The sequence below is a fragment of the Haliotis asinina genome, chromosome 4 (assembly GCF_037392515.1).
Source record: "Haliotis asinina isolate JCU_RB_2024 chromosome 4, JCU_Hal_asi_v2, whole genome shotgun sequence".
NCBI classification, from domain to species: Eukaryota; Metazoa; Mollusca; class Gastropoda; order Lepetellida; family Haliotidae; genus Haliotis; species Haliotis asinina.
Genome location: NC_090283.1, coordinates 47,045,046 through 47,189,224, shown reverse-complemented (window position 1 = coordinate 47,189,224; position 144,179 = coordinate 47,045,046). Strand labels below are relative to the sequence as shown.

General features: G+C 40.7%; 3 protein-coding genes and 1 pseudogene across 3 annotated transcripts; all 4 read right to left on the bottom strand.

The window, feature by feature from the left end:
• Positions 1-1,278: 1,278 nt before the first annotated feature.
• LOC137282528 (tripartite motif-containing protein 66-like) lies at positions 1,279-4,965 on the bottom strand (annotated as a pseudogene).
• Positions 4,966-11,617: 6,652 nt separating this feature from the next.
• Positions 11,618-17,262, bottom strand: LOC137282526 (uncharacterized). Its single transcript, XM_067814284.1, has 6 exons — positions 16,198-17,262; positions 15,897-15,955; positions 15,669-15,717; positions 14,828-14,886; positions 14,600-14,648; positions 11,618-13,646 (listed from the first exon to the last, which is right to left on the bottom strand). The coding sequence occupies exons 1-6, from the start codon at positions 16,355-16,357 to the stop codon at positions 12,964-12,966; spliced, it is 1,059 nt and encodes a 352-aa protein (XP_067670385.1). The 5' UTR covers positions 16,358-17,262; the 3' UTR covers positions 11,618-12,963.
• LOC137282527 (E3 ubiquitin-protein ligase TRIM33-like) lies at positions 16,464-17,261 on the bottom strand. Its single transcript, XM_067814285.1, has one exon. It carries the CDS (start codon positions 17,259-17,261, stop codon positions 16,464-16,466), a length of 798 nt encoding a protein of 265 aa, XP_067670386.1.
• An 8,818-nt stretch (positions 17,263-26,080) lies between the features above and the next one.
• On the bottom strand, positions 26,081-119,625 carry LOC137281606 (uncharacterized). Its single transcript, XM_067812942.1, has 7 exons — positions 119,424-119,625; positions 80,860-80,938; positions 45,198-45,428; positions 40,640-40,667; positions 38,125-38,271; positions 27,623-27,865; positions 26,081-26,577 (listed from the first exon to the last, which is right to left on the bottom strand). Exons 3-7 carry the CDS (start codon positions 45,405-45,407, stop codon positions 26,552-26,554), a joined length of 654 nt encoding a protein of 217 aa, XP_067669043.1. The 5' UTR covers positions 45,408-45,428; positions 80,860-80,938; positions 119,424-119,625; the 3' UTR covers positions 26,081-26,551.
• Between the last annotated feature and the right edge of the window lie 24,554 nt (positions 119,626-144,179).

Below are 144,179 nucleotides of genomic sequence, written 5' to 3'. Positions count from 1 at the left end.
CGACTACTGCCGACCAAGGGGTCAATGACCCCGGACCCTGTGACATCATAGCATCATACCATAACATCACGCCATGAGTTTGGACCAATCAGCGTAGAACAATTATCGAACTCACTCCGGTCTCACTCAGTAGGACTGAGGTCAATGGCCGAATACCCTGGATATAACAGTTTGTATTTTCATCATTATTATTGGATTGCACGAGTGTTTGGATTAACACTTGTCTAATGAACATGAACATGAACTTACCTTATAATATCCCTTGGAATGTCCAGTGAATCAGCACAGAATAACATCTCCATTGGGAAAATACCAATCTACGATGTTTTGTTGGGTTTGACAAGACACTATTTCTTGGGAGAAAACAGATTGATTCACACTGTTCTCTAACTATGTATAAGACATTTGGCCAGTCTAGTCCAATGTAAACACAAAATAAGAGCAGTTCAAAACTACGTCTTGTTTACTATCCTATAAAGAGAATTCCCCTCCCACCCAAGCATGTGTGAAACAAGGTCATAGATGGCGTCCTCTGGCTGCTATTGTTACAAAAAAGACATTATTGATTTGGGCAAATAGTAGATTGAAAACCTGAATGTTTTTCTAGTTGAAACCATAGTTAATATCACTGTGTACACTTAGCACATAATACCAAAGTAGAATGCGCCCCATGTGTTATATAATCTATATCCCACACAATAAGCACAATCCAATCATTTACACGTTTCGTAGTTTATTTGGATTTCTAATCTAATTAGGAAAACAAATGATTCTGCGAACTTGATTGTATTTCTGAATGCATGTCACAAAATGTAAACGGGGACATTCTGTGTCCGCTTCAATCACTTTCATCATATTTCTTGACATCAAATTATATGGAATATGTGATTCACAACTACAATAATTTCATCACAGCTATGTGTCAATTTAAATATTTGTTTTACAGGAAAAAAACGAAGCAAGAAAACGATAAATAAATTCATGATTTGTTATTTGTTGTGATATTTCCCAGACATGTACGAAATGTATGATAAACTTGTCAACGACTGAAGAATAATAATCATAACAATAGTCATGTGTGGATGCAAAATGTTTGTAACATCCCACAGAATCCAGTCAAGTAGAAGAACAACAGATTTAGCTGACCTCGTTACATTCTTGTACACAGCAAACAACACATAGACAGACAACTTATACGTCCGCCTCATCCACTACAATTACATCCGACAGTTTAAATAAATAAGTCACACTTACATGTTTTCACAATGTCATGTTTATTTTATTGTCTAATTCAAGGCGTCGCAGATAAGCGACATCTTGGTGCCAGTCATGGTGATATCTGCCCCACTAATAACCTTCATGTTGACTGTGTAGCGGTGTGGCGGACCAACACCAAACACGGGAAGAAGAGACTCCCTCCACTCAACATCCATCTTGGCTGAAACAGCCTCTCTGTCCAGGTCGATGAAGGCGAGTCTCCCCCTCCCCACATCGAGTACAACACCATAGTGGAGGGTGGCATGTGTACCGGGTGTGTCAGACATTGTGTTACTGTAACACTTCCCCTCCTCCCTCTGCTGCCACACCCTGGTACAGAGACTACCCCGGTGAGTGCCACAACTCTGTACACTGGCACACCAGGAGCGACGCTGCAGACAAACACACCACGCACTATCCACCTGACTCTCCTCCCCCACACCCATCTCCAGGACGAGATACCTCCATAACCCTCCATCCACCACACCCACACTAGAGTGTGTCTCCCAGTAATGTGGGGTGTGTGGGGCAGGGGTCACAGTAGCGGGGGATGGAGGAAGTGGGATGGGAGTGGAGGCACATGTACCCAGGTATTTCCGTAACTTGCCGCTGTGTCTGTGTTGTGTGGTGGACGGCGAGTTGACCAGTTGACCGTCTGTAGTTACGTGGCATCTGTCTTTGTTGGCTCGAGCGGCGTCCAGCTGTTGTTTAGGAGCTGGAAATATACATTTTGTTTACACTTTAGCAAATTTACCGACTTCAGACAACAAACTAGACATCTTATTGTCAACCTCGTTTCAATGTTCACAAAATAGCGGACTGAATGATGGGGCGCCATTTTCAATGAATTCTATCAACACTGTCACTAAAATGCACATAATTATTCTGTGAAAATATTGTATGGGTATTCCAAATGTTTTTATAAAATTTTGTATTGTCTGACAAGGAAATAAACACTTCATGAAACATTTTGTCCGTTGAGCTGATTTACTGTCAGTAGTCAGAAATAGACATTTCCGAATAAAAACTGATATGTATAAACACCATTATCTAAACCGTTCTTATACAGTGTACTAAACCATAAGATATAAAAAGCAGTTGTTCGGTTATATTTTTACAATCACCCAAAGAAGCCACCATGTTTTCCCGCCAAATGGGCCACATGACTAACCATGCGTGTCACTCTCTCTGTAAATATGAGCCTGACTCGAGAATTATTGTGGATCTAAAGTGCCTGCATGGGGCAGTTAGGAGGGCTTGACGTCATGAGTCAGAAAATTACATATTTTTACTTATCCTAACTCATGCTCGCTATGCTTACAGAATCGGCGATCGGTCAGTGCATGATGGATTCTGTTGGCTGCCATATAACTATGTCTATTGCTTTTCCAATCTGGGAACTACGACGCCGGTAGATCAGTCCTGTTCTTCCAATATTTATCCGTGAAGTGGGGGGACCACACCCAGTCAGGCTTCACTGCTTGTAAAGTCCTGGTGATGACGATTTCTTCCCTCTTCAAATCGCCACTCCATAAGGTTCATTATGTGAGTGGTGAACTGTTGCAAAAGGCTACGGTGCATGAAGCGACCGTAGATTCACGGATGAAGCATCTGACGTGCTGAGTGATGATGAGAATATCTGTGTTGATTGAAGACTTTCTGGAGATTACAGGAACCCAATGTACCTCCCACTAGCCTCGTCGGGTGATGGAGGAGAGAGTGACAAGAATGGTTAGTCATGTGACCCAGTTGGCTGTTCAACTATTAGTAACTGGGTAATGATGCCCATTCAAAAACTGTTTCTGTTTGAATTACAAAGGAGTTAAAAAGCATGTGCTTCTGAAAATATTGAATGAAGAATAAAGGGACATGTAGTAACGTTATTTTCCATTATGTATTTTCCAAAATAACTGAAGTTACTCTCACCAAAATCTTGTGGTTGTGTTGTTGGAACGTTAGCTGTCTTCGGAAGCTTCAATTTGAAACAAAAGAATACATCTTAATGTCGCAGTCCAAGATTTCGTAAGCTTGTATCGCTTCTAATATAAGTTCAGTATGAACATAATCTGCACACAGGTGTTAATATCGAGTATTACCTCGGAGACTACGAGACTACGAGACACATATACCCATGCTTATTAAGAATTGCTTACATGCTTGAATGTATTCACTGGCTCCGTCCGAGGGATGTCATCTGTCTGTGTACCTGTGTCTTAAGTGGCTCCGTCCGAGGGATGTCATCTGTCTGTGTACCTCTGTCTTAAGTGGCTCCGTCCGAGGGATGTCATCTGTCTGTGTACCTCTGTCTTAAGTGGCTCCGTCCGAGGGATGTCATCTGTCTGTGTACCTCTGTCTTAACTGGCTCCGTCCGAGGGATGTCATCTGTCTGTGTACCTCTGTCTTAACTGGCTCCGTCCGAGGGATGTCATCTGTCTGTGTACCTCTGTCTGTAACACACACAAATCCATCCTCTTGCGTTTCACCCAGTTTTTTTAGCGAGAAAGAATAGAACAAACAGCAGCTCACAATCTTATAAATATCAATAAGCTAGCAATTTTTCTGACAAAGCCTTCTCGAAAACACTTGACAATATACTAGGAAATGAATAAATGAAATTTATAACATAAATAGCCAAAGCGAAAACTAATTACCTGTCAGCGTGTGTTCATCACGTGCTGTTCCTTCGTTAATGAGAGACCCAAACTCAGAGATGACCAATTTCAATTTCTCTAGTCCTCTTGTGTTAAAGGCGGTTGCTGGTGAACGGTGGAGCTCTGTTGGAGCTGATCTGAGGTGGTTCTTCGCTGTGTCTTGTATTGGACTCTCCAGTGTCAGGAAGTCCAAGTTTGAAGCATATTTGAACACGGTCTTGATGTAGTCTAAGGTCCACTTGCATTATTCACTCTCACCTTCAGAAGTGACTTGTTCAGTGCGTATATTTGACAGTTCCTCCTTCGTCTGATTGTCAAGATCGATGATCAGCTCCTTCTCTCCTTGATCGAGTTGTGTCCTCAGAGAATGGAAAGTGTGGTGGATGGTCTCCTTCAGAGCACTGCTTGCCTCCTGTGTGTCATTCACGGCTTTGTTGATGCTCTTCAGGTATGCTTGGTGAGAAGTATGATGTGCAGTCACAGTCTTCACATGTTGTTCTATCCGTCCTTTAGCAGCATCGGCAGCTACTACTACATCTCCAGCGTCGTGCTCAGCGTGGTCGCCAAGTCTGCATTTGGCACAGATTACAATGTTGCAGTTCTTGTCAAAGTATTCCAGAGGATAACGCTTATGAAGCTTACAAACTGGTTCAGCATGTATGTTTCCTGGTGCTGTTTCCACGATGGTTTCAACAACATGTGGTCTGGTAGGTTTAAAACTGCTGTGCATGTTCTGGCAGCATTCACAGAGGAACCCTTTACACTCCTGACACCAACACACAGCCTGGTTGCCGTCATCGTCATGTGTACAAAGAAGCTGTGTAGGGCGATATTTGGCTGTGAGGTGGAATATTTCCTTCTGTCTCAATGCATCCTTCTGGAGACTTGTGTCTGTTACGTTAACCTCCCTCTGACATGCGGAACATGATATCACACCACCAGCGGCAGATGTCACACATGTCTCACACACGGCATGGAGACAGGGCAGTAGGTAAGGGGTGGGGCCCTTCAGGGTAAACAGCTGCTGACAGACAGTACATTTGGGGAAGTCATCCATTCTGAAACAAAATTATCACATCACCCTAAATTCCGGGGTAAGAGCAGGCGGGTGAGGCGGATAGGAGGAGGAGAAGATGGATGGGGTGGTAGGGGCAAAGTGTGCGGGTGAGGCGGATAAAAAGAGGAGAAGATGGATGGGGTGGTAGGGGCAAAGTGTGCGGGTGAGGCGGATAAGAGCAAGAGGGACAGGCGGGTATGAGTAGGAGTGAAAGAGGGAGAGGTAGGGGACGATGGAGAGGCGTGAGGCGGTAAGAGGAAGTGGGTAGAGCGTTTGGAATGAGGGAGTAGAGTATGTCGTGGGACAGGGAGATTGGAGAGACTGTGGGAAGGGAGAGGCGGGTACCGGAAGGACAGAGAGAGTGGAGACACATGGCGGAGGGAGAGGTGTGTTGGAGCAAGAGGGAGATGCGGGTACTGGAAGGGGACGAACAGGTGAGGAGTGACATGCGGGTATGGGTAAGAGGGAACCCATAAGATGCGTGTGAGGTGGGTACGAAAAGGAGATATTAGGGGAGGAAGGAGAGACGGGTGGAGAGGAGAGAAAGGCACGGGTAGGAGAGATAACAGGGGATGAGGGAGAGGCAGGTACATGTATTGTGGACACTAGGGTAGGAGGGAGAGGCAGGTATATGTATTGTGGACAGTAGGGTAGGAGGGAGTGGCAGGTACATGTATTGTGGACAGTAGGGTAGGAGGGAGAGGCAGGCACATGTGCTGTGGACAGTAGGGTATGAGGGAGTGGCAGGTACATGTGTTGTGGACATTAGAGTAGGAGGGAGAGGCAGGTACATGTGTTGTGGACAGTAGGGTAGGAGGGAGCGGCAGGTGGGAGTAGGACCTGAGTGGGAAGGAGGGAGGACTGGTGGGTCAGGACTTTGAGACTTTTACTTGGGGGAGGGAGAGCAGGGAAATGAGTAGAGCCGGGTATTGATATTAGGCTTGATCATTGGAGGAGGGAGCACTGGTGGGAATCTGGAGGATGTAGTAGAGGCGTGTACGGGCGCACAACAAATAATGTACATCTATGCCATTTCCCCGGTTCCACCTTCAACAACACTACTCTGTTTCCCACATCGAGAGCCACCTAACACTAGTGACCATTTATCAGCATACATCATGCACAACACACAACGAGGAGTGGGGCCTGAAGTGACAATGAAGGGTTTACTTGTTTGCCCTGACGTCAGATCGGGAAAACTGAAATCAAGGTCCACATAGACATTACATACACTACAATAATGACGTGTGTATTTCGCTGATTTACTCTGCAAATATATCTGTATGAAGACACCTTAATCGGAACATGTGGCGACGGTGCAACACACACCTACCTGGAGGTTCATCTTCCTTGTTGTACAGGTGATATGCAGGTACCCCGTGATGGTGACGTAAAGACTGTCACACGACCTGTAAACGCAAAGTCCATGCACTGTAGGTAAATACAAAGCCGCCTGCACATCTGTACATCTGCAGGTGCAGTGGGGTACCCAAGTGTTTAAAGCGTGTGCTTGTCACGTCGAAGACCCATGTTCGGTTCCACACATGGTTCAAAGAGTGGGACCCGTGAAGGTCCCGGGGTAGAATAGGCCTTCAGCAACCCATTCTTGCCATAAAAGGCGACTATGCTTGTCGTAAGAGGCGACTAACGGGATCGGGTGGTCATGGCTCGCTGACTTGGTTGACACATGTCATCGGTTCCCAATTGCGCAGATCGATGCTCATGTTGTTGATCACTGGATTATCTGGTCCAGACTCGATTATTTACAGACCGCCGCCATATAGCTGGAATATTGGTGAGTGCGGCGTAAAACTAAACTCACTCACTCACTTCAAAGAGTGAGGTCCATTTGTGGTGATCCTCGCAGTGATATTGCTGAATGCAACATAAAGTCACATCCGTACTAGCCATCACCAAGTGGCGTAAAGACGACGTTGACATCTGACCTCACTCCTCCAAGTTGGTCCCCTACTAGCAAATAACGTTTGTCAAATATGTAGATACAGTCCACACAATTAGAATTCATATTCATTGCCCAATATTCATTCAGTATGCATGATTAAAATTCGTGTTTTTTTAGATTAAAACAAAAACAACTTCAAGACCACGTATTCCTTGACAAACATATAATGATGTCTTGTAATGAGACCCTTGAAGGTCCCTGGGTAGAATAGGCCTTCTGCAACCCATGCTTGCCATAAAAGGCGACTATGCTTGTCGTAAGAGGCGACTAACGGGATCGGGTGGTCAGGCTCCCTGACATGGTTGACACATGTCATCGGTTCCCAGTTGAGCAGATCGATGCTCATGTTGTTGATCACTGGATTGTCTGGTCCAGACTCGATTATTCGCCGCCATATAGTTGGAATATTGGTGAGTGTGGCGTAAAACTGAACTCCCTCCCTCCCTCAGTTGAAATGAACAAAGGTTAAGAAAATGATCTAAAGGAGGACCATAGTCCTTGACTTGGTACAAGTCTCAGTGACGGTTATCATTAACTGCAGACTGATACACATTATTTTGTGAGCTTGAAAACAGACTCGAACTGTGTAGAACCTTACACTGGCAATACATATCACTGCAATTTGTCAGTAAAACAACAATTCCTTTGTGGTCATTGTTATCTGTGCTGAATCGCCACTGATAACAACATGATAACAAGCAGAGTTTGTAAGTACTGAATGCCTCGAATGCTTGATTACATTGAGTTAGCTCTCTCTGACTAAAATATGGATGCTGACTGGTGTTGATTGCTGTTGAGCAAGTCTTTGTTCTAATTCAACTTAGTATGTAACACGACTACTGATTGGTCAATGCTATAAATTTCCTACCATATAATCAGCATATAGATCGGTGTCGGGTATTACCATACAGCTGACGCCACATCCCGCCCAGTTCCTACCGTGTTTCATCACACTTAGCAATAATTCATACACACAACGAACCTGTCAGTATGCATCATATTCACGTGTAAAGATTTGTAAACTTGTTTCATTCAAATATTTGAAACGATCTAATTGTCAGATTTTGCACTCTTGTCGACTCTGTCGAAAAATGACGTTGAGCTATTCCGAACACTCGTGAAGGGCTATCCCGGGCTATTCGTTGGGCTGACGACCTCTGTGATGAGTGAGTGAGTGAGTGAGTTAATATTTATCGTCTTAGCGTTACCCAGCACCCACCACTAGGAGGTGGCTCGCCACGGGTGCCCTGTGATGAGTGTTTATGATCAAGTGCGGTCATTATATGCTCTGGGCCCGTATTCTCGAATCGTTCGTAGCCCTAAGAATTCTTAACTGCATCCAATGTGTTAAGAACGGACTTAAAAACTTCCCAAGGCTACGAAGGTTTCGAGAATAGCTAGCAAGATCGAACTTTTCACTGAAATTGTATAATTTAGTCCGTTCCAATATATAGCTGGAATAATGTTGAGTGCGACGTTGAAGATCAAACCAACCAACCAACCAACCAACCAACCAACCAATAGAACTGTGTAGCTAGGTCCTTCGCACTTTTTTTCACTCGACGTTGTGGGTAAAATGAATTCATGAAGATCTGCTTGCAATTCCAGGAAATGTTTAGTTGTGTGGTCTTACCTTAACTGAAAAGTGTCACTAAATATACTGATATACCAGGTACAAGCCCTATAGTATAGTGTAGTAGTGTAAACATATGTCATATATTATGTATTAGAGCATACATATCGTTGATAACAAGGTCAGATATGTTATTGTTTGATGTGTTATCTCAACATCCAGTTAATGGTGATAACATCCTCCCGTAATCATGCAGGTGAAACAAGTCAAGTATGTATCATTCAAATACTGCCATAAGACATGATTAACCAGATAACGGTTCCGACAGGGTTGCTTGTGACGTGTTTTGTTCTTAGTGAATCTAAGAAGTCTTTTTAACATACGATTCATATATCAGACACGGTGTTTCCGGGTTTTGCATTTACAGCTGGCAGAAATAGTCATGACATCACCAGACAACTGAGTAAATAATGAATATTTGCATACAGTGAACTAGTTGTGCGTGCGTGTGGTAAATGAGTGAGTGTTGGGAAAAGTACAATGGACTACCGACTAAATGAAGTATCTAGTAGTGATGAGCGACCCATGCAGGACAAAGCCTGTCCATAGCTTCAATGAAATGGCATGCCAAGCGACACCAAGCTATGTTGAACGGACTGTGACTGTTTGTCATCACCGTGGTAGAAGAATCACATTGTACAGAAGGTGTGTGTCTAACTTGGTGCTGAGGTCTCATTGTCATACATAGTTGTATGTGAACTGAAACGTTTGTATTTCACGAGTGAACCCAGTTGACAGAAAATACTTCACTTCGAGGGTCCCAGATGAATACAGTATGGTGCCTTCGTTAGATTTTGAAATTTTGTCTTTCATGAAGTCATGTCAACACTATGCGAGATCCTTCATTCTGTATACATAAAAGTGGACAGTTTGGGGAAATGTTTTAATTTCTTTTCAGCCATGTTGAACTAGTGTGGAGTATTGGGGAGGACCTGTGTCCATTACTGGTATTGATGATAACGTGGAATATTCTTTCACCTCCTTGATAAGTGTCCCAAATATTACTGATGATTTGGTTGTCGTGGGCGTTTTCACTGGTGACAGAAACATTCAAGAATATTATTCGGGGATATTATTCGAGTTCATGACATTTGACTACAGATTGTTCTATCTTGGGCAGGTTTCTAATGTTCCTGAGTAGTGCCCGAGTTTGGTTTTTCAACGATGTCAGTATCAACGCTTCATCACTTGAGAGACTATTTTTGGGTCTTTGAGCTGGAGGTCCCCTTTGCCACTTTGGGTAGACTGAGTTGACTGGGCTGAAAACTGTTGGATTCATACTGTGGTCAAAGTCGATTTATTGTATTGTGTGAGAAATGTTGTTGCCGGTGGTGACTGGTAGATAATCGGAGACAGATTGTCAACAATCAGAGTCAGAGTTGATCACTAAATAAAAATAAAGCAACATTACTAGAAATGGGCTTAACCTATTGTACCCACGTGAGGAATGGAACCCGGGTCTTCAGGGTGACAAGCGGACACTTAATCGATTAGACCACCCCATAGGCCACCTCATAGACTGCCCTACATATAATAGAAACAGTTGATGTTGGACGAGTAGACTCATTGATGAGGAAACAAAGTTCTTCTAAAAGGCACTCACCCGTTGTCGTGGTGAAGACATTGTTTTGCCGTAGATTAAGAACGCCATATACCAAGTCTCTGTTTTATTCCCCTACCACGTGCATCATTTGTCATGTTTGACCTCCTATTGTCACAAATGTGTGGCCAAATCCATCCCTATTGCACATCATTAAAACACCACCACCACCACCAACAACAACAACAACTAAAAAAAAAAAAAAAAAAAAAAACCCAAAAAAAAACAAAAAAACAAACAAAAAAAAAGCAAAAAAAAACCCAGAAAAAACACAGGTGCATCTTTTGAATTGTACATCCATGGAATGAAACAGTCACACACCTGCACCTATCCTGATATACCCTCACCAAGTGACACTCATACTCATTCTGAATAGGCCAAACAGATTCATATGGCAGAGAACGTGAAATCTGTTATTTCCAAACCAAACTCTTCATACACGTGGCACTCATACTCTCCAAACCCTTCGTATCCATGTCACCGGTGACGACCCGGATTAGAATTGATCATGAGGAACTTTTACTTGTCCGAAGGGAATCGGGTCGACAGGCTCGCTGACCGTGTTGACACACGCCATCGTATCCCATACCATGCTGTTGATTCCTGGATTGTCTGGTCCAGATCCGATCTTTTACAGACCGCAGCCATATAGCTGGAATATTGATGAATGCGGCGTAAAACTAAACTCACTTAGTCACTCATATTCATAAGTAATGTGTCTGAAACTGCAACAGAATACAATTAAGCCAATCTGTTTCCCATAGCAATCTGTTATGGTCGCTGTCGCCCTTATGCATGAAAGAATGGGGATATCACACATTTAGAATACCAGGCTGTTGTAGAATGCGCAGACAGGCTTATCTGGAACTGGTTTGCTTTGTTTATAGGGTGACGGAAGGGAGTTATGTGTGTATCACTCTCAAACGTGTTCCCATACACACGTAGTGTCACAAAAAATGAAAATCATTAATTTTCGATGGGATTCAGATGTGGAAACCTCTATGACCATGACGATACTTCTATATTGTGGTTCCTCCAAAGGCCGTTGCTAATCTTGCCATGTGAGGTTGTGTTGATAAGTGACAGATGTTTGCATAAACGGAAGGACGAGTGGCAGACGAATTTCATCTGTGGAATGTTTTGCAGTTCAGTTGCCCTGGGCCATGTCTGTTTTGCGGCCCACATCATTGCACTCTCGTCATCAAACCTGTCCACTTCCTTTATACAATCTCGAGCATAACATTTTCACCAACTCTGCAAACACGACACGGGTAGGAAAACCGGAAACGTCTCCATCGTTGTTGTGACCATATGTGTTCTTGACACCCCTGACATCACAGCTGACTACGTTGATCAGTCAGAATGATGCCTTGAACTGGTTGTCTCTTGTGACTGCCGCACTACTACAGCTTGACCAGCGTCATGGCTGATAGCAACACAACATACGTGATCAAAATACTTACAAAACATTTATTAAAATGTTGAAAATGCAATTATGTGATTTCCCTCCGCAAACATTAGGGAAACTCTCATATTACCTATTATAATAAACATATTCAAACTCAGTTAAAATACACAATCCCAAACAAATACAAACAACATCTAACTTATAAATCAGAAAGCCTTGTAAAAGTACATCCATATATATACGAAATATGCAGCAAAACGTCAGCAAACATCAGATTTTGCCGACCTTGTGAATGGTATATTTGTTTCCTTTTAGAATGGGAAATTCACAAGATAAAGGTCAGGCGAAAGAACGAATTTATGTCACTTATACTTCATCATGTCCTGTTAGATGTCAAAAGTTGGACCACCAGAAATCCGCTCTCTGCTGGCTTTTCCACATGACTGTCACTGCTGGAGATCTGTCTTCGTACACTTAGATGAGCCAGCGCAGTAACACGAAGTAACACGGCACACAAAACAATGGGCTGGTTTTAAGTCGTGTAGAGTTGGAATTATACAAGTCAAGCTTTTGTATTGAATGAACGGAGGTTTTCACTGGACAGGATATTTTAACTGTCTCAATGCTGAAGAAAATACGAATGGCACGTACCACCGACGAGTTCAATTCGTCTCTCGTCCTATGTTGCACTCTCCTTGTCTTTCGCGCAGGGAAGGACTTCGATTTTAAATCGGTTATGGCTACGCGTTCGGTTCTAAAAGACATTTAATTTAGAGACTATCAATTCTGCATGATGTTATTCTAATTTCCCAACACAGTACGTTTATCAAAGTGTTTGACAACTGGGATGAAGCCAGTGCCCCTCCAAGTCAGACGTTTCCGTTTAGTTAATTCTATGTCCGCTTCAATCACTTTTATCATATTTCTTCACTCCATCAAATTTTGCGTATGTCGATTCACAACTACAATAATTTCATCGCAACAATATTCATCTGTGGATTTAAGACATTTGTATTTTTGAGATGAAACGAAATGAAAAACAATAAATTCATGATTTGAAACAGTTTTGGATGAATTTGTGACTTTGTTAATTGTAGTGATATTTCCCACATGTATGAAATGTATGATAGACTGGTCAACTACCGCAGAATAATAATCATAACATTAGTCATGTGTGGATGCAAAATGTTAAACTTTCATACACACAAAAGAATCCAATCAAGTAGAAAAACAACACAATCACTTCATTACATTCTTGTAAAAAAAACCAAACATAACCCAAAACAGACTGTAGACAGACAACTTATACGTCCGCCTCATTCACGACAATTACATTTGACAGTTTAAATAAGTAACACTTACATGTTTACACAATGTCATGTTTATTTTATTGTCTAATTCAAGGCGTCACAAATAAGTGACTTCTTGGTGTCAGTCATGTTGATATCTGCCCCACTTATCACCTTCATGTAGACTGTGCAGTCTTGTTGCAGCGCAACGCCAAACACAGGAAGAAGGGACTCCCTCCACTTAACGTTCACCTTGGCTAAAACAACCTGTCTGTCGAGGTCGATGAAGGCGAGTCTCCCCCTCCTCACATCCAGCACAACGCCATAGTGGAGGTCGCTCCATGTACCGGGTGCGTCAGACATTGTGTTCCTGTAACAGTTCCCCGTCCACCCCTGCTGCCACACCCTTGTACAGAGACTCCCCGGGTGTGTGATACATTTCCATACACTGACACACCAGGAGCGGTGCTGCTGACAAACACTCCAGTCACTGTCAACCTGACTCTCCTCCCCGACACCCACCTCAAGGACAAAATACTTCCAGTCTCGACCCACCACACCCACCCTAGAGTGTGTCTCCCAGTATCGTGGTGTGTGTGGAGCGTAGGTGACAGAAGGGGGCAATGGACGAAGGGAGATGGGGGTGGAGGCACATGTACCCTGATATTTCCGTAACCTGCCGCTGTGTGTGAGTTGTACGGCGGGCGGCACGTTGAGCAGCTGATCGACTGAAGTTACGTGGCACCTGTCTGTGTTGGCTCGAACAGCATCCAGTTGTAATTTAGGACCTGGAAATATACATTTTGTTTACGGTTTAACAAATTTCCGGACTTCAGACAACAAATTAGTGACGTTATTGTCAACCTCGTTTTTGTGTTTACAAAACAGCCCATAGAATGATCGGCCGCCATTTTCGTCTATTTATAAATTGTATCACTACTGTCACTAAATGCACATAATCATGCTGTGAAAATATGTGTATGTGTATTCTAAATGTCTGTCATACATTTCCGTACTGACGGACTCAGTTGAAACACAACACAAAATGACTGTATTAAACAAATTTACTAACGTTAGGAAACCTGTCGTTATGTTACGTTTCATCCGACGGCCGTATGAACAACGTTTGAAATCTACGCATCATCGGGCTGTCAGATTTACACACGTTTAAAAGGGTGTTAAAATAAACGAACATTGTTTTCATGAGTTTTCTAGCATGTGTAACATATGTAATTAACGTGACTGTAGCACATGCATTTCAACATATTTGAAATTTCGTATGACCAGGGTTAGGTTTCTTATATGTTAAAAACAATCGTACATAGTTGGTAATGGGTAAATATAGTGTTGCAAGATTGATACTACTTAAACATGCATTTTAATGGTTCTCTACATTCCGTGCTGTGGACAATATGACATGAAAAATAAAGGGACATGTACAGTGACGGCCACAAACATTGCAGGAAACGTCTGTGGCTGAGGGTCACACTGTCGCACATGACGATCCAGTTCGTCCCACAAATGTTCCTAATGGCTACACTTGTTGAGTAATGACCCAAGGCATATGTTCAGGGGCTTTTAAGGGAGTTTCTTCTCCCTCTATATATAGTTTACCTGGTGATATAGGACTGTACACTCCGTGCTCAATACAATATTATTACGGCATGAAAAATAAAGGGACATATACAGTGACATTATTTTCCATTCTTACGTTTTCCAAAATAATGAAATGTAAACTCACCAAACTGTTGGGGTGGTGCTGCATCCTTAGCGGCCTCAGGAAGCTTCAACTTGAAACAAAAGGAAATATTTCAATGTCGCAACCCAAGACTCATAAAACAGTAGGTTTGTTTCACGTCTAACATTTAAGCATAAGTTCAATATGAACACCACGTGCACACAGGTGTCAAAGTTTATTACGTAGGAGACTATGCAACTTAGATACACATGCTTATTAAGAAGTACTTACACGCTTGTCTGAGTTCTTCGGGTCGGGTAGATGGATGTCATCCGTCTGTGTACCTCTGTCTGTAAAATAACCCAAAACTGGTACAAATCTATCCGTTTATGTCTCAAAGTTTTTTGATAGGAAAAACAGAACGAGCATCAGCTCACCATCTTAAGTTACATTGCATAAAGGGTCAAGAGAAACATCTACAAGGTATTATTTTTTCTAACACAGCCAAACGAAAAAAGCTTGATAGTATAATAGGAAAAGCTTAACAAATATACAACTCCAAAAAAGAAACGCATAGCTGAAAATTGTTATCAATGTATAAACTTAAGGTTCAGTAATACAGGGCTGTCATGAAGAAAACCTAAGTGAACATTAACGGCCCAATGCTGCAAGAAACTGTACGTCACAAATGACGAGTGTTCCAAGGACAAGGTCACAGAGCAGTCAGTATCTTGTGTGACCACCATTAGCATCAATGGTAACTTGACATCGGCGTCCCACAGACTGGACTACATTCCGGATGAAGTGCTTGGTAATGAGTTGGTACTCTACCCTCAAGGCCACAAACATTGCAGGAAACGTCTGTGGCTGAGGGTCACACTGTCGCACATGACGATCCAGTTCGTCCCACAAATGTTCCTAATGGCTACACTTGTTGAGTAATGACCCAAGGCATATGTTCAGGGGCTTTTAAGGGAGTTTCTTCTCCCTCTATATATAGTTTACCTGGTGATATAGGACTGTACACTCCGTGCTCAATACAATATTATTACGGCATGAAAAATAAAGGGACATATACAGTGACGTTATTTTCCATTCTTACGTTTTCCAAAATAATGAAAAGTAACCTCACCAAACTGTTGGAGTGGTGCTGGATCCTTAGCGGCCTCAGGAAGCTTCAACTTGAAACAAAAGGAAATATTTCAATGTCGCAACCCAAGACTCATAAAACAGTAGGCTTGTTTCACGTCTAACATTCAAGCATAAGTTCAATATGAACACCACGTGCACACAGGTGTCAATGTTTATTACGTAGGAGACTATGCAACTTAGATACACATGCTTGTTAAAAAGTACTTACAGGCATGTGTGAGTTCTTCGGGTCGGGTAGATGGATGTCATCCGTCTGTGTACCTCTGTCTGTAAAATAACCCAAAACTGGTACAAATCCATCCGTTTATGTTTCACTGATTTTTGTGAGAAAATACAAAACGAGCATCAGCTCACCATCCTAAAGCTACATTGCATAAAGGGTCAAGAGAAACATCTATAAGGTTTTACTTTTTCTAACACAGCCAAATGACAAAAAGCTTGATAGTATAATAGAAAATGGTAAACAAATAAAATATGTATGATATATTTCTCGAGGAAGAAGACAATACCTGTCAGTGTGTCTTCATCAGATGCAGATTCTTCTTTAGCGAGAGACCTCAGAGAGAACTCAGAAATGTGGACTTTCAGTTTCTCCAGTCCTCTCGTATTGAAGGCTGTTGCTGGTGAACGGTGCAGTTTTGGTGGAACTGATCGGAGGTGGGTCTTCATTGTTTCTTGAATGGAACTCTCCAGTGTCAGAAAGTCCGAGTTTGAAGCATATCTGAGCACAGTTTTGATGTAATCTAAGGTCCACTTGCATCGTCCACTCTCGCCTTCAGACGTGACTTGTTTCAGTGCGTATATTTGACAGTTCCTCCTTCGTCTGATTGTCAAGATCGATGATCAGCTCCTTCTCTCTTTGATCGAGTTGTGTCCTCAGAGAATGGAAAGTGTGGTGGATGGTCTCCTTCAGAGCACTGCTTGCCTCCTGTGTGTCATTCATGGCTTTGCTGATGCTCTTCAGGTATGCTTGGTGAGAAGTATGATGTGCAGTCACGGTCTTCCCATGTTGTTCTATCCGTCCTTTAGCAGCATCGGCAGCTACTACTACATCCCCAACGTCGTGCTCAGCGTGGTCGCCAAGTCTGCATTTGGCACAGATTAAAATGTTGCAGTTCTTGTCAAAATATTCCAGAGGATAACGCTTATGAAGCTTACAAACTGGTTCAGCCTGTATGTTTCCTGGTGCTGTTTCCTCGATGGTTTCAACAACATGTGGTCTGGTAGGTTTAAAACTGCTGTGCATGTTCTGACAGTATTCACAGAGGAACTCTTCACACTCCTGACACCAACACACAGCCTGGTTGCCATCATCTTCGTTTGTACAGAGAAGCTCTGTAGGGCGATATTTGGCTGTGAGGTGGAATATTTCCTTCTGTCTCACTGCATCCTTCTGGAGACTTGTGTCTGTGACGTTAATCTCCTTCTGACATGCGGAACATGATATCACACCACCAGCGGCAGGTGTCACACATGTCTCACACACGGCATGAAGACAGGGCAGTAGGTAAGGGGTGGGGCCCTTCAGGGTAAACAGCTGCTGACAGACAGTACATTTGGGGAAGTCATCCATTCTGAAACAAAATGATCACATCACATTACATTCAAAAATACGAACGTATTATCTAGACAGGCATACTGATTCCAAGATATGTGTGGTGAAATTAAGTCCATTAATAGGATCAAGGATGAACTTCAGTCCCCAAGCGTATTACACCACATTGTCAAAGAGGAAAAAAGAAGCAATCTTAGACGCGGATTGGAGCAAGAGAAGAAGGATGGGGTGGTAGGGGCAATGTGTGTGGGTGAGGCGGATTGGAGCAAGAGAAGAAGGATGGGGTGGTAGGGGCAATGTGTGTGGGTGAGGCGGATTGGAGCAAGAGAAGAAGGATGGGGTGGTAGGGGCAATGTGTGTGGGTGAGGCGGATTGGAGCAAGAGAAGAGGGATGGGGTGGTAGGGGCAAAGTGTGCGGTTGAGGCGGATTGGAGCAAGAGAGGGAGAGACAGGTTCCTGTAGGACAGCGAGAATGAGAGATTGGAAGGAGGGGACGTAGGTACCTGTAGCACAGACAGTGGAAAGGCTGAGGGGAGGGAGAGACAGGTACGGGTAGGAGAGACAGCAGGGGGTGAAGGAGAGGCAGGTACATGTATTGTGGACAACAGGGTAGGAGCGAGAGTCAGGTACATGTATTGTGGACAGTAGGATAGGAGGGAGCGACAGGTACATGCATTGTGGACAACAGGGTAGGACGGAGCGGCAGGTACATGTGTTGTGGACAACAGAGTAGTAGGGAGTGGCAGGTACATGTATTGTGGACAACGGGGTAGGACAAAGCGGCAGGTACATGTATTGTGGAGAGTAGGGTAGGAGGGAGTGGCAGGTACATGTGCTGTGGAGAGTAGGGTAGGAGGGAGTGGCAGGTACATGTATTGTGGACAACAGGGTAGGAGTTGACCATTTATCAGCCCGCAACTTCCTGGATCTATAAACTCGACTACACACAGACGCTGAATGTAAAGATCTGTCTCACCGATCCCTTGCACAGTTACGTATTTAAGATAGCAAGTTCTGCATGTCACGTGACTTCCTGGATCTATAAACTCGACTACACACAGACGCTGAATGTACAGATCTGTCTTACCGATCCCTTGCACAGTTACATATTTAAGATAACAAGTTCTGCATGTCACGTGACGACGATAACGCCCACTTCATGCACTACAGTTGACGACAATGTACACCTGAATGTCGTTTGCTGTCATGTCTGGAACCTTCCAGTTTGATCCTTAGAAAGAGATGGAATCTGTCTAACCCAAATATTTGACACTAAACGCTCTGATTCACTGTCATAGCGTTAGGGGTTCCTGTCTGTAGGTACATTATAACATGCATCACTCAAAAGACACAACGAGGAGTGGGGTGTGATGTGTGAGTGACAATGAAGGGTTCACGTTTTTGCCCTGACGTCTGACTGGGAAATCTTAAATCAAGGTCAACATAGACGTTACATACACTACGATGTCTGGAACCCTCCAGCTTGATCCTTAGAAAGAGACCAATCCAAATATTTGGCACTAAATTCACTGATTCACTGTCACAGCGTCAGGTAGAGTAGTCCTCGTTTGTAAGTTCAAACTTACATGCATCATGCACAACACACAACGAGGAGTGGGGTCTGATGTGGGAGTGACAATGAAGGGTTTACTTGTTTGCCCTGACGTCTGATTGGCAAAACTTAAATCAAGGTCCACATAGACATTACATACACTATGATACTCTAGTGTGTATTTCGCTGATTTACACTGCAAATATATCTTTTTGCAGACACCTTAATCGGAACATGTGGCGACGGTGCAACACACACCTACCTGGAGGTTCGTCTTCCTTGTTGTACAGGTGATATGCAAGTGCCCCGTGATGGTGACGTAAAGACTGTCACACGACCTGTCAACACAAAGTCCATGCACTGTTGGGAGATAACTTGCCTGCACATCTGCACATCTGCAGGTGCAGTGGGGTACCCAAGTGTCTAAAGCGTTTGCTCGTCACGCCGAAGATCCTAATAGCTGGAATATTGCTGAGTGCGGGGTAAAACTAAACTCACTCACTCACCGAAGATCCGGGTTAGATGCTCCATATGACATCAGTGTGTGGGGCCCATTTCTGGGTTTATTATTGCTAAACTCACTCCCATCTGTACTTGCCACCAGGAAGTGGCGACATGATGACGTTGACCTCACTCCTCCAGCTCACTCCTGTAATCTGGATCTGAAGCTACTTAGAAGTAAGTAACGTTTGTCAGATATGTAGATACAGTCCTCACGAACAGGGCTGGTATTGATTACACAACAGAGCATGAGAATGAAATACAACAATAATTTACTTTAACAAATATTCATTCAAAGTCATGATTTTAGAGATACAAACAAAAACACTTGTCAGATTTACTGACATCAACTAAAATTTGACCTTCGCAGCAAACAACAGCTACATAACAAACACATGTTAGTCATCCCATTTTGAAATTATAGTTGTAAAACAGAAGTTCAAGATTTATGTCACACATTCCTCGAACGTTGTACTCGGGTGATGAATCATTATTACAGTCATTTCTGGGCTATAAAAACTTCCCGTTATTCCAGTTATAACAATAATGTGTGTTGAAAATATTTTTTAACCTGCTAACTTAGCATGTTCACGGATATACTGAATTGCAACCTATGAAGTATTTCCGTGGTACATATACTGTATTCACCTATATTGCCCAGATTGGCATATTCACAGGTTTCCACATCAGGATGTGCCATGACTGAATTACTCCGTCAAGCAACAGACCAGTCACACCACACACTAGTCGTCTCTATCTAGCAGGGCCAACAACGACGACGTACAGAGCTGCAAGTCGACGTACAGAGCTGTATATGGACGTACAGAGCTTCCTCCCCTCTCCATGCTGTTGTCTCTCCATTTACATTTTGAACGTTTCAACAGAGTAGGTATCTTGAATGACGTCTGCTTTCGCTCATTTTGCTGTAAGTGACTCCCGCCAAACCATGGTATATCTGTTGACCGCCCTGTCACTTGTGGGGCTGGTATTCATGATTTTCTTGTTTGTAAAAGTAATCATCCACGCATCAATAGACACATAACTACTTAACGAACACATCTGATCAGATTATTCAAGTAATTCATTCAGACAGACGAGTGTTATTCAATAGTTTCGCCCCAATGGCAACAACTGTAGTTGATTAATGACAACTATTGGTCACAGGACATGAGATAATGGTTTGTACGCGTGATTTAAGAATGGGCATAAAATGTTTGATGAAAATGACAAAAGAATTGATGATATCAGCATCATTAGAATTAAGTAGTCGTTTGTGGGCATCAATAGTACATTTCACATACTTATCTCGGCAGGCAGGAAAAACACTTCACAGACTAATCATGTATAAAATTCTTCAGTTTTACCAGCAGAACAATAAAACCGTGATGAATCTTCCAATGTATTATTATCTTTTCTAAAACGTTGTATTTTAACGCGGTTAAGAGATTCTTATTATAAAAAATAACTCAAAAACCTTCCTGACAAAGGACCTTTTCATATCGATGCAGTTTGTCAGCAAAATGACAACCTCTTTGAAACAAACTTACCAAACACCTCCTCGGTCTCGGGGCCATTCTGGAGACTGGGAATAAACGAAACCTTTTGAGGGCCACAACAAAAGAATAGCTTAGGACGAGTTATTTCCCCTATAGCATACACTGCAGCCTCAACAGATTTTGAACAAATACTGGTCGCCCAATTCTGTCAGGCAAAGCAAGGTCGACCCACTAAGAGCCGAGCTCTTTTTGAAATTATTGGTCAGTTTCAGTTTGCTAAACTCACTTTACCCCTTTCACTAATTCTAACGCAGAGATAGCTCCATGCATTTCACAACAGTTATCATTACAATAGAGATCAGATGGTGGTAATGGGATAATGCGCTTTCTAGAGAATAAAGAGTTCAGAGTTTGGTTGGGATAATCCCGGGAAGTAGAATTTTGTTGTTTCAGTATAGTCTCCTTGATGCTGTGCCGGTGGTGTTATAAGGGATGAAGTCACTGGGTGTGGTGAAATTCTGAACTGTGCTGCGGAATACAACTTCAGTTTGAGTTTAGCTCACTGAGAATGTAATACATTTTGCACAGTGTGTGTGTGGAAAAAATGTCGTTTTAAGTAATTAAGACACTGACAGTCTACAAAATGTTGAAACGAAATATGTCATTTGTACCAGACTGTGAGTGAATCTCATAATTCAGTTTGTTATATAAACGTACACGCTATAAGGATGTTGGAAATGACAGTTTTCGTCACCATGTTCCACAATGCCAGTGATGGCACACAATCAAACTACACGTGTCTTTCTACTTCTCATGGTTGAAGATACCTAGGTGCAAATATACAAGAGGAAAGGGGGAGACTGGATCTCATGGAGCATCCCAACCTGTTCGAGATGGCCAAGCTCTTGGTTGATGCACAAGGACTGAACCAAGCAAAGACAACCCCCAAAAGAAGTACAGAGAACTGGAGAGACGATTGGACACCTCGAAGTTCCCGGTGTCAAATAATGACCTGACATTGATGCAGAACCTTGGTAGTATTAATGTTCTGTTCTGTAAAGCTGCTATGCTCTTGTTTCCGTTGTATTTTAGTGCTATAAATTATGTGTGTAAAATGTATCATAATGTTAGATTATATATGGTATGTTATCTTATTTAAAGAGAGCAATCAACTTCACGTTAGCAATACGATTTATGTTCAAATTAAAAGTTTCGTATTTAGTGCTATAAAACATTCAGGTATGTATTATGCTTTATGTATGTGATTTGTCATGTACATAATATAAGTTTCTGTCCCAATGAATGCTCAAATAAAAATAACATTTACAGCGTGATCCTTGCTCGGTTAAGTAACGGTGAACATTTTAGCATTAACTGTGCTGTTGTAAAAGAAAGGACTGCCCATTGTCTAGAACAAGTCGACCTGAACGACATACCCCTCCAAACCGACCGCTTTGTTGTATACACCCATCCAAAGGTCGGACTTATGGGACCTAAGCATATTAACGCCTTGGTCGGCTGAGAGATGTTTATACTATCGACCACTGGATTGGATCGAATGTCACTATGAAATAACTAGAATAATGTTTAATATCAACATTTTAACGAAATGCAGTCGTTTAGAAACTGAGTTTGCAGAATGTGTTTTTTTTATAATTATTGCTCGAGGAATGAAGAATGCCATTACCAAATTTCATTTATTGAACAAAACTGACTTTAAATCCGACAATAGCTGTTCTTATTTTCTACTGTATCGTGTGTCAATGTCTAAATGTTGGATTACATAGCTCAATGTTATTGCGCCTACAACGGACAGTACTTGTGACGTCTTACTGTCGGTCTGCATTTCCTTGCTTATGATAAAATCCTCTTTCTTGTCAGTCGTTGGTCGAATGTCAGTAACAATCTGTGGGTGTTGTGAAATGTCAGGACATTACTTCTATTGATTACAGCTTGGAAATAATTTGTGCTGACATAATTCATGTCGAAAATAATCTTTTAAATACTTTGAAAAAAAAAGAAAAGGACAGCACTTCCTGGTTTTAATGCCAGCATGCTCAGGTCGGGGTTTATTTTTTTGTACGATTTTCATGACGACTGTGAAATTTTGTTGATAATTATAAATTTTCACAAAAAAGTCGGTTTTGATCAAAGGGAGTAAGTGAGTGATTTTAGCTTTCGCTGCGTTTAGCAATTCCACCAATATCGCCCGGGAACACCAGAAATGGGCCCCACACATTGTGCTCGTGTGGAGAATCGAACTCGGGTCTTAGGCATGACGAACGAACGCTTTAACCATTTGCCTACCTTATCGCTCCTTACTGTTGAGACTAAAACTGCAAAGTTTGCAAAATGGTAAACATAACTACTGAGTTTCGTTTTCATGTGGTTATCATCCAGATAAGTATAGTAATATCTTTTAGATTACCAGACAATAGTTCTATTTTTACAGCTGAAGCTAACGCCATATTAACAGCTCTTAAATATATTCAAAGTCACCCCAAACATAAACAGTATATATCTTGCCTTCAGGCTATTAAAAATATTTCTTGAGCACTTTTAACTGAAATTATTGAACTGTATAATGATCTTGCCACTGGCCAATACGACATTGTCTTCTGTTGGTTACCCAGCCATGTAGGAATCTCTGGTAACACATTGGCTGGCCTCTCAACAAATCTGTGACACCACTTCTTATTCTTTACAGTGATCATAAAGCCATCCTTAGATCTCATATCCGTGATCTGATGCAAAAGAAGTGGGACACCCAAGTGGGTATCAATAAATTACATTAGATAAAACCTTACATTGGTTATACCCACTTTGGTTGTCAGTCCAGATTTGAAGAGGTTATTTTACGACGATGTCGTATTGGCCACACTAGATATACTCATGCGTACCTGTTAAAAGGTGAGGATCCTCCATTTTCTATCAATCCCTTGTGATGAGAGAGTCACGGTCAAGCATATTCTGCTTGACTGTGTTGAATTCTCCATTACAAGGGATAAATATTTCAGTGTCAAAACTGTAAAGGATCTTTTTACAAACGTAAATTCTCATTTAATTATTGGGTTTTTTTCAAATAAATTGAATTTTTGGTTGAATTTTGAATAATATGTTCTGTAAATATATGTATTTTAATTATTGGTAGTTTACATTTGTAACTAGAATTGTTAGTGGTTGTACCCTCATAGGGGGTTGAAGCATTGTAAAATTGTTGTCCTCCTGAGAGGGTACGTAAGTCCCATAACATTTGATGTAAATGTAAGTCTACTAGGTTTTTAAGCGTAGTATTCTTGTTGTTTTAATTGTGGCTAACTGTTCCTACAGTCGCCAGCAGCTGAAGGGATGGTGTAAATCCAACTAGGGTCCATGCAGGTAGCAAAGGTACTGTAAGTCCCCATGGTCCCTAGTGTGGTGATCTACCTCCAGTTGTTGGCGATCTATAGCCTGTTTTCATAATGTATTGTCCATATAGTGATATCAGTTTGAACTTTCCATGCTAGTTTTAATGTTATTTGTGATATTCTAGTTGTTTTACTGTCCTTCGTTGACAGGTTTTATAATATAGATATAGTCCTTTTCATTGTTACATGTTCTCGTCACCATATGGCTGAAATATTGCCGATGTGACGTTAAATATTAACTCACTCACTCACTCAGGTAAGTATAGGAAGTCACGAGACGTATATTTAGCAGTGCCAAAGTTGGTCAGTAGTACCACGAGATTTTTTAATGTTTGCGTCGATGGTAAAACAGATAAAAGACAACATAAACAAAAACAAAAAAGAGACCAAAAGCCAAAAAATAATACAAATATGACCAAAACAAAAAAAAAACAAAATGGAAGAGAATCATGCCGGACATGTCACGTCATTGGTCTGCGCTCATCATATCCATGCGTGTGACCTACCAGTGAGTGAAACAAAATAATCCTCACAGAAAGGAATAAGTGAGTAGCACACGTAGACACGCCTCTATAACTCATCTGTAACACTGATGTTGGTAGGTGAGAAATCATCACGTACGGTGTTCGAACACATACACACACACACACACACACACACACACACACACACACACACACACACACACGCGCCTCCTCCACAGTTTAGTGCAGTAAGATGTAATGCGATGACGAACTGTAAAATCCTTCAACCATACTCTCCTGGTTCAACGAGAAACCTCCTAAAATACTTCCTAGAAGACAGACACAACTAGGACACAAATTAGTTCAGCCATGGACACAGGCTTTTCACGTTAGTGGTTGGGTGTCTGAATCATACCTGGTGCTGGTGTGTTTCAACACCCTTGGTTTGGCCTTTTTTTTCACAATGTTTCATTCTACTCAACGAATATTGAACCAGTGGCTTCACTGCATGTTCCAACATGTGCCCATTTTCACACACACATTGCATTTATTTATGACCTCACCACTTTTAAGTGTATATATGGCTATCAAAATGCAGGGTGTTTGCATCTTTTTATTTGTGTATGTATAATTTGACACGTCGAATGGACGCACGAGAGGAAGGAATGCTTTGCTATTTCAAGGCGTCAAACTGTCCACTTCACCAAAGACATTTTACATTATGGTGTGGAAGCACTGTTTGCTGTTTGAGATGGAGATCAATGCATTCACGACTTTTGCTCTTATCTTTTCAATTTCGTGGGGCAGCGGAGGTGCTAAACCATTAGCCCCGCGTGAGCAAATTCTGTGTTCGATTCCTCTCCAACAACTATCCTATCCTTCATGTTCGCTACCATGTGTGCATTTAATGCTTTTGTAGCAAGGCGTTTCGTCATCTCACAGATGACATCTTTACCTTGTCATATTGCTGCCCGGGTGAATCTCTTTGGTCATGTATACAAGTCATCCGACTTCAGTCCGTCGTTCGAATCCCATAACGGGACTCGGAAATTTTGTGGCTGCCACACTGCCACCCAACGTGGGCCTGAAAACGTTCATATCAAATTGGAACAAAATAAGCCTCAACACCCAACCATGCGACCCGCGACGTGCCTTCTGTTGACGGGGGTGGGGGTATGTAGCAGGGCGTGGAGTCATCCCCCAGATGACATCCTCACCTTGTCATCTTGCCAACTTGATCGGGTGGTCAGGCTCGCTGACTGGGTTGACACAGGTCATCGTATTCCAATAACGTAGATCGATACTCATGATGTCAATCAATAGATTGTTTGATCCACACTCGATTAAATACATACGACCGCCATATAGCTGGAATATTGCTGATGGAAGCGTTAAACACACAAACAAAGAAAACCCATCAAGTCTTCGGCTTTATTTGAAGTTTGCGTGCACATATCAAATATGACAAAACAACAAATGCTTACAAAGAGAATACAGGCGTTGTAAAGTTTTCATGAGGAAACAGACCGGAGGAACGCCGTTGAAAACAACTAAGATAAAACAAATTACGTGTATAATAATAATGCTGATAATATAATGAAAAGAATTATAAATCAGTCAACCATCACAACCAGAGCACTGTGCGATCAGAGGTAGAAGATAACAAAATGTCAAGGACCTAAGGGAGATAATTTGTCATTGGAATGTGCTTTGTCTTATTATTTGTTTCGGTTGAATCCAGTACAGTACTGGTAGGGCCACAGTCAGGAGACGGTTTCCATGACAACGGTTGACAAGTACACGGCACCACTACTGACGGCGTGGTTATATCGAGGTAGCGTTCCAACACCACACAGACATGTTGTGTGACGTCACTTCCTTTACGTCATCACTGTCCATAGATGACCTTGTACTCTGAAAAGGTGATGGAACATCACGTTAGAATTATACAAGTTATGTGAGTGAGTGAGTTGAGTTTTATGGCGCACTCAGCAATATTCGAGCAATATGGCGGCGGTCTGTAAATAATCGAGTCTGGACCAGACAATCCAGTGATCAACAACATGAGTATCGATCTGCGCAGTTGGGAACAATGTGTCAACCAAGTCAACGAGCCTGACCACTCGATCCCGTTAGTCGCCTCTTACGACAAGCATAGTCGCATTTCTGGTGTTCCCAGCCGTGATATTGCTGAAGTATGTCTAAAAGCGGCTTAAAGCCATACTCAGTCAGTCAGTCATGGCCTTTAAGACATTTTCTCAATAACAACTGACCATCCTTTTGTCTGTGTTTATCTAGACGTGTGCACTCGTCAGTGGAGGAGGTACCTCCACTGGTTCTCGTCCCTCATACCACAACGTGGCTTTAGCGCACGTGAATATCAGTAAATGTTCAGCAACGTTGTCATGGGTTACCGTGTTTGGCAGTTTGACTCCTGAGAGTTTCTGCGACTCCAGCCCTGCCCACTCGTGACACATGTGGTCTCACTCTATCCAAGTAAGTTTGTTCAAAATTGCCACTGTTCACCCAGCAGAAAATGGGTACCCGTTGGGAAAAGTCATGGGACTGATAACATGTGCGCGCCTGGCAGGCAGTTAGGATTTATCGGGGCAATAATGTGTTAGCGCCTTGAGCATGCACAAATGTGTGGATTAGGCGTATTATAAATGGCCATTATTGGTACTAGATTGTTTTTAAGTCCATGCCGAGATATTTTAACGACGCTGTAAATTAGCCGTTACGTTTAAATGAGTTGAGTTTTGTGCCATGCTACTTGTAAACAAACATTCACCATATAGCACGTCCACAACATGAGCTTTGAGCAAACGTAAACATTATTCTCCATGTTATCAAATCTGAGTTTTCGAAAATTTTCTTTTTCTTTTCAGTGCGGAGCGTTTCTCTGGGGGCTCCAGAATTAAGTTACAACATGTTTATGACAGTAATGACAGATTCTCACCGTCCCAGGATAGCTTGTCGTCTCCATTCTTGTCATTGCTGAGGTAGTACCCGGACACCTGGGCCTTGGCCTGTTCCTCGGGGGTGCCTATGTGACGGGCGATTGTCATGAGTTCATCACGAGTGACGAAGTCGTCCCCGTTTGTGTTGTCCAGGTTGAACCACTCTTTCGCGTTCTCCTCGGAGTAGTCCGGCGTGATAACGTTCCTCACGTACTCAGGCACAAAGTCGATGATGCCGTCACCTGAACAAAAAAAACTACAGTTATTGCAGTCATCACTAGCAGTTGTTACAGTCATCACTAGCAGTTGTTGCAGTCATCACTAGCAGTTGTCATCACTAGCAGTTGTTGCAGTCATCACTAGCAGTTGTTGCAGTCATCAGTAGCAATTGTTACAGACATCACTAGCAATTGTTACAGACATCACTAGCAGTTGTTACAGCCGTCACTAACAGTTCTTACAGTCATCACGAGCAACTGTTACAGTCATCACTAGTCAACAATTTTTTTCAGATGTTGGGATGTTATTGAGTTTTACAGTATCAGAAATTTTATTTTCAAACGACACTTCAATAAAGAAAGTTATTCATCCACCTGAAAAAACTAAGGGTTTCCGAGCTGCAATCCAATAAAACAAGATTTTGAAAAAACATAACACAATTCAGATTCTACTTCAACTTGTCAAAATGTCCAGTAACAGGAATTTAATTATCGATAAACCACTTGGTATTAACAGCACACCTGAGAATGCTTTGTTGCTTAAGTTTTTATCAAGAGTATACACTAGAATACTACGACACATTTAAGCAAGTAACAATTACTTATCATAAGCAATACAGACACCAGCCTGACACTGAGAAAAACATGCTTTCATCTAAGGGAGTACCACTCATCGTGTGTGACCCTGTCACTGTGTGGAAAACGAAAGCAACATTTTTTGTGGAGTAAGTCCGCAATGTTAATGTGATTTCGTTTTTTTTCTCTGTCACTCACTTTTCATCAACATCTTCTTAAACAATGACTTGAACTGAAGTGTTAACGCTGACAAAAAACTCAAAGATATGTACATGCTCATAAACTCACTCAAATGACTTTAGCCATTACGTTCAACGAAAGTTGTGAACAAGTTCACACTTTAACACGTGAAGCGTTTAGTGCATTTTGAGAAGGAAGATGTTTCGAACAGACACGGTGTCGTATGTGACAAACCTCTCATCCTTTGAAGTCTTAGCAAAGCTTATTTGAAGATATATCTACAATAACTTGACAGTAGAGTATTGAGAACATTACTTACTTTGGTTAATGTTACAAAGCTTGAAACCAAACACTCAGTAATCCGATTTACACCTTCACGTCATGTCATTTCACTGCATAAAAATGTCAGGCTCAAGGGCAGGCAACTCCCGCACAGGGATGTTGTTAGTGCGTGTACTTTAATCTAGTCTGTCTCACAGTCCCTGAACCACATTATCTTGCCTAATGCCAAGCCTTCTCCGCAGTGCTAAAGCCTTAAATGAAGCAAGTCTAGATTTCCATAGGTTCTGAATCTCTAGTCTCCGTGGAGCTCCTTTTCAATTAAAATGGGTTTGTTTGTTACTATCAAAATTATACATATTCAGAGACTAAGCCTTAGTATAACTTTAATCATTCACAGACAGGTCTTAGCTTATTTTCCGGTAGAACATTGATCATTATACGTAGAGCTTTGATCGTTCACAGAACAGTTATCACTTATAGACAAAACTTTGATTTTTAGCTTTAATTACTTAGAAACAGAACGTTGATCATTGACACGAACTCAATTTATGACAGATCTGTGACCTCTTACAGATTACATACAGACGGAACATATATGTGTATGACGTCATCTATTGATCAAAACAACAGTTGTCGTGACGTAATGAATGTGCCCGACGTCAGTCATTGTTGAAGACAACAGTTACCGTAACGTCATAATGGATATGGTGACAAGTGTCTCGATATCTTTTTGTCGCTGTTAAAACAATGCAATAACATAGCAATATCAACACGCTTGCATCAAATGATTTGTTGGTGACACTCAAACGCGGACTCGTCTACAGAGACCCATAACAAAACAGACAAGAGGAACTACTTCCAGCAATCTATTGAATGAAATCCTGGAGTTATCTAAGCGACCGATTCTGTCAGTTAAAACTCTTTATTGATGGACTGCTTGGCGTTGTCTGGCGAGTTGCACTTGAGAAGCACTTCAGTGAATATTGTTTCTATCGGTCTAGTCAACTCCTTGTCCTACTCAAGAGGAAAAGACTTTATTACGTTTATTGCTTCCGGGTAAAGTCGTGAATTGATATTATTCAAGTGCTGTAATATCATCAAGATTCTGATCACATCCTTTCATTCACACGCTTTACAATCTTCTGAAAATTTTCAAACAATGTTCAAGTAATAATTAATTTTATATCCGGGAAAAGTAATTGATTGTACTGAATGGAGACACGGGGTCGATATTTCACAAGAGATGCAACACGGTAATAGTGTAACTATTATAATCCGTTCTTAAGCACTATGAAAGGAGGGACTGCACTCCACATCACATGGATCAGCAAATATTATGCTCAGCCATTGAAACAGATATATTTGTCTGAAAGGGAGTCGCTGAAATGAAATAGCCTTTGTTCGACTTTCTTAATGTTCTTGCTCACAAAATATTGAATTGAATGGAAACTATTATGTCTATTTTGACGCCATTGAAGGTATGTGATATTTATTTACATAACTCTTAACATTATTTCAGTGGTGGGACTTCAGAAATACACACAAACACTTCATGTAATGACCATATGTTTGGGTTCCAACTATACCAGGCGTCATTGATAAAGGCTGAGAGGTTGTGTAGCACATGTGGAGAACGGTTTCTCAGAAAATAAAAAGAACTAAGAGTGTCATCATAATGTTTAAAGTGTTCAGAAACGTGACACATCGTGAAATACAGACATTAAGTTCAAACAGCACTAGCAAACATCATTTGTATAGACCAACCACCAAAATGAAAATGGCAGACATGAAGCACTCGGTCATTCAATTTTGAGTGCCCTTCTCGCGCGTTCAAGACACAGGTGCACTTTGTTCTCATGCCCTTTATCAAGTTCATAAAGAAAGCTTGAGGAATCGCATTCTACTCCTCTACTAGAGCTCTGCGGAGTTCTTAGAGATCCACTGATGCTGAGTGACACATGTACACAAGTTGATCACAGGCATTTGGCGAGCACCACTCCATTTGCTCTTCACCCTGCTGCCTAAGAATTTCCGTCACAATCCTGGCCCTGTCAGGCCTAGCGTTGTGTCGTCTTGCACTAAAGAGTGTTGACCATAAAAGTCTCCAAGAATGGTACTGCTACAGGAGTCAGAATCTTACCCCGATAATGCTATGCAGTAAGATTACCGTCGACCACGTGGAGTGGAGTACGTCCAGAGTTATCCCAGCCCAAACCATGACCGGCCCCCCACCTCATTTGGGACTGTTGTGACTCGGGCTGGTCGACCTGCATATTCCCACGGACCCACTGGCTAAAAATGTCTGCTACATTCCAGCAATAGCTGACTTGGACAGCAACTTGCCGCTGGGTTTCACCAGATTCCTTCCCGCGATCCCTTTCAGGTAATGTCAAAAACGTCCCATTTTAAGCTGCGATTTCAAAAAGGTACGTGAACACGAATGAAAAACAAAACATCAATGCATGTGCAGTGTCCTTCACTTTCCATGTATAGAGCGATTTACACAAGCAAATCAATGACATTAAGTGACAAGCGGCTTTCCATATTCACAATTTCAATAAAAGAGTGCCATTCGAAACAATATGTAGAGGACGTCAAAGAACGTAACAATGACATTTCAACGGCTTGATTTGTTTTTCCATGCTGTTAAAAAAGTTTGCTTCACATTCAGTTGTACATATTTCAAACATATACGAAAATATTACAGTTGTTTTAGAAATAGTGTTACCAATAGCTTGACCCTTCATTAATGACGCCGAGTATGGCTTGCACATATTTGAAGAGCAAATGAACCACTGGAAGTCTCGAAGTCTGTAGTGCCTGAAGTAACACTGCAGCCATGAAAAACGCCAAACATTACATATATATTTACCTCCTTCAAAACACAGCGTTATTATCCAGCATTGCTAACCAGCAGTATTAATTTAGAGTTAGAGGCAAGATCCTTCCCTCTTATAATGATACCATAGAAGAAAAGAAAAGAAAACAAACCTATGACCACTCAACATTGTTCCCAATATGTATACAACACCATAACTGCTTCTCACAATGTATTCACCAATAAAATTGCTCTCCAAATTTTGTTGAGTCCCATCCGGGATTCGAACCCGCATCCTCAGAGTCACCTAGTCCACCAGCACACAAAGTCAGCCGCATAGCCCGCTCAGCCACCGCGACCTCCACAAAAGTGTAAGTGGGGCAACTGGTAGCCTAGACTGCGTACTTTGTGTACCCTCTGATAAGTGTAAATTGGCAAGCCTCCCACGACCGAAAGCTATGATTACACGATGCCATTTAGAAAGTGGTCAAATGCAACATATGTCATATTTGGGATTTCACTTTCTTAGTAAACTACACATCCTAGTACTAGTATTTGCTTTGGTTGAGTCCCATCCGGGATTCGAACCCGAACTCTCAGAGTAACAGCTCAGCACATTGTACACCCCAATATTACTGCTCCCCAAATAGTATACAACAACATAACTCCACATGCCTCAACCAGAATACATGAATATAACCCAGTATTCCTATCTAAATACGCCCACACCAAGCTATCCACGCCGTTGGTAGTAGTGACGTCAGAGATACAAAGATACAATCAGTTGACACAAACACACCCGCAACATTACTTACATACATCATATTACGTATCTTCATACGTATTCAGTCACTTGACGGTCACGTAAGGCGTACCCAAATAAAGCTATGTTCCCTGAAATATACTCATAGACTCACTCACTCACTCGACTTACATCGAAGACTGATTTCTCGACTAACTGCAAACCAAGTGCAAACCACAAAGTTGCTGAAAAGCATGTGCAAATATCGTGAACAGCACCGTTTCGGTGTTAACTTTTGTAAAGAAATCGCGAATTTTCACTGATTTCATATACTGAACTCATGACAATAATCTTTTCAACCTAACGAATTTGTTTTACGAAACACTAGGTCATGTGTAAACAGTACCTTTCAAAAGTGTAGAATATTTTGCAAAATCTAATTTAGGACAGTTGACTGAAGTGGCTAAATTGACACTAGTGAGTCTAAACTTTCGATGGGAAGTGTACTATCACAAAAGAATACTTATTTTTTGATTACCCTAACATGTTCCACAAGGCGGCATAAAAATACTTACATGTTTCTCGGGCACATTGTTTTCAATAGTGACGTGGGCGGTACGACTTTGTTTGTTTGTTTGAATTTATGATAGGAAAAAAATGACAAGGGAGGAACACATTTTTTTCTCTCAGAAATACGGCTTGGGAAGTTTAGCATAAATTAATGAATTGTAGATTCAGTCACACTCGTTTTTACAGCAGTTGTTTCTATAGTGGCTTAATAGATGATATGGACGCGGCAAAGTCAATTTTTGTTAAATGGGAATAAAATATTGTTAGGCGCACTAATAAAAGTGACACGCCAGTGCCCGAGAAACATTTCACTTTTTTATTTAGCCTACCACATTTCATTTGATGTAGACAGTGAAGCTGCCGTTACACTTACATGACTAAACAAAGATAAATCAGCGATGACACCAACACCAGCACCCTATTTGGGCATAATTTGCATAATTTGCATATCATCTTTTGTGAAAATAGATGTACTTAGAAATATGTTATATTTACGGTTCGAGTCTTGAAAATCTCAAAAATAACAAGAAAATTGGCAGCGACGTCATGAAATATCAGCAAAAGCAGATAATGGTGGAATGATGGCAATACGGTAAAACCGTTCACTGACAACGACAAACATCGCGCCGGTGCTACTTTTACCGTTAATAAAACACGCAGTTAAAAACTTGCTAATGTTTCTCAAGTTTGAGGACGCCTCAACAGTAATGAGCCATTCACGATTCTAATCTCAGAACCATTAACAGACATTCGTGGCGTACACTGAACGGTTAGTTTTGCGCGTTTCATCATAAAAACAACCTCGGACCCATCAAGTCTTCCCAGCTGTTCCCCGCTCAACCATCAAACAGGATGAAATGTGTATGCACTTTGATGTGATGGTTTACCATTTCTCAACTGCCAATCACGAACACTCTAGGACTAAACAAATCGATAACATGATCTGAAATGGACTCCAATAGGCTAGGTGAATGAGTTCCCGTAAACGTATCGTTTCGTACTTTGTTTTTAAAAGTGTTGGAGTTTTAAAAAGCACTTCCCTTGCTTTTGTAACTCGACACTTATCCCTGTCGATGAGGATTTCCTTCTTTGACGATGGTAGCGAAAGCCTTGCTTCGGTTTGGAAGTAGCATAGACCCCAAGGCAAATGACTGGGAATAGGTGCAGATGAAGTGTCTATTTATAGCAGAGTATATCCCTTCTTTGTCTGTTCTTCACGGATGATGTCAAACAATCCTTTTGCACTACACCATCACAGTTTTCATGCTCTTAAACAGCTATGTCGATGGAAAAACTTCAATGGTTGGCCAGACGTTCTCAGCCCGTCCACTGGATTGCAATTCTCAGGCCATTCACAAAAGATAAACCCTTCATTCCAAACAGTTTATTCGAAATTTGAAAAGTTGAATGAACCCATGTTTTGGTAGTTCTGAGAGGTAATCCTGTGATTCAGGGGCGGCCGTAATTTGGGAAACAAACGGGTGTTTTCGTCATAAAGATGAAAGATACTAAGATAAGCAGGTAGCCGGAGGATTACTGCCATTCCCCCACCTCCCCAACCCCGAATGTTTTTACAGATTTGTACATGGAAGTATTAAAATAACACTCTTTTGAGTGTCATATACCTTCACTTCTAAATTCTGTGGTTAAGCTACGTTTTAGGTATGCATTTACGTACTATTAACAGTGTTCTCGTAAAGGCTCCTCCAACCAGCAAAAGTTGAAGGTACATCATCTTCACTGCTGTTGACAGCGTATCAGCTGAGTTTCTCTTTGTAGTAGCCATCACATGTTAACTTTCTTAAGTGCATCTGACGCGTAGTCGACTGTCACACAGAGACACAGAGACACGCACGGACGCGGACACAAACACACACAGATACAGAGAAACACATACGAGACACAGAGACATACACAAACACACACAGACACACGAGACAAACACACACACACAGAGTGAGTGAGAGACACACAGATAGAGAGAGGAGGGAGAGAGAGAGAGAGAGAGAGAGGAAGGACACAGAGAGACACGAACATTGTACACTCACAGACATACACGAGACACAAACACCAGCGTATAGACACATGCTCACACATTTATACTGACGAGATACACACACTGGCATACACAGAGACAAATCGACAAACAGTCGCCCACAGTGCATGTAACCTTGTGCATTCTTCTATTGGCAGCTGTAATTGCGTGCAAAGTCACATGGCTGGTATTGTTTAAAAACGTGTTTTGAGCTAGCGTGTCTACCATGCGTCCATTACATAATAAAGGTGGGGATAGCTGAACAGATTTTAATAACGAACGTTGATGGGCTATTGAACCATTAAATTAGCCAGCAATCACGTTCGAGCTCTTTACTTGAAACGCGGGTCCTGGCTTTAGACTAATGCACTGCCTGCACTATGCGTCAAAAATATTCATTTTTCACATGTGAAAATTGAAAATAACAATTAGGTGCGTTAGCAGAAAAAGGAACAAAACCCATTTCATTTTCTAACCAACACCTTCACATTGCACCCAACCAACACCCCACCTCGTATCTAACACCTTCACATTGTACCCAACCAACACTCCACCTCGTATCTAACACCTTCACATTGCACCCAGCCAACACCCCACCTCGTATCTAACACCTTCACATCGCACCCAACCAACACCCCACCTCGTATCTAACCAACACCTTCACATACTACCAAACCAACACCCCACCTCGTATCTAACCAACACCTTCACACTGTACCCAACCAACACCCCACATCATATCTAACCAACACCTTCAAATTGTATCCAACCAACACCCTACCTCGTATCGTACAAACACCTTCACATTGCACCCAACCAACACAACGCCTCGTATCTAACCAACATCTTCACATTGTACCCAAACAATATTCCACCTCGTATCGCACAAATACCTTCACATTGTACCCAACCAATATCCTACCTCGTATCTAACACCTTCACATTGTACCCAACCAACCCCCACACCTCGTATCTAACCAACAACTGCACATTCTAAAAAGACTGTACGAGTCCCTGTACGAGCATGTATTTCGGAATGCAATGAAATAGTGAGCGTATCCTGCACCATTGGATTCACTCGTTAAAATAAACGCAAAGCCAAGTTAATAAACTCATCTAAAATAACAACATTGCAGTCAAACTAGGGATTCGCATAGTCAAACTAGGGATTCGCATCATATGTCGTTTTGTTTTTGTTACCGATGCGTCATATTTGGAAATGTCCTCCAAAACGCTCTTTCAATTTTTCAAGTCCCCTAAATGATTGGACAGAGCAAACGTTTGTCAACAAACAAAATACTCTTTATGAGTAAGAGTGGGGAACAGAAGGCATTGGCTCTTGGGATATATTCGGGCTCAGTGGTTTGAGAAGCATCTAGCATTGATACATATTCACCCCAAGAACAATGTTTCGTTAAAGAAGGCATTCTTAAGATACTTTTACATGTTAGCCTTGAAGTAAACGTTGAAATGCCGCCAATATACATCATTCTTAGAAAACAAGATCCCCCGTCTAATGGTAATTGGAACAAATCCACACGGGGACTTAAACTGATATATCAATACAAAGACTGGCAATTCCATGACGTATTTGTCTGCAAGCCACGTAAAGAGCTGACAGAGGTACCAGAGTGTATACATCCATAAGTACGCGACAGACGTTACAGCGATACAAGAGGCATTAAACTTGGGTATCAACTAATGGCCCAGCCTCCGAACCTCTAGTGCGGGACATCGATAATGCCACATATACTCTTCAAAAATGTAGCGGAACTTCATTTTTTTAGAATTCACGATTACAACTATTTAGGAGATTTATCAGAGTCAATCAATGTTGATATGATATTATAGAATGTTTTGAGAGTGCCTTACCATTTGCACTTCCTTACAAGCATAGTTATTTGGAATGTAATCGCTTTTGAAAGATGTTTGGTGTAAGGCATGTCATTTGCATGTATACGATTTTCATTTTAAAACAAACGACTAAAAACAAACACTAACAAATGTGCGATGCAAAATGAGTGTCAAACTTAATGTTCTAAGTGATTTCTAGTCATTCTTGAAAAAAACCCGTCAAAATCAAGAATGCACGTGTATGGGGCTATTGCGTTGTGCACGTGCATGTTATGCGTTGTGTTAAGGGGTGGTAATAGAAGGAATCGAAATGGTGGTGCTCTCATAAGATGCCTGTCCTTGAAACATTTGTTAACGTTTACACTTTCTATGCAAATTGAAAGTTCATGTTCCCCTACTTTTTTAAAGAGTATATATAAAAAGTGTTGTATATGCATTTTCGTAAGTGGAGTTGCAATACTATTGCTTCTGTGTTACGTTATTTAACAAGGGAAACTTCCATTGTTGGTGATGTGGATATGTTTATGACTGAAATAGATTCAGCAGACTTCGTATTTTTATAAATTCACCATTTTGATATCTGAAAGTATATACGACGAATGCCGGGGATCGATTCCCCACATGGGTTCAATGTGTGGAGTCCATTTCTGATGTCCCCCGCCGTGATATTGCTGGAATATAGCTAAAAGTGACGTAAATCCACACTCACTCACTCACTCACTCACTCACTCTGAAAGAGTATCCGTGCCAAACTGTTTAAGGGACAGTAGGAGAGCTTAGATGTAAGTTAAAAGACCTTCGTCTTATCGGGAATCAATCGTTTTGAAAGGTTGGTAACTCGATTGGCTTCGGTTATAACGTCTTGTGTGTTGGGGTCATATCCGTCATTGCAGGTTTAATTAGTAGCATCCAACACTCCATGCTCGTCACCCCTTTCCCTTTTTGTGCAACCAATATTCCCCCCTCACATGCAACCATCGCCTTCACACTTTCTATTCAACCAACACCCCACCTCGTAACTAACCAATACCCTCACATTGTGCCCAACCAACACCCCACATCGTATGTAACAACACCTTCACACTCTAGATTTACCCAACCAATGTTCCACCTCGTATCTAACTAGCACTTTCACATTCTACCCAAACAACACCCAACCTCGTAATCAAAGCAACACCTTCACATTGTACCCAACCAACACCCCACTTTACTACAGTTCCACCTACCGTTATCGTCTCTTCTGGCAATAAAGTCTGCCACGGCTGCGTCCCTTACATTGGGGTTGTAGTCCTGAAGGTGACGTCGCATTTCTTCAAACGTTGCTCTGCCGTCGTTGTTTTTGTCAATCTGGGTTGCAAACCTATCCTTCAGTACTGAAACATCGAGAAAATTGGCATGTTTCAGGCGACGATGTTTCAGGCGACGAAGTTTCAGGCGGCGATGTTTCAGACGACAATATATGTTGCACCCCTGGCGTTCAGAACTTTCCTCTGTTCAATATTACTAAATTAACTGATACCCATCAAAACAAAGCTAATTTTGTGTCATTAACGTTTAGTCAAGATAACTGGAAACTGATAATATGATGATGTTATTACAAATGTTGAATCGAATTAGCTGCAGAAGAGTGATGAGATAATTATGATGATGATATATATTACTTCATTTTAGATTAATAACCTATCCATGAAAGCTTATGTTTTGTTTACACGGAGCTAATGATAACTTTACTGGGAACGAACTAAACAGATGCAGAAAGATGGTAAGGCACTATAGAATCCATGTTTTCAAAAATTCCTCTTCTGTTCAAAACCAAAGATGTTCTGAGGTGTACTATTTTTTTTAATAAAAAAAAGATCCATTTGCGTAAAAAAAACATAAACCCGAGGATGGCACAAAAGAGTCTTAAAATGAACTAGACGGATGAATTTCAACTAGGATTGGACAAAAGACAGCTGTAGAGATTCATTTTATCTGTCTCGGAGACACTGCAGAATAGACAGAAAAAGTTGTACAACTCAAGTCTAGGATGATTGGACTGGTCCTCCTTGCCCAAGCTCCTAAATTAGAAAATTGGTCTTTTACAATTTTATTGAATATAAATTTATCATCGTTGACAATTTTTTAAAACCTAAGTTTTTGTATTTCGGGTACTTAATGCCAGTCTTAGGTGTTCGCATCGCTCGGGTTTTTCCTACCATTGCAAACTTAAACAGAACGTTGCAATGCTGTTCACGTTGAGCGACCGACTGGGTTGTCAGGGAAAGTGTTAGAGGGCTCTGTTGAACACGCATTCATGTCGATAATGTCCGACTGATAATACTCATGAACCACGGTGAATATTCATTCCGGGAAAAGGTGCACAGAAGCTTTCTTATGTGGAGGAGGATTGTTTGCTTGGGTTAACGTGTGTATGTACTAGCTCTGTCTGAACATAGTGACTAGTCGCTTAACGATCTGAATTCCGTTACAAGCCGTTAGAAAAGTCTATTATCAGGCTTACATTGCTCCGGATGCTTTCAGTGTTTGACTTGCTGAAAGTGTAGTTTAGAATCGAAACCTGAAAGTCGAATTTTGCGTGTGTTGGAAACCTTGCGTAGCATACAGTTTCCATGTATAAGCAAGGTGCCCATTTGTAGACTATCTATTAGAGTAAAGAAATAAGCTAGGCCACCTGACTGGCGATCATGGGGACTTACAAGAGAGTATTGAAAAAACAGAGGTTTAGGTGAGTGAGTGAGTGAGTGAGTTTAGTTTTACGCCGCACTCAGCAATATTACAGCTATATGGCGGCGGTCTGTAAATAATCGAGTCTGGACCAGACAATCCAGTGATCAACAACATGAGCAGCGATCTGCGCAATTGGGAACCGATGACATGTGTCAACCAAGTCAGCGAGCCTGACCACCCGATCCCGTTAGTCGCCTCTTACGACAAGCTGAGTCGCCTTTTATGGCAAGCATGGGTTGCTGAAGGCCTATTCTACCCCGGGACCTTCACGGGTCCCAGAGGTTTAGGAGGTAGAGAACAGAATAAGTGAGTGTTGAAGGAAAGCCCAAAGATGTGTGCATGTGCGCGTGTGCGCGTGCGTGAATGTGCGGGTGTGCATGTGTGTTGTGTGCATGCGTGCCGGTGAGTAAATTTGTAGTTCCGGTAGCCGGTGAGTTTTAATGAACGTATTTATATGTGTATGTGTGTCCAGGCGTGCGCTTGAGTGTGCATGTGTGTCATGTGTCTGCGTGCTTACCTGTGAGTGAATGTGCTTGTTCCCGTGGACGTATGCATATGTGCATGTGTATGCAGACGTGCGCGCGTGCGTGTGCATGTGTGTGCATAAGTGTGAGTGCATTTTCTTGTCCTTGTCAACGTACATGTATTAATATGTAATTATGTGTGCGTGCGCTGGCGGTTTGTTGTTTCCGCATGCATGTGTGTGTGCGTGCGTGCGTGCCTGCCTGCCTGTGAGCGAATGTGCTTGTCCACGTATATGTACGTGTATGTGCATGTGTGTTCGAACGTGAGCACGTGTGTGAATGTGCTTGCCGACATATGTATGCGTATGTATTGTGTGCGGGTGTTCCTGTGTAAATGTGCTTGCCGAGCCGAGCCGTGTGCGTATGTATTTGCGTATGTGTGTGCCGAAATGCGGGTGTGCATATATACATGTGAGCAGGGAAGACTGCTAGATATGATGTATACCTCCTGTAGTGTAATCTTTAGAGAGAAACAGATCCAGCTTACCTGTTAGATATTCTACTGACACGCAGGGCTGCAACAGAGAAGACATGACATTAAAAACCCACAATTAAATGCAGTCTTACAACGTTAGATTTATTGCAACCACACGATCACAGTTAAACATAGCATGCACACTCCACATGTCACGTTCCATAGCAACCCCCCCCCCAAAAAAAAAAAAAAAAAAAAAAAAAGGAAGAAGAAGAAGAACAATCGAACAAACTACCCCCAACCCAGCCCCGAAAAACCAAGATGTAGTGAAGACCTAGTGAGTATGGTTTTGCGAAGCCTTTAGCATAGTTCCCGAAATATCTCGGCGGGGGACACCAGAAATGGCCTTCACACACTGTACTCATGTGGAGAATCGAACCAGGGTGTTCGGCGCGATGAGCGAACGCTTTAACTACTAGGCTACCACACCGTCCGTTTCGTAAAGACCCACAGTGACGTTTGTTTCTGGTACGACGCGGCGGAATGATTTGGTTAGCCTGGGTGACGCTGTTGATTGGGTGTAATAGCAGCATTACGGTACGGGACTCATAATATCGATCACTGGATTGTACAATCAGAATTACACATTCGCATGTACAGATTCTCACAGGTACAAATCAGTCTATGTAAACAATGAAAACAGTACATCAATAAATAAGTCAATGAGTAAGTTTAGTTGTACTCCCTAATAAGTAATATTTTAGCTATATGGCATTGGTCTGTAAATAATCAGTGATCAGTGTCATGAACATTGATCTGCGCATATGGGAATCGATAACATGTGTCAACCAAGTCGGCAAGCCTGACCACCCAATCCCCTCAGTCGCCTCATACGACAAGCATGGGTTACTGAAGATCTGTTCTAACCCGGATCTTCAAGGGACAGACATCAATAACATTAAACCGAAGCCCTAATGCCGCCCACAACTTACTGAATCCCACTATGACATTATAATACCATCGTACACGTTATGTTATTAATGCTTCGCCGACTTGTTCCCCTATCTACATCATCGCTTACCAATGACTCTTTACAGTGCAATTTCCGGATCATCACAGAGGTCAGCGTTATCCTGATGACGTCAATATATTGTCATTTAGCTATCTGAAGACCTCAACAGAAAGGACTCTAAGCAAAGTCCAACCTGTTCCTCGCTCTGTCGCCAATTGTAGCTAATGGGTATTTAGTAGCCCTGGTCGAAATCTTCAATTTATCTGGCTGTGAGCAAACGGTTTCCTTAATGCAGCCTGCCCTTGTTTTTAGCATTGCAGGAATCGAGTCTGATCGAAGCTTAATTCCTTTGACACTAACGGTATAGAAAGATTTGATTATTATGTAAATAGCTGTAAGTGACGTCACGAGTGATGGAGAGGTGACGCAAATAATGACAAAACCAATCTGGTTTGGAATAACTATTTGTCTCGAATTAAATGAAGCCTTTTAGAAGATAATATGTTCACACTCTTCCGAACAAGCATTCTGGAGACGGTGTAGAAATGCCCCTCGTGAAGGTCTCTAATCAGGTTTTTTTCCGTCACAGGAACACAGCCAGTGGTGTCGGTGGATACTAATGGTCATTTATATATAATGATAACGAAATCAGAACTATTTTGTGTGTTTATATGATAAAGAAGCCTTGGGCCTTGGTTGTAACGAAATATCGGGCTAAGTGAGTGGGGCGTTCCATTATATGGAAGGACTGCATTAGCAGGAAACAGGCCAGAGGAATTTAAATTACTTCACGAAGTTTGTGGTGACGATAATGTCCTCGCCACGTCACACAAACCTGTGACGTTAATGACGTTTCCCCTTCCACTAGACTTTGATTTCCAAACTCGCAACATAACAAAACTATTTCCAAACATGAATAATATATTGGATACAATGAGGGAGGTTAACCTCCGTACACATATTTGAATGTGAATGCGGGTGTTAACTGTATGGTCTGTCACTGAAATACGCTTAGCGGAAACATTGCGAGCTTTTAAACAAAACCATCGACTGCATACAACACCTTGGTGCTGAACAATCATGTATATCGGATGATGCTGCAGTGCATCAGCCCAAAAGGTCAGATGTCACAGAGGTGCGTAATGCTCAATTGGTGGATACCTGGGACAAGCTTGAAACACCTCGTGTGTATATTAACTGTGAATATTGAATATCTGTATCCATCACTGACTCTGAATATCTAAGGTGTCTGAATTAGTCTCGCCTTACTGAGTGTAATCCCAGCAAGTGTGCTTATTTTACGTCTTAGCTACACTATACAACAAAATTGGTTAGTGAGTGTTATTTTCGAGTATACTTCCATATTGTTAACCTCATATGCATATTTACGTTTTTCATATCATATGATATTTACTATATGGAGACATACGCAGGTAGTAGTCCTTTTATCGGAAGGTATTTTTAAACCGTTACTGAATTACGCTTTAAGGTATTAGCATTGGCTAGAGTAACTTTATAGTAACGTATCATCACAATGCTGACATCTAACCACTTTGAAAAGTCTCACAACAATATAATGAACCGTTCGTTCTAAAGAAATAAATTATTTTCTTAATCTATAACATGGATGTATTTAATATGTAATAGTAACTTTCAAAGAAATACGTCAACCGTTGATGCTTTTTCACAGGAAAGACTACAAAAACATCGCAGTTTGACCTTGATATTTACATTGCTTTATTCTGCGGACACTCAGAAATTATTTTTAGAACATGGCACAACACTTTAGTGCTTAAAGGGTACTTTAGTTCGGTGTATCAAGAGATAGTGGTAGGTATCTCTGAAATCTCCCTCTAATCTACGTGAGATCTGTTAGAAACATACTCAGTGAGGACATTTGAGCATCCACAAGGAAGCATGAGACTCCTTCCACGGACTCCCACAGGCTGAGAGTATCATTTCATGTGCGTGCTCCCTTGGCTACAAATGAACTGGTTTTAAAGATTTAATCACTCTTACTTTTTATTCATCCCGTGGGATGCGAAGAACAAATCATGTGTACTCGTTCATGAATTGAAGGCGCATAGGGAGCAATATTGTGTTCGTGGTAAACGTCTGGTACATAAAATATCTTTTTATCATAGCTCACGTTGGACCTCGTAGTCTACGTTATCATTAAAACTCTCCTATTCACCACCTGCAAGGCGACTGGTCTTCCTATGGGTCAATGTTGTGATTAGTGTTTTGCTTAAAGAATCCCTGTTTTATGTGTATACCTAGATATAGTCATAATGGTTTCATCATAGTAAAATATAGTGAGTGTATATGGCAAAAGTTTTATGTTCTGCAAGTATCCATTCAAATGCGGAGTATTGACTTCACTGGTTGCCAAAGACGGATCCAAGCTGACATAATGGCCACGGAAGAGGAACGAGTCGCCATTCGGCTCGCCCGGAACTGACACTACTGGGGAAGAATGCTTCGGTTTTCTTTGGTTGAATGAATACACACGCACGCACGCACGCACACACATGCGAGCAAGCGTGCGCACGCACACACGCATACACGCTACACACGCATACACGCTTCTATTCTATCTGAATGTGGTAAATTTATAGAAAGATTGTTACATAGATACACGCGAGCGTGTGTGTGATATGATCTGCCTCGCAATCCTTTAAGGATATCACCCTACTATGCAGCTCCCATATGACCTAACCTTTCCTATCACCATGAAACTGCTTTAAAGGTCAGCTAAATATTACCTCGCAGTAACAAGCTGTGATAATGTCTGGCAAATCAGCTATAAATTAAAATGCCACCTGTTCAGGTCTCCGAGGGTGGCTGTCAAAGTAAGACATCGACATGTTCCAGGTTTGTTTAACGTATTACACTTTCTATGACATTCATACTGACGTCATTGAAGTAGAACTACCCTAGCAAGATGAAATGGCTTCCAATGTTGTGTTCAAGATACCATATTCTAACGTCTTGTATGCGCATATGTGACGTTATTGATGTGCGCAGTATTGGAGGCGTTAGCAAAGTAGCGTTCCTTTCCTGGATTATAACCACGTTTGGCTGTTGTTGAACGCCATACTCAGCAATATCCCAGCTATATGGAGGCGGTCTGTAAGTAATCAAGTTTGGACCAGGACAATGTAAGCACTTAGTCAGCCGTAATGATGATAACTACAGTGGAAACTGGAAGCTGTATAATCCGGTACTCATTGGAGCTGAAGAATGAATCCGGTTTAGACAATGTGCTGGATTGTAGAGCTAATGAAAATTGTACAAGCGACGGATGGACAGATTTTATGCGAATGATGACAACTTGCCAAATTGGACAGATGTCGGTTTTGGCAGCTTCAACTGTATTTGTCAAATGGCTGTCCCATGCACAACTCAATTTGCTGACTGCTTTCATACGTAAACACACACATGCGCGATATTCCCTGATTCTAGTTCAAGTGGCGATAACTAATGCTATTTGTCGAAAACTGTCAATAGGTGGTGGGTAAACGAGAATATCTGTAGGAAAATGTGAAAATAATGTTTGGTGGTATTAGCATCAATCTGTTATTGACAATCTGCTCAACAATGTCTATTGCCACTGACCGGAAATGCGTCAGGTGTATATGGCTGAGGTTCCATTTCCTCAATCTGCTGGTCTACTTCTACCTCACTTCCTGTATTGCCTTCTGGGACGGCTGTGTCTTTGTTTCGTTTGCTTTGAAGGAGGTGCTTGAGAGATGTCCCTAACGTCATGTGATAACAACAGGATAACAGGACGATACCAGCCAATACGCAGGAGTCTAGTCGTGGCATGATGCTACCGTGGACGAATATCTGAAACACAAGGAAACAGTATTATTGAGCGAGTGAGTGAGGTTAGTTTTACGCCGCACTCAGCAATATTCCAGCTATATGGCAGCGGTCTGTAAAATAATCGAGTCTGGATCAGACAATCCAGTGATCAACAACATGAGCGTCGATCTGCGCAATTGGGAACCGATGACATGTGCCAACCAAGTTAGCGAGCCTGATCACTCGATCCCGTTAGTCGCCTCTTACAACCAGCAAAGTGGCCTTTTATGGCAAGTATGGGTTGCTGAAGGCCTATTCTACTCCGGACCTTCACGGGTCGGACAATCCCAAGAGCAGAGTCATAATATTAATCCTGTCATTGTGAGATCGAATATCAGTGTTTTACTGATTCAGTCACTGATCCATCAGCATCCGTTAGTCCCATCAAAAACGACGCCAAGAACTTACATCCTTTCATTGATTATCTACTAAGAGACAATATCATGTATTCATCAAGCGTCGTTGTATTTGCATTTACGTTGATGCAGCAAATATCGAAACCACACTGATTTGGTAACGTCACCATAAATAAGGCATGTTATATATACAGCTGGGTGTATCTGTAAACGTACTCTGCATCAATTAAAGTCTTTGGTTGTTTTGTGGGCAACAACAACAACAGTGGGCAAGTAACATGAAGTAAGAAACGGATTTGGGATTCGAGACTCCCGAACCTGAAAAAAAAGTTGGTTGTTTTGTGGGCCACAACAACAGTGGGTAAGTAACATGAAGTAAGAAATGGATTTGGGACTCGGGACTCCCGAACCTGAAAAAAAGTTTTCTGATTCAAATCCCCAATCCCCAATCCCCAATCCCCAATCCGTTTCCAACATCTTGTGGCTGGCTCCCGGTCTAAAGGGCCATCCTAGGATAACTGAGCGTCCCATGTCGTGGCATGATACTAATAATTATCACGCCCAAGTTTCGTATACGTCATGATGCAGTATGATCAGTCAAGGAAGGACACGAACAACCTATGTTGGTTGTACGATATCATGAGTTTATGTGAGTGAGTGAGTTTGGTTTTACGCCGCTTTTAGCAATATTCCAGCGATATCAAGGCGGGGGACACCAAAAAATGGGCCTCACACTTTGTACCCATGAGTTTATGTGTTGTCTACAGCAACACAAGGCAATACTTCAGCTATAATTTCAGCTGTATAATATTTCAGCTGTAAATAATGGAGTGTAAATGAGACAATCCAGTGATTACTATACACCGTACAAAGATCATCGATCTGCACAAATGGCATTCGATGGCACAAGTCAACCAATCAGCGAGCCTGACCTCCCAATCCCGTTAGTCGAAAATATGAATTGTTGAAAATTTAGGCATATCTTGTTGTCAAGCATGGTTACTTGAATGATCGTGTGTCATCGTAACCCAAGGGCGTGAAGACCTGCTCAGTATCAGTTTCAAGAATGTCTGAATATGGCTGAATGGAGTGTTGGTTTGTTTGGTGTTTAACGCTTCAGTTAGCAATATTCAAGCTTTTTGACGACGGACTGCAATTACTCGAGTCTGAACTAGACAATCCAGTGATTGTCACGATCAAGTCAGCAAACTTGATTGCCCGATTCCGTTAGCCGCCTCGTTGAACTGGCACTGGTTGCAAAAGACCAGTTCAACCTTTGATCTTCACTGCTTGAATGTTGCGTTAAACAAACAAACAAACAAACAAACAAAGGAACATTAACCACTGAGGCAATATTAACCCTTGAGAATCAATCACTTGACCCAAGTTCTTAATTTAGAATTCGACTTCTCTATTATTCCTGCCTTCTCTAGGACAAACGCGTCCATCATTTCAAACAGTACATTCAGCCAATTCTTCACAATTAGCTCAGTAAGGGCAACAGGGTCTTTGCATGAGTCGGGTCGACATGGCGCATTAAATAATAACCGAAGTCATGATCTTCACGTGCATTGCGTCAAACTCTACAGCAGTGTCATTCAATATGGAAATGGATTCTACTGTTAAGCCAGAAATACCCGGACTCGGTGCCCCCGTTTATTCGCGTCAATCTTTTCGGTATGTACAACTACGTCATCTGACGATATTTCGGAAGTGGTGGTGAGCTGTTTGTTCACTTTCAGATCACCTACGCGCGTTCTCGTTTCCTGTTTAATGTTTATATCAGCATTTCAAGAACCTTGTGACAGAAATATGCGCCCCAGGAGCTTCAATGATCTTGGAGAGCTTGCCACAGACGTTTCAGTCCCCGGATGGCGCTGAGCACGTGTTATATCATGTATTTCTGAACTTTCTTTCGCTTTGAAATTTTAGGTAACTGACTTTGTGCTGCTCTGGATCCAGATGTTTGTAAAATTGCAGCATGATGTTTTTTTGATACAACATTATAGGAAACGGTGTCTGAATCGCCAGTTCATTTATACATAAACACATTTTTTATAACAGTTTCTCATGAAAATACAAACGGCACATACTTTTTCAATTGTTAGCTTAATTTTACTTTAATTATCAGCTTTCTTGCTGATCTCTTTGACCGGCATGAATGAAGTACTAACAGCAACGGAACTTGATTCAAACTTACGGCTTGACAAGTATCGGATGAGCCAGCGCAGTGAATGCATTTGTGACAAGCAGGCGGGGCAAGTAATCTGGACAAATACACCTGGTTGCTACAGGTAGATTGGCGATTAAGCACGCGCAGTACATGCTGACAGTGACGTGAAATCAATACCGCTACTGTTTAACACATGTCTCGTAGAGCGATTTAATTCAGCAAAACAAAATCACGACACGATTCGCATGAGGAAATTGAACTTTTCAATATTTAGATGACAACCTGTGTTTCCCTCTTGTTTCAAATGGAATATTCTGGAGGGCGTTACCATATACACAGTTGGGGTCATTTGTCAGGTCGTGGCTCATCTAATACTTGTCAAGCAGTATTTGTTGTTATTAAGCACGTGCAATACATGCTGACCGTGACGTAAAATCAATACCGCCACTGTTTAACACGTGTTCAGCAGTTGTTATTGTTTTAACCCTGTTCATGTCTAGTGCTGTGTTGTAATGCTTCACTCATGTTTGACAAGATATAAGAATCCACACCCAAATGTCGAATCATATAATAATAAAGCAGTTGTTATCCAGAAAGAATTGTTATTTATCAGAGCTTCTCTACTGTTGGATAATACCTTCAGGAACTATATCCCAAAGGAGCCAATAGGTGAATGGGATGATCAGGCGATAATGTTAGTAACTTAGTGTGCTATTAATTTGAAACACAGATCAACGATTCGCTTACCTATATTGGTAAAACTGTGTTCACGTCAGTGAGTAAGTGAGTAAGATTGAAGTCGCTTTTAGCATAACCACGCCGGAGGAAACCAGACTACGCTACCGACATTTTACCTATAAAGGGAATCAAACTCATGTCTTCGATGAGACGAGCGACCGTGTTAACAACTCGGCCACCCTTCAGCGTTCTTCCAGCAATGAATAACCTGAAGCAATTACTTGCGTAAGTTTAGGTACATGCGTTACAATCCATACATACCCTTGAAACTCCGGATTTCACTAGCCCAAAGTTTGTCGTAAGAGGCGACAAAAGGGATCAGGTAGTGAGGCTCGCTGAGTTAGTTATCATGTGTCATCGTATCCCTTTTAAGCAGAACGATGCTCATGTTGTTGATCACTGGGTCGTCTGGTCCCGACTCGATTATTTACAGACCGCCGCCATACAGCTGGAATATTGCTGAGTGCGGCGTAAAACTAAACTCACTCACTCACCAATCAACAGTCCATACAATGTGAAGTAATTCAGGAGTTGAGCGATGACAGCAGCTCTGTGGCTTCTACCAGTAACAAACCAGTAGCGTTTACCAGTGCTTACACGAACACTCTTCTGTCACCACTAACTGGTGTAATCACTGATTCCAGTGATCTGGTCATATATATTTCATTGCTGCTTTGGCTTTATGCCAAGTGGAATCGGATTTGGTTGGTATCAGGAACTGAGATACAGTGGAAGTCTGGCATTCCCTTTGATTGGAACAAAATACTGGTATAGAGGGCGTGCCACTCTAGAAGACTTTTCAACCTTTTAAACCGGAATAATGTTCTAAATGATGAAAATACAAGTGCGCAACTTTATTTTGCTTCATAAACTTAACATTCAATGGTAATCCACTGTGTAGTTGATAAAAGTTACGCCAATCAGCCATTTAACGGGAAAGCCAAGATACCGGATGCAGGTTTAGACGGCGTAAATTACTGCACAAATAGACAGTTGGGTGGTCTTTGTTATGCCGAAATACGGAACAGAGAGATGATAGATTAGAGAATGTGTAAATGATCATAAGTTAACTAGATTCTGTTCTAGTGCCGTTATTCGAGGCATGCCGGATTGGTAGGTTGCCGGTTTGGACGGCTTCCACTGTACATAAAGCTTCTTAGTCGTGAAGTCCCGGGTTAGAAGCAACCATGCTTCTAAGAGACGACTAACGGGATCGGGTGGGAAGGACTCACTGACACGTGTCGTATTTAATTTGCGTTGAACGACGCTGATGATGTCAAACACTAGATTGTCTGGTCCAGGCTCGATTATGTACAGCAGTTTAAAACAACAAACAAAATACGAAGGTACTTTCCAGCTTTGTAAGCCCATGGTGAGAGTTACGCTCATCTCCACGCTAAGCTCACTTTACGAAACCCGGCTCCAGTACATGTGCCATTAACATGCTATCCGCTCCAAAGCAAGTGTGACAGATCAAGATTGCAATGTCTTCCTAATGATTGCCATAATCAATCTGGCCAACACCTTCAGTCGATACAGCCCCGAACCTGTATTTTGGCAGCCTGAAAATGTCAAGAGTCACAACTACATTAGGCCGCAAACATATCTGGTACTGCTTAAATACCAGGCCAGGACTCAATCACACAGCGCCACCGTGCACTCTGTTCGGGTCGGTAACTTTCTTTCGTACAATGTGAATAGATTCTCTCGCTTCAATAGCAAACAGAACTATTTTAGCAATCTAAAAGCTAATGATATTATTGGTTTCGTTATCGAACGACATTTCCTTGAAGATATTTGCTCCGTTGGCCATTGTTTAGATTGAGGTCTTGTTCAAGAAGGACATGTTTAATTCAAAATTGATGTCATACTTGGTGAACCAATAACTTATTCCGCTTCTTGAATGAAAAAAGGCCTTCTAAAATCTCTTGGATGAAGAACTTGCGATAACTCTGCTTTCATTCGGCCGGTAATCGTTACTATCAACATTGGACGCTGTATTTTGGGCAATGACGTCAGAATATTTTTGTTTTAGTTACGGGGTAAAAATAAATCTGAAACAAAAGAGCAAAGGCACGTTTGTAGTCGTTCTTTTCAGAATTGTGATTATGTATCATCAATATTTAATTCAGCGTCATTTTTACATTGACTTTCATAAAATTGAGTTCTTTGTGAAAACAGACAAGATTCCCATTTATTCCTGGAACTCCATGACGCCGTGTTAATTGAGTTTCTGCACTAGAGGCTGGGGCATACGTTTAACTTGGAATTCTCACAGTCTGTGATATATGTCAGTATATTTACATGGTGTCCACCCTGCTGACACCGTGACCTCGTTTGGTGGGATCACACCAGGATCACACCGGGATGACGAAGAAATGCAAATCTCCCGAGTTTCAATAGTTTACGTTACGATCTCTGCGACAATTCACAGCTGTGCCCTTACATAAATGTCGCTGGACATCAAATTGCGTACTTAAACCGTTCTTTTCCTCATCGGTCATGATGTTGTACAATCAATGAAGAGGGATCGATTGACTGGCGGTTTACATCAAATTAGTGCCATTGATTTCCTTTACGGCCTTTGGCGTTATGATCGTAACGGAATACACCGAGCAAATCCGAACGGACGAAACCTGCTGGAAGACACTCTGACAAGATAAGTACTGCGTAACACCCTTGAGATGTGCCCTCTTAGCCCCGAGATGATTATTCTCAATGAGACGAATCCACTACATGGATGGCTCGCGTACTTGGTTGGCAAATGTCATCGCAGTCCAATTGAGTAGATCGATGCTCATGCTGTTGAACACTTGGTTACATGGTCCTTATTTGATCATTTACAGATCGCCGCCACACATTGCTCATGTTGTTGATCGCTGGATTGGTTGGACTTGGTTAGATTACTTACAGACCACCGCTACATATTGCTGAGTGTGGTGATAAACACGCAAGCAAGCAAACAAACAAACAAATTCATTCCAGGTTGGATTATAAAATATCGATTCAGAATTTGAAAGATGCCGTTCAGAAAAAAATCTGGAATGTCAAATAGATACCACAGATTGTATAACAGTTCTTTTCACGAGGTATGGAAAGTCTCTTCTGTTCTTATACCCTCCATGTGAGGTAGAACACCGTGTTGTCATTGTCTCAACCGTAAAAGGACATTATACCATTAAATCTACGGATAACCATTCAGACAGAAGCTGTCATTCACAATGGACATTTTCCGACTGTAACTTTCCACATCTGGTAAGCAATGCTCTGATTGGTCGGTTGAAAGGTCTTTCTGACTTGACCCGTAATGCATGCCCTCAGATACTTATTAAGTCGTGGCGAGAACAAAGATCTGGATTTACAGGCCTAGGGCTCCATATATCCTTTGTTTTATCTAAAATCCTGGAATGTCACCTTTACTTGACCTATTATTAATTTCCTACCAAGGAAGAAGATGCAGATATCACAGAGAGAACGTTTATCGTAAAAGTTATGGAAAATTTGCGTATGTCTCTTTAACTCATTCCTGGTTGTAAAAGCGTGGCTTGGAAATTGTGTGTTATGGTGGCCTAATTCTTAGAAGATTAGGGTACGAAAGGGATTTGCAACCGCATGTATTAAATCGATACCGGGAGATGACAGTGTCCAGTACAGTGACACAGTGGCAATCAATACGTTAACGAACTCCGATGTTTTAAGTCACACAACAGCAGAAAAGGGCTATCAGTATTATAATCACAAATGTATGAGTGATTGTGTGAGCTGAGATTTACGCCGCACTCAACAATATTCCAGCTATATGGTGGTGGTCTGTAAATAATCGCGTCTGGACCAGACGATCCAGTGATCAACAACATGAGCATCGATCTGCGCAATTGGGAACCGATGACACGTGATAACCAAGTCAGCGAACCTGACTACCTGATCCCTTTAGTCTTACGACAATCTTATATAGTCGCCTTTTATGGCAAGCATGGGTTGCTGAAGGCCATTTCTACCTCGGACCTTCACGGGTCCACCAACGTATGACAGAATCAGACACCCAGAGACTATTTAACACAGGCCCAGTGTGTACCAGAGCGTATTAACGCGAGTGAATTAGAAATCCGGCGCCCGAAAGTCGGAATATGGTCATCTGAGGAAAGTCCGTATGATATATGTTCAGCACTTAGGGATTTGGGCTTCAAAAATACATACATTAATTCTTGGAACTGAAAACCTAAGCCTTTAAACACAAACTCCATAGAATACAGATTATATGCAGTGAACTACTTTTATCGATAACATTCGGGCAAAATTCTTCTTTTATTTCTTGGAACAAAATACACGCCAAACATGATTTCAGTTGTCTGTAATATTCGAAGCTCGACAGGTACGTAGACAGGTGTTTAAATGATAATTTAACGCGTTTGACGACATGGGAAATCAATACACTTTAGTAACAAACTTGTCGGCATTATTCACACAAGTTGCCAATAAAACAGTTTCACTTTATATCCAAGTCGCCAAACACCGGTATGTCCATTAGTTTCACAACATGTCATCTTCATCAACCGTCCATAAACAGACAAGCATCTCCATCAATATGTATAGGCGTAGCAGTAAATCAGAGCTAAGGTCTACTACGTCTCCACAACCTTTCATCACAACGGACAAACCTTTATTACAGCACGAACCTCTGATCACAATGATTATCTTACATCCTGGCCGCTTTTCACCTTACTTATAGCAGTGATAACATTGAACTGCAAAATAGTACACACCAACGACCCATTTCCGGGAAACATAAAAAGAAGTGTCTGGTGGTGAGATTTTCGATGTGGAACTCGGCGTGTATTGCGATTTTTACGACATACAGGAACATATCCATGTTAATATCATCCTCGTCATTAGATTTCATAAACTAACGTTTACTGGGAAAATACAGGAATTTGAAAAAAATATGTCATTTTAAAGGACGGCTTACCCTAAAACGACCATAGGCCCATTTTTGTATTTCAAAAATCAACTAGGGAATTGCAGTTGAATTGTATTTTGACTTCTGCATGATATCGATTCTTGAAATGATAGTCCCCACTCCATCCAAATGGTTTGGGGATGAGTAGGCATGATACACCGACGAGCAAAAGAAAGTAGACAGTTTGTCCTTTTTGGATAAAAATAACAAAACCTTTCGATGAAATGGAAAATGTATATCAAATCACACTGCAATACACGTGTTTTGTCAGCAAAATGACATTGTAACAGTAACCAGCGATGTGGTTATGATTACTGCAGAAGGTTCCCACCATGCTGGAAGGTCAAGGCATTCAACGTAGCGGCTTAATGCGATGACCCAATGAAGTGACTGGTGGTGGTGACGTCACCGTCGGCATCAATTGCGTAGGTGAAAAAACCCACTGATAGCGATCCCCTTGGGTGTTGTGACTCTGGGACGTCCAGTTCTGGGTCGACCACATGTCTGGCCTTTCATATTGAATCGGTTAAACAGCCGAATCGTGGTTTGTCTTGTGCAACCTAATGTCCTTGCCATATAGCTGTTGGAAGCACCGATTTGTGACAACGGGTGACATTGTGACCCGTTCACATTGTGCCGACGTCAATCTTGGCATTTTCTCGTGAGAGTTTTGCCAAGTGTTTGTTCAGTCTTCACAACAAACAGGTTTGACATCCAGTACGAAACTTGCTCGTACATGGGAAACTAATATCAAATTTGCCAAAATTTCGTGTAAAACACGAGCATATGTTGGGGTTGGGGGTGGGGGTTAAGGGGTGGGGGAGCAATCTTCACGGCAAGTTGTAGTCGATGGGTTTTTTTTACATGTAAAGTAAATTGCAAAGACAATACTATTACGTCATGTAATGTAGTGTGACGTCACATTGATATCAGCCTTATTTCGTCATGGAAATCACTATTATGTGACGTAGGATGCGTCACATCAGCAGTAAAAGGTCACGGTAACCCCCATCAAACGATGCAGGGGTGAGGTGCATTCAACATTATTACATCATGGTAATCCCCATCACGTGGTGTGAGAAGTGACGTCACACCAGTACGACAAAGTCAATAATCCCTTGCAAGAGATATAGGATGTGACGTCACAGTAATCCCTAACGACTGACGTAAGAAATGACGTAATATCAACGTCAGGTTTTCATGGGTTTTCACATGAGGGAGATAGGAAATAAAATACTTTATGTTCAGATTCACTAGTTATAGATATACGTGTGCATCTCCTGGGCCTACATTCACAAAGCTCTCGTAAGCCTCAGATCTCGTAACTATTCTCGTAGCATCCGTATCTCATGCTACAGTGTAGGAGGCATAATGGCTACGAGAAAACTTACGAGATCTTTGGCTTACGAGAGTTTTGTGAAACGGGCCCCTGGGCCTATATTTTCGAAGCTCCCTTAGCTCGTTGATAGTCGTTAGTTAATGTTAATGTATGGCACTTGCGAGAATTATAGCGCTAGTAGAGCTTCGAAAATCTAGGGCCTGGTTGTTTTCAGTATTACGTTAAAAAGATATAATGGACCAAACTGATATCAGTAATAAAAGGCCAAACTCTCAGGACCAACACGGTAATGAGGTTTCAGGTAGAAAAAGAAAAAGGATTTAAACATTTACAAACGCGGAACATTGAACTGTGCCTTCTAGCATCATAAAACGGTTGTAATCGATACGCGATGCTGTAATGTTTATAACTAAATTCACAGGAAAACTCAAGTGCTTCAATCTTAATGGGCAGCAAAACCCATCATGAATCTCTCTGACAAAATGTGTCGACCAGGTCATGCAATCAAGAACAAGAGAAACTCGAACAACTGATGTTTCGAAAATGTTAAAAGAAACGACGTAATGTGAACTACTGGGATGTAATTTATATGACTGCGCTCCAATCTTTAATATTTGATAACAGAGTATGGACCTCTTTGACTCACCTCCGTCGTAATCACTCGCGTAAACGTTAGCAATGTCAAGGACATGTCAGTATAGACAAGTTGTTATTGACGATACATAGTTACAGCCATGTGTGCGATTTGAAGCAATATTAGGTCAGGGAACACCAGAAATGGGCGTCACGCACGGTACACATGTGGAAAACAGAACCCTGGTCTTTTGCGTGACGAGCGAACGCTTTAAACACTATCCTACCCCTACCGCCACCTTAACATCGTCATCAAGAGCAGGGGCTGTGTGTGAGTGTTTATTGCAGCATCAACGACGTAGCTCGGCGGTCAAACTCACAGCTCGATGGTCAGTTTTGCACGCAAGTCCATAGTCAACTCACAAAAGTCCGGCGACTATGATTGTCGTAAGAGGCGACTAAGAAGATCGGGCTCGCTGACTTGGTTGACACGTCATCGGTTCCAAACTACACAGATCGATGCTCATGTTGTTGATCACTGGATTGTCTGGTCCAGACTCGATTATTTGCAGACCGCCGCTATATAGCTGGAATATTGCCGAGTCCTGCGTAAAACTAAACTCACTCACTCATTCACTCACAAAAGTCCGACGGTCAAGCTCACGCACATGTCCAACGATAAACTCACGCGTGTAGGATAAAATGAGATAGGATATTTATTTAGCGCACATATTCATGCAACTAGTGCTTGCTCACAATGCGCTGGTATTTATTTCCCTCGATCTCTGGATGTCAGCCTCAGCGTCACATCGTATCAGTCGCGGGGAGTATATACAAATCTTGCAGCCACAAGGCGCACCCAGTTTATCGTTGATCTCTCATGCTAACGAGGTACCCAGTTCACAGCTGGGTGGACTGGGACACACAGTACTTTGTCTGTTTAGTGCATGCTCGTAACCATGTGGCCACCATCTGGTCATATACCAACGGATTCGTGGGATCCTTTAAGTGCGCAGGGTTGTGTACTGTACACTAGGAGTTGTGACAACACGGAAAGGGTCTGCACTCAAAGTTAACGACCAAGGTTTTTACCCCAGTCACAGGCGGGCTCGATCCTGGCACCTCAACCTCGCTCGATCACTAACCTGGCGCTTTGGCTAGGCACGCCCACCGCGCAAACATAAGTCGAAGGACAAAATGAAACATATGTCGAATGACAAACACGCACATGGGTCTGTGGTTAAACTGAGTAGTATACTGATTTCCAATCTCTTCCATGATTCTTTAAAAAACGTGTTGTTTAAAACAAGTACAGCTCTGTAGTCGTTCCGCGACCTCCAGCCTTGGAGCTTGTGACTACTGGTCAGAAAGTATATATTGATAGTAAAAGTGAATTCACTGAGACAACTCGAATTCCACGTGACTGTGATTGTAGGTCCACCATGGAAACTAATATATGACGATGCTGAAAGTATTCTGACATGTCTTCATACCAGTTTACACCCACAGTAATCACAAAATACACACATAGTAGATGTGGGATATAGACACAGATGTGGGATACACACATAGTAGATGTGGGATACACATATAGTAAATGTGGGATACGCACATGGTAGATGTGGGATACACACATAGTAGATGTGGGATGCACACATAGTAGATGTGGGATGCACACATAGTAGATGTGGGATGCACACATAGTAGATGTGGGATGCACACATGGTGGGATATACACATAGTAGATGTTGGATACACACATAGTAAATGTGGGATACACACATAGTAGATGTAGGATACACACATAGTAGATGTAGGATATACACATAGTAGATGTAGGATACACACATAATAGATGTAGGATATACACATAGTAGATGTAGGATACACACATAGTAGATGAAGGATACACACATAGTAGATGAAGGATACACACATAGTAGATGTAGGATAGACACATAGTAGATGTAGGATACACACATAGTAGATGTAGGATACACACATAGTAGATGTGGGATGCACACATAGTAGATGTGGGATGCACACATAGTAGATGTGGGATGCACACATAGTAGATGTAGGATATACACATAGTAGATGTAGGATACACACATAGTAGATGTAGGATATACACATAGTAGATGTAGGATATACACATAGTAGATGTAGGATACACACATAGTAGATGTAGGATATACACATAGTAGATGTAGGATATACACATAGTAGATGTAGGATACACACATAGTAGATGTAGGATACACACATAGTAGATGTAGGATACACACATAGTAGATGTAGGATATACACATAGTAGATGTAGGATACACACATAGTAAATGTGGGATATACACAAAGTAGATGTGGGATGCACACATAGTAGATGTGGGATGCACACATAGGAGATGTGGGATGCACACATAGTAGATGTGGGATGCACACATAGTAGATGTGGGATGCACACATAGTAGATGTGGGATGCACACATAGGAGATGTGGGATGCACACATAGTAGATGTGGGATGCACACATAGTAGATGTGGGATGCACACATGGTGGGATACACACATAGTAGATGTAGGATACACACATAGTAGATGTAGGATACACACATAGTAGATGTAGGATACACACATAGTAGATGTAGGATATACACATAGTAGATGATATACACATAGTAGATGTAGGATACACACATAGTAGATGTAGGATATACACATAGTAGATGTAGGATATACACATGGTAGATGTAGGATACACACATAGTAGATGTAGGATACACACATGGTGGGATATACACATAGTAGATGTAGGATATACACATGGTAGATGTAGGATACACACATGGTGGGATATACACATAGTAGATGTGGGATGCACACAGTAGATGTGGGATATACACCTAGTAGATGTTGGATATACACATAACAGATGTGGGATGTACACATATTAAATGTGGAATATACACATAGTATATGTGGGATAGGATACACAGATAGTCGATGTGGGATACACACATGGTAGATGTAGAATATACTCATAGTAGATGTGGGATACACACATGGTAGATGTGGGATATACACATAGTAGAAGTGGGATATACACATGGTCGATGTGGGATATACACATAGTAGAAGTGGGATATACACATGGTAGATGTGGGATACACACAAAGCAGATGAAGGATACACACATAGTAGATGTGGGATACACACATGGTAGATGTGGGATACGCACATGGTAGATGTGGGATACACACATAGTAGATGTGGGATACACACATGGTAGATGTGGGATAAACACATAGTAGATGTGGGATACACACATGGTAGATGTGGGATACACACATGGTAGATGAAGGTTACACGCATAGTAGATGAATGATACAAGCAGTAGATGTGGGATGCACACATAGTAGATGTGGGATACACACATATTAAATGTGAGATATACACATAGTGGATGTGGGATACACACATGGTAGATGTAATTAGTACAGGACCGACATGTTATAACGGTAAGCTCTACACCCAGTCTATGAATAAACACATAGTGACAGTAAGATCTACACATAGTGACAGTAAGATCTACACATAGTGACAGTAAGATCTACACATAGTGACAGTAGGATCTACACATAGTGACAGTAAGATCTACACATAGTAACGACAGGGTCTACAAATAATAACGGCAGGATCTACACTTAATTACAGTAGGCTCTACAAATAGTGAAGAAAGAATCTGCAAATAATGACGACTGGAGCTACATATTGTGACCAATGAATCAACTCACAGTGACGAATGAAGCTACTCATAGTGACCTTTGAATGTGCACATAGTGACGAATGACTATTCACACAGTGACGAATGAATATTCACACAGTGACGAATGAATATTCACATAGTGACGAATGAATATTTACATAGTGACGAATGAATTTATACATAGTGACGAATGAATATTCACATAGTGACGAATGAATTTATACATAGTGACGAATGAATATTCACATAGTAATGTCAGGATCAGCACGTAGTAACCGAAGCATTCTCACATGGTAAAGGCAAGATTCACATAGTAACGGCAAGGTGTGCACGTCAATATATTGACGAACTAATCTAGTATACATGTATAGTAACGACAGGATCCTCACATAGTCACGTCAAGGTGTGTACATAGTCACGTCAAGGTGCGTTCATAGTCACGTCAAGGTGCGTACATAGTCACGTCAAGGTGTGTACATAGTCACGTCAAGGTGTGTACATAGTCACATCAGGATTCACACGAATGGACTAAGGAATGCACACATTGTAACGTCAGTATCTACATATCACCACGATATAATCTATTTCATCGTGACGACAGAATCCACACATATTGACTGCATAATTCATATATCTTCAAGAAAGAATCTACATATTGTAACGGTAGGGTGTAGTAACTCTAGGATCCACAGAGTGGGGCGAAGGAATCTACGCTCAGTGTCGACAATATCTGCAGAAAGCAAGGGAGGGAGCCGAACAATGTGAAGTCAGAATCTACACAGAATACTGGCAAGATGTACTGATAGTAACATCCGAATCTACTTGTAGTAACATCAGAATCTGTTCATAGTAAAGGAAGGATCTACTCACAGTGATGCTAAAGTTACCATAGTAACATCAGAATCTACCCATAGTAAAGGAAGGATCTACTCATAGTGATGTTACAATCCTACCATAGTAACATTCGACTGTACAACTTGTAACAGCATGATCCATATACTGAAGAAAGAATCTACACATAGTAACATCAGAATCTACTGAGAGTAACATCAGAATCTACTGGCATTAAAGGAATGGTCTAGTCACAGTGAGGGCCAAACATACACATAGTAACGTCAAAATGCACACACAATAACATCGGAATCTACTGACAGTAACAGGATGGTCTAGTCATAGTGACAGAAGCATCTACCTATGGTTACGATAGAAGTTACAAATATTAACGCCAAGATGTACACACAGTAACAGAAAGAGTAGTACCTACTTGCGTTTTGTGAGTAATCTCAAAGTACTATCAAGAAATAGTTACAAATCAGTGACATCAAGAAAAACACGCATACACACAGTAATCTTCAAATCGTCACATAGTGAACTCCTGACTCCCTCCCCGGCAACCCCCACCCTGAACTCCTGACTCCCTCCGGCAACCCCCACCCTGAACTCCTGACTCCCTCCGGCAACCCCCACTCCTTACCAATCCCGCCAGTAACTTACCTCCTAGGCTAGCAGAAACGTGTGGCGTCCAGCTGACTATCGCTTCCAAGGCTAGCACCGACACAGGACTGGGAAACCGTGTGGCAGAGAGGAAACTGCACGTGCTCCTTTACACCCCTGTATCACCTTCTCTCGAATCGTGCCAGCCATCTAATACTGTTGGGATGACTAATTCATGTCCGCACTCTATAGGCTGGTTCTGACCTTAAACCATACCTCCCTGCTTTGATATTCATAGACGTTGAGACACAACCCTTCGTTATGCCAACCGCCAATATCCGACAAATGTCATTCCTATTTCGGTTCATTAGTTTCCCAACCTCTTTTGTTCCAATCCTAATTTTGTATCAGCTTTGCTAGTGATATTGGACGACTAAACGCTGCCTTGTAAGCATTTCATTAGCAGGGAGGTGGTGACAATGTAATTGTGCACTGTATATCTCGCTCAGGTCCAGTTCCGGTCATTCGTCTGGACACTGCCAGTCCCTGGACAGACACGGGCGTCACTGGATCCGACCTCCGAATAACGGAGACAATACCGTCCTTCCGATGTATGTCTGGATCTCTGACGGGAGTGACATTGTTAAAGTAGAACCCGATACGGCACCACGACCAATATTGACGTGCCTGGACCTTCGCCCTATTGTGCTATAGGCCACCAGGTTGCGATGCTGGGTCTGCGTTCGAACTTTCTGACCGATTCCATCCTTGTAAGATTCCCTTGCACTAAGACAAGCGTATTCCTTTGCGAGAACCAGTTGAATCAAAATGATTACATATCAGTAATTCGTTTGTAAATGATCAGATATTTCAAATCACAGATTGTCTTTGATTGCGATCCCCGATTAGTAAATGACACACCGCAACTCATGGATTTCATCAAACCAAATCTGGGTTAAGTGGACCCTCTTTTCTTTTTCTCCTTCTTTCAACCCTTCCCTTTGAACCTGCGACCTCTTTTAGCGTCATGATACCACGCTGTGTCAATCAATCTTCATTCAGAACTAAAGGTCACATGCCCATGGTACGTACAATGTCCAACAGCAGGGATAACCTCTCTTCACAACAGTTTCAATTGATAAACGGCTAGCAGTTGACAATAGCTGGATAAATATACGTTTTTGACGGTTGTTTCGTAAAACAACTGGGAATATATATATTTGCTTCTAATGTTACTACGATGATCACAAATTAGTAGAGCATGGAATTCGTCTTCCGAGACAGTTAATTGTTTTTTACAGTACTTTCTCGCAGTAGATTTGTCATGAACTTTTCCCTTATATATCTCATTGATTGGTAGTGACCACAAAGCCGGTATTATCATCGGGTAGAATCTGGGATTCGAGCTGATGATCATTCTGAATGCTTAAAACAGGAGGATAGAGGATACATGTATCAAGGTGTAAATTTGTACGGACTGTGGAGTACTAAAGAGCCCCTCCTGGGCAAAAAAAAAGAATCTGAAAGAGATTACCCTTTGATTCCGGTCCAATGCGCCGATTCTAAGAGTCAGAATCTACCCGGGTTTTAGGTCACCGGAACCGGAAGTAGTATGGACTAAATTAAAAGCGTTGGACTGAGCAGATCGCCCAGTAAGGTCGCAACTGACACCCATACATGATTTTTCCATTACCCACTTGCCAAAAAAGCTGTAACTGGCGAGTGAGAGGCAGGTTGAACATATATCTTGACTTTAGAGCAGGTAATTCTGGAAAGATGCTATGTCTATCGTGGTTATGTTGACATCTGATGGGTGCTATTGTTTAGTGGGCTTAGAATTTGTTGTGAGGCAGTGACGTGGGGATTTGCACCAGATATATGACATTTAGGTGACACAATTAGATAGAAAAGACAGCGGACGTGTTCAGTTATGTGACGTTTAGGGCAATGTCTCAAATCTAGGGCACAGGAAAGACAGACACAAGAGATTAACCAGGACAGTGCGGCGGAAGAAGCTATGCTGGTGTATATAAGGAGTGCTATAAATACGTCACGTATTTGACCACAAATAATAGTTTGGAGTGTGGATACAACTCGCTTCTTGTATGTCATTATACGATGTACGTCATCGATTGTTTGTTTGCTTCATTGTTGGTTGTCTGCTGTTTAACGAGGCACTCAGCTAGTGTGCAGTTATATGGTGGCGTTCTGTAAATTATCTAGTCTGGACCAGACAATTCAGTGATCAACGTCCTTAGCATCTATCTACGCAATTAGGATAGATGACATGAGTGCCACAAGCATGGGTTGCCTGGTGCCATTGCTTACTGGGATCACCACGGTGTGTAGCAGCAATAGTGATAGTGGGATTAGTAGTAGTAGTTGTTGTAGTTGTAGTAGTTTTAGTAGTTTTAGTAGTCGCAGCAGCAGCAGCAATAGTGATAGTGGGAGCACTAGTAGTTGTAGTATTAGTAGAAGTTGTAGTAGTAGCAGCAACAGTGGGAGTAATAGTAGTAGTAGTAGTAGTAGTAGTAAAAGTAGCAGCAATAGTGATAGTGGGAGTAGTAGTAGTAGTAGTAAAGGTAGCAGCAATAGTGATAGTGGGAGTAGTAGTAGTAGTAAAGGTAGCAGCAATAGTGATAGTGGGAGTAGCAGCAGCAGCAGCAGCAGCAGCAGTAGTAGCAGTAGTAGTAGTAGTAGTAGTAGTAGTAGTAGTAGTAGTAGTAGTAGTAGCCGCAGCATAAATTGTCTGCATGCAGTCGTATAAATCAATACAAGCAGGACTACATCATGCTTTTCACAAACAAATTCACGTATTTCTCTTAGAAGTTTTATCTTCAGATAGCCATACCACAACGCCAAACTCCACATCAAAACTATTCTGTTTGTTGCCCATCGTAACAGTACATCTCAGCAGATGGAACCAAAACGCGTCGAGGCTTTGGCCAGATGGAATTAGTAAATACTGTTCTTAAATTGTCACAAATTGTACGAAATCATGAGAGAGTTTCCAACAATGCCACAATGAAGCGAGAACCATGGAGGGAAGTTAGACTAGAGAGGCGGGTCATTATAACGTACCATAACACAACCGCATCCATAAAAGACTTTCGGAACAGCCATTTTCATCACTCAACACTCTCGGATTCCTCAAACGCATCATAAACTGACGTCCAGTGTTAATAATGTCGTTATTAAACCTCAGGGCAGTGGTGATGTGTGTGTCTCCGGCTGGTTAATAACTGAACCTAATGTTGCCCCTTTGATCTGGTTAGCAGAACATTATCCAGCACAGACATGATTGTCCTCGCTCTAGGCAAGGCTCTCGTGCCGTGAACTTAATAGAATTATAACAGCCCCTTGGTACGGCGGACACATATACCTCATCGTGAAGAGATATGACCTCATTAATTGCCGCATTAACGGCACGTGATAATTCCACCTGGGCGGTTTTAATTGGGTTCTAATCAAGGTCAAGCATTTCTTGATTGCACAGCTTCTACCAAGTTTTAACGTCCCTCCAACACGACTTTGTGTCTGTCGTGACTCCCGAAGGGAGACACGTAGATCGAAACTTGATTACCCACGGTGCTAAACTACACACCTTAGCGTACTGCGACAATATTACATATATACCGGTGCCACGATCAAAAGCTTTTGTGAAATGGTCTAAAATGAGTTTCTATGATCTGATGAACTTTTATCAAATAGATATTTTCATCGTTTATAGATTAGGTTTTGAAACAGTATGTTTGCCCTTTTTCTTAACAAATGTCAATAATGTTTTAGTGGGCTTTTTGTTTTTACTTCCCACAGAGAAGGGGATAAAAATGAAAACGAAATATTATTACAGCTGATAAACTATTTTGATGTTCGCGTTACCATATGACGTCATTCAAATGAAGTATGAGAAAGGAAAAGCTTCTAATCCCTCTCAGGGAGTTAATTTGAGATCTGGTTGTTAGAGCAGAGGAATGAGTGTGGTGAGTGAGCGCGCAAGAGCGTGTGTGTGTGTGTGTGGGGGGGGAGTGCAGGGGGCGATCGAGGGGAGTGGGAAGAACGAGAAATAAAGAGACAGAGGGTCGGAGGGAGAGGAAACGAGTGAAAGAGAGCAGATGAAAGCAAAGAGAGTACGTAAGAGAGAGAGAGAGAGAAAGAGAGAGGAAGGAAGAGAAGGAGTGAGTGGGTGGGTTTAGTTTTACGCCGCACTCGGCAATATTCCAGCTATATGGCGGCGGTCTGTAAGTACTGTATCAGGTTGAGCACCCGATCACGTTAGTTGCCTCTTAAGACAAGCGTAGTCACCGTTTATGGCAACCTTTTTTGCTGAAGGCCTATTAGGAAGGGAGAGAGAGAGAGAGAGAGAGAGAGAGGGGGGGGGGATTCGACAGTATACGAGAGACGTCGTCTACAAGTGTCCGTATCATATGAGTTTATCAAACAATTCTTGGAGAACATTACTGTGAAGCAATTAGAATTACCGCTGTAATAACCACAGATGAATGTAAGCACGGAATGTTACAATCATTTGCCCTGACCCTGGGAGTATTCTCGCCCTTTATTACACCAATGATCAATGCTACACACTGACCTCTGTTCACTGGCTTCCATAGTGGGATTAACCACTGCAATCACGAACCTTGCGCCCCTTTGTACAACCATCTAATTATATTACATAAATATCCCTAAGGCATGCTCATTAATACAGAACACTTTCATTAACACATCAGTATTGCGTTGTCGGGCATTGAAGAAGAGACGAGTATTCCTTTGTGTATACGGTGATTTAAACATTTCATCATCGTTGCCGTTGACGCATAAATAACACTAAGGACCAATCGGATGTGTCAAACATGTCAATATTTCATTTTGTAAACAATTATCACTGCCACTGGCTGTGGCAAGGCTCGGGTTATTCATATTCTCATTTTCATCATCGTCGCCGTGGACGTGGTGAAGGTGGTGGTGGTGGAGGTGGTGGTCATCATCATCATCATCATCATCATCATCATCATCGTCGTCGTCGTCGTCGTCGTTGTCTTCGTCGTCGTTGTCTTCGTCATCATCATAATTAGCATAGTCGTCGTCATCATTTACAGACCGAAATCCATATGTACAGCAAAGATGGTAAATGGAAATTGTACAAATGAAATAGTCAATTTTCAAGGCACATCCACCTGCCACTTTCCTATCCAGAGTTCCCTATGGCCAACATAATCGAATCTTACACAGGCTACTCAGTGTTTTGGTTGTAATGCTCACTTGCTTCACGTCGACGTATTTAGAAAAGCATTGGTAATCAAATGTTTAGCTTTCATTGAGAAAATGTCTCCATGCGCGTATTCAGCCTTTATTTACAATATTTGGGCGGTTGCACGAGCTGTTGCAGGTGCCCAACAACTAGCGATGCACACTATTTGTATCCAATATTTGGGCGGTTCCACGAGCTGTCGGAGGTGCCCAACAACTAATGATTCGGAGAATTTGTTTAAAATACTTTGGCGGCTCCATGAGCTGTCACAGGTGCCCAACAATTAGCGATGCACACCATTTGTACACAATATTTGGGTGTCCCACAGGTGCCCAACATGGCAACAACCAGTGAAACACAACCTTAGCTCACATCTTCACGAGCTGTCACAGAAGCCAAGCAAGCAGTGATACATACCCTTTGTTTACAATACAATAGCTATACGGCTCCACGAACTGTCACCTGACATCAACAAAGGTATGCAGAACGTTGACGTAGAGAGCATCGAAAGTCTTGCATTATGCCGCCTGGTTATCGGGGGCGATGGGCTTACTTAGTGGTTAAAGCTCGTCAGCTCGAAGACCTGTGTCATATTCCACTCTGTGTGAAGCCGATTTCTGGTGTCGGCTTAAAACTAAACTCACTCACTCAGTCAATCTGATAACTGAATATGTGCGATGGTCACAAATGTGAAAAGCACCCCGACACGTGATATTCACATTAAAGTACTGTGGGACATTAAAAAACAGTTTTTTTCATGTTTATCTCTACAATTTCTGTAGTTGATACGCGAGTGTGTGAAATATTTGTTAAATTAAGTTACAGTTACAGTTACAGTGTTACTTTCCATACAACTACATAAATAGTTCATAGATAAATGTGAAAAGAAACATTCTTTTCTATTTCCGACAATACTACAGTCTAGGACCTCACGCAATAATAACTTGCCTCATACCATGCATAGTAAATAGCAGCTCGCGACTCAATATGCTGCACGTGCAACAGCGGCAGAGGGCGTATTTCACGATCACCACGTGCGACTCACACAGGGCACAAAGGTTAGAATTGGTCTTCAGTTACAATGATTTTCTTACGAGGTATCTTACAAGATCGGGTGGTCAGGCTCGAAGACTTGTTTGACACATGTCATCGTGCCAAAATTTCGTAGATCGATGATTATGATGTTGATCACTGGATTGTCTGGTCCAGAATCGATTATCCACAGACTACCGCCATTTAGCCGGACAAAGCAACAACCAAACAGAGCACCAAAAATCTGGTTTATTTTATCTTTCAAATATTTTCCGTAGAAGAATAAGCTGTCAATGTTTAAAAAATAGAGATAGCTGCATGTCAGGAAATATGTCCCTAAACCTTCATTATTTGCCCATTCCCGCCTTTGTTCTTAATTCCTATGGATGAGAGATTTACCAAGACAATTGCCCTTTCGTCACGAGGGAACGTTTACATTACTACGTTTCTCTGTCTCCCCTTTAGGACAAATTAAACAAAATGAAGAATATAAGATTCAGACAAGGAAAGTATCCAAAGATGTTAGCAGAAATTCTGCAATGTGTTTTAACAAGACCATAGAGGTCAATTTAACGCCGTTTGAAACTGCATTCCAGCAATATTATCCGTCAGTCTGAGTTCGGGACGAATGACCAAAGTGATTCAGATCTCAATTTTGAGGAACCCATGACCTTGGTTACAGTGATGGCAAACCTAGAAACATTATCGCAGTGACCGGGATTCGAACCCACAGTCATAGGTTTCGGGCCAGGAAGGGGAAAAACTTTGCTTCGGCCAAGACGCCTGGGCTTCCGGTGGCTCTCAAGCTTCAAGCCGATGAATGATATGGATTTGATAAGACTGATAAGGACATTTGAAGACCAATTGGGGTTTTAAAAAGTTCCCCAAAAGAACCCATTTCGGGTAAAAAGATATTTAAACAAAGTGTGGAAATTCAGAAAGAATAGAGAGCAAAATGTAGGCAGTTCTGTTTTGTTTCAGCGAGGACACTCAACAAATGCTGTTCAAATTGATTTCCAATTAGGGATTTTTCCGGTATGCAAATCACTGGTTAATAGAAACGTATATACACTGGCCAACGAAAGAAACGCTTAACCAAAATATCAGTGTATCTTGATGTGGTTTAGACCATCAGATTACACCATAAATAAAGAATGTACAACTACATACAGTCATTTACTGTCATTTACTGCTGGACATCTTTGTCTGTGACGGCATTGTGACAAAGTCAGTTCCTGGCCTGACCACCACGAGCATCGATCACTGCCTGGGCATGGATTGAATGAGTCTTGGTTTTGTGGAATCCTTCTCCACTCATCCTGCAATGCATGGTTCAGCTGTTGTAGCGTCTGTGGTTGAGGCTGTCGGCGTCGCACACGTCTAACAGATCCAACAATGTTCAATGGGGTGGAGATGGCCATGGCAGCACATTCAAATTGTTGTTGACAAAATAGTCCATGGTAACAACTGCAGTATGTGCTCTGGTGTTGTCTTGCTGGAAAAATCTCTCTTCTGAGGTCAATGGCGGGAATAATGTGAGGTTGGAGGATTTCATCACGGTAGCGTACAACAGGTAAATTGTCCTGTAAGTGCACCAGGTCTGTCCTACCATTGAATGATATGCCTTCCCACAACATGACGCTTTCATCGTCGTTCTATCAACTTCACGATTACAGTGTGTTTCATTTCTCCGTCTGTAGACACGCATCTTAACATCATGATGATACAGCTAGAAACGCGACTCATCACTAAGCCAGATCCTACTCCAGTGCACTAAGGTCCATGGTCGAACGTCTCTGCACCATTACAGACGTGTACGACGATGATGAGACCGCCGTCATATAGCTGGAATATTGCTGAGAGCGGCGTAAAACTAAACTCATATCATATCATATCATATCATATCATATCATATCATATATCTCATCATAATATTATATTTTAAAGTCCGCTTATATTAATGTCTGCAAATGGTATTTGCGAAGCTGACAGAATCATCGGAAGGGAAATTTAACTTGTACTCTTTAGGTCATATGCTTTTTGGTGTTCCAGACTGTATCGATCGATAGCTCCTTTTGCTCCTAGTGATCTTTATGTCAATTTGATTTCTATATTTGACATTACACTATGATTGGAAAAGATTCTTTATTCTCATCCTTTGTTTCTTTGCCATCCAGGATTGTTTCACATTAATTGGTAACTAATAGGTAAGTACATGCTCTTGAAATAGTCACTTCTAAACACAGCGCTTTTTTTTACCTCATCTTGTAACCTCGAATATAAATACATCGACGTCAGATCCTGCCCAGAGACCAACTAACAGACATATTTAGAATTCGCATTTCATCTGATAAACTTTGCTTGCTAGGTAAGGCAAGAAAGTAACAACCCCCATCGATCTGGATATTTTTGAACGTGCTAATCTTCAGAGTACAATAACCGGCGAAATAGGACTATGGGACAATACTTTCAGAGGTGTAATTACAGGTAGAATATGTCTTGATTACAACCTAGCTTGATCAATAGACTGGCTGGTGGTAGTGACATTTACGTGTGTTTGTGGGGCGACGTCACTGGGTGGCACAGACAGCGGAGACTTCCACAACGCTACAGAACAATACTGCTCGTATATGTGTGCTGGTCTGAGTACATGCATGCTGTATTTACTCTGTAAAGATATGATAGGCTACCCTTCATTAACGTCCAGCGACTGAGAGAGCTCCTCAGCTTGAGAGGGAGGTGTGTATGGTGTCCACATACCTAATGTCTGGGACTGAGAGAGCTCCTCAGCTTGAGAGGGAGGTGTGTATGGTGTCCACATACCTAATGTCTGGGACTGAGAGAGCTGCTCAGCTTGAGAGGGAGGTGTGTATGGTGTCCACATGCCTAATGTCTGGGACTGAGAGAGCTCCTCAGCTTGAGAGGGAGGTGTGTATGGTGTCCACATACCTAATGTCTGGGACTGAGAGAGCTCCCCAGCTTGAGAGGGAGGTGTGTATGGTGTCCACATACCTAATGTCTGTGACTGAGAGAGCTCCTCAGCTTGAGAGGGAGGTGTGTATGGTGTCCACATACCTAATGTCTGTGACTGAGAGAGCTCCTCAGCTTGAGAGGGAGGTGTGTATGGTGTCCACATACCTAATGTCTGTGACTGAGAGAGCTCCTCAGCTTGAGAGGGAGGTGTGTATGGTGTCCACATACCTAATGTCTGGGACGGTTTCAGATCATGGGCGGCGGGGAAGCCCAGTGGTCAAAGTGTCAGTTAGTCATGCTTTAGACTCGGGTTCGATTCCCCACATAGGTGCAATGTGTGGAGCCCATTTCTGGTGCCCCCTCCCCTCTCCCCGGGCTCCCCTCCCTCCTCCGATATTGCTGGAACAGTGCTAAAAGCGTAAAACAATATTCACCGGAATACAAAGAGTGGTAGAGAATATTTTGTAAAATATTATAACAGGTGTCTCAGCACCGAGCCCACACAGGTTGACTTAGTAATGTGTAATCGTGTAAATGTTTTGGTTGACATTACTTGAGGCCACAGTAACCAAAGTATTAGAGTAAACAGGGAGCTGTGCGTTTGAAAAATGTACAAACTTCCGGAACCTCCTATATCTCTGCAGAAGCTGATTTTCACATCAAAAGCCTTCTAGGAAATGATTAGTACTACAGAAGTGAAGAATACTCCTTCCTCTGCCACAGTGGAGCGGTGGAGTAGAATCTTACCGCGGTATTAATAGCCTTATGTGACTAGCTCGTCTTTTGAAGGACCAACAATACCAGCACTGCACCATGACGTGGTGATGGAAGCAGACCGACTAATGATGTTGTGACGTATAGGTAGGTTCTCTCTCGACAGAGTGCACTGTATTTACACAGACTCCTTAGGAATCAACAAGGAACAGGCAAATTAGGTTTCAAGACTATTGGTATATGCAAAAACAATTCAGACATGTGCAACATGCCACTTGGTAATCTTCGAAGGTGTTCTTGCTACGATATACGACTGGTGAAGTGAGTGAGTGAATATGGCTTCTACACCGCCTTTATTCCAATATCAAGCAATATTCCAGCAATATCACGCTTCACATATTGTACCCATGTGGGGAATCGAACCCGGGTTTTCGGCGTGACGAGCGAACGCTTTAACCATTAGGCTACCCTAAACCCACACCAGTAACGAAGGCGAAAGCCATCTCATCAACCAGAACGGGTAGGGTGTTTCTTGCCCTGAGACATCAAGAGTATCATCGTTGTAGGTCACCCCCAACCAGAAGCCTGCTCTGTAGACCAGGCAATCAAGGGACGAAATTAAGATTTCGATACTTCCCAAATACCACAGAAAGATGACATCACGAGATGACGTCATGGAAGCTGTGGAGACGTTTTGATGCAGCCAAGAGGAAAGCTTGGGCAAAGTTCTCATCGTCGTTGTCAAACGTGTATGTCTTTAAGTTAAACCTTTCTGTGTGAGACTCCAACCTATCAATTAGCCCTCTAATAATAGATGTGCTGTTTGTGGTAATGCCGAAAATGTAGGGCGCTGGAAAGATGGACACAGGAGATAATACCGGTTCAGCGCAACGGAAGAAACTTTGCTTGTGTAAATGGAGTCATGTCCGGTTGCCATAAATAAGTCACATATTTGACCAGAAACAATCTTCCTTGAAATGTCCTTACATTGTGTTGCCTTGGAATGTACTCACGATTGTAGATTACTGTAGGCTGCTATACAAGGGATGTAAGCCAATGTACTTCAGGCTCCCATTTGTTTCAATTATTTTTAAGATCCTCTACACTATGTATGAATGTGGCTGGATGCCGATCCGGGGCAGCTATAGCCGGTGTTTAGGTAGATACACTGTTTCTATAACAGCAGTGGGATGTTTACAGTGGGAGAACCGCCCGGAGCAGTCATTTTCCAGGTTTCAGATTAGACATGAACATCATGAAGATGGATGTGCAGTTACCGTAGCAACCAGGCCTATGATCAAACAGCTGGTCATCATCGCCAATGTCTACCACGGAGATCAACCATTTGGCTATGGTTTCAGATGACTTAGGCAATTTCACGTGACAGGTTTATGCATGTACCTACGACAACCCTGGTCGTAGAGTAGCCTTAACAGCGCTTAAACAGTCTGATCGGGGTTATACATCCATCTGGTATTAGCAGGGCAAGACAAATCCGTTCCAATTGAACCCACCTTTTCGTGGGGCGCTCAGCAGATGTTGTAGATATCTTTTACGTCATTTAATGGAATACCTATTACAGTCAGGCCTTAAGAATTCATTATACCGTAATTAGGTTTTATATTCGTTTCACATGTTGTGTGATTTTACCTCGAAATGCTATTTAATCATACAAAATGTTAGTCTCCAACCCAGTAGCATCGCGTATAAAATCAGTTTCGTACCCAATAGTATCATATATACTCTTCAAAAAAAAGGAGGGAAACTTTATTTTTTTATTTACTATTAAAAATATTTAGGCGTCAATCAATGTTGATATGGTAACATTGAATGTTTTGAGAGTGCATCACCATTTGCGCTTCCTTGCAACCATAGCTATTTTGAATGTAGTCGCTTTTGAAAGATGATTGGTGTATGACATGTAATTTGCTTGTATACAATTTTCATTTTAAAACAAACGACTAGAAACAAACAAAATAGGTGATGCAAGACTTTCAAATCAAGAATAGGACCCCATGCACGTGTATGGGGCTACTGCGTTGTGCACGTGCATATTGTGTGTAGTGTTTAGGAGGGATACCAGGGGAAATGGCGGTGCCTTCATACAAGATGTCTGTACTTGAAACATTTGTTATCGTTTACACTTCCTATCCAAACTGAATGTTCAGATTCCCCTACTTTTTTGAAGAGTATATAAAGACAACTCCGTATTTCATGATTTCATATGTGATGATAGCTTGATGACCCACTATCTCGTCATATATGATGATTGTTGCCTCTGTCATGGCATCAATATACCTTAGCGCGGTAGGGCAAAGTTTTATCACATATACTATCAAAAACGCATAGATGAGAAATCTGTTGCGAAAATGTTGTATTTTCAAACATTTATAACTCGTCCAAAAACAGATTTTAGTGCACTAAATGTTACACCAGTGTAGAAACAGGTGATGCCTGTTCACCCAATTAAATGCCATCTGATAACGGAGAAGTTGAGCGCGACCCCGACGTCAGGTTTCCTGGCTTCAATCTCTTTCAACCTGTTCCGTACAGACTGACTGGATATCCCGTGAAGTACAGGCAACCTGGCTCTTGTGCTCTCCCCCGTGACAGTACGATCACGCAACTGTATTGCCCGGATGTACCGATCTTGGGCTGCAGTGGTAACTCGAGGTCTGCCTGTACTTGGACGGTCATTTGCTATACCTGTTTGGTTGCAACGAGCTGCAAGCCATGATATCTTGCTCAGACTAACATTCAGACGCATGGCAACAGAAGATTGGTCATTTCCAGCATGAATTCTTTCAATGGCGATGTTCCTTGTCAAGACGTCAAGACATGGCGTAGTAAATTGACCTTGAAACTGAAAGTAATGTGGAATTTTACTGCCAGGTAGTGAATGCTCTTTGTTGCACAATTTCAACTGGAAGGTGTTGTGTTGTGGCGATGCCTTTCTAATCCCTGTGAACAATCTAATCAAGCTCAACTTTTTCCGGTAAAATCCAAGTTTTACTTATGCAATTGTGTAAAATCATGTTATGAACGCGTTTGTTACATATTTTGACGATTTTTTGAACACAATAGGTAATTAACAGATTTAAAAAAAATACAAATCCCCATGCCTTTGTTTTTTTGGTATAGTGTATAACGATAGCTCGATGTTATCATTATGTGTCATGATTATTCGGTAGCCCATAGTATCGACATGTATATTGATAGCTCTGTATCCCAGGTAACCATGAAAGTTAGCGATAGCTCGTTAGCTCCTTATATCCTCATGCATTATGACAGTTCCGTATCCCATGGTATCAGTATGCATGATGATAGGTATTAAGCCAATGGTATCAAGGTATGTGATAACAGGTCAGTAGCCCATAGTGTGATGATAGCTCTCTATAATGATAGCTCTGTACCGTACGGTTCTCTCAAAGATACTGATAGCTCGGTTGCCCGTGGCATTATGCCTTATGACATCTCCGTATTGTATGGTATCATATATCATGATAGCTCGGTAGCCCGTGGCATTATGCCTCATGACAACTCCGTATTGTATGGTATCATATATCATGATAGCTCGGTAGCCCGTGGCATTATGCCTTATGACATCTTCGTATTGTATAATATCATATATCATGATAGCTCGGTAGCCCGTGGCATTATGCCTCATGACAACTCCGTATTTTATGGTATCATATATCATGATAGCTCGGTAGCCCATGGCATTATGCCTTATGACATCTCCGTATTGTATGGTATCATATATCATGATAGCTCGGTAGCCCATGGTGTTATGCCTCATGACAACTCCGTATTGTATGGTATCATATATCATGATAGCTCGGTAGCCCGTGGCATTATGCCTCATGGCAACTCCGTATTGTATGGTATCATATATCATGATAGCTCGGTAGCCCATGGCATTATGCCTCATGACAACTCCGTATTGTATGGTATCATATATCATGATAGCTCGGCAGCCCATGGCATTATGCCTCATGACAACTCCGTATTGCATGGTATCATATATCATGATAGCTCGTTTGCCCGTGGCATTATGCCTTATGACATCTTCGTATTGTATGGTATCATATATCATGATAGCTCGGCAGCCCGTGGCATTATGCCTTATGACATCTCCGTATTGTATGGTATCATATATCATGATAGCTCGGCAGCCCGTGGCATTATGCCTCATGACAACTCCGTATTGTATGGTATCATATATCATGATAGCTCGGTAGCCCGTGGCATTATGCCTTATGACATCTTCGTATTGTATAATATCATACATCATGATAGCTCGGTAGCCCATGGCATTATGCCTCATGACAACTCCGTATTTTATGGTATCATATATCATGATAGCTCGGTAGCCCATGGCATTATGCCTTATGACATCTCCGTATTGTATGGTATCATATATCATGATAGCTCGGTAGCCCATGGTATTATGCCTCATGACAACTCCGTATTGTATGGTATCATATATCATGATAGCTCGGTAGCCCATGGCATTATGCCTCATGACAACTCCGTATTGTATGGTATCATATATCATGATAGCTCGGCAGCCCGTGGCATTATGCCTCATGACAACTCCGTATTGTATGGTATCATATATCATGATAGCTCGGCAGCCCATGGCATTATGCCTCATGACAACTCCGTATTGTATGGTATCATATATCATGATAGCTCGTTTGCCCGTGGCATTATGCCTTATGACATCTTCGTATTGTATGGTATCATATATCATGATAGCTCGGCAGCCCGTGGCATTATGCCTCATGACATCTCCGTTTTGTATGGTATCATATATCATGATAGCTCGGCAGCCCGTGGCATTATGCCTCATGACAACTCCGTATTGTATGGTATCATATATCATGATAGCTCGGCAGCCCGTGGCATTATGCCTCATGACAACTCCGTATTGTATGGTATCATATATCATGATAGCTCGGCAGCCCGTGGCATTATGCCTCATGACAACTCCGTATTGTATGGTATCATATATCATGATAGCTCGGTAGCCCATGGCATTATGCCTCATGACAACTCCGTATTGTATGGTATCATATATCATGATAGCTCGGCAGCCCGTGGCATTATGCCTCATGACATCTCCGTATTGTATGGTATCATATATCATGATAGCTCGGTAGCCCATGGCATTATGCCTTATGACAACTCCGTATTGTATGGTATCATATATCATGATAGCTCGGTAGCCCGTGGCATTATGCCTCATGACAACTCCGTATTTTATGGTAACATATATTATATACAGCTGGGGTATGCCATGTGTTCTACACAATGAAAGATCCACAGTCATTAGTAATATACACAAAGTTAACTTCCCATTTCTCGTATCCTTCGCCGTAATATTCATGGAATAATTCCAGACGTGGCATTTACGCATTTACTCCTCCACTCACTTCTTTTCGGAGATGTATGGTTCAAAGTCGATATGATTATGATCTTAAAAGATATAACATGATCACGTTCCGCAACTGTTACTTTGTTGTCGAATTCCTGAGAGTGGTCTTAATACAGCAAGTGACAAGAAAACAACCACAGTGAATCAGCCATAGGTGTTTATGCATTCGAAACACACCTGCAAAATAAACATGCCGAAGATTATTTTCTCAGATTTTAAAGCGTTACTTATTTCTTCTCGGATTATGTATCCACCGAGTCTTAAAAGTACAATATTAGAAGAAGAATTTTTAATACGCCGGGGGTGAAGATCGTAATGACAATGATAATACTTCGCGAGATTTATAAGTGCAATGCCATACCTTTTTCTGGCGCTGTATCCTCATTACAGTAAAATATACATGCTAAGCCCTTTTCTGCTGTCAACCAAATCATAAACGATATTTGTCAGACTTTACATTCATAACATTTTGTGCAGCTTGGAATTCAGGAAAGACGTTTTAGAATATTATCACCAATCGACCAAAATCAAAATTAAGTAATTAAAAATGCAATATGTTTTAATTGTCCTTCAAATGTCTCTCGAAATATCCCTAAAAGACTTGCATGCAAAAGAAGTATTTTAAGTCCCCACAGTCCCTAGTATGGTGACCTCTCCAGGCCACTTTCGTATTGACTGTCAATGACAACGGAAAGATTTTAATTTTCTCAAACTAGTTTAAATAATATGTGTGATATTGTAGTGGTGTACTGTCTTTCGATGATAGACTTTCATAAAGTATTTTGTGGTGCATATTCATTACAAATGGCTGTCTTCACGATATGGCCAAAATGTTGCCGATGTGACATAAACGTTTAATTTATTCTCTCAAAAATAAAAAAGTCGGAAATTAATACAGGAAACAATATAGGGAAGTTATAAAAGTTACATCAGCCTATGGTATCTTGGTGATGTTTGTGTCATTACACATTTCTGTGGCAAGCCAGATAAGCGTCATTTCCATTTTAGGATAGCGCCCATGAAAGAACATGTATTCAACCCATCAAAGGTTTAGACATACTGGTCTAAGTGTAGCCACTTATTCAAATGATGAAAATCAGTGAAAACTGGCCAATTCATAAAACAAAACTTTACACCAAAACGCAACTGTTCCCATGCACAGTATGTGCACATGTTTTCCTCTTGCAATTCATCTGTATAACGTTTGCAACTGGTTCCCCCAAGCTATCGGACGAATTCTTTTTCGATGTATTAAGTGAGACTGAGCTTTTGATACATACATTTTGCTAGTATACATTCGTTTAATGCCTTGTGCAACATACCTGACATTTTCGTCAGGGGTCACAGCATCGAACCACATAATCGACTTATCAGTGTCTATCTGTTTCGTGGAGTTTCTGATCCCCTGTCGTCCACGGACGCTTTGCTTATTTGAATCTGATTTGGAAGAAAGCGGCGATAAGGGCGTTTGTTTGTACAGAGGGTTGACGAACTGCGACTAGGGGTAGCGACGCTAACTAGTACTGCTAATTGGGGCGCTGTACTGACACTGAAGATGCTCTCAGACCAGGAGAAGAGGTGTGTATGGATCGTTGGATCTATAGCTGCTGGGACTGACGGGGCGGTAATGAGAAACGACAGCGTCGGCGGTGCACCAGACGGATTATACATCCGGGTATTGCTGTGTTCGCGACGGAAAGGTTATCTTTGCAAGGATGGGTGTCGTAGTTTTAAAAGGTTTCCAACATACGTAAACTGACGGCGGGAGCCATTTATTTCTCGATATTTTGTCTGTGGCGTTTCCTGTAGCTCTGTAACTGTACTCTCACTGTTTTCCTGCTGCGTATGTATTGATGCACTCGCAGTTAATATGTGGACAAGTAGGGTAAAGTATACATAAAGCAGCAGTAGCAGCAGTAGCAGCAGTAGTAGTAGTAGTAGTGGGAAAAGCTGAGATAGTGGTAGTAGCAGTAGTGGGAAAAGCAGAGATAGTAGTAGTAGTAGTAGTAGTAGTAGTAGTAGTAGTAGTGGGAAAAGCTGAGATAGTGGTAGTAGCAGTAGTGGGAAAAGCAGAGATAGTAGTAGTAGTAGTAGTAGTAGTAGTAGTAGTAGTAGTGGGAAAAGCTGAGATAGTGGTAGTAGCAGTAGTGGGAAAAGCAGAGGTAGTAGTAGTAGTAGTAGTAGTAGTAGTAGTGGGAAAAGCTGAGATAGTGGTAGTAGCAGTAGTGGGAAAAGCAGAGATAGTAGTAGTAGTAGTAGTAGTAGTAGTAGTAGTAGTAGTAGTAGTAGTAGTAGTAGTAGTAGTGGTAGTGGTAGTGGTAGTGGTAGTAGTAGTAGTAGTAGTAGTAGTAGTAGTAGTAGTAGTAGTAGTAGTAGTAGTAGTAGTAGTAGTAGTAGTAGTAGTAGTAGTAGTAGTGGCAAAAGCTGAGATAGTAGTAGTAGTAGCAGCAGCAGCATAGGGGGTAGCAGTAGTAGTTTGTGTTTGTTGTTAATAGATCACATATACTTTAGGGGGTATACATATGTGAATCAGTTATTGGCATTGTTTTAAATGAATCTTCATAGTTAAAACTTACCAATTCGACCTGTAATTAACTTAAATCGGCCTTTTTGACAACTGTGCACAATTCTCTCCCACGAACGAAATTTCAACCAATTTCCCTGCCGTAATGTGAGGTATACATATGTGGTTCTTTGAAGACTTTGTCTACATTTCCGGGGATAAATTATCTTGTTTACATGTTTGTCTAACCTGGAATCGTGACAACTGTGGTGAAAAACATAAGTTTTATGTTTTCACAATCTACAGTCATTTAATCATGTCACAGGCCTGGCTTACGAATTATGATTCTGACAAAATCGTTCGTTGTCATAACGGTTAGAAATCGTTATGTTTACAACCCATGTCACGCAAAATCCTTTTCGCCGTTGTTCAAATGCAAATTTAACCACGAGTAGCCAGTCTGAGAATAAATGCCATTTAGGTTTGTTTTCACCGAGTTACAAATTCAAAACTACTTTCTACTGGTAGTAAAATATGTATTTAACTGATGGACAATATGCCTTTGCATGACATAGCTTACAACAGCAATTTCACTCCTGGAAGGGTCATTACTTACAATAATATTGTCACTTTAACCATCATCAGGTTACAAGTATTGTCATGCAAAGTGATTTTGATGATCAATCAAATACACTAGTAAGTAGCCCGGTGGAAATCTGCATGGTGACACCATCCCCCGAGAGGGAAACATACGACATTTTGCTAACGTTTAATCGCTCAATATTAAATAACTGCAAGTTTTGTAAGAACGAATTTGGTGTTCCTCTTGGGACTGATCACAAATCTGTAATGGTCAAAAGAGGACAAAAACAAAAGTTTATTCCTTCCCTATAGCCACACTCGACATTTGTCCGCCTATATGATGGCGAAATGTATAATCATTATAATCGAATCGACAATCGAGTAATCGACAGCATGAGCGTCGACCAATGCAACTGTGATATGATAGAGTGTGAACTATGTCGGCAAGCCGAGCCACACGATCCAACAAGCATGGGTTGCTGAAGACCAATTCTAACCCGGATGCTCACTACTACTACTAGTAGTAGCAGCAGCAGCAGCAGCAGCAGCAGCAGTAGTAGTAGTAGTAGTTGCAATAGTAGTAACATGTGGTAGTTGTCGCAGTAACGGAAGTAATTACAACAACCCTCAGTATTAGGGGTGGAAAGTACTTGCTGAAGATTCAGAGCTCCAGATAAGATATGGCTCATGCGGGCACTGTTACTACTGTATTTTTTAAAGTGATTATTATTAATGTTGACCCGATATTTCAATTTCTGTTACTCACTGCTTTCAAACATGTGGGTATTTCAGTGATTTTATTCAGCTAAGTATATGCCACTGAGCACATTTACTATCAGGTATGTGCTGTCTATGTCACAACTAATCAAAACCAACTTAAATATAAACGGAAATGATTTAATAACAAATAACACATCCTGCACTGACAGTACAACTCTAATCCTGTGCTAGAAGTACAACTTGATAACACCTGGTGTCTTTTTCATTACGCAAGCCATTTTTATAAATTTAAACCGTGTGTATATCTTATTTTATTAGCGTATCTAACATTTTGAATGCGTAATAGGTACGTCACAATTTATTTATCAATGTGTAAAGTTCCTATGCGTATTTTTACCCGGATACACAGTTATTCTGGGCCTCTACGAAGACGCAATAATAGAAGCGTTTGCAACAGAATGTTATACAGTGGAAGCTGTCAAAACCGGCATTTGTCCATGCCGGTAAGCTGTCAACACCGGCGAAAAATCTCAGTCCCATGTGTGGCTTTTACACTTATCATCAGCTCTCCAATCCGGCACGTTGTCTAAAATGGACGATTTCTTCAGTCCCAATGAGTGCCGGTTTAGACAGCGTCCACTGTAGTGAAACAGTAGTGACGGAGGTGTTAGTAGTGTATTAGTAGCTCTGGGCCCGTATTCTCGAAACGTTCGTAGCCTTAAGAATTCTTCAGTGTGGTCGTAGCCAATGTCTTCAGAATGGGCTTAAAGAGTTCGTGGGACTACGATCGTTTCGAGAATAGCTAGCCTGATGCAATGAAGTTATAGTCCATGTTACGCGGTAAGACGATGTGGAGTTCCTACCTTAATGTGTAGTACTTTCTAATGAATTCCGCGACGTGGGGGGAAACGGCGTCTGTCCCTGTCTCTTGGATCTGTTACACTGCAAAGGAAAGCACACATATTACTGCAAGCAGGATAATCATTCCGATATAGTGAGTGAGTGAGTAGGTGAGTGAGTGAGTGAGTGAGTGAGTGAGTGAGTTGGGCTTAAGGCTTTTGCTTGTTGTATAACAAACACCATGACAACAGTTTAAACAAAGTCTCGACATGCTGACATTATGATTTACAGTGAATGTATACATGCCACTGACTGAATGTTTTGTGAATAAATTATGTATTAATGTACACATTTGGCTGATGGTTGTTTTAGGCCGCGATAATTCCTACCAAAGCATGAGTGTTCTGGTAGTTCCTTTATTGTTTAACGTCGCACTGAGCAACATGTCAGCTATATGGCGAAGGTCTGTAAATAATTATTAAAGCCTAGACAAGAGAATCCAGTGATCAACATCATGACCACCGATTTTTGCACTTGGGATATGATGACGTGCGAACCAAATCAGTAAGCCTGACCACCAAGTCTTAGTTGCCTCTTTCGGCGGGCATGGGTTATTAGTTCAGTTCGTCACCAGTCAGTTCTAACCCGGATCTTCAAGGCGAGAGATAACCATGGGTTACTAAAGACCAAATCTAATCCGGATCTTCATGGGTAGAGACAATCATGGGTTACTGAAGACCAGTATTAACCCGGATCTTCACGGTTTATCAATTTGGTGAAATCATCGAATCTGGTTATGGTGCTGCTGCACCCAAACTTTTAAGATGTAATCTTGCAGATTCGAACCCGTAGTGATATGATGCTGGGGATCACAAGGGACGCAACTCTTCATAACATATAGCGACGCCTTATAAGTTGAGGCACATGTACCCCTTTTTTCGAGTTAGACCAGATAATCCTGCGAAATTATGTTCCTTTTCATCAGGTGCCCCCTGAGTTAAATACATTTGATCTCACAAACTAGCGGCCAAAAGAAACGCCACCTAAATAAATAGTTGTCAGTCTGTTTGAAAATAGCGGAAAACTCTCGAACACATCATGTCTATTCCCAGAGAACGCGTGTATGTGCACGTTGTAGTTTATGAAAAAAAGCCCGAATTTACACGAATGAAAAGGAAACAATGCACAAAGTTACCGATATCAAATTAGGGTATAAAAGGTAACCAGATTTATTCTCTTACATCATTTTAATCGACTGACAACCAGGAACATGCCTCATTTAACAGCAGAGAAGAGCGAGAGAGCAATCGGTATGTTACAGATAGAACAGACACAAAAGCATGGTTAGGACCATGTGATGCTGCAAATCCACCGTCAGAAGACTTGTCACACGTCTACGACAGGCTGGCAGCACTGCAAACAAAAAGAGGACCGGTATTTACGGCCGTTTCACATGAGGAACCGATACGTCACTGTGACGTCATCAAAAGCGAACAGCACTGGACATCTAGTCAGCAGACACACTATGGTCAGACAACTCCGTATTCATGATCTCCGTGCCAACGACCTCTGCCAACACCTCCGTGCCTGTTTGAGATGAACCAGGACTGTGAGACACTGGCAGCAGTGAACCTGGCGAAGAGTGAACTTCATTGACGAACGCAAGTTCCAGTTCGCACAATATGTCCTACCCAGAAAGTTGTAAAAGCTCCCAAAATTTTTACATTGGTTATCGAATACTGGAATACCCATCCCCCCACCCCCACACCCCCTCCCTTCCCCAACATTCACGTGACATTAGATCTCAGTCACTAGTGAGTCTCGGAACAGTTGTCAGTGACTTGGGTTTTACGCCGCTTTTATCAATACTCCAACAATGTCATGGCTGGAGAACACAAAAATGGGCTTCACACATGTACCCATGTGGGTAATCGAACACGGGACTAGGGTGTGAGGAGTGACCGTTTTAAGCTCTGGGCCCCCCAGTCGGCTTCTGTCAATCACTAGTTTACCCATTTAAGACTCGCTCATTTACTGATCACCTTAATATTGCTGGAACAAATGCGGCGTCATTTATCAGACGCTATCCCTTTTTTGGCGTGAACGTGTGACAAAGACTCAAACCAGAACGTATACGTAATGAAATCAGAATTCTGTATTCAGGAGTAACTGGTATTGATTTCAATAGAATGAGACCCTCATCATGAATAGTTATGGTGCTTGATTAAACACGTATGATAAGATTGACGCATCTTGACACTTAGAAAGGGTAAGCACCCACCGAACGCGGCATTCCCTTTAGCGTCATTGCAAATGAAATAAAATACTGGAATTATTTCAGTAATGATATGAAGAGTTGCCCCTGCGTGTTATTTGCATGTGTGCAGTCTGGCGCCAAAGCCAAAACCATGCGCAAAATGCACGTGTAGCGAAACCGTTATGAATTAATGAAACCATTTGAGGCTCAAGACACGTACAACTGAAAAACGCCTAACCTGTAGTCTAAATTCTTAACAAATAATTATCTCACGACGAAGGGTAGCAAGTAATAGGCATGAATTATGCAGGAATGTTCTGCACAGCTGTTGGCCGTCAGCTAGCCTACCACTATTAGGTTCTAAGCAGCTTGACACAGAAGCACCGGGAAACTAATAAAGTTAAATGGCCAGGGTCTGCACTTTAACACAAGCACCTTTCTGAAGGAGAGCTGGATGTCCCACGAACACATGCCATCACATATATTGAGGAATCAAGTTTGGGGTTTTGGAGGATGGTCAGTTGTCCTGTTGTGTCCAATTGTTATGGCACACACCATTTGGCACTCGGGAGACCTAATGGTTACAGCGACCGCGCATGTGAAGCCCATTTGTGCGCCTTCTCCGTTGTCATGTTGCTTGAACATTGCTAAAAACGGAGTAAAACCATGTTCACCCGCTTACCCTTTGGTATGGCGTTTGAATAGAGCCTGGGGACTTGGAGGAGGACCGTGTGGTCTGACCTGACCAGAGTTCATTTGCGCAAAGCGATCTTAGCGCTGCAGTGATTGTAACTCACATTCTCAAACATAGGCTTAAAACAGTCGTAGCGCTAAGATAGGTTTGTGCAAGTGGGCCCAGGTTCTTGTTATGCGATAAGGATGGGAGTAGTAGCTTCTAGCAGCAAATAGTATCCCCCCCATTGTTCTCGGTGCCCTTGGTTTGGTACCTCCTGATCTCTTGGTGCAGATCAGGAGAGTGCCCGGGTTCTCCACAGGGAGCGCAGCTCTTCTGACAATCTGGGTAATGCAGAAGGCTGCAGTGTTGGGGAGCCTCCATATTCTCCGGAAAGTTTTAGGTGGGTTCGACTAGACAGTGTTTCCTGGGAGAAGTCCCATTCGCTGTCTGGGCTGCGTGTAGAGGGGGTGAGGACCCTGAGCTGATGATGAGCTTTACTAGGCTGACTGTGACTGTGGATCACCCAAACCCTCTCTGCTGCATTTCAATTCTAATCTGTAAAACATAATAATAATAATAATAGAATGAGTATGATTTAGCGTCGATGATTGCGCATGGCACCAAGGCAAAGGACCAAGGAATGACGTCATGGCGGAGAACTGCCTTGTAGAAGAGAAGTACTATTTCTGTATCCGGTTAGGTATATTATTTGGTTTTGCTATGGTATCACGCACAATGTTCAATGACCTTACACAAATTCGTCCTTACCATTATGGGTTCTAAATCCAAAATGGCCTTGTCAGCGGCGAGAAAAGCAAGGTAGATATATTGAGCGAAGGCGATCAGCGGGATGGAAACACAATGACTAGGGAACGTTATCCGGTGTTGAGTTCCATCCTGACATTTCCAAGTATAATGGATATTTGTATTATGAAAATAGTTTCGTGAGATAGCTACTCCTGTGTAAAAGTGTCATGTATATCTATGTTTACTATTGTCGTGTTCTGTATATACTTATGAGACCATGGGGGTGAACAGGGTGAAATAAGGAGCTGGCATTTAGCTTAATAGATGAACTATATACGACTGAAAACTATACGTCATTGCACGATGGTGTACAGGATATTACAGGAGGAAACGAATGAGGAATGACATGAAAACAGGTGTAAATTTTAACAACAAATGCATGGAATCAAAGCAGCAAAATTGTGTGTCATAGATTAATTATTCTAAAGTATATTAAATAATTGCTCTAATGTTCTAAGCAGCTATAGTCACTGTTACTGACTCTTACACTTCCAGATAGCTATTGTTTGTTTGTTAATAACATACTTTTCTATTCATGATTGTTATATTTATAATTTATTTGCATTCCGGAGCGGTATTCAGTAAACCAAGTACAAACAATGTGCACTCGTGTCTTACCTGAAACAACCTATCATGATAGATTAACTATGCTGAGGCTATGTGTGAAGTAATCAGTATAGTAATATAGATCTGGAGGTTGGATTCAGGGGTTAACTCCCCCAATCCCTCAATCCTCCTCACCCTTTGCCACCATTTCCAACAAGTAAAAACTACACCCTTCCCACTGATATTTTTGTTAAAAAAGTGTTGGTTCCGAGTCTGATTAACGTTTCACATTTAACTTGAAACTGTGCAAGAAACTACACCGAAACGTCGCCATATTCGATAAACAGGCACTTTCAGCCGGGAAACTGACTCGTGAACTTCAAAAATGGTGATGAAATAACTGTTATCAATAATGGACATACAATCATCGGAAAGATATATGCGTGTATACTGAACAAAATAAGTAAGGAATATTGGTATTTTATGGTTGATATTTCCTCAGTGTGTCAATGAATATCTACATCATTATTCATAATTTCAAAATTTACATATATCCCTAAACATATGTTTTCCAGCATATATGTTCATAACCATATATTTTCCAGCATATATGTTCATACCAACAGCGAACAGGTCTTAAAATGCAGCACTAGTACAATACGTTTTGGTGAAGAGTATACACCTGTTCATGTTTTTGTAAAATGCGAACTATATTATTGTTAGATTCTGCATAGATAGCAGATTCTCACCTTAAGGTGCCGTGTACCAAAGACGTCATTAAAATGTTGAAATGTTCACCCTGCAGGTTTTTGTGAATAATACAAGAGAAGCATTTCCTAAAGACTACAAACACCCGAAACCTTTCACTAGATAAATATATTTAATAATTTATACACACTGAAAACGAACACATTGAGTTTGTATGTAGTCTGATCAGTTACACGGTCTGTTGTATATGAATCAGTCACGGGTTATTATTTAAAAAAAATCATTCTCGTCTATCTAGCTATCCTTTACTGGTTTGTCAAATTCTCTCTCAAACACCAATGCTTCAAATTGCAAGGAACACCAAATGTCGTGAAGGTTCGTTTCCATATCGTCTTCGCAATAAGATCAAACTTTACTTTATAAAACTTTACCCAAATCTATACCTGTAGAGACCCGTGAAGGTTCGGGGTAGAACAGGTCTTCAGCAACCCATGCTTGGCGTAAAAGACGACTATGCTTGTCGTAAGAGGCGACTAACAGATTCGCTGACTTGTTTGACACATGTCACCGTTTTCCAATTGCGCAGATCGATGCTCATGCTGTTGATCACTGGGTTGTCTGGTCCAGACTCGATTATTTTTGCAAACAACATACAGCTGGAATATTGCTGAGTGTGGCGTAAAACTAAACTCATTCCTGTGGACACCACACCGAGGATAGTCTTCATTTATTTCTTATGTGTGGAAAGTATAATTTTATAGGAACTGACCAGTTTTACTACCGCAAAGGCTTGATATTAAATCTGTTCCTTTTGGAGACATTAACTAGGTTATTAAAATCTGTTAACTATTTTATTGCAAGAAACTAAACGATTTCAATACCACCTAGTGAGAATCTTCTTATCTCAAGTCTTAAAGCCTAAGTAACTAACATTAATTACAATGTGAAAGGCTGACATAACCTTTCTATTTCTGTACACTTTCCTTCACTGCATTGTATTGTATATAGCTTTTTTATACCGGATCGCCATTCATATGAGCGTATATGCTTGTTTGCCAGTCCTGATTTCTCTTTTCGAAATAAGATATGTTGAAATCCACCGTCCTCGTTAAATCGACACTTTTGCTTGGCAGTTAGAAGTGGCATCTGGTGCCTTTATTTCATTAACTAGTACATCCCCACGCAATGCAATAGTTCAGTTCGTGCCTTCATTGCAACGGAAAATCAGTTAATTATCATGCACATTTGTGCATTGTAAGACCTGTAATGATCCGGATTAGAACCGTTTTTCAGTAACCCGTGCTTGTCGTAAGATCAGGTGGTCATGCTCGCTGATATGGTTGGCGCATATCGTATCCCACATGCGATGCTCACGGTGCTTATCATTGGATTGCCTGGTCAAGATTCATTTATTTAAACAACGCCGCCATATAGCTGAAATATTGGGGCGGCGTAAAACTACACTCACTCACCCTTGTTCAAGCACAGGGAAATGATGCGCACCACTGCGACACCAGAGATACATTGGGGCTGTACCAGGAGGTCACTATTAAATTGCTTTATTTAACTCGAGTGACATTTGTCCCGGGGTTTTCCTCGTCATTTCCTCCTTCGTCGCTTTTTGTCTGTGAACATTTCCATTATAAAGTTCTCGACAGCATTCATCTTTTTACATCCGAAAAACGATCGCTCTTCCCACAGTTGAAAGTGAAAACAATGAGTGAGAGAGGAAGTACGGTTTCCACATCGCTTTTAGCAATATTCCAACAATATCGCCGCGGGGGACACCAGAAAATGTGTTTCACACATTGTACCCATGTGGGGAATCGGACCCAGGTCTTCGGCGTGAAGAGAGAACACTTTAACCACTAGGCTTCCCCACCTCCCCCTGCGACTATGGAGGAAGCCAGTGGTCAATGCTAACAGTCGGGTTTTTTTGCAACCCCAGATGTCCTGCCGATTTTGTATCGTGGTATTGCTCATGGATATCCTAAACTAATGCTCTTGGAACCACCAGCAAACACCTAGTTGAAGTAAGTTGTTCCCACTTAATACCGAATATAACGATCAAAACATTGAAACCACTACTACAAAAACAAATAATAATTAAAAATAAATATATAAAAAGGTCTAGTTTTATGCCGCTTTTCCAGCAGTATCATGACAAAGGGCAAGAGAGTGCACGCGTGTGTTTGTGCGCGTGTGTGGCTGCTTGTAGTAGTCAGACTATGTGCCATTTGTATATAGCACTAGCCCAGTGCCCAAGTGGAACAGTTCAGTGTCATGGATTTCCACCTTAGGCACAGACCAGACATTGCTTTATGTCCTTTGAGAGTCGCTGTTTTTTATTTCCTCTCAGACTACACGAATCTCCTCTACACTGCAGAGTTGGACATTTTCTTATATTTTCGTAACAGTTTTAAGAATGGAACCAAGGTGTCTTGTTAAATAAGTTTACATTTCTTATGAAATATTGATGCAATAGGATAAAACAATAGCTTCAACAAAATTTGAAAAATGCTAATATAACCTCAGACCAGGAAAAAAAACCCTATGGGCTATATTTTTATTGGGCGTGAAGTAGGGGCCCAGAAACTGATGCTTGTAATGATATCGAATGAATCACACATAAAAAATTGAAAGCATTTATGCTTACCGAACACTAACGAGGCACAAGGATACCGTTCTCTGGATATATAATGTATTTATTACAACATGTGCATACAACATCAACGTGAACACTGACATCGTTATCTAACAAGTGACGAGCATCACTATTTCATCAGACTAACTTCAAATGTCACATAAAGAAGTGACCAATGGTGACATCAAAACGCTATTGTTGCCGATTCACATGAAAGGGAATAACGACATGAATTAAAGGTTGCTGTCTTACTTTCGTTTTGTTTGTTCCTTAAGGGAAATATATTAATGTGTTTTTCAAGATTTTCTCTTTCCATCATATGTGTTGAGGGTCTCTCTGATTGTGTGAAATGTACAACCTATGTTTATTTCAAATTTAATATTGTTGTCCAGTAAACTTGTTACACTGTCAATTCAATTTTTAGAGTAAATGAGTTCAGTTTTACGCCGCTTTGTGCAATGTGCCAGGAATATCACGACTGGGGACACATGAAATGGGCTTCACACAATGTACCCATGTGGCGAATCGAACCCGGGTTTTCGGCGCGACAAGCAAAGCTTTAACCACTGAGCTACCCCACTGCCTCTATTTTTTTAGAAGCGTGAGGAGCTGTTCTAACGCGTCGAACACAATCGCTGTATCTCATGTCATACTGGATTTTATGTTTTTACTTAATTTTTTTTACCGTGACTGAACTAATCATGAGATGTCGTGTTGTTACACCTTCAATTTTAAACCAAAACCAAACCAAAACCCGAAGTCAGTCATGCATTCTCTCTCTGTCTCTCTCTCTCTAGCTCTCCCCATCTCTCTCTTTCTCTCTCACTCACTCTCTCTGTCTCTTCCCTCTCTCGCACTCACTCTCTATCTGTCTCTCTCACTTTCCTCTCTCTCTCTCTCTCTTTCTCTCTCTCTCTGTTATTGTGTAGAGGCTACTTTGTGAGCACCCGATGGTGTATCTGCAAGCGCTGTGCAGCACTGTTGAAATTCCGTTTGAACTTGGCCGGCCTTCAAACCTCGTACAGCGGAGGTACCATGCTTAAGAAGCCTAGACGGACACCGGCTCAATTTGCTGTGTGAATTATGGAGTCGTGACACTCGATCGTCAGGAGTCCAGATACAGCTGCAGCATTATACTAATTAAGACCCCTTTCAGCTGCACTAATTTACAGTTAATGATCCCCGCCTGACTTTATCACATAAATAATTTACTTTGCAAGGGATATCTTCAATTAAAAATTCTTTGATCGTATTGTTGCCTACAATTTCTAGGATCCGCCCGAGAGTTTGCAGAGGTGGCTATTTAGACACGCGTGGTATGTACTATAATCTGAATCCCTTTGTAAAAAAATAGATGATTTTTTGTCATGTGAGGCAGTTCTTTAGAGCCGTGTTCACAGTGGAATGCAAAATTGACGTTCGATTTGATAATTTGAAATAATGGAAAAACAGTCATGCAATATGACAGGACGATGTGGCTGCGATGACGGGTTTTATTATGTGTGAGTTATCGCTTTAACTTCAATTTGTGAAGGTTGGGTGTTATCACTATAACGTCACGTTGGTTTGTAAGCGTAAGGTTTTATCACTGTGATGTCACAGTAGTTTGTGAGTGTAAGGCGTTGTCGCCGTGATGTCAAGGTGGTTTGTGAGCGAAAGGTGTTATTACTGTGATGTCACGGTGGTTTGTGAACGTAAGGTGATATCACTGTGATGTGATGGTGGTCTGTGAACGTAAGGTGTTATCACTGTGGTGTCACGGTGGTTTGTGAACGTTAGGTGTTATCACTGTGATGTCATGGTGGTTTGTGAGGGTAAGGTGTAATGACTGTAACATCATGTTGGTTTGTGAGTGTAAGGTGTTATCGCTTTGATGCCACAGTGGTTTGTCAACGTAAGGCTGTTTTCATTGTGATGTCACAGTAGTTTGAGAACGTAAGGTGTTATCAAGGTGTATTTCTTCAATTCAATGCATTCAGTGATCGATATTTGTAATAAAGAGGTTTAAAGGAATTTGAAATGGATTACGTGATTAGGAATATTGCTGAGTGCAGTGTAAAACTAAACTCACTCACACCTCCGAGAAGGGTCGTGGTTAGAGCGCGTTTGCAATAACCTTTCATTGTCGTAAAAGTTGACTCGTAGATTGACTGGTCAGACTTGCTGGTTAATGCATGTCATCGCTTTAAAAGGACATTATGCATTATGACATCATGGTCATAATGTCAGTCACTTGACGGCCTGGTCCAGACTCGATTATTCATAAACTATTGTCACAGCTGAAATACCAAGTGTGGCGTTAAACAAACATCATACAATATTCCTCACTGCTTCTTTATTGATATTTTTGCGTCCAACAGAACCGGTTTAGGAAGACAGTCGATCTGATTATCCTTTTATGTTGACATTGAATTTGAATTTACATATGGACAATGCTTTGTGATTATCAAAGATAAGTATTTCTAAAAAAAAAACAGTACAAAACGTTGCATGTTAAGAACGTCTTACACACATCATTTGGCACCCACTATCAACTGATATTACCCATACATTTGCACATTGTCTTGAAAATGGTGACGATTTACATCTACATATAAACTCAGGTTCATTATGCTACAGCTTAACAAAGATTATTCCAAATATTATGAAATTGTTTTAAAAAATGAAAGAAATGAAGAACTGAAAATGTTCAAATATTGTATAACCTATTTATTATGAAACGAATGATTCTATTTTGACAAAACAAACATTATATGCTATCGGAAACATGTACATGAGACCGTGGTGCAAGATATATGATATATAATCAGCTTGTCCACAAAATATATCAGTTGTGTACGTACTTCCAGGAGGGACAGATTTTATGCTTCCGAAAATATCAGCGAAACAGATGAGACAGGAAACGAGATCTGTAGGGCTCTACTGCAGTTATTCCAAGATTAGCAAACCCCACATAGGGAATATTCAATTACAGGTAGACCATTGTCAGAGCTTGATATACAGCTGTATCTGAGAACCTATATTCACTGGTATCTGTGTCCTTCATTTCGCTGTGGTCAAAGGACGCCTCAACTTGGAGTATTTTAGGAATGGAAAATACAGTTCCTTTTGTCGTAAAGGGTATTTTCAACCATTCTCGCTTCCTTCCAGGAATTATCTTCAGTAGGTGAATGGAAGACTATGGAGAAAGGGAACAAGCGCTTACTCGAAACTTTCAAACTTACTTCTCTTTTTGTTTGTTATTTAACGCGGCCCTCAACAATATTCAAACTATATGGCATTGCTCGGTAAATAATTGGGTCTGGACCAGAAATTTGATCAACAGCATGGTTTGGGAAACAATCTGTGAGTGAGTGAATATGATTTTACGCCACTTTTAGTAAAATTCCACCAATATCAAGACAAGGGAATACCAGAGCCCGGGTCGGCTTAACCACCCCGCCCCGAAACCATCTGTGACTATGGATGTCACGCTGAACAGGGCTTAGCGATAGTAACAGGTGCAAGTAAATGATTCGCATAAAAGGTGAACGGATCCGGAACGGGAAAGGAGTGAAGTTATGGAAAGGAACTGCAGAGCCCCTTTCTCTGAATGTTGTAACCTATCAGCATTATTCACAGCATAACGTAGGTACCATGATGCAATTAACTGGACTTAGATTTGCGAAGCTCTCTTAGCGGTAAGACAGTCGTAACTGCCAAACATTAACGTTAACCTTCGACCCTCTTACCGCTACGAGAACTTTGAAAGGCTAGACTCTGTTTGATCTCTGTGTGCGAAACAGCTCGATGTAGTTCCAGGTTTCAAATATACAAAATCGGGGCATGGAATCTACAATGGCAATAGCTAAAATTCCAAAACCCAGCACCTCTATACCCATTGTAACAACCCTAAACCTACCCACTTTCCTCTGTATCCTTCCCTAGAGCTCCTCAACCAACTCTGCCTGCACCCAGACTAGAAACCTCCATCAGAGACTGTGCATGTAAAAGCTATTTCTATGTGGTTTCATGCACAGAATGCGCCACATTAATTTCCCACACAGTCTTTTTATAACATATTTTCTTTCCTTTTCAATTATGACCAGTCTGCTGTAGTTGCAGTGATGTCAGACAGCCCGAGCTTCAAAGAGTCCTTAACGATCTGTATACTTAGATCAGTTCCAGCAGGTGCGTTGTATGACAGATATAGCAAATTGAGGGTATTTTAATAACCCAGTACATATCTGAAACAGTAACTTCCACGTGGGTCGCCGACGTCTGTAAGATCTCAACCAGTTGGGGTTTCCTCAAAGGACGGAATCAAAGTTTACGGGTCGTTGTTTGTCCGGGGTTTATCTGATGCTGGTGCAGCAACATCTGGGTTTGGTCTGGTGGATATATGTTTAAAAAAGTGAAAGAGTATCGTTTAATTGCAGAATTTACAAAATTGGTTTATCGCTGTGACATCTGAAGCTGAAATAGATACATTGTAGAATGTCAACGCTTTACTGTGTTCCGATGTAAACATGATCTTCAGCAACACATTCTTGTCAGAAAGAAACAACTACCGGGATCTAGTAGTTACACTCGCTGATTCGCTTGACATATGTCATCATATCCATAAAGTGTAGATCGATGCTCATGATGTTGACCACTGGATTGTTTGGACAAGACCCGATTATTTACATACCGCTATCATATTGTTGGGTGTGGTGTTAAACAACCCTTAATAATGATGTGCGGAGAGCGTTTTTTGAAGGTATCAGTAGTCGGTATGTACTGCTGCAGGCATCGATGTTAAGACCCTTCGTAAATATTTTTAACCCGTGAAGGTCCCGGGGTAGAACAGGCCTTCAACAACTCATGCTTGCCATAAAAGACGACTGTGCTTTTTGTAAGAAGCGACTAACGGGATCGGGTGGTCAAGCTCGCTGACTTGGTTGACACATGTCATCGGTTCCCAATTGCGCAGATCGATGCTCATATTGTTGATCACTGGATTGTCTGGTCCAGACTCGATTATTCACAGAACTCCACCATATAGCATGGGTATTGCTGAGTGTGGCGTAAAACTAAACTCACTCACTCACTCGTAAATATTTCATGACTCGTATACACATACAAGCATGCAAGTCCCCTCAGCATCTACAGCTACATCCGACATAGAGCATGATGTGTTTGCATTATGTCAATTAATAAAGCAAAATGAGCTACGCATCGTGTATGAATTATACATATAACATTCTCCTTATCTGATGTTGACCCAAGGTGTAGAGTAGATCGCTGGATGTGTGCGTCAAAGGTATTTGCCGCTTGTGTGACGTGACCTGGAACGTAGAACCCTAGTTACAAATATTACTACCTGGTCGAGAGCAGAGATACAGTGCACGGTGTGCTAGGTTGTATTAAGGTGAGCTTCATATACTATGTACGGTATCAATGGGAAAGGCATTTCCCGACAGGTTTCTTATAACTACACTACTGCTTAGTAATTCAAAACACTGCGGTTTTGTAGAATACGGTATATTTCGCATCGACAAGAAAGTGCTTTACGCGACTACGTGATATTATATAAGTTGTTCAGTGGTCACGAGGGGGCCATCGAGGTGTGGTTATGTTAATCGAGCCCGCAGGGCCATTTTGCAGACGACACAAGGTAAACAGATTTAGAGTTATCTCCCCTCCATCGATTTTCAATCGCAAATCATCGGTAATTTCCGTGCTTCATGCGTGATTCAATGTTATTCGAGACAAAGACGTACTACCATGAAGCACCAGAAGAGTTCCGAATTCCCAGCGGTGTACATTGAAAATAATATATCGCCTGTACGCGGGGTACATTGAAAATAATAGAATAGCGCTTAGCCAATCAGAAAGCGACATTCATGTGTGAGGTAAGATAATTTGTAGTCCCCATCTTATCATGTTTTAGCTATAAAACAACAGCAACAAAGCCCCTTAGCTAAAAATGTCAAAGGGGTCTTTTCTATTTAATGGTAGCCTAGTGGTTACCTGGTTCGAACGCCCTGCTGATTCCACGGGTTCGACTCCCCTCATGGGTACAGTGTGTGAAGCCTATTTCTGGTGTGCTCTTTTGTGATATTGCTGGAATATTGCTAAAAGCAACGTAACTCACTCACTCACGCACGCCTGTTCAAACAGTCTATTTCAAAGTATGTTTGGAATATTAATATCTCTAAAAGCATTCCGCATATTCTTCTTGGGGTCCAACAAATTACAGCTCATCAGTATCACACGGAAAGAACCCTTCACCGCGATATCACTCCCTTCGGAACACATCTACAAGAAGGTAACACCACACCCCCAACCACCGCCCCTTGGACTGCAGATGCGTAACAAACTCAAACCATCCCTTGACATACAACACACAAGGTAAAATGATGAACGATGGTGTTTTTCTCAGACAGGTGATTTATGAAGAGTAAAAATTCGCGAATGGAGTCCATCTGTTTTTATTGTTACCTTGTCTTATTTCCCGTTCTTTGTACCTGACGTCGCCTAGGGGACTGTTGTTGAAGGGACAGTCTGGCGGACCTGTTTGATGTCCCAGTCGGACAATACGGCCTAGATGAACATAACCACATCTTACACCTTACTGATGTATTGTAATAGTCGTTGATGGGTCTTGGATGAAGTAAATATCCTACGTAAGCGTCTTGAGAGATTTATGATGATTATTACCTTGTTTGTAGAGTTACGCATGTCTACCATCTTGGGTATCGATCCCGACCCTCACTGAAATACGTGTTGTCATCTTAGGTTGTTGATTTTGTTCGAGCGTTTTTGCATCAGTTCGAGATGGGTACCCGGAAGGGATGGTAAGATGATATGAGTACAGCACTTCATCGGTATGTGTTGGATACTCCCGTGGGAGCTGAGAATGAAGTGGACTTGTGACTGGTGAATGAACTGACCGGTCATGAGCAGCGAATAGAGAGCCTTCTGTTTCAGTTTTCAGGCACGCCCATGTCACCCAGATGTCGAAATGGCTGCCTGCCTTCACAACACAGTTCGCGGACACATGATGCCTTTAGAGAATCTTCCCTTTACTTGACGTATACTACTTTACTTGGCGTAAAACTACACTCAGTCACTCCGTTTCGCCATGCACTGCAGAACCATGAACATACCATTCCCATAGAAAACGACTTAGCGCCATATTTTCATCATAAATCAAGACGTGATTCTTAAGAGAATCATCAGACCAATTTATGGGTGCAAAAGCGCACAATGAAAAAATCATTATGATTGGTTTGAAATATGTGCTCATTCCTTTGATTCCTCTTTCACGACCTGACTACTGTTTCACTTGCAGGCCAGAGGTCAAATCCTGTTGCATTAATACTACTGGGAGATGAGATAGACGGACGGACAGATTGGTGGCAACAGGAACAGGAGATATGTGACGTTAAAGGAGATTAAATTGTCTTCACGTGTCCTTGGAGAGAGAAAACAGTATTTTACTTTGTGTTGTTATAGTTTGAAAAGGTTACGAAAGACATACTGACAGAGATATGGAGGATTAGACTTTCTTGGAAATAGTTGAATTGTGGTTCATGAAAGCGGATAAGACAGATGGACGGACAGCTGCATCTAGGAAATGGAAAAGTTTATATGGATATGGCAGCTTGACAAGTCCGTCTGATGCCGGGGTGATACTTCCGGAGCAAGGGTTGGTACTGGATGTGTGCATCCACATCCTTGCATTTGGCCAACACAACCCAAAAACAAAAACTAAAACAAAATCCTCAACTAAAGCTAAACCCGGTACTGTACGTGTGTACCCCGTTTGCAACAAATATAAGCTAAAACTGAAAAACACACATGTGTATCCGCATACACATTCAAATCCACACCCACACCCACACCCACACCCACACCCACACCCACACCCACACCCACACCCACACCCACACCCACACCCACACCCACACCCACACCCATCCACACCTACACCCACAACCAAATCCAAATCCAAAGCGAAATCCACACCCACACCTAAACTCACCTTTACGCCCACGCTCACGCTCACGCTCACACTCACGCTCACACTCACACTCACACTCACACTCACGCTCACACTCACACTCACGCTCGCAATCATATTCACACCCACCCTCACATTCACACCCACACCCATATCCACTCCCACACTCACACCCACATCCACACCATTACGTTCATCCACATCCACACAGACACACCCACACCCACATTTAAAACCACGCCACAACCACGACTTTTGAAAACCTCGTTTATGTCATTAGACTGAAGCTGACATGACGCTGTAAGAGGCGAGTCTTCCTGTATGTAGAGAAGTCGAATGTCAAACTATACCAGGCAGCTGTCCGGTCTTCCGAGAATTCTGGATGCCAACCCTGGCGCCAGGCTGGCATGACCTGATTAATATCTCCTACAAAATGTCACCTTGAAATCCGAATGCATTTTGAAATCCCCTTAAACTTCAATCGAATAACCTTTACTTTTAAAAAATGGTGATTCGATCGGATATTCCCAAATAATCACTTGGTTGATGGTCGTTGTGGCAGAAATTGAACATTTAGACCGTGAGCCACGTGAAGACATCTTCTAATGAGAATCTCGGGGCTTACTACACTTGAGACTTTTAGACTGCTCTTGTTTAAAAACTTCAATATCGGATATAAGTGGTGCTTGTATGGTATATTTGTAAAAGCGACTGAGAGCTCAGTGTGCCTGCAGTGTTTGAACGACTGGTGTCCAAATCAAAGATGCCCTCTCTGCTGAATGATGGTGGCTCACAACTGGCACTCAGAACATCGGCGCTGGTCGATGTTCACAGTATCGACCACTAGTTTGATGGAGGACCCATTTATTACATGCCACTGTTGATATTGTAATGCAGATGGATGGTAAAACTGTGTCACTCTGTCGCTGGATAGTCGTTGTTTTCGCAAAGGTAGTCGAGCGTCCAGTACCCACAGAGCTGATGACTCCGTGAAAATGCGTGAAAGTGCGTGAAAATGCGTGAATATTGCTGAGAGTGGCGTAAAGGTAAATTCATTCTTGCTCACTAATTCACTCAGCATCACTCAGCGACTACTAACTTGCTTGTCCAATCACTCACTCACTCACTCATTCAATCACTCCCAGTTCCAAGAATAAGTGATGTCCTGTGCATACTGATAATCCTTTCATTATGAGCAAGTACAGAAAAAGACGATTACAGGTCGGAAGTTCCAACAGCTATCGTTGATTAAAGTAAACAGAGGTTTGATTAATGTCCAGCCTAGGACGAATTTCTCTGTACGGTGCAGGAAAGGCCCTGATTAAGTGTGCCTGATTGGGTATCATGCTTTCACTTAAACCAGTTACAGGACCCGCATGCGCTTTTCTATTTAATTTTATGTCACTGTGTTTTTGCATCAGATTGATTTCATTTTTTCTGACTCTTTTAAGCAAAAAAGAAAAAAAAGTATAAATTCATCAAACGCTTAAGACCGTTGAAGCTGTCCGTCAGGTCCATTTGATGAATTTGAATTGTTAAAATGTATTGGTTTTTATTTGAAATCCGTTAAGATTCGAATTAAGTGGTTTAGTTTTAATAGTAGGGGGTACTGAAATGTCACAAATTCCGTGAATTCTACGGAATTCTGTAAGGAACATCGTCGCGTTGGCGACGACAGTAAGTTAGTGAGTGAGATTGCATATACACCGTCTACAGCGTTATTCCAATACAACATCACTCTGTCGACACAAGAAATGGAACCAGTACTTTCTAGTCATTTGAGGAATCGAACCCGGATCTTCGGTGTTACGGCCGGACGCCTTGCGCACTGATCTCTCGATATTTCATTTTTGGACGTATCGCAATATTGCTGAATCGTGTTGGAAAACAAATGTATCGCGTGGTTCTGCCGCTGTGATGGCAATGTCGTGAAAATATCTCGCGACGATAAGGCGATGGTCTGACACAATATGTCAGTGCGACAACGTACAGATCGGAAATACGGTCCGTGTTTGTAATACGTTCAATTGCCGGTCGGCCAATCAGGGCCTACAGACTTTAAAATCTACAGGCCCTGAAAGAACTCCGCAGGTCCATTTTGTCAGACAAATAAACAACAAATAGACTAGACTTTATACACAGTTTAAGACTATTTCTACAAAATCAATTAGCAGCCTATGACGCAGGGATATGTTTACTAAGCATATTGTGATCATGACATTCCCAGCTGTAAGTTATCGGAACATGGTTGATCACGGATGACTCCCGAACGTTAATATAGCAAACAGAAAATAAGAAAAGATTCCAGCTGAAAAAATGACAGGTAATTAACAGTAGGCCACAGGGACGCCCAAATATTTGAAACCGCCGGTCCGACACAATAACAACCGGGACTGGGCCTCCGGGCCGGCGATTATTTCGAATAGGGTGAGGTAATTATATGCTTTCGTGCGATTCCGAGGTTACTGCTTTGAATAAAACGTTATGCACGTTTCATATATTTCGAATTAGAAAACATAGTAGCGCATGATTTCGGGGTATATACATACAATAGAAGTCGAAGAAGGAGATTTGCCATCGGCTTAGCACTACGCTCGCTTTCTGGAACTGATTCCTTGATATTTATACTGCCCAAACGGGTTCAAAGACTTTCCGAATGTGTCATATAAATATTGTTTATCTATCATGGCCTGACATTACTCTGGGAATATGAAAGAATCAGATGATGACTTTGTTTTTCACTCAGAAACAGAACATCATAACAGAATGAAAACACGACGCAATGGTCAACGAGATCGTGACTCACGGACAAGTTTGTCAAAGACACGAGTTTAATAGGAAACGTTTATTTAATCACATATACAATGTCACAAACTAATTACGACGAAAGCGAGTTACGAGTTACACAGCGAGTTACGTCACACTGAACGAATTTCGTCACACTCAACGAATTATCTTAGCCCCTTGGATGCCGAGTTTTTTTCAGGCGCACATGTTCGTAAGGTTTGAAAAGTGAACGTTGTGAGAGATTTGCGCTCGCATGGTCCAGGATCTGCGTACGGCTATAAACTTGCACAGAAATGTGGAATATTTAAGTTTCTATCCGTTGGTATAAATATAACTGCGGCTACCTCAGGAGTTTGAGAAATAGACACTGCTAAAAGTCGCCCAACACTTTTGTGTGAGTTGAAAAACAGTAAATTTCTCCGTTATAGGTGTCTCAATACCGGCCTTCTCGAAACGTGATTTTGTAAACACTAACCAATATGGCTGAAAGCGCACTTCGGCGTTCGTGTAAGTGTATTTTCGAAAACACCCCAACCGATTCTGGGTTCATCGGCGATGTTTAAGAATTATCATTACTGGTTACATGAAAACTTGATATCGGTGATCATTAATATGCAATTTTTAAATATTCATTACTCCCAGTAATTATCCGATTTTCACATTTCAAAACATACTGCAAATAACGCTGTGAATCTCGATTTTGTACAGTTTGAAAAATGACGACACTTTCCGATGAAGCCTATTCTGAAAGGCAATTTTAAGCACTTTAGCTTGGTCTCATATAATAGTGGATGGTATCAAAAAAACAGGGATTTTTCCGTAGAATTCAAAATTGTGAAGTATTTATATATGCGTGGTATATTTAGAATTATATTGGACTTCAAAGTGAGGGATGTAGAGGAAGGACATATATGTGCCTGTGGCATCCAGTGGGTTAAGTCCCGATTCCATCGGTCGCTCTACACGGGATGCTCAAGATAAAGTTTAACCATACCATATAACCATAAAGGTTTTCCATGTTATTTTCATAAAAGTTCGTAAAACATTTAGTTGTATATATTTCAAACTGAAACGAAGAATTTACAACTTTTAAGAAACAGTGTTACCATCAGCGTTTACAAAACTTTGTTACAAATGTAAGTGCTTTTTCTACCGCACACATTGGCAATGCGTGAATTGAACAATCATTATTACTTTTAAATAGTTGTGGTTAAAAATGAAGAAATGAGACATTGAAAATTCATGCCTGTGATACACCCATCAGTTATTTGTTTAACTATAAATAACACTGGTTTTCAACTCATTGCAAATCAAAATTATATCCTTCAAACATACAATCAGAGTCTTTACGATGACAAGGAGCTAACCCCTCCATCAGCAAATCCACTGGCATCTTAATGAGTCATTTTGCCTGCTCTAGACATGCTACGTCCGATTCATACATGTTTTATTATATCTGGCTTGTATTTTTATATTTTTTTATCTTTTGAAGAGAAGCAACCAGATCGACGAAGGACTATCCATCAGCTTAACGCTTGCAAAACTGCAAATTATCTATGTGAGGTTCACATTAACTGAGTATTTTCAACAGAAACTGAATGATATAATTCCCAAATAACTGCTAGTTCTAGTTTAATTACTATAAAAATCAGCCAATATATAGATGACAATGCCGCTTTTTGTGTCATGTAACGTGTGAAGAGGCGACTATGCCTCTCTTGTGGCTGCAGTCTTTTTGCCTATACACACCCTATCAATCAAAAATGATCAGTTCAAAAGACCGAGGACTAAATCTCAAAATAGTCAGGAAAAAACCCAGCTCTCTTGTGAAATTAAGTTACTGGAATGTCAGGATATCAAATGATCTATTCTGTGATCAAAGCATTCGACGCTTATCTTGGTCAAAGTGGAGCGCCTCTATTATCCCTCTATGTCTTCGTGAGTGTTATACTGAGTGTTATTTCATCCAAGTCGGGTCAAAGCTCTGCGACACCATCTGCTAAGTAGGAATAATAAAGGATCTCAAATGCCTTTTTGGTAAGCAATGTGTGGTGACTATGTTGTTATCATATGTTAATTGTAGATAAAGAAAGGATGGCACTTTTTCAGATTTTTTCAGACCATATTTTTGTCTATTTATCTTCCTTTTTCGACAATTAGTGATTACTTTGACGCCATTATTTGATCAAAGGTTTTAAACCTTTACACACAGTGTGAGCCTCCATACAACCGTTTGCATTTTACCAGTGGTAAGGGAGAAGGTGAAAATGGAATCAAGATACAAGCATTTATTAACTATAACCCAAGTTTCTTTTGTCCGCGGGCGGTGGGGTAGCCTAGTGCTTAAAGTGTTCGCTCGTCACGCCGAAGGTCTGGGTTCGATTCCCCACAAGGGTACAATATGTGGAGCTCATTGTGTCCCTGCCATGATGTTGCTGGAATATTATGAAAGGCGGTGTTAAGTTAAACTGACTCACTTCACTCACTCACTCACTTCTTCCGAAGAACGACGTATTTGTCAGGTGGTAAGATCACGAAACTATTCTGTCATTGACTGACGGCGTAGTTAATAAAAAACAGGAATAATTACGGCTTACTCAAATGTTTGACACAGTTACTTCCCCTGGTGCTTCACGCGACTCTCTCTCTCTCTCTCTGTGTGTGCGTGTGTGTGTGAGAGAGAGAGTGCGAGCGATAGACACAGAACGATAGATAGAGACAGCGGGAGAGAGAGAGAGAGAAACGTCAGTCATACTCCTTTATTCAAATATCCATCCTTCATGCAATGCAGTTTAGTGTTCATCGAATTCAAACATACCCCTCAAATCTTCGATTACCAAAATAGAATTACCTCAGTTTTAAACAGACAGCTGAAAATCTATTAACATTTATTTCTGGTATTATCTAGTAAAAGAGGATATGCTGTATGTCGATACTGTGGATAAAAAAAGCTCCCGAGAAGACCTTAGACAGAATTGCTCTCAGCAAAAGGCGATTAACTTCATCGGGCGGTTGGGCTCGCTGACTTGGTTGACACGTGTCATCATGTGCCGTTTGCCTTGACCGAGGCTCATGACAGTCACTGGATTGCCTGGTCCAGACGCGAATATTTACAGGCCACCCTCATGTGTCTAGAATATTGCTGACAACATAATTTTTAAGAACAAACTAAAGGTAAGCAGCACAAGTGATATACGATACCGCATAAACTGTGTTTTTCCTTCCAGTGATATTTCAGTCTGTGCGTGATTTTGTATGAGCCTGGCATTGCTAACGTGCTAAACAACAAACCAGTTGGACACATCCGTCTGGCATCGTCGTTTGACCTTTAAAAGCTATCAATGTTGTTTTGCTTGACTCATTTCCTTTCTAATCGAGGAGTCCTCAGACAAAGCAAACACCTCGGCTTCCATTTATCCATTTAATCCATGTGAAGGAGTGAATGGCTGATGTGCCTATGCACTGGCTGGGATTGCTGTTGGTTGTCTGCCGCTACGTTGGAGAGTGAGCTAACTAGACGGCGTTTTGTTTATATGTTTTGTTTGTTTGTTGTTTCACACCGCACACCGCACACCGCACACCGCACACCGCACAACTCACAACGCACACCACACCAGCTTCATGAGGCGCAAAGGAATTTAAGGTTTGTAGATGTTAGGGGCTTACAACAGGAATCTAAACGAACACTAGCATTTTATGCACGTACGCACGTACGCACGTACGCACGCACGAAAATATGTTGCTGTCTGAGTCGTTCATAGCGCTAACGTATATGACATGTCACAAAAGTCACAAAAGTCACAAAAGTCACGATGCCATTCCACAAAGTCTGGTCGTATAGCCAAGCAAAGCGAGTGAACTTGGTGTTTCGGCGCTTGAATTATTGGAATATTTTTTCCAAAATATAACATTTTCTCAGGCTTTATTTTTTTGTCCTGAACATTAATTTTCAAAGCACATCACAGGTTCCCCTCCAGCGAAATAGAGAGTACGTCGCGAATGAATGTCACCTGGCCTTAGGGCCTATAGTAGCTCTTCAAACCAAGAACCAGCCAGAAATGTCACTGGAATCCCGCTGAGGACAACAGGCATTGCATAGAAGAGTTGATTATTACTGCAAATGCCTGCAAGACGATTCTGCCACATAATCTAATGAAATTTCTCGAAGGAAACGTAAATCACCGCATGAATAAGGTAGCACAATACTGGAAATATTTTGCCTCAATAAACCACCATTCATATGAGATGGCCCTTGTCACGGGGTTGTCCTGCCTCGGTGACATCGCCGTTGGAAATGTTGCGTTTTCTTGAAGTTCTTCCGTGTATTATGGACACACTTGGTCCACTAACATTTCACCAAATGGTTTGCTTTCCGTATCTAATGGTGATAATCATTATGATTGTCATTTGTAAGTATTGATAGTGTGGGTGGTGATTATAACACAGCTGGAAGCAATAAACGTAACATAAAAGGTTAGGTCAATCCGGGCCGCTCTTCGTGAACTCAAGGTCCTTGCCCCCTTGAAGCCCAGGCAGCAAAGGGGACGCCTCCCAGGAAACAATGCCTCATCGAACCCCCAGAAAACTTCTCGGATAACGCCAAGACGCCCCTACTCTGGAACCTCATGCGTTTTGTCCTGAGCTTCAGCCGGTCTGCATTCCGGACAAAGAAATCCGGTGTCCTCCTAAAGGCAACCACAAGACTGAGAGGTACCAAAACTAAGGCACCATGATGCTTGGAATACAAGCCGGACATTTCGTGAGGGAAATGTCTTGTTCCCTGCGAATTACACTAATATTGTTCTCTTAAGCTATGTTTTCCACGACGAGTTCCATATTCCTGGTCGCACGGTGAATGGGCCACTTTTTTGTTGTCCAGCAATATAACAGCGACATGGTCACACGATCCACGGTTGAATATCAGATTCACCGTTTACGTTCGTCGGGTTGTAACAAAAGTGGGAAATGTGGAAGACTTAGGCGACTTCAGGTTTTCATCACCCATCAACCTGGCATTCTACGATGTAACCGGAATATTGTTCAAAGCGGCAATGTAACAAGCTCATACACGCAAATATCGTGCAGTGGCTGTTTAAATACACGTTCTGTACAGACATGGATTTAAGCACAAACCCTTCCCTCCAATATTGCCTTTCTTTTACAGAAATACGACTTCAAATGTCACGTATTTTACGCCCCGACCCGTAAGGCGTTGTAATCGGACGAGTCAACGGAAAAGCTGATACAAGCATGATACCTCTGTACTGAGGTATTAGTTTTGGCAAGTCGCCAAAGACATTAGGGCATTCGCAAGATGCCATGCTTCTGGGGACTTGTGGTGTTGTTCTTATGTGGCAGTTTCACAGTTGTATAAATGATTAACTGACATTTTCGCTATACTCTATGCAATATTCAAGCTTGACCTTAGCAGTGCTTCCTTGTGTTTTCCCTTTTTCACAACGAGAATCCAATTTTGCGACAGCATTGCTTAATATTTTTTTCCAGTTGCTCCTTGATTCATTCATGAAGAACTTCCATGTTGAAATCGACATTTAAAGACTGTGTGTCTATATATATATATATATATATATATATATATATATATATATATATATATATATATATATATATATATATATATATATATATATATATTATATATATATATTATATATATTATATATATATATATATATATTCTGCTATATTTAGTTGGGTCTTTTATCTTTTGTTTGTTTTGATTTCTGTTGGTTTTGATTGTTTTGTCATATATACATTTAGGGTTTTGTTTGTTTATTTGTCTTTGTCTTGCACGGAAGCTTATGGCTACTAATGGCCTCTGGTTCTGTAGTAAATCGTACATTTTAGTGACAGAATAACACATAACACATAATCAAGATAGCAGATCCAGGATTCAAACTCAAATGAGCGGATTCTGACTGGGAATTGCCGGCAGGATGATCGTTTTGATATGAAAATGACCTTTGGACAGATTCTCTATATACCTACGTCATGACTTAAAGGCGCACTATCGCGCCACACCTCTCCGGAAACATTTCTGAATTAAATACCAACTCCCAGACCCCAGCGAAACTACTATATTAGTTATCAGATTCGATTATTTACAGACTGCAGTCAAGGAGCTTGTAAACTTTGTGGGTGAGTTAATATTTAACGTCACATCGGCAGTATTTCCGCCACATCCTTACGACAACATGTTTGACATTGGAATGGATTATGTGTATGTGGACGAAGGACATTAAAACTAGACTATAGCAATTAGAATAAAAACTAGTGTGAAAACTTAACACTCATATCAGTATTTGGACATTACAATATACAAACATGCTCTAGACCGCCCACAACAGAAGGTAGATCACCACAAAGGAACCGTGGCTACTTACAGTACCTTTGCTACCTGCATGGACCCTATTTGGACAAGCACCATCCCTCCAGCTGCTGGCGATTGTAAGAAATGTTAGCCAAACGTAAAGTAACGAAAATACTACGCTTAAAAAACCTGGTAAGTTTAAATTGACCTCCTGTGTCATACAGCCATTAACAATATGTTCTTACTTTATACTTCCAATCATAAAATACGTATCTTTTAGCAAATCATTTAACAAATCTAATTCTTTTAAAGTGCAATAATTAAATGAGGTGGAATATTCACACAGTCAGGAATGCTTGACCGTGATTCTTTCATCGTAAGGAATGCAACATGGAGGATCCTCACCTTTCAATGGGCATTCATGTGTTAATCTTGTGTGGCCACAACGACATCATCTGGACTGACAAGTGAAGTTGGTATAACCATTATAAGGTTTTAGTGCGTGTTATGTATTTATAACTAATTGGGTGTCCAACTTCTTTTGCATCAGATCACGGATGTAAGATCTAATGGTAGCTTTATAATCAGTATGTGAATTACGAAGTGGTGTCACAAATTTGTTGAGTGCTGCCTTGGCAGCAAGATCAGCCATCCTGTTCCCAGAAATGCCAACAGCTGGGTAAGCAACAGCTGGAAAACTGACTGACTAAAATGAATTGAAAAAAGACAGGACGTCTTGTTTAGGGTTGGATGGTCAGAGCTGAAAGGGTTAGTACTGGCTGCATTGAGTGAGAGGCGAAGACATTTCTTTGTTTTAGGCTTGCCTGGTTAGTAACGTTTAGCGGTTAGTAACTGTGAAGTGGAACGGGTTACCTTTTGACAAACACCTGTTCACCCACTTGTGTACCAAATGATTCCAAAAAATAATCACTATTAATTAGTAAGTTCGTAAAGGGCAGGAACCGTTTTCTCGATCGTTTATCATCAGCAAACAGACACAAACTATGGCATGGCGCGCAACAGTAAATATTGTCGGTAAATAGTACCGACTGCGATCGTTCACAGGTGACAAACCCATTCACTGATAGACCGTGGACAGTGGTCAGATAACTAGCACTAAAATGAACAGGGCTACCTTTACTTAGGAAAATCTCAACTCCTTACAGGCTCCCTGCTTTAACATTGCACTAAGGTCACCTCAGTGACTTACGATCACATGAGTGCTTTGTGAAAGGAGATCCAGTGTCTCCGTTTATGAAGCAATCTTTACAAAGGCTAACCTTAACATGATTCTCTAACATTGCACTAAGGTTGCCCAGTGACTTACGATCACCGTAGTGCTTTTCTTCTTAAAGTTTTCATTATGAAAACAACTGTAAAGGTGATGACTTCGAAGCTATTGAAGGTATAGAAATGCTGTCTGTTAAAACTGATATTAATCTTATCATATACTGATGCTGTTGTTCTTTTTAGTGAAGACCCGGTCGAATTACAACAATCACTTGAAAAATTTCAACAATATTGTTCCAAATGGAAATTACAGGTAAATCTCACAACACCAAAGTGCTTAGTTGTGGTGGAGGACCCGCGACTAAATAAAAGAATATATCCCTTTATCATAACCAACACACAGAATAGTCAACATGTACAATTATCTCGGAATCAAACTTCATAGGAGTGGTAGATATATAATTACAATCACAAGTTGAGAGCGCAACAAAAGCCATGCATGCTTTATTGGAAAAAGTTCGGAATATAAATTTACCACTAGAATATATTTTATCAGCTTTTGAACTACGATCGTACCTATTATGATATATAGATCAGAAATTTAGGGAGTTGAAAATTTACTGATCATTGAAAGATTATACCTAAAATTCTTAAAACTAATTTCCTCATTATGAAACTCAACTCCAAACTTTGCTCTCAATGGTGAATTTGGTAGAGAGCTAGTTTGTCTAACAATATATAAACGAGTAACAACCCCTCCCTGGCATATGATCGCTAGTTGTACCAGTGCTGTGAAAATCTCCACTAAACTGTTTACATATATCCGGGTTAAATAGACTGAGATTTTTTTCATTTCTTAAAAATATCTTAACGATTGCGGATTAATTGATATACATGATAATCCTTCAGTTTGCAGTACCACGTGACTAGCATCAAAGTAGAACAGACATTCAAGGACCAAAATTTACAAAATTTTAGAAGTTGTTTCGAACAAAGTTCCAAGGGAGTTTATTATAATTGTTATTAACTGGATTTATATTTTGAACCATCCCTTTTCTGCCAGAAACAATTTACTTGCCTCTTCTAAAATTTAGAACGAGCAACCATTGTTTACCTTTTGAACCTGGCCGGTGGTCAAATACCCCTAGAAATGATCGTTTATATAAGATATGTAACTAACCCCCTGTTGGTGATGAGTGTCACCACCTGTTCAGGTGTCAAGGTCTTCACCAACACCGGCAGCTGCAGATAGATACCTCAGTGTGTCAATACCTGGGCCAACCTTTATACACTTATAGGAATATTTTGTTAAAAGAAAGCTAAAAATGTTAAAAAATTGTCACATTTTATTAAATGCATCAATAGAGGTATAGATTTAAGTACATGTACTTATATGTTTGTATCACTCTCCAGTGTGGCATGTGTGCATGTATGTATGAATCTGTGTGTGTTCGTAGGTACGTGCGTGTGTATTCGTGTATGTGTATGTATACACATTTCATTATACATCATCCTGTCTCGTGTATTTATTACTAACCCGTGGAAGATACTGCAGTGTAATATTTTTACGGCAATGTTACACTAGTGTAATACCGCTAAATGTATGACGTCATAATGTTTCAGAGTCATGACGTCACACTGCTAATGCCGCAGTGATACTGGACGTTGTTTGACTCGAGAAAAAGTGGGAGTCCTCACTCTCTAGCCGCAGTTTCTATCAATTTGTGTTGGAAGTAATAAACAGAATACTAAACTCCGCTGAACCAGACAATCCAGTGATCTGTATTATCAGCATTGATCTACGTAACTGGGATACAATGTCATGTGTGAACCAAGTCAGTGAGCAGGACCACTCGATCCGGTAAGTCGCCTCTATTGACAAGCATGGGTTACTAAAGGCCAACAATAATCAGATCTTTACGTGTCCGGCGAAATTGAGGAACATGAAGAAGATAATTATATATGCTGTTCAACTGTCAGATATTTTAAATGCTAGTGTGGCTTTCGAAATATTCATAAAAGGTATGTTAGGACGTATGTCCTGTGTGACACATAACATAGTGCACATAGAAATAGACAAAAAACACAAAACATAGAGTGATGAGAACGGATTTCCGACAGGGGTGGTGCTTACAATATCAATCACTGGTTTGCTTAGTCTACACAGCAGCTGTGTTGAAGACTTCGCCCGTGAACCTACAGTCAAGGCAGTTGCTGCGGAGTAGTTTTTTAAATCACCCAATCAATCCACGACCTTGTTACGGTGAAATGAAAAATGGCAACGTCTGTGACCAATGGACGTTCAGCCAACACTCCAGACTTACACCACTTAGCGTCTGAGTGAGTGAGTTTAGCTTTACGTCGCACTCACCAATATTCCAGCTATATGGCGGCGGTCTGTAAATAATCGAGACCAGACAATCCAGTGATCAACAGTATGATCATCGATGTGCACAACTGGGAACCGATGACATGTGTCAACTGAGCCAGCGATCTTGACCATGGGATTCCGTTAGTCGCCTCTCACGACAAGAATATGGCAAAACATGGGATGCGTAAGACCTATTCTACCCCGGATCTTCCCGGATGCAATAACATTAAATCGAGGAACATTGTATAAAAATTGGGAAGCATTAAAGATGGTCGCTTCCAGACCTACCATTTATGAATAAACAATGGATGATTATGTCAAGTACATTTCACTCATTGTTTGCTTATTTGTTTGTTTGTAGTGAACTATATTGTATCCTGACTAGCAGGCAGCCATATTGGGAATTTGTTTTCGTTTTTTTGTGCTCATTATTTCAATTATTATTGTAACATTTAATGTGAAGTTATTTCCTCACGTAATTCTTAATATTGGTATGTTGTTTATCTGTTGTATTACGCCAATCCCTGTTTAACGCACTATACGAATAACCGACTGAGGTAAGGAATCCGATGATTGACATGAAATTCACTCATACCCATTTAACCGGCACACAGGCTGTCGACGATTTTTTCGATGTCGGTGCTTTCAAATTTGATATTAAATCGAGGTGTATCTGTGCAGATATTGTAAATAATACTGTTTACAATCAGTATCAATGTTAAAAAAAATTGCACCATGTCATATTGCGGGGTCCGAAGCAAGCTTTTGGTTCTGTGACGGCATCTTTGCTATGTCGGTAGTGTGTATTCTTTGTTTACATATATGTTTGCTGCAAACTTTCATCCAAAGGAAGTTTTGTTATAGTTATTATAATGAAACAGCCAAAATTCATACTCGTTAATTTGCCCATGTTAGCATGTCAATGGTTCTCCAGGCAAAATAAAATACTCACGCATAGGTTATATCGGTAGTGTCAGAATAATTTACGTTACTTTCTTTTTGTTTACAGTTTTTCTTGTGGTAAATCATCGCACAGACCCACAAGATAACTTTTCTTCATTGACCATTTCATCTATTCTCGATATGTAAAAAGATATAGTTTCCTTCACACTGAATTTTCTTGCAATATGGAAAAATATGCTCGACATAATTAGAGATATTTTCACCAAGTAATCAAACGGTACCGTTATAATTCAAAATCTAGCATCCCAGTAATAGTATTCTTCACTGAAGTCTCATGTTACACATGTGCCCTAAGCAAGCATTCTAAATTTCCCCATCTTGACGTAACATTATTCATTACCAGAGGATATTAACGTCACTATGATTTACGCTAACGCCATATCTGGAAATTTGGACAGTTTCGCGAAACTATTGTGCTTTGTTGTGTGGTATTGCCGAAATATCTGCAACATGAATCAAACTTTGACAAGTGAAAGTAGTTATAGGTAGCTACCGCGGATTACATTACGTAACGTAAATTACGTCGAAGGATTCTTAACTATGTTTGTTTCTCACGATATTTTCTTTTGGTGTTAGGAATTCTAACTGGGCTTCTGTTTGATTTGTTTAATGGATTGTCATAGCGTTATATTATTGAATATTGAAAATTCTAATTAGTGAAAAGTACATTAACAAAATAATTCATCAAAATTATTAAGTTATTCAGTTGTGTGCATTCGTCAGTGTTGGTAAGCACATCATTATTGTAGCATAAAGTACGTCATTACATCCGAGATATTAAGCCGTTTCCAGAAAATTTAAAGGTTGAGTTAATATGTTAAAAACGTTGACTTACCATTGATGACACGTATGTAACAATGTCAAGTAGATTTCTTTTCAGATACAGTGTCTACACGTGCTGCCCCAAAGTAACATGGTAGAGAGAGACAAAAAACAAAACCTGGAGTAGCATACGTTTGTATCTCACACTGGAGATATAGTTGCCATGGTTGACGATTCTGTGTCGTTCTGATTAAAAGATAATTGTTACGCACTGATTATGAGTATTCTTGCTGAAATAAAGCTTAAATGTTATCACAATTGGATGTCATTATTGAACAGTAGTAATTTACGTTGCACAGGAATATCATTTTCCCGAACAACCAACAGAAATATTCGTACTTTTTGCACCAGGGCAGAAAACTATTAACTGATGTTTCCTTTTTTTATTAGTGTTCTTGGTTAAGTCTCTTTCTGATATCATTAAATAAGCAGATCACAACGTTAATTACTCTCTATATTTATACATTAGATGTGAAGCAGATTAATTCCGCAGTTCTATAGATTTATGTACAATCTTGATCTACGAACTGAACGTATCACGCAATTCAATGAGAAAACAAAAAGATCGTAAGCATACAGGAATACTGTAACGTACAATACAACATGGAGTTGGTGGTCACATATGTGAGGACACACAGTGAGAAATCTTGTCATGTCTGAGTATGAATATTTTGCTGAAAGTAGGTTCAGATACGGCATTAACTGAAAAAGTGATCGCGAAACGTGTTAGATTTGCTGTATTATAGCACAGTTGTAGACCTCAATGGTCCTGGTTTACTGAGCCGGAGTGGATTACATATTCGGGAGTGAAAAGACACAGTAGAACTGATATGGGTTAGGAGTTCAGTTTAATGTAAGTCTACTGGACCACTCATCACATCGTAAGCCTCGATCAACACAACATGGACACGACCAAATGCATCAAACAAGTAAACGAATCTCATCGCCTGATCCCGTCAGTACTTTTAGGAAAACCACGGAAGGCTGAAAATCTCTTTTAACCTGGACGTTAATGGAGTTGCAAGACTGGCTGATGATGACGAATTCTGATCCGTATCTTCGCGTGGTGAAAAGTATGCATGGCAGAAGAACAATTCTAATCCGTATCTTCGTGTGGTGAAAAGTATGCATGGCAGAAGAACAATTCTGATCCGTATCTTCGCGTGCAGTAAAGTATGCATGGCAGAAGAACAATTCTAATCCGTATCTTCGCGTGGTGAAAAGAACGCATGGTAGAAGAACGATTCTGATCCGTATCTTCGCGTGGTGAAAAGTACGCATGGCAGAAGAACAATTCTGATCCGTATCTTCGTGTGGTGAAAAGTACGCATGGCAGAAGAACAATTCTAATCCGTATCTTCGCGTGGTGAAAAGTACGCATGGCAGAAGAACGATTCTGATCCGTATCTTCGCGTGGTGAAAAGTACGCATGGCAGAAGAACGATTCTGATCGGTATCTTCGCGTGGTGAAAAGTACGCATGGCAGAAGAACGATTCTAATCCGTATCTTCGCGTGGTGAAAAGTATGCATGGCAGAAGAACGATTCTAATCCGTATCTTCGCGTGGTGAAAAGTATGCATGGCAGAAGAACAATTCTGATCCGTATCTTCGCGTGGTGAAAAGTACGCATGGCAGATGAACGATTCTGATCCGTATCTTCGCGTGGTGAAAAGTACGCATGGCAGAAGAACAATTCTGATCCGTATCTTCGCGACGTTACATGTGTCAACGGGGATCCTATGTCGACGCGTAGTATGTGATTGACGTGATCACATACATGCAATACTTTGACGAAATGATGAATGAATACGTTGATGAAGACGAAGGCATAGTTTAGTTCGAACGTCTTTAGTTGGTTTCACAAGACATGACAAACAGTGTACATGAATGAGGTGAGCGGACTTCCAGCTCAACCCCAGGGATCTCACATGCGAGCGGCATATCCTGCTCGCGGTCGTCCCTACAAAGACAGTCGGAATGCCGGCCTCCACACTCACATCTCACCTCTCACGTCTCACGTACAGTATAGATGTCAGCATACATATATATAGTTTTTAACAACAATAGACAGGCAAAGATTCAACAATAGACAGATAGAGAAGCTAATAGCACTTCCTTCTACAGCTGATGTGATGACAGACACAGCCAAGGGGGATGACCAATAAAGGCCATAAATGTCATATACAGTAATTAATGGAAGTGACAAAGAGGAACAAGGTAGCTGACAAAACAATGTACTCTGCGGTAGTGATAAAGATCAAGATTGCAGATTGAATAATAATGACTAAATATCATATAGCCTGGCCACATAGTTTTTGGTCAGTAGAAATATTTGGACATGGCTGTCCTGAAGTAGACACTATAACAACTTCCCCCTGTTCCGTAAAGCTTGGACCCCAAGCTTAAATAAATTGAGTTCAAACTGATAGGAGTGAAGCTTTGTAAATACCAACAATTCGAATCAGTAAATAATCACTGTAAAGTGATTCTTGATGTCGTTGACATCCCGTGCAGCAAGTATATCTATGCATCGACGGTTAGAGAGTGATCATCTTGTCAATTTGACACCATAAAATAATCATAGGATCATTGCAATGTACATTTCACATTCGGGTATTGGCTACTTAGGAGAGTTTCAAGAAATATTTCAAAGTCTGAGCAGAATATTCAAATCTGGATTCTGGCTTTGTGGTGAGGCTCAGTACCAAATAATAATAATAATTAGCGTCATAAAAGTATGCATCAAACATCTCAGCAAATATTTCACATTAAGAAAGTTGAAACCAGGAGTCATACTTTACCGCGCGACTCAGACGGTACTTGTCGGTACTGTTGCCCTTTTAAGTATGATGGGTGCTCTCCCGTGTCTGTGACGGAGCTTGCCCATAAAGTGTGGGTGCTATGCCCAATAAAAAATAATACTCCTACAATGGGGGCTATTCCTGTGTCGTTGACAGAGCTTGCCCATATATTGTGGGTGCTATGCCCAATAAAGAAGTATTAATAAAAACCCTACTCTGACTTCAAAATTCTAAAATGCTGGATATTGCTTTGCTGTTAATGCCTTAATATTTACACATGATAAAAATGTGGTTATGGGTATCTGGAGAAAACAATATTCCTATTCTGACTTCATTCTGTATCTATATAAGTAATCAATGTTCACATGCTCGAAATACAATATGGTATAGACATAAGACGGTAGTAATGTACTGGTCTATGATCAAACATACCTGGTTGCACTTAGCAACAATAATACATTGTATATCCTGCACTCAGTTCATTTAAGTACACACAGATAAGTAAGTCCTAATGAGCTGTCTTGTACACAATGTTCATGTTGAAGATGTTCATAAGGTGGCTTCTGGATGAATACACGATCTCCACGGGAGAGACGCACCTACTTTCTTGGTCTGTCATATCTTGTTGTTCCATCCTTAACTTGTGGGTTGTCCATTAGGTGGTTGCTGTATGATGCTCCATTAAAGATGGCAGTGTTGAGGGACCATGTTCGCTTGCATCCGCTCCGTTTTGACGTAGAAATTGGGGAATCATCCTTGATACATGATGTTAATGGCAGGCACATAGAGAGGTTTCAAGATCGGGAGTAAGCTAAAATGTTACTCCATCCGGATTCTAACACCAGTTGTCAACGGGGATCCTATGTCGACGCGCAGTATGTGATTGACGTGATCACATACATGCAATACTTTGACGAAATGATGAATGAATACGTTGATGAAGACGAAGGCATAGTTTAGTTCGAACGTCTTTAGTTGGTTTCACAAGACATGACAAACAAGTGTACATGAATGAGGTGAGCGGACTTCCAGCTCAACCCCAGGGATCTCACATGCGAGCGGCATATCCTGCTCGCGGTCGTCCCTACAAAGACAGTCGGAATGCCGGCCTCCACACTCACATCTCACCTCTCACGTCTCACGTACAGTATAGATGTCAGCATACATATATATAGTTTTTAACAACAATAGACAGACAAAGATTCAACAATGGACAGATAGAGAAGCTAATAGCACTTCCTTCTACAGCTGATGTGATGACAGACACAGCCAAGGGGGATGACCAATAAAGGCCATAAATATCATATACAGTAATTAATGGAAGTGACAAAGAGGAACAAGGTAGCTGACAAAACAATGTACTCTGCGGTAGTGATAAAGATCAAGATTGCAGATTGAATAATAATGACTAAATATCATATAGCCTGGCCACATAGTTTTTGGTCAGTAGAAATATTTGGACATGGCTGTCCTGAAGTAGACACTATAACAACTTCCCCCTGTTCCGTAAAGCTTGGACCCCAAGCTTAAATAAATTGAGTTCAAACTGATAGGAGTGAAGCTTTGTAAATACCAACAATTCGAATCAGTAAATAATCACTGTAAAGTGATTCTTGATGTCGTTGACATCCCGTGCAGCAAGTATATCTATGCATCGACGGTTAGAGAGTGATCATCTTGTCAATTTGACACCATAAAATAATCATAGGATCATTGCAATGTACATTTCACATTCGGGTATTGGCTACTTAGGACAGTTTCAAGAAATATTTCAAAGTCTGAGCAGAATATTCAAATCTGGATTCTGGCTTTGTGGTGAGGCTCAGTACCAAATAATAATAATAATTAGCGTCATAAAAGTATGCATCAAACATCTCAGCAAATATTTCACATTAAGAAAGTTGAAACCAGGAGTCATACTTTACCGCGCGACTCAGACGGTACTTGTCGGTACTGTTGCCCTTTTAAGTATGATGGGTGCTCTCCCGTGTCTGTGACGGAGCTTGCCCATAAAGTGTGGGTGCTATGCCCAATAAAAAATAATACTCCTACAATGGGGGCTATTCCTGTGTCGTTGACAGAGCTTGCCCATATATTGTGGGTGCTATGCCCAATAAAGAAGTATTAATAAAAACCCTACTCTGACTTCAAAATTCTAAAATGCTGGATATTGCTTTGCTGTTAATGCCTTAATATTTACACATGATAAAATGTGGTTATGGGTATCTGGAGAAAACAATATTCCTATTCTGACTTCATTCTGTATCTATATAAGTAATCAATGTTCACATGCTCGAAATACAATATGGTATAGACATAAGACGGTAGTAATGTACTGGTCTATGATCAAACATACCTGGTTGCACTTAGCAACAATAATACATTGTATATCCTGCACTCAGTTCATTTAAGTACACACAGATAAGTAAGTCCTAATGAGCTGTCTTGTACACAATGTTCATGTTGAAGATGTTCATAAGGTGGCTTCTGGATGAATACACGATCTCCACGGGAGAGACGCACCTACTTTCTTGGTCTGTCATATCTTGTTGTTCCATCCTTAACTTGTGGGTTGTCCATTAGGTGGTTGCTGTATGATGCTCCATTAAAGATGGCAGTGTTGAGGGACCATGTTCGCTTGCATCCGCTCCGTTTTGACGTAGAAATTGGGGAATCATCCTTGATACATGATGTTAATGGCAGGCACATAGAGAGGTTTCAAGATCGGGAGTAAGCTAAAATGTTACTCCATCCGGATTCTAACACCAGTTGTCAACGGGGATCCTATGTCGACGCGCAGTATGTGATTGACGTGATCACATACATGCAATACTTTGACGAAATGATGAATGAATACGTTGATGAAGACGAAGGCATAGTTTAGTTCGAACGTCTTTAGTTGGTTTCACAAGACATGACAAACAAGTGTACATGAATGAGGTGAGCGGACTTCCAGCTCAACCCCAGGGATCTCACATGCGAGCGGCATATCCTGCTCGCGGTCGTCCCTACAAAGACAGTCGGAATGCCGGCCTCCACACTCACATCTCACCTCTCACGTCTCACGTACAGTATAGATGTCAGCATACATATATATAGTTTTTAACAACAATAGACAGACAAAGATTCAACAATGGACAGATAGAGAAGCTAATAGCACTTCCTTCTACAGCTGATGTGATGACAGACACAGCCAAGGGGGATGACCAATAAAGGCCATAAATGTCATATACAGTAATTAATGGAAGTGACAAAGAGGAACAAGGTAGCTGACAAAACAATGTACTCTGCGGTAGTGATAAAGATCGAGATTGCAGACTGAATAATAATAACTAAATATCATATAGCCTGGCCACATAGTTTTTGGTCAGTAGAAATATTTGGACATGGCTGTCCTGAAGTAGACACTATAACGCATGCATGGAAATCTGTGTAATGGCTTCAGCTACTATGTTTATGGTTCTACAAGCATGGCTGGTGAGGACCAATCCTAACCCCATTTTTGCATTGTTAAAAGTATGGCTGGCACCAGACTAAACCTCACCTCAGTGGTCTCGGGGTTGCAAGCGTGGGTTGCAGAAAGACAGAGGTTCCAACAAAACCACAGTCTTCCCCGAATATTCACAGGGAGGTGTACTTCTGGCACTACCAGGAATACCACTGACACTTCAAACATTCGAAGCATACATTACCGTAAGAGCGTGTAGGGAAGAACATTTGTTTTCCTGTCTGTCAAATAAGGATAACACGCAAAGCCATGATTGCACTGTCGGTGTTAATCATTCGAGCGACAAATGCTTAAATCAATAATGTATAGCTCAGAAAAGATAATGGAAGAACATGTTATTCATTACTGTCACCTTAAGTATCTCAACAAGTTGCCCGTTGTGCTGAGTCATTTTAGGTTTTAAGACGTTAACTAGTAGGTTACTTACATACATATATACTTAGTTATTTATGCAGGATCACCCAGGTTACCAGCAAGCGTGAAAGGATGACAATATGCTTAACAGTTGATGAATGCATGCCCATTATACTCAGTGGATGTTTATACATCAACTCCGTAGGAAGGAGTATTTTGTAGTTTTGTTTCTAGCCGCAGTTATGTCTGACATATTAGGTGTTCCGTTTGTTGTTTGACGTCGCATTCAGCAATATCTTTGCTGCACACCGGCGGTAAGAAATCGTGCTTGTACCAGGCAATCCAGAGGTCAATATCATGAACATCGATCTACGTAAATGGGATACCATAACATGATTGTATCAACCAAGTCAGAGAACCTGACCACCAGATCAGGTTTTGTCGCCTTTTAGGAAAAGCATGGGTACCTGAAGACCAATTCTACCATGACTTCAGTAAATACTGGATTGTGATTGGTTGATCAAAGTCATTCAGAGGTATATAATCACGTTATATACCTTTGATTTTCCAACACAGTATGTTTATCTCCTAATTATAAATCAATTCACAGGTCAAGTAGTGGTCATACAGACATATAAGCGTGGGCACAGTTACATATTCAGGTAAAGACCTTGCTGGCATACTTTTGCGCACGGTTGCCCTTGATACTTCAGGTCTTCAGGCCTGCATACATACTCCGGGGTCTGGAGGTTGCAGGTGTGGGCGGACACTCACCACCAGTACAATCCTACAGGTTCTTCATTGGGACATGTCAGTGGACTTATTTGCCAGCCATAGGCCGGCATGCTTTCTCACAATAGTAGGTTGTCGGCTGTGACCTAGATGCGGTTTGTCATTTCATCTTACAGTTCTATTATTCCTACCAATAATCCTAGAAAATGGAAAAATGACGGGAGCAAAATTGCAAAAACAATATCTTTTCAGATATGTAACACCCTACACTGTGACATCCCCCATCCCCTCTCTTATGCCCCAAAATGATTATGCTGAAGACTTTGATTTCTGAAATACTCTCGCCTCTGACGCAGTTTCGAGTGTGCGCCCAGATAAGTTTTTCATAAGTGATCTTCGACTGTATTGATTCACCCACATCACCGGTTGTTCGTTCATGTAAATTGTGAATGAGATTAAACTTTGCGTTCAGACGCATGGTGTAAATGTGCACCTAGGAGATGACTAACTTCAAATCTTGTTCTCTTTTGTTTTGTTTCGACACTGATCCTTACGTCTAAAGCTGTACACGCTGTAAAAAGTGTTATCCAAACATTGTGGTCAATGTGACAGAGAAGACAAATTTCAATAGGTCAGCATCACACAAGAAGAAATATACGAGAAACTGACACGTCATCAAACGAAAACCTCTACTCTGATTCTGACATTATGCATTTGTCTTCACTTTCCTCTTATTGAAAACATACAGGAGCATGCACAATGTCATGCCGTTAGACACAATGTCGTGAAACCAGAAGCTATGTCATGCCATTAGAAGCAATGCTCCTGAAACCCAATTAGTAGATAATAATCTCAGGCAGAAATGTGGAAGATCGGTGTTGACAAGTAAACAATGTCCGTGTATGTACGAAATGTCCGCGAAAATGTTTTGGAGGTGTAACCAGTGTCAAACAAGCAATAATGATTAATATCCACGATGAGTTCCATTGCCATTATATATATACACCTTTGAAAAAATCCATCTCTTGGCATGGATATGAGGAAGTAAAGTTTACTTACGCGACTTGATTAAATGACAGAAAAGCGTCCCCAGATTGTTCCCGCCAGATTTACTCCAAGGCTTCCACACCAAAGGAATGTTTAGCTAAACTTCACGGAACCTGAAAGCTTGGCGTAGTAATACAATGTGACACTGCAATTAAACTGGCCAATAGCGAGCTTTCGGCGCCTACGCCTCGTAGCTGTGCTCGTCGCACTATTTCTTCCTGTTAAGCACTATTTTATTCCGTCAGCGTAACGAAGGTGTGAAAAGGCTAACGTGCAAGCAGATCGGTCCATACAAGCATACAAGCGTGAGGAGATGTCGACGAGCGTTGCCACAGTCATGCAGTTGTCACTCGCACCCAAACAATTTACATCCAAGGGATAATTTAGATCAGTGTCGGTCGGGCGAACAGACGGATGTTTCTTCTGCAAAAGGCAATACAGCGTGTCGATGTAATTAAGAGAACAGTGACATTGGTCAGAATACAGGAATAGGTTTGTGAAATATATTTAGAGGACCACTATAGACACTCTTCTCAGTTTGGTTTTATCGAGTAGTCATGTCTGGAAATAGAACCTCGGCAATGAGTTGCTTACACACGATCGACCATGCATATTGGCGCGGGACTGATTCTGCCGTTGAACAGAGAGGCAGAACCGTCGGTACAATATACGGCCGGATGGGAGTAGTGTTGGTTAATCAGGAAAATAAAAGCTTTAATAATGATCTCGCTCATCTTAGAACTGCAGTTTCGTTGCAGTTTAAACATGTTGTTCATACATCTACATGTCATATTATTTGTTATTTACTTAGACCAGGCAATATTTCTTGCTTTATGAAGGATTTTTCAAAAATAGTAAATTTGAAATAAATAGGTTCTTTTGGATGTCATATGCTACATGGTAGCAAATAGAGCAAAAACAAAACCCCACAAAAACGTGATTCTCTTTCACTCGTTAACTAGTAATATACTATTTATTACAAATAGTTATGTACGACTTTGTTTAATGTGTGTTTGTTTATAATCCATGTACACAAAGATAGACATTAACAGTTCCATGGCACAACATGTATGTCAGTCGTAAAAACTATGCAGGTACGATAGAAGTTCTATAAGATAGTGTTATCGCATTCTTATGACGTCACTGTTCTTTATACTATCAACCACCTGCCTGACCTGAACCAACCAGGCTATATACATGCCATTATGGTGCAGTTGAAATACTGAGTAAATTATGCGACAGCACTGACAAGGTACTAATGAACTAGATAAAGTTCCAGTCATATTACTGTTTATCAGATTGGTGTGGGAGTACGACCGGAAGTGTTAGGTGTCTGAGACGTTTGACTCACACACTCACTCACTCACTCACTCACTCACTCACACACTCACAGTCCCACTCACTCTGATATCTACTCACTTACATACCCACTCATATATACACTGATTCACTGACCCGCGCAATCACTCGTAATCTTATTTAAACAAATTCTCCATAAATTCTGCATCCATATTTTAAGATTTTCTGAAAATGCATGATGCGGTTTCCAAAGGACGTACGAGGTATCAACAGGGCATTTTTTCTGTCTTCTGTGTATCCTGAGCATCACTAACATGTTAGGACAGTGTTTGTTTCATATCGATCCCGCATGAACTTCATCTCTGTTGAGCAGTGGATCGAACTTTCATGACGCCTTGTCCAGAGCACTTCTCACCCCTCAACGATAATTGACATTTCCCAAGTATTCTGTAAACCGCATTGCCAACTCACGACCTTTCCACAGCATGTGATGTGACCACGAGAGCATGTGGTATTTAGAAGGTGTTTCCCCGATATGATGTCGGGGAGAAAACACAAGCGTCAAGTCATCAGAGCATCTTTACCCTGCTTTACTCTAAGTCTCAATGATTCACACATGTGCCCTGTTGTCACAACTTTCAGCTCAAGCAGGTATCATTATTAGATTAAGGCTGTTGTGCAGCACAAGCTTTCATTTCTGGATTTTTTATCGATAACACTCTTGTTTCTTTCAATTTACACCTCTTCTCTGCTGCAACCGTGCTGAAATCTATTTACGGACATAGTCGAGTACCAATCTTTCCTATTGTCGAAATCTCACTCTCCCTGATTCACATATGACAGAAACGTAAAATCTCCAACTAAAATCTCATATTTTAGTTGTGACATATATCAACACGATCAAGATCTTCTCGCATTGATGGTAAGTGTATCGAGTGCTGTGTTGTCACATGACTTCCCCAACCTTACCATGTTTGTTGGAAGCCATCCTTCATTTGCAGAACCTGCACTCGTGTCAATACTGCAGTCTCCAAATTGGCTGCGTATTGTGTGTCAGTTGCACAGTTTTGTCTCTTGGTCATCACCACCTTCCCGTGTTTGTTGGAAGTCATTCGTCCATAGCAGAAACTGTACTCGTGTCAATACCGCAATCTTCAATTTGGCTGCGTATTGTCTGTTAGCTGCATAGTCTTGTCTCATGGTCATCGCCACCTCCTCGTGTTTGTATGAAGGCGTGGAAGCCAGCTGGCAGGTCAGATGCTGCAGTCATGTAGATGCTGCAGTCATGTCGATGCCGCTGTCATGTCGATGCTGCAGTCATGTACACTGGCCCAAAAAAGAAACGCATAGGTGAAAATCCAATGTTGTGAGAGATGATTTATTAACTTAAATTGCACAAAAAGTAATGGAACTTGAGCAATGATAATTCACACGGGTGTCAAGACATATACAATCATTCACAGTGGTATTAAGCGTCTCTATTTTCCATGGCATAGTGAGAAAGTCAGTATCTGGTGTGACCACCACGGGCATCAATCACTGCTCTGCATCGCCTGGGCATTGACTGTATAAGACGTCGTATCCGCCTTTGTGGGATTCTTCTCCACTCATCTCGCAACGCATTCACCAACTGTAGACGTGTCTGTGGCTGCGGCTGTCAACGTCGTAACCGTTTATCCAATTGGTCCCATAAATGTTCAATTGGGTTCAAATCCGGCGATTTTGAGGGCCATGGAAGAACTGTAATGTTGTTGTTGGCAAGGAAATCCGTGGTAATGCGTGCTGTGTGCGGTCTTGCATTGTCGTGCTGGAAAATTTCCCTTCTAGCGTCAATTGTAGGAACAACATGACGGTTCAGAATTTCATCCCGGTAGCGTACAGCATTGAGATTCCCTTGCACATGCACCAACTGTGTCCTGCCGTTCATAGATATGCCTCCCCACATCATTACACCTCCACCACCGTGTCTGTTGACCTCACGAACGCACTGTCGAGCATATCTCTCATTTCGACGTCTGTAAATACGCATCCTTCCATCATGTCTGTACAGCAGAAAACGTGACTCATCGCTGAACCAGATCCTCCTCCAATTCAAGAGGTTCCATGCCCGAACGTTCCTGCACCACTGATCATGAAGACGTGCACGACGGTGATGGGGATGCAGAACAGGTCCTGCATGAGGTCGCATAGGTCGAATTCCATGCTCTCTTAGGCGATTCCTGATGGTTTGTGGAGAGACTCTACGCAGCCCAGGAACGTGATCAGCGGTATACGTAGCAGTGACGGCCCGATTACGCAGATGAAGCACCCGGATGTAGCGGTCTTGTGCTGGAGTTGTCACCCTTGGTCTCCCACTCCTTGGACGGTCTCTGGTCGAGTTGTGTTGCGTGTATCGTTGCCAGAGACGGGAAATCGTGCTCTGCCTCACATTCAGACGTCTGGCAACTGATGACTGACTTTCCCCAGCTTCCAGACGTCCAATGGCTCTATTTCTGTTTTCTTCATTTAACCTTGGCATTTTTCGCGTCGCATAGAAAGAAATTCGAAGAATGAATCGCAACAGGACCTGTCCCCTTTTATAGCCATCATAATCAAGATTGAGATCCTGCATTTGCACGTGCATAATGCTTTCAGATTTTCCCACGTGCAGATTATACAAAGCGTTTTCAAGGTGCTGTGGTGTGGCGAATAATCACCAGAGGTTGTGTTTGTTTGTCTGTTTTGGTTGTATTGACTATAAAAACACTTAATATTTACATTAATTGTCATTCCATTCCATATTTTCCGAAAAAATCTACTTTAAAAATGAGATTTCAGCTATGCGTTTCTTTTTTGGGTCAGTGTAGATGCTGCAGTCTTGTCGATGCTGCAGTCGTGTCGATGCTGCACTTGTGTCCAAGCTGCACTTGTGTCCAAGCTGCAGTCGTGTCGATGCTGCAGTCGTGTCGATGCTGCACTCGTGTCGATGCTGCAGTCTTGTCGATGCTGCAGTCTTGTCGATGCTACAGTCGTGTCGATGCTGCAGTCATGTCGATGCTACAGTCGTGTCGATGCTACAGTCGTGTCGATGCTGCACTCTTGTCCATGCTGCAGTCGTGTCCATGCTGCAGTCGTGTCGATGCTGCACTCTTGTCCATGCTGCAGTCTTGTCGATGCTGCAGTCTTGTCGATGCTACAGTCGTGTCGATGCTGCAGTCATGTCGATGCTACAGTCGTGTCGATGCTACAGTCGTGTCGATGCTGCACTCTTGTCCATGCTGCAGTCGTGTCCATGCTGCAGTCGTGTCCATGCTGCACTCTTGTCCATGCTGCAGTCTTGTCGATGCTGCAGTCTTGTCGATGCTACAGTCGTGTCGATGCTGCAGTCATGTCGATGCTACAGTCGTGTCGATGCTACAGTCGTGTCGATGCTGTACTCTTGTCGATGCTGCAGTCTTTACAGTGACTTGATGGGACGGGATACCTTCTGGCTACATGTTATGTGTCAATCACATACTCTTCAATATGAAAACATTTTTTGAATGTTATAACTATGAATTGACATCGTCTCCCTTCTAAATCCGGAAATACAGACATTTGTGAAAAAATAGGCAACGCCTCGACCGGAATTATGAGTAACGTCTCAACAGCATAAGCCACCACTTTATCTACAGTGGACGTTATCTTCACGATTGTTTTAGAGCTAAATACGGCAATTATGCTCAAGCGAAGTGGATTCATCAGGTCTCTTAAGAACTGGCTGTGAGATTAATTGCCTGTGTCACAGTCCATTTTATATTTCGTGATTTTGCAATAATGTTCACAGTCGTTTTACATCATACATGGATTTACAAATTGTGTAAAACGGCTTTAAGTAGTGTGAGGATTTACACAGTGTGCACAGGAATCTTACGTAAAGTGGGGATTTGAGTGGGCGGAGCGGTTTTACGGTGTGTGAGGATTTACGGTGTTTACAGTGGTTTTACAAAATGCAAGTGTGTGAATGTGCACTGCAGTTTTACGTAATGTGAAGATTTAGACAATGAGACAGAAGTTTTTATACATTGTGCATACCGTAGATTCAGTTTATTCTGTACACTTTGATTTTCACGTTTATGAGGGCAAAAATTTTAAAATCAATTTCAGACAAACTTTTAGTATTCTAATATTTCTCCCGACAAAATGTGTTCTTAACCACAGAAACATTAGATTACCGGAAAAGTGTATCTCACCTTGAAAAGTCATAATATTTGATCATAAAATGTGATATTTTAATAGATATAATATTTGATCAATAGATGTGATATTTTAAGATATAATATTTGGTCATTGGATGTGATATTTTAATAGATGTAATATTTGATCATTAGATGTGATATTTTAATAGATGTAATATTTGATCATAAGATGTGATATTTTAAGATATAATATTTGGTCATTGGATGTGATATTTTAATAGATGTAATATTTGATCATTAGATGTGATATTTTAATAGATGTAATATTTGATCATAAGATGTGATATTTTAATAGATGTAATATTTGATCATTAGATGTGATATTTTAATAGATGTAATATTTGATCATTAGATGAGATATTTTAATAGATGTAATATAATTCTGCATTATCTTCAGACCTTTTCGTTTTAGCTTATAACCAAAGAATCTTACGGCGAAAAGACATATTTTCTGAACAATAGATGTATTAATTGTGCTGATTTTATATGCTTTTGGAATGTGTTGAAACCATTATTTACTCACATGTTCCTTTATTAACAAAACACCAACGTCATTAGACCAACTGGTCATGATTACTGAGGTAAGGGCTATTTTTGTAATACAGTAATGATTTTCTTCTCGTTCAGAAAAAAATATGTCATTCTCGATAATAAATAATTAGGTCACAAGATTTAGGTTGAAAATCTGAACATTTCTATGAACACGTTCCCGGCAGAACGAAACATTGTGACGAATCCATGATGTTAAAATACTGACACATTTTTTTCCGTTTGGGCAATTGATTTATTCGTTCGTACTTCCTAATCGCGTGAGCTAGCAATTGCCTGTGAAGTTGCCGTCCAAATAGTTTGCTATTTCTGGCTTTCATGATAATGAAAGACGCATGTTTCTGACAATCGTAGCTTAAGGAACAAATTCATTAAAGAAAAGATTGCTTATTCCCACTAGGAAGTCAAAAGCAATAAAGATATTTTTTACTTATATATTTTTAACCAAAATGATTTCATGGACCATGCGATGTATTTAAGTCCATATTGTAAAAGAGATCAATGTTGTAAATAATCAGTATTGTAAAGGAAGTCCACAAGGTAAACAATCCATTCTGAAGACAATTCCCGTTATAAAGACAATCCCTGTTATAAAGACAATCCCCGTTTTAAAGACAATTCATGCTGTAACAAATCTAAGTATCACATTATCGAAACTCTCGGGGAATTTACAGGAATGAATCCTTGTTTAGTGCCCCACTTTGGGAATGTTATAGCTGACTGTTGCTTGAGCAAAGCGATAATCCTTCCAACATTCCATGTTTCAAACAAACAGTCTGAGAATTGATCAGGCCGTCAAAACAATTCTTGCACGCTGTTGGGTAATCAACAATTTGGTCCACAAAGTCAAACTGAGGCGTCATTTAAGATTAGTAGGGATAGATGTAGTTAAACATATTTCAAACCGAGGAATCTTTCAAATTGGATGCATAAGTGAAACGTTTTGTCTGATAAATCCTATTTTGGTTGTTTTAGGTGAACAAATGACTTGTCTCTACATGTGTTTGTGACAAGATGAATGCTTTGTATCAACTTTTAAGTAAACACTAACTAATGATAAAGTCGGAAGCGAAAAATATAGTTGACAACATTTGTCTAGGTTTTACACGTTAAGACACATACGACTAAAACACACACACACACACACACACACACACACACACACACACACACACACACACACTTACATGCACACACATATGTTTGTAATCAATGCGCCTCACTCTTATAGATCATATAATTATATTTTTTTTCACTTGACCAGAAATGATCTCTGGTGACATCATCATGATAATCTGCTCTGATCTGTTTTCAAAACCAAGACAGGAATGTCAGCTTCACAAGGATATAATGAAACACGCGATATTGAAGCCTGTCTTTGTTTAAGAAGGAGGGATACATGTTAGTCATTATTTTCTGATAATGACCTGCATATAAATGGCGTGTACCTTCCCGAATCAGTATAGAGTCCACACATATACAACGAACTTGTCAGATACACGTGCGACTTCAGAAGTTTCTTGGATTCCTTTCAATTCCCACCCACGACTAGGCTTAAACTGAACCCACAGTTAGCAATTAAATACATATCCACAGGCACGTTTGTAGTTAGAAATGAAGTATGTACCTCATCGTTATAACATATTCCCTTTTTGTAAAATATTTAGTATTATAATAATACTCAGCCAATGCGTTTTCCGAGACACATTTCGCGTAATTCCTCAGGTGAGAATTATAGTTTTAATACAAACTGCATAAAAGGTAAGACATACTTAATTCCTCAAGAACACTGAGGTTTCCTGTCATGACCGAAGTAATCTGTATGTATTCTTTCTACATCTGCCTCAAAATATGAAAATATTTATTTTGTTGCAAAAGCAATATCTATTACTTCACATTATAAAGCTGTCGGCAAACATGTCGTGTCATTATACACGTCAGAGCATTACTGCAGATTAATAATGTAATGTGACATTTGGATTAACCCATCTTAATTTGTTCATATCTGTCAACACAGTACGTCAGAAATACCTGCAATGACGTACATATGCTGCAAAACAGCTAACTGTGTAAATAGTCATTAACACCTAGCAGTCCACAGACTGATAAACATTCGTTAATGTTTCTCATATCTTTGGGTTGAAGTAATCTAGATCTACTTGAGGTTGAAAATAATTTGTCATATACCATCTAATGCTGTCCCTTGGAAAGAATGTGTTCATGTAACTGATGTAACTGATATTACTTTTGTAGTGGTTCCTCAGGTTACAGCTACCCGTCTGACATCTGAAAGGTATCACTTTACATATTGTATCTGTTTAAATTACGTATATATACTCTCGGGTTTCTTCTATTCGTCTTTTGGTCTTCTTGTTTTAGCGGGGTTGACTCTTTTTGTGGAGTTTCGTTTTGGCACTCAAACATGGAAGTGTAAGTAGAAACTCTTGGTTATACCAATCCATTTAAATAGCACTGGACCGTTAACGAGACTTACACATACCCTATCTGTATCAACGAATGCTGCAGCGTCAAGGACAGTTAGTAAGATAAGTAACAACGGCATTAAACAATATCGCTCTCTGAAGCAAACGCTAAGGCAGGCAACACATGTCATGTGCTTGTCACCTACAGGTAAAGAAATGAAGGACGATACAATTCCATTGTCTTTCACAGGAACCTCCCTGAAAGTGTACAACGGAACTGTGATGTTAAGGATGTAAATTGGAGCATGGTTCAGATGGAATTGACAGAATATCCAACAGTGATGTACGCATGTTTGTGAAGGTATTTTAATGTCATGTCAAAATCCTTCTTTTCACTCAAATGTCAAGTTTTGTTGTTTTGCCTTGTCGCAGTGTGTCGCCATGAGCAGATAATGGGAAACTCCGGGATGTGAGAGTTTGGATGGCTAACACAGAAACACTGACTCGGCGTACCAGGCTGGAGGCAACCTATTGAGTGTTTCCAATTAACTACACACTCCCTGTAGGCTTGTTGGGACACGGAAGGACAACCGACGCTTCAACACGCTTCCTACATTGTGTTTTCAGAAACGTACCATAAATAGTGACACTCTGCCTAGTTTTCGGTTTCCCTTTACCTTTCGTTCACGCTTCTAGAGTCTACTGAACTAATATGAAATCATTTGAAAACGAATGTTAAAATATGTGGCTGACTTTTTGTGACTTTTGTTCCTTTACTTTTTTGAGGATCTTTTTGAATTTGTGTATACAATATTGTAAATTGTGTGTTGAACTTTGGATTATAATCAGTAATTGAGTAATCCTTTTATTAAAGTGGTTGTTTAAAAGAATATAGTTACAGATCAGACGAAGTCTAATTCGTACTGTTTTCTTTTGGAAAGTAACCCCTTCAGGATTTGACATTTAGATATGTGTATGTTTGTGATTAACTGCAGTAATATACAATTCAGATAATTGTGTTCACACTGCAATTTCAAACCCAACAAACATGATTTGAACATGGTGGTACTTTAACTCTCATGGACATGAAACTATTCCGGAGGGCGAAAGGGGTAAGACTGGAAATATATATGTGTCATTCAACTTTGGTTTGACCAACCCTGATCTACTCTTCATGGAGGTTCAGCCAAAGTAGGGGTTAACGAATTTGTCATGTCCCAGTTAAATAGAGGTAAAGTCAGAGTTTATTGTTTGTTTTGTTTTGCTTTGCTTGTTTCTTGTATAATGTCGCACAGAGGCTGCACTCGTGTCGATGCTGCAATCTTCACAGTGACTTGATGGGACAGGATACCTTTTGGCTACATGTTGTGTGTCAGTCACATACTCTTCCATGCATACATACTTTAAATATCGCTATGCACCCTTTAACTAAACGGAAACATCTGGAAACTACTGCACTGCAGTTCTACAAAGAGCTATGCTTTTGTAAGATATCAGGGTGAAAACTCTGACAGGTATCCTGTTATGTCGTCCTGGCTTTTCATAGTGTTTATTAATGATTTGGTTTCTTCTCTGAGACAAGCTAGTAAAAGTGTGCATGGTCTGAGTGTTCCGACTATATTGCTTGCTGACGACACAACACTTGTCCGTACTTCACCGAAGGGAATTCAAAAGGCTCCCAATACTGTACATACATATGCCAATAAGTGGCGATTAACATACAATCCTGCTAAAAGCACATTAATCATTTGTAAGAAAAGTAAACGTATTAAACGGCTTAAATTGTCAACTACACCCGTGGTAATGAAAACATTGCATCAGCTGATTCCACTACTTACGGCGGTATTCTACTAACGTCTGATTTAACACGTAAATCTAGAAGTGAAAAGTGTTGTCAGAAAGCAAGACAGGGTATTAATTCACTTAAATGCTTTGGGCTGAAATGATACTGACCTACATCCAGCTACCAGTGTTAAAATTTGGCAAAGAATAATCTTGAAAATCAGTTTTGATAGCTGCGAACTATTGTTTGACATTAAAGCCAACTCCAGTTCTTTGCCTCTTTATGTAACACTAATGTGACAATCTCATAAAACACATATTCTGTGCTTCCATGGCTAACATGCCCCGAAAATCAACTATTTGTGGAGATCTTCTTTCTGGTTTGTGCAAATACAAACGTAGACATTACTTACACACTTATTTGAAGGGTGGTTCATTTCCCCCCAAACACAAATGGAAATGAATAAAAAATAAACAAACCCATGAATATGAAGACAAAATATGGTGTCATAAAGTATCACTTAACGCAGGACTATCTCGTTACACGCGAGCTCATACGTTACTGACATATCTCATACTTTTGAACTTAACTTTTTCATACCCTGAACACAGAGTAGGCTAGCTTTGCAATTATGTTTGATAAATTCATCACGAAATAAAGTCTCAGAAGAATGTTTGCTTTGTACCAAGTACGCTTACGATTATGACGACCATGTTATACTCCACTGGAAAAATTTTTACCTCTCCGAAATAAATTTTTCTCATCTCTGATTGATCTACTTGATGTTGAAAACTATGTAAATTTTGAGATGTTGGAAGACGACGACATGTTGTCAACACTCAAAGATACACAGTTCGAACGATCACTCATCCGAGACATATATCATATTGTAGTGATAAATTTTTCAGAATATATCTACCATTTGAAACCATATCTTGAGTCTGTATTTTAATGGAGACAACCTGTGTGCAAGTGACGCCATGCCTTTGTGAATGTTTGATTATGCTCTAATGTTTGAGACCCGTGAAGGTCCCGGGGTAGAATAGGCCTTCAGCAACCCATGCTTGCCATAAAAGGCGACTCAGCTTGTCGTAAGAGGCGACTAACGGGATCGGGTGGTCAGGCTCGCTGACTTGGTTGACGCGTGTCATCGGTTCCCAATTGCGCAGATCGATGCTCATGTTGTTGATCACTGGATTGTCTGGTCCAGACTCGATTATTTACAGACCGCCGCCATATAGCTGTAATATTGCTGAGTGCGGCGTAAAACTAAACTCACTCACTCACTCACTCTAATGTTTGATGTCTGATTTCTGTACATATTAGTTATTAACTATGAATGTCTTTGTCCTGTATGTAAATACTAATGTGCTGTATGTTTGATTGAATTCATGTGTCAATAATCTTCAAATTGATTTCTGGAGGAAATAAAGAATCTCTCTCTCGTTTCTTGTATAATGTCGCACATGCAGAGGCTGCAATCTTCACAGTGACTTGATGGGACTGGATACTTTTTGGCGACATGTTATGTGTCAGTCACATACTCTTGATTATGTAGACCTCTTCTTAATGTGTAACTATGAATTGACATTGTCTCCCTCTGCATTCGGAAATACAGACATTTGCGAAAAAATAGGCCTCTTCTTAATGTGTAACTATGAATTGACATTGTCTCCCTCTGCATTCGGAAATACAGACATTTGAGAAAAAATAGGCCTCTTCTTAATGTGTAACTTTGAATTGACATTGTCTCCCTCTGCATTCGGAAATACAGACATCTGCGAAAAAAATAGGCCTCTTCTTAATGTGTAACTAAGAATTGACATTGTCTCCCTCTGCATTCGGAAATACACACATTTGCGAAAAAATAGGCCTCTTCTTAATGTGTAACTAAGAATTGACATTGTCTCCCTCTGCATTCGGAAATACAGACATTTGCGAAAAAATAGGCCTCTTCTTAATGTGTAACTATGAATTAACATTGTCTCCCTCTGCATTCGGAAATACAGACATTTGCGAAAAAATAGGCCTCTTCTTAATGTGTAACTATGAATTGACATTGTCTCCCTCTGCATTCGGAAATACAGACATTTGAGAAAAAATAGGCCTCTTCTTAATGTGTAACTTTGAATTGACATTGTCTACCTCTGCATTCGGAAATACAGACATCTGCGAAAAAAATAGGCCTCTTCTTAATGTGTAACTAAGAATTGACATTGTCTCCCTCTGCATTCGGAAATACAGACATTTGCGAAAAAATAGGCCTCTTCTTAATGTGTAACTAAGAATTGACATTGTCTCCCTCTGCATTCGGAAATACAGACATTTGCGAAATAATAGGCCTCTTCTTAATGTGTAACTATGAATTAACATTGTCTCCCTCTGCATTCGGAAATACAGACATTTGCGAAAAAATAGGCCTCTTCTTAATGTGTAACTATAAATTGACATTGTCTCCCTCTGCATTCGGAAATACAGACATTTGCGAAAAAATAGGCCTCTTCTTAATGTGTAACTTTGAATTGACATTGTCTCCCTCTGCATTCGGAAATACAGACATCTGCGAAAAAAATAGGCCTCTTCTTAATGTGTAACTTTGAATTGACATTGTCTCCCTCTGCATTCGGAAATACAGACATTTGCGAAAAAATAGGCCTCTTCTTAATGTGTAACTAAGAATTGACATTGTCTCCCTCTGCATTCGGAAATACACACATTTGAGAAAAAATAGGCCATGCATCAACCGGAATTATAAGTAACGTCTGAACAGCATAAGCCACCACTTTATTTACAGTGGACGTTAGCATCACGATTTCTTGAGAGCTAAATATGGCAATGTGGATGTGCTCAAGCGATGTGGATTCATCAGGTCTCTTAAGACCTAGCTGTGAGATTAAATGCCTGTCTCGTAGTCTGAATTATATTTCATGCTTTTACATTAATGTGCACAGCCGTTTTACATCAAACACGGATGTACATATTTTGTAAAACGGTTTTAAGTAATGCGAGGATTTACAGTGTTAAAAGCAGTTTTACATAATGCGAACATTAGCAGAGTGTGCACTGCAGTTTTACATAATGTGAATATTTAGACAGTGAACACAGAAGTTTTACACCATGTGCATACCGTAGATTTTCACGTTTATGAGGGCAACAATGTTAAAATGAATTCCAGATAAACTTTAAGTGCACTATTATTTATCCCAACAAAATGTGTTCTTAACCATAGAAACCGGAAAATTGTATCTCACATTGAATAGACACAATATTTGATCATAAGATGTGATATTTAAATTGATTTAATATGTTTCTGCATCTCATCAAACCTTTTCGTTTTAGCTTATAATCAAAGAATCTTACGGCGAAAGGACATATTATCTGATCAATAGATGTATTAATGTTACTGACTTTATATGCTTTTGGAATGGGTTCAGACCATTATGTACTTACATATTCTTTTATTAACAAAACACCAATGTCATTAGAGCGAGTGATCCTGATTACTGAGGTAAGGTCTATTTTTGTGTTACATTAGTGATTTTCTTCTCGTTCAGAAAAAAATATGTCATTCTCGAAAATAAGTAATTAGGTCACAAGACTTAGTTTGAGAATCTGAACATTTCTATGAACACGTTCCCGGCAGAACGAAACATTGTGACGAATCCATGATGTTAAAATACTGACACATTTTTTCCGTTTGGGCGATTGATTTATTCGCTTGTACTTCCTAATCGCGTGAGCTAGCAATTGCCTGTGAAGTTGCCCTTCAGGAAGTATAAAGCAATGTTGATATGTTTCAGTTATACATTCCTCACCAAAATGACGCCATGGACAATGCGATGTATTTAAGTCCATATTGTAAAGCAGATCAATGTTGTAAACAATCAATATTGTAAAGGAAGTCCACATGGTAAACAATCCATTCTAAAGACAATTCCCGTTATAAAGACAATTCATGCTGTAACAAATCTAAGTATCACATTTTCGAAACTATCGGGGAATTTACAGGAATGAATCCTTGTTTTGTGCCCCAATTTGGGAATGCTATAGCTGACTGTTACCGATTTCTCGCAGTTTTGGAAATGTGAAACAAAACTAACTCTAAGTTAGTAGCATATTCTTCAAAACCATATCAAAGTGACCTCTACATGGAATTAAACACGAGCTTGTAGGTATTCAACGATTGGGTCCACAAAGTCAAACTGAGGTGTCGTTTAAGATTAGTAGGGATAGATGGTAGAGATATTAGAAAATGAGGAATCTTTCAAATTGGATGCGTAAGTGAAACGTTTTGTCTGATAAATCCTATTTTGATTGTTTTTGGTGAACAATGACTTGTCTCTGCATGTGTTTGTGACAAGATGAATGCTTTGTGTCAACTTTTAAGTAAACTCTGACTAATGATAAAGTCGGAAACGGAAAATAGAGTTGACAACATTTGTCTAGGTTTTACATGTTAAGACACATGAGACTTAAAACATACACAGACACACAGACACACACACACACACTCACAGTTACATGGACGCACATATGTTTGTAATCAATGCGCCTCACTCTTATAGATTATATAATCATATATGTTTTTGCTTGACCAGAAATGATCTCTGGCGATATCATCATGATAATCTGCTCTGATCTGTTTTCAAAACCAAGACAAGAATGTCGGTTTTACAAGGATAGAATAAAACATGCGATACTGAAGCCTGTCTCTGTTTGTAAAGGAGGGACACACGTTAGTCATTATTTTCGGATAATGAACTGCATATAAATTGCGTGTACCGTCCTGAATCAGTGTAGAGTTCACACGTATACAACGAACTTGTCAGATACACATGCGACTTCAGACGTCTCTTGGATTCTTCCAAATCCCACCCACGACTAAGATTAAACTGAATCCATAGTCAGCAATTACATATCCTTAGGCACGTTTGACGTTAGAAATGAAGTATGTACGTCATCGTTTTAACATATTCTCGTTTTGTGAAATATTTAGTATTATAATAATAAAACTCGTCAATGCGTTTTCCTCGACTCATTTCGCGTAATTATTCAGGTGAGAATAATATAGTTCTAATAGAAACTGCAAAAAAGGTAAGACATACTTAACTCCTCAAGAACACCGGGATTTACTTTTCTGACCGAAGTAATCTGTATGTATTCTTTTGTACATCTGCGTCAAACTATGAAAATATTTATTTTGTTGCAAATGCAATGTCTATTAATACACATATAAAACTATCGGCAAACATGGCGTGACATTATACACGTCAGAGCATTACTGCAGATTAATAATGTAATGTGACATTTGGATTAACCCATCTTAATTTGTTCATATCTGTCAACACTGTACTTCAGAAATAGCTGCATTGATATACACGTGCTGCAAAACAGCTGACTGTGTAAACAGTCTTTAACACCTAGAAGTCCACAGACTGAAAAAAAGTTATTAATGTTTCTTATATCCTTAGGTTGAATTAATCTAGATCTACTTGAGGTTGAAAATAATTTGTCATACACCATCTAATGCTGTCCCTTGGATAGAATGTGTTCATGTAACTGATTCAATTGATAATACTTGTCACGTCAGTGTAACACTGTTTGTTAGTTTCTAAAGATGATCAAATTGTTTAAGCTTTTATGAAACCATAAGTAGATATGTACTCCTCTACAATTCTGACTTTCATTATCAAAGATATCCAGTCATTTGATTCTATCTTTGTATTTGTTTGTTGTTTACCCTTGCATCTAGCATTGTTCCAGTTATAAGACAGTGACCTGTGAATAATCGAGGCTGGACAAGACAATCCACTAATCGATATTGTGAGTAACGATAAATGCGGTGAGGACAAATTGCAGGCAACAAACAAAGTCTCTAATTCGGACCGTTTGGCAGCTTTTTAAGACCAGGACAGATTGCACCAGGGCCCACCTTCATGTGTTTTGGTAAGGGTATTCACAATGATGTGAAGTAGACAACTGGATTTTGAAATTGCGTTTTCAACCATTGCCACACGTGGCATTCCACAGGTTCAACTATGTTGGTATTTACATATGTAGTGGCTCCTCAGGAATGTTACAGCTACATGTCTGACATCTGAAAGGTATCATTTCACTATGTATTTAATAAACATCTACTTTTATCAAGTATCAACTTTCGATTTGTATGGTTGGCAGGGTCTCATCAGGGAGAAGAGAGGGTATGTCAAAAAAATGCATTAGCCCAAAATTACAAAGGCTTCCAACTGAAATATTGAAAAATATCCGGAACACAACTAGCACACCCATATATAACATGTCACCATGTAATAGCTCTTTTCTTCTCCTGTTGGGTTTTTATTTTGTTTTAAATTACGCATATACCCTCTACTTTCTTCTATTCGTCTTTTGGTCTTCTTGTTTTAGCGGGGTTGACTTTATTTGTGGAGTTGGACGTGTAAGTAGAAACTCTTGGTTATACAAATCCATTTAAATAGCACTGGCCCTTTAAAGAGACTTACACATATCTCATCTGTGTCAACAAATTCTGCAGCGTCAAGGACAGTTAGTAAGATAAGTAACAACGGCATTAAACAGAATCGCTGTCTGAAGCAAACGCTAAGGCAGGCAACACATGTCATGCGCTTGTCACCTACAGGTAAAGAAATGAAAGACAATACAATTGCATTGTCTTTCACAGGAACTTCCCTGAAAGTGTACAACGGAACTACGATGTTAAGGATGTAAATTGGAGGATGATTCAGATGGAATTGACAGAATATCCAACAGTGATGTACGCATGTTTGTGACGGTATTTTAATGTCATGTCAAAATCCTTCTTTTCACTCAAATGTCAAGTTTTGTTGTTCTGCCTTGTCGCAGTGTGTCGCCATCAGCAGTTAATGGGAAACTCCGGGATGTGAGAGTTCGGATGGCTAACACAGAAACACTGACTCGGCGTACCAGGCTGGAGGCAACCTATTGAGTGTTTCCAATTAACTTCACACTCCCTGTAGGCTTGTTGGGACGCGGAAGGACAACCGACGCTTCAACACACTTTCTACATTGTGTTTTTAGAAACGTACCATAAATAGTGTCATTCTGCCCTGAAAGTGGTTGTTTGAAAGAATATAGTAGAGATCACACGAAGTCTAATTCGTACTGTTTTCTATTGGAAAGTAACCCCTTCAGGATTTGACATTTAGATATGTGTATGTTTGTGATTAACTGCTGTAATATACTATTCAGATAATTGTGTTCACACTGCAATTTCAAACCCAACAAATGATTTGAACATGGTGGTACTTTAACTCTCAAGGACATGAAACTATTCCGGAGGGTGAAAGGGGTAAGACTGGAAATATATGTGTCTTTCAACTTTGGTTTGACCAACCCTGATCTACTCTTCATGGAGGTTCAGCCAAAGTAGGGGTTAACGAATTTGTCATGTCCCAGTTAAATAGAGGTAAAGTCAGGGGGTGTTTTTGGTTTTGCTTTGCTTGTTTCTTGTATAATGTCGCACAGAGGCTGCACTCGTGTCGATGCTGCAATCTTCACAGTGACTTGATGGGACAGGATACCTTTTGGCTACATGTTGTGTGTCAGTCACATACTCTTAATTATGTAGACCTCTTGTTAATGTGTGACTATGAATTGACATTGTCTCCTTCTCAATTCGCAAATACAGACATTTACGTTAGGATCACGATTTTTTGAGAGCTAAATATGGTAATTATGGTCAAGTGATGTGGATTCATCAGGTCTCTTAAGACCTAGCTGTGAGATTAAATGCCTGTCTCGTAGTCTGAATATATTTCATGCTTATACATTAATGTGCACAGTCGTTTTACATCAAACACGGATATACATATTTTTTAAAACGGTTTTAAGTAATGCGAGGATTTACACAGTGTTTACCGCAGTTTTACGTAATGCGAACATTAACAGAGTGTGCACTGCAGTTTTTCGTAATGCGAGCATTAACAGAGTGTGCACTGCAGTTTTACGTAATGTAAATATTTAGGCATTGAGCTCAGAAGTTTTACACCATGTGCATACCGTAGATTTTCACGTTTATGAGGGCAACAATGTTAAAATGAATTCCAGATAAACTTTAAGTGCACTAATATTTATCCCGACAAAATGTGTTCTTAACCACAGAAACATTAGATTACCGGAAAATTGTATCTCACCTTGAATACACATAATATTTGATCATAAGATGTGATATTTTAATTGATTTAATATGATTCTGCATCTCTTCAAACCTCTTCGCTTTTGCTTATAATCAAACAATTTTACGGCAAAAAGACATATTATCTAATGAATAGATGTATTAATGTTACTGACTTTATATGCATTTCAACTGGGTTCAAGCCATTATGTACTTGCATATTCTTTTATAAACAAAACACCAACGTCATTAGAGCGAGTGATCTTGATAACTGAGGTAAGTTCTATTTTTGTAATACAGTAATGATTTTCGTCTCGTTCAGAAAAAAAATTATGACATTTTCGAAAATAAGTAATTAGGTCATAAGATTTAGGTTGAGAATCTCAACATTTCTATGAACACGTTCCCGGCAGAACGAAACATTGTGACGAATCCATGATATTAAACTACTGACGCCTTTTTTCCGTTTGGGCAATTGATTTATTCGTTTGTACTTCCTAATCGCGTGAGCTAGCAATTGCCTGTGAAGTTGCCGTCCAAATAGTTTGCTATTTCTGGCTTTCATAATAGTGAAAGACGCATGTTTCTGACAATCGTAGCTTAAGGAACAAATTCATTAAAGAAAAGATTGCTTATTCCCACTAGGAAGTCAAAAGCAATAAAGATATTTTTCACTTATACATTTTTAACCAAAATGATTTCATGGACAATGCGATGTATTTAAGTCCATATTGTAAAAGAGATCAATGTTGTAAACAATCAATATTGTAAAGGAAGTCCACAAGGTAAACAATCCATTCTGAAGACAATTCCCGTTATAAACACAATCCCTGTTATAAAGACAATCCCCATTATAAAGACAATTCATGCTGTAACAAATCTAAGTATCACATTATCGAAACTCTCGGGGAATTTACAGGAATGAATCCTTGTTTAGTGCCCCACTTTGGGAATGCTATAGCTGACTGTTACCGATTTCTCGCAACTTTAGAAATGTGAAATGAAACTAACTCTAAGTTAGTAACATATTATTCAAAACCATATCAAAGTGACCTCTGAATGGAATTAAACACTATTGAGATCCCCCAGTAAATACGAAGGCTTATATGGAAACTGAATAAAGTAAAGAAGAAGTATATTGCTTCAGCAGAGCGATAATCCTTCCAACATTCCATGTTTCAAACAAACAGTCTGAGAATTGATCAGGCCGTCAAAGAAAGCTGGTGGGTATTGAACAATTGGGTCCACAAAGTCCAATTGAGGTGTCATTTAAGATTAGTAGGGATAGATGTTGGTAGAGATATGTCAAACTGAGGAATCTTTCAAATTGGATGCATAAGTGAAACGTTTTGTCTGATAAATCCTATTTTGGTAAATCCTATTTTGGTAAATCCTATTTTGGTAAATCCTATTTTGGTAAATCCTATTTTGGTAAATCCTATTTTGATTGTTTTTGGTGAACAATGACTTGTCTCTGCATGTGTTTGTGACAAGATGAATGCTTTGTATCAACTTTTAAGTAAACACTAACTAACGATAAAGACGGAAGTGACGGAAGCGACAACATATGTTTGTAATCAATGCGCCTCACTCTTATAGATTATATTTTATTTTTTTGCCCGCCCAGAAATGATCTCTGGCGATATCATCATGATAATCTGCTCTGATCTGTTTTCAAAACCAAGACAGGGACGTGGCTTTACAAGGATATAATGAAACATGCGATAGTGAAGCCTGTTGTTGTTTGAAAAGGAGGGATACACGTTAGTCATTATTTTCTGATAATGAACTGCATATGAATTGCGTGTACGTTCCTGAATCAGTTTAGAGTCCACACGTATACAACGAACTTGTCAGATACACATGCGACTTCAGAAGTTTCTTGGATTCTTTTAAATCCCACCCACGACTAGGATTAAACTGAACACACAGTTAGCAATTACAAATCTATAGGCACGTTTGACCTTACAAATGAAGTACGTACCTCATCGTTATAACATATTTCCGTTTTGTAAACTATTTAGTATTATAATAATACTCAGCCAATGCGTTTTCCGAGACACATTTCGGGTAATTCCTCAGGTGAGAATTATAATTCTAATACAAACTGCATAAAAGGTAAGACATACTTACCCTCCTCAAGAACACCGAGGTTTCCTTTCATGACCGAAGTAATCTGTATGTATTCTTTCTACATCTGCCTCAAAATATGAAAACATTTATTTTGTGGCAAATGCAATATCTATTACTTCACACATAAAGCTGTCGGCAAACGTGTCATGTCATTATACACCTCAGAACATTACTGCAGATTAATAATGTAATGTGACATTTGGATTAACTCATCTTAATTTGTTCATATCTGTCAACACAGTACGTCAGAAATAGCTGCATTGATATACACGTGCTGCAAAACAGCTGACTGTGTAAACAGTCTTTAACACCTAGAAGTCCACAGACTGAAAAACATTCCTTATGTTTCTTATATCCTTTGGTTGAATTAATCTAGATCTACTTGAGGTTGAAAATAATTTGTCATACACCATCTAATGTTGTCCCTTTGATAGAATGTGTTGACGTAGCTGATGTAAGTGATATTACTTGTCACGTCAGTGTAACACTGTTTGTTTGTTTCCATAGATGATCTAAATAAATTATTTAAGCTTTTATGAAACCTAAACTAGACATGTACTCCTCTACAATTCTGACTTTCATTATCAAAGATATCCAGTCATTTGATTCTATTTTTGTGTTTGTTTGTTGTTTAACCTTGCATCTAGCATTGTTCCAGTTATAAGACAGTGACCTGTGAATAATCGAGGCTGGGCAAGGAAATCCACTAATCGATATTGTGAGTAACGATAAATGCGGTGAGGACAAATTGCAGGCAACAGACAAAGTCACTAAGTCGGACCGTTTGGCAGCTTTTTAAGGCCAGGACAGATTGCACCGGGGTCCATCTTCATGTGTTTTGGTAAGGGGTTCACAACGATGTGAAGTAGACAACTGGATTCTGAACTTGCGTTTTCAACCATTGCCACACGTGGCGTTCCACAGGTTCAACTATGTTGGTATTTACATATGTAGTGGCTCCTCAGGAATGTTACAGCTACAGGTCTGACATCTGAAAGGTATCATTTCACTATGTATTTAATAAACAGCTACTTTTATCAAGTATCAACTTTCGATTTGTATGGTTTGCATTGTCTAAGTAGGCAGAAGAGAGAGTATGTGAAAACAATGCATTAGCCCAAAATTACAAACGGTTCCAACTGAAATATTGTAATAGATGCTAAACACAACTAGCAGACGCATATATAACATGTCACTATCTGATAGCTCTTTTTTTCTCTTGTTGGGTTTCTATTTTGTTTTAAATTGCATAAAATAATTATATACTCTCTAGTGTCTTCTATTCGTCTTTTGGTCTTCTTGTTTTAGCGGGGTTGATTCTCTTTGTGGAGTTTCCCTTTGGCACTCAAACATGGAAGTGTAAGTAGAAACTCTTGGTTATACCAAGTAACAACGGCATTAAACAATATCGCTCTCTGAAGCAAATGATAAGGCAGGCAACACATGTCACGTGCTTGTCACCTACAGGTCAAGAAATGAAGGACGATACAATTCCATTGTCTTTCACAGGAACCTCCCTGAAGGTGTACAACGGAACTGTGATGCTGAGGATGTAAATTGGAGCGTGGTTCAGATGGAATGCTGACCTCTTGACGCTTTTTTAATGAATTGCGTCACAGTGGACTTTCAGTTACATTATTGGAAAATGATTTCTGTTTTCTAACATAACTTTGCTTCATCTTTTTTGTTGGTCAAGTGACATCAGTGATACGTTTCATTTGCCCGGTAGTTTACACCCAATATTCTGTGAAGTTTGAGGCATGCCTATGTGATTGTGACTCACAATGTAGACGATGTATGTTACCGGTTGCACTCTAATACTGTGACCCAATAGTAGGCATATTCTTCACAGATACACAGTACGAAAATTAAATGCCTTTGTCCCTTATTTGTATCAGTGTTACTATCGCTTAATGTTATGACATTTTAATCGGCGATTGTGAGTTCAGTGAAATGTAGAAGCACCCAGTGTAAAACCCCGTTTCCACCTATGAAAGGAATCGGTTTTGAACTCATTTGTTTGTATTTTTCTGTCTGTCCAATATTAGCGCAATAGGTTGAGTCTGTTGGAGTCTACCCTGAATGCAAAGATAGTTACCATAGTTACTCGTTAAACATCCCCTCCTCGTTAACGCCCTTTTAATTAATTTCGAAATTCCAAGGTGAAACACGCAGTCTTGTACAATACACGCCCTTTGGCATTTCATGCATCGTATGAAGCACATATACCATTTACACAATGCTTTAAAGACGTGACGTTCCAGACAAAACAGGAGAGTCAAGTCATTATGGTCCATGCACCTTTCACAATATCAGTCACCCTGATTCACACATATATCGTGACACATCTTAATCATATCTTATTTCAGTTAAAACTTATTGAGACTCACCAACTATCATCTGGGAACACTGAGAAGTTCATCGACTACGCTGTTGTCTCAAGGTTTGTACCCTTCTCCACCTTACGTGTTTGGTGTAAGTCTCTCTGTATAGTTGCTGATGCTGCACTCGTGTCAATGATGCTGTCGTCAGTGTGACTTGGCACATGGGACTGGAGCTCACTTTACTGACGGTGTTATGAGCCAGACGCATAATCGTGGATGAAATGAAATATTTCAGTTCCGAAGCTGTTTGTCTTGATTTTACAATGTCCTTCATTTGAAATGCAAACACATACAAGACAATTTCAAGAATAAGTAGTTATGTTTAGTTTTACACCACACTCAGTTATACTCCAGCTATATGACGTCGGTCTGTAAATAATCGAGTTTGAACCACACAGTCCAGTGATCAACAACATGAGCATCGATCTGCGCAATTGTTAGCCGATGAAATGTATCAAGTCAGCGAGCCTAACAACCCAATCCCGCCAGTCGCCTCGTAGGACAAGCATGGATTACTGCAGATTAATATTCTAACTGGGACCTTCACAGGAGTTTTCAAACTGAAAATGTATCGATTTTTACAGCTATACTACTAACTTGTTGGTTACTTGCTTTATGGTATACGTCGCTTCTCACGCCTACAGTGCCTGCGGGAGGCTCCTCTAGCGGTAACTTTACATTCATGTCTTAATTACAGATAGTCAGAAACCTTGTCAGAAAATGAAACCAAACATGAACTATCCAGAATCATGACATGCTATGAAATTATAAACAATGTTTTATACTGCAAGGCTCCAACAGTTTGTATTTAGGACACAAATTCCAGAGAAACAAGAACGTTTCCAGGACCACGGTTGCTTAAACCCAAACACAGAATACAGGAACGGGTAAACACGTGCTTATGTGTTTTCAGTATTTCTTAACAGCAAAAGGAACTGATCTGACAAATCCCTTTTATTTCATTTTTTTCAGGAGGCAGTTAAAAGATGAGATAAGCTAAATTTGCATTTCCGTGTTATATTTCCTATTGTCTTCTATTCCATGTAACTGCATTCCATATTAAATCATCCTGAACAAAACTGGTCATGACTAGCTTAGAGAACGTGAACTTGTAGTTTTAGACTGAGCATATCCTTTCATATGATATGTCCATAAATATATGATTTTGGATATTATTCCTGTTGTTAAGAGGTTGTTTAATCTTCCCAGCTTTTACTGTCTTTGTGAGACGGGTTCGAGGGGTAGCCTAGTGGTCTAGGCGTCCGCTTGTTACGCTGAAAACACACAGGCACTCTGTGTGAAGCCCATTTGCGGTGTTACGTGACGTGATATTGCTGGAAAATTGCTAAAAGCAACGTAAAACGTAACTTACTCACTTTTTAAAACCGGTGGTATGGATTTTAGAGGTATTTTAGTCGCTCCTTGAAACAACAATCAAACCAACACAATCATGAACACTAATATGACAGCATTAAGTGACTGGACATGTCGCAGATCCACTTTGACTCTTAGCACTTCAGAGGAGCACAAACACAATTCATATTCACGCACAAGCTTCTAACATTTGACAAAATATAGACACAATGTCCGACAGTGAATGACCATAAGTATCACTACCATCATGACAAATGGACATGCTTTCAAGAAGACAGATTTTGCTGGAGTGTAAATGATATTAAACTTCAAACAAACTTCCGTGAAAAAAACACGATTAAGATTACAGTTCGAGACAAATTCGTAATATGCCTGTGCTGTTACTGTCATTCTTAATCTAAATGGAAAGTCAATGTAATATATACTCATGGAAAATAACATGGCAACATATACA

Excerpts from the sequence above, each read along its gene's own strand:
- LOC137282526 (XM_067814284.1), bottom strand. The coding sequence starts at position 16,357 with ATGAAGACCCACCTCCGATCAGTTCCACCAAAACTGCACCGTTCACCA. Across the intron at positions 15,956-16,197 it reads TGATGAAGACACACTGACAG|ACAGAGGTACACAGACGGAT; the intron begins GTATTGTCTTCT and ends GTTATTTTACAG. Across the intron at positions 14,649-14,827 it reads CGAAGAACTCAGACAAGCGT|TTGAAGCTTCCTGAGGCCGC; the intron begins GTAAGTACTTCT and ends TTTTGTTTCAAG.
- LOC137282527 (XM_067814285.1), bottom strand. The coding sequence starts at position 17,261 with ATGGATGACTTCCCCAAATGTACTGTCTGTCAGCAGCTGTTTACCCTG.
- LOC137281606 (XM_067812942.1), bottom strand. The coding sequence starts at position 45,407 with ATGCCACGACTAGACTCCTGCGTATTGGCTGGTATCGTCCTGTTATCC. Across the intron at positions 38,272-40,639 it reads GTCAGTAGAATATCTAACAG|TACTGAAGGATAGGTTTGCA; the intron begins GTAAGCTGGATC and ends TCGATGTTTCAG. Across the intron at positions 27,866-38,124 it reads TGCCAGAAGAGACGATAACG|GTGACGGCATCATCGACTTT; the intron begins GTAGGTGGAACT and ends TTTTTTGTTCAG.